At 39.4% G+C, this 142,595-nt stretch overlaps 3 protein-coding genes across 4 annotated transcripts; all 3 read left to right on the plus strand.

Moving 5' to 3' along the window:
• Nucleotides 1-7,075: 7,075 nt before the first annotated feature.
• LOC131231756 (LEAF RUST 10 DISEASE-RESISTANCE LOCUS RECEPTOR-LIKE PROTEIN KINASE-like 2.7) lies at nucleotides 7,076-19,348 on the plus strand. The gene is made up of 2 exons (XM_058228060.1): nucleotides 7,076-7,760; nucleotides 19,176-19,348. The coding sequence occupies exons 1-2, from the start codon at nucleotides 7,076-7,078 to the stop codon at nucleotides 19,346-19,348; spliced, it is 858 nt and encodes a 285-aa protein (XP_058084043.1).
• Nucleotides 19,349-29,920: 10,572 nt separating this feature from the next.
• LOC131231757 (PR5-like receptor kinase) lies at nucleotides 29,921-34,520 on the plus strand. The gene is made up of 3 exons (XM_058228062.1): nucleotides 29,921-30,248; nucleotides 30,600-30,710; nucleotides 33,445-34,520. The coding sequence occupies exons 1-3, from the start codon at nucleotides 29,921-29,923 to the stop codon at nucleotides 34,518-34,520; spliced, it is 1,515 nt and encodes a 504-aa protein (XP_058084045.1).
• On the plus strand, nucleotides 32,187-120,138 carry LOC131231574 (PR5-like receptor kinase). Of its 2 annotated transcripts, XM_058227819.1 has the most exons (5): nucleotides 32,187-32,241; nucleotides 115,794-115,862; nucleotides 117,065-117,842; nucleotides 118,095-118,190; nucleotides 118,956-120,138. In XM_058227819.1, exons 4-5 carry the CDS (start codon nucleotides 118,145-118,147, stop codon nucleotides 120,029-120,031), a joined length of 1,122 nt encoding a protein of 373 aa, XP_058083802.1. In that variant the 5' UTR covers nucleotides 32,187-32,241; nucleotides 115,794-115,862; nucleotides 117,065-117,842; nucleotides 118,095-118,144; the 3' UTR covers nucleotides 120,032-120,138. The 2 variants fall into 2 exon arrangements, with proteins under 2 accessions (XP_058083802.1, XP_058083801.1); XM_058227818.1 differs by lacking the exons at nucleotides 32,187-32,241; nucleotides 118,095-118,190 and having other exon boundaries at nucleotides 115,528-115,862; nucleotides 117,774-117,842.
• The last annotated feature ends 22,457 nt before the right edge of the window (nucleotides 120,139-142,595 follow it).

Genomic DNA, 142,595 nt, shown 5'->3' on the forward strand with positions numbered 1-142,595 from the left:
GCCAAATGGATAAGTGAATGTGGTTTTCTTTTGGTCTTCCAGGGTTATCTCTATTTGGTTATATCCCGAATATCCATCAAGAAAACTATAGAAGGAGTGACCTGCTACCCTCTTTAAAACTTGATCAATGAATGGTAGAGAAAAATGGTCCTTCTTTGTAACTTTGGTTCAATTTTCTATAGTTAATGCAAACACGCCAACCAGTGGTGACACGTGTTGGTATGAGTTCATTATTAGAATTCTTCACAATAGTTATTTCGGATTTCTTTGGGACTACTTGAGTTGGACTCACCCAAATACTATCGGATATTGGGTAGATGATTCCCACATTCAATAATTTGATCACCTCATTTTTTACAACTTCCATCATGTTTAGATTGAGACGCCTTTGAGGTTGTCTAATTGGTTAGGCGTCCTCATTGAGGTGGATCCGATGGGTATATATGGAAGGGCTTATACCCTTGATGTCAGAAATGGTCCAGACCAAGGCTCCTTTGTGATTCCTTAAAACATTCAACAATTTAATCTCTTAATCTTTCTCTAAAAATGAAGAGATCACCACAGGATAAGTTTTATTTTCACCTAAGTATACATATTTAAGCTTATTTCGTAGTGGTTTTAAATCAAGCTTTCGAATATTGGTTGGTGATGGCAGAGGTCGCGAGTCCTCGATAGATAGGATTTAAGTGCGCGGTCTCCTTTGGTACATACCAATGTCCTGGGTGGTAGTGCTCTCATTATCATCACAAATTTCAGTAAACACTTTTTCTAAATCAGAATTTTTCAAGTCTCTAAGACTAGGTTCCAATTCCTCTTCTTCTATCAAGCAGTCCATGAAATTCAGCTCATGGATCTCATTATTATCAATGGGCTGCTTATATAGATTGAAAATATTTAGCTCTAGAGTCATGTTATCAAAATATAAGTTCATCATTCCATTCCTGCAATTTATGATTGCATTTGAAGTTGCTAGGAATGGGTGGCCTAAAATGATGGGAACTTGAGCGCTAGAATTTACACATGGTTCAGTGTCTAGTACAATAAAATCCACAGGGAAGTAGAATTTCTCCACTTGGACTAGCACATCCTTTAAAATTCTTCTTGGTACCTTAATAGAGCGGTCAGCGAGTTGGAGTATAATCGTGGTTGGTTTAAGCTCGCCTAATCCCATTTGTTTGTAAACTAAATAAGATACTAAGTTGACACGTGCACCCAAATCTAGTAAAGCATGTTCAATTTGAAAATTCTCAATAATATAAGGAATAGTGGGACTTCCTGGGTCTTTGTATTTGGGTATAGCCATTTGTTGAATGATAGCGCTCACTTTCTCAGTAAGGAAGGCCTTTTGTGCACATTTAATTTTCTCTTTACAGTGCACAAATCCTTGAGATATTTAGCATATGATGGAATTTGTCTAATGACATCAAGCAAAGGAATATTAACAGTAAACTTTTGGAGCATGTCCAACACCTCTTGATATTTCATGGGGACAGTCGGATTCCAAAGTCTAGACGGGAACGGAACTGGAGCTCATATGACTTAGTCTCTTTATCCTTTTGCTGTTGCGACTCTTGAACCATAGCCATTTCATCATTTTCTTAAGACAGTGGCTCATCCTCCGGTATTTCTACCGGTTGCATTATCTTGTTATCGACCTCTTTTCCACTTCCCAAGGTAATGATGACCTTAGCTTGTTCATGATATAGCTCACTTGGATTTGAGTATCCAATGAAATGTGTGTTTCTAAGGTTTGACACAGGTTGAGAAGGAATGATGCATTTTTTCCTAGCATTTAGTTGAGTCTCAATCCTAGCCACAGTTGTCTTTAATTCCTGATTTGATTGGATTAGAGACTGATTCATTTAAGCTTGAGATTTTATGAATGCGATCAATGCATCCTCCACAAATGATCGCTTTGGTGGGGGCACATATGGTGCATTATTAGGTGCCCTAAAGAAGTTTTGTGGAAGCATTTGAGGTACATTGGGTGCATTAATTTATGGTCCATTCCTCCAATTAAGATTAGGATGGTTATGCCAATTTGGATTATATGTGTTTTCTATTGGTTGCATAACTGACCTTTGGTAGTTATTTATAGCATTTGCTTGATCATGCTCATGCGTGATATTTTGTACAACTGAGATTATTGGACAATCCTTTGTGTCATGTTCTGTAATGCTACAAAAATTACCTAAGGAAGTGTTTACTTTAACCATATCAATCTTCCTAATTTTCAAGGCTTCGACCTTTCTAGCCAATGCAGCGAATTTTGCATTAAGGTCGTCTTCCTCTCTTAGGACATACATCCCCGCTTTCTCTCTAGGAATGAGTCTAGTTTGGTTTGATTTAGCAGAGACATCCCATGTCTGCGTATTCTCTGCTAACATATTTAGAAAATCCCAAGCCTCATTATGATCTTTGTCAAGAAAGGTTCCACCACACATCATCTTTATGAATTGACGGGTATCCATGGTGAGCCCCTTTCGGAAAGCATCAATCACATGCCATGGTTCATAACCATGATCTGGACAAGTAATTAGAATATCTTTGAAGCGCTCTTAAGCTTGAAAAAATAATTCATTCCTCTTTTGGAAGAATGACATGATTTCTTGTTTTAGTGCATTTGTTTTGTGTTCGGGAAAGAACTTTTTCAAAACTCTCTACTTAAGGCTTGCTATGAAGTGATGGTATTAGGTCTTAGAGAGTTGAGTCATGCTTTGGCCCGATCCTTTAGAGAAAATGAGAATAACCTAAGCTTAAGTACAACCCTATTGCTATTATTTACTTGTAACGTTGCAATTACTTCCTTAAAGTCCTTTGGGTGCAAGTAGGGGCTTTTAGAATCTAAGCCATGAAATTTAGGAATCAATTGAATCACACTTTGGTTTAAAATCAATATTCCCTGTGTGAGCAGGGAATACTATGCAAGATGGTAAAGTTGATCTCTCAGTATTTAAATGTTAACGTAAAATCCGTGGTTGGTTTAATACATTCTTATGAACTTCATTTTTATCATTAAGAAGAGAATTAGGTTGATTTTCTCTTTTTTGATTTATAGTTGGATCTGACAGATTTGGATTTGGATTATCAACTGGGTCTGTCATGGAATCCAAGTGATATTGAGTGCCTCTTTTAAGTGAATGATCAAGGCCTGGAACTAGTCCGCCTTCGGAGGAGAGTCGATTGTTTTGATCCCTACTCCAACGGGACATAAACCATCCACACCACACAACAAATACCACTAATTCAAATAGCAAGTATGATACTTAAAATAAAAATAAAAACTTAACCAACAACCCAGGCGGCAGGGCCGACCATGAGGGTTCAGTCCACAAAGCAACATAAATCAACAACCCAGGCGGCAGGGCCGACCATGAGGATTCAGTCCACAAAGTAAAAATAAATCAACAACCCAGGCGGCAGGGCCGACCATAAGGGTTTAGTCCACAAAGAAAAAATAAATCAACAACCCAGGCGGCAGGGCCGACCATGAGGGTTCAGTCCACGAAAAAAATAAAATAAAAAAATAAATCAACAAAAGTAAAACTAATGTAGAAATTAAACTATGCTAATCTGGAAAATAGATTCAGCAGATGATCTTTGTGATCAAACAGTAACTGTAGGACAACCATAGCATTTTGGTGATAAAATCCCAAGCAGGGCAACCTTATGTCATAATTAGTGCTTGAAAGACCCAACTGAATTTACTTTCAAAGAAAAAATAAAAAATCTATAGAAAATTTTGAGGGTTTAGAAGAGAACTTACCTTAGCTATCTTGCACAAATCTGATCTATCTCAGTCTCTCCTTGGCAGCGGCACTGAAAACTTGATTGCTTACCTCTAAGTGCAGAGGTTCGTAAGTAATATTCTGTGAATACAGGGTTAATCCCACAGGGAGATGAATTGCAAGAAGGAAAAAATCAAATGCAAAACAAATTAAGAAAAAATCAAATGCAAAACTAACTAAGTAATAAAAACTAAACTGATGATTTAATTTTAGAATTTTTGAATGGATGTAATTCAACTAAATTAAAATAATACCCAAGCTTCAAAGTTCCACACATAGGTTAATGTTCCAAAATCATGATGACTTGGATAACACAACTAGGATCTGAGCACTATGGTCAGCCTAATCGAAAAATAAAATAGTTTAAATATTTTAATAAATGATATAAAATATTAGAAAATCATGGATTTGCACCATTGATATATATTCTCAAGCATCAGTGAATTTAAGAATTCAATATCAATAAGATAATGAAAATCAAATAAATATAACAGGTTGAGAACCTCTCCTATCTAGGAAATCTGATTGATCTAGGGTAAGCCTATCCATTAATATGGATCTCATATGATGAAAACATATGGATCTCACAAGAGGATCAAAAACAAAACCTAAATAATAGATAACATGCATATACCATTCTTCTCATCGTTAAAACAATCAATCATCATAATCTTAAAGAATTATTAAACCCATATGCTTCCCTTCTAGCTTGGGATAGAAGGAACTTAGAAAAACATAATTAAAATAAGAGAGAAAAAATAAAAAGAAATAAATAAATGCAAATAGAAAAGATCTAAAAAAAAAATAACTTATAGAACTTTAATAAAATTAAAAACTCTTTAAAAACCCTAAATTTTGCTTTAGGATGCCTTGAATGATGCTTTTGAATGCCCTAGGAAGCCCTATTTATAAGTAGGGAACTCCAATTTTCGTACAAAGTTGAAAAACCTTAGAAACCGCATCAAATATACACAGTTTTTCAAAATAGACTTATCGCTGCACAATTTGTTTAAAATAGATTTCCTGCTGCACAGTTTTCTAAAATAGACTTTAGAGCTTCAAAATACACTTTTCATGACGATTCAGGATTCTTCACTTCAAATCTTCGATTCTTTTCATTCCTCACTTGGTTTTCTTGGATCATTAGCATGTGAATTCTTCAATTTTGGTCTCCTAAGATCCATCCCTTGCCTTGGTAATTTTTGAGCAACAAATTCATGCTTTTTAGCACTCTTTTTCAATCAAAGCTCTTAAATTCACCTTGCAACATATACATGAGTAAAATAGAACATTAAGCTGATTCATGTTTATAAAACCAAGATGTAAATGGAAAAAATTATGCAATATTTGAGTCTCAACAAAAGTGCGTGCCTATGTCAGTGCCAGAGCGTGCACGTGCAATCTAAGCGTCTCAATTTCGAAAGCTTCGAGTAAGAATACTATACACACATCCACATATAAATTCCGAATCTTCTCCTATCATTTCCGATGTGGAACGAAAGCACATATCGCACTTTTCCATTTGAAATTCTCAAAATCGTTTTGACAGTAAAATTTCAAAATTTTGAAATATTTTTTTCAAAATACCACCAATCACAACATTAGATATAAATGATTTTTAGAATCATATGGTATTTTTTTTCTTTCAAAACAAAAGGACAGAGTGGATTTGTCACAAACATTTTCTTGGACCTACATAACCCCGGCCCAAAGATATCTCTACACCTGGGGCACATGACAGAAATCTTAAAATCAGGCTCATCTAAGAATCAGGTGGGCCACACCAAACGAAACAGTGGGAACAGAGCTGATCATGACGTTTTCTTTTCGTGTGCGGGGGGGGGGGAGGGGAGGGGAGGATTTGCTCGTTAATTAGTACACACTCCACTGTTAGTACACCCACTCGGGGATTCAATATCAAGAACTCAGGGAAACTAGCTAAATCTTAACTCAGTCCATCACTTTGAGGTATGGAAAGGTGTGACAAGATGTTTATATGCATCTAAACCGTTTATAGGGTTATTACCGTGTTTTCCGTTTCGCGTAGTATGGCCCACCTGAGTTTTGTATCTGCTTGTCATACTGTGGTTATTTAAAACAGACGGACGGAGTGGATTTTCCAGGGACATCTCCGTGGGCCCCACACAGCCCCGGCACAAGAAGCAGATTGCGTCCTGAGTAACTCAGTACCCTTGGTGTACTGAGTAAACTTTGTGGGGTCCACCGTTATTTATTTATTTTATCCACTCCGTTCATTCATGTTAACAGCTAATTTTAAGGATTGAGCCCAAAAATAAATCATATCCAAAGCTCATGTGGACCACACCAAAGGAAATGGTGTGATTGAACCTCTACCATTGAAAAATTCTTGGAGGCCACAAAAGTTTTGGATCAAGCTGATATTTGTGGTGTCTATTCATCTATGTCTTTGTGATCTTATGAACAGGTTGGATGACAAATAAACATTACTGTGGGCCCTAGGAAGGTTTCAACGGTGGAAATCTTTATTCACACCGTTTCCTCTAAAATTATCAGGAAAAAACGAATGGATGGTGTGGATAAATCACATACATTCACAGTGGGTCCAACTGAGTTTACTCACTACGATAAAAGCGTACTGAGTAACACAGTACGCAATCCGATTTCCGGGTACCGGTATAGGGAACGGATTGGCTACTCCCCCGACACCAGCCCCGTGGCTGGTGGTCGGTGCTCCGTGGGGTTCTATGTTTCATCCATTCCGTTCATCCATTTTTACAGATCATTTTATGCTTGATCCCAAAAATGAGACATCTATAAATCTCATGTGGACCACACCACATGAAAACAATAGTGATTGGATATCCACCATCAAAATCCTCCTAAGGCCCACTCTACTGTTTATTTGACATCCAATATGTTGATTAGGTCATTCAGGCCAGATGTAGGGAAAAAACAAAAATTAGCTTGATCCAAAACTTTTATGGCCCCAAAATGTTTTTTAATGGTCGATGCTCATTCAAAACTGTTTCCTGTAATGTGGTCCACTTAAGATTGTGATATATCTCCTTTTTGGTCTCGTACTGTAAAATGATCTGTAAAAATAGATGGACGGCATGGATGAATCACATACATCATGGTGGGGCCCACAGAGCACTGACCATCAGCCATTGGCTGGTGTCAGGGGGAGTAGCCAATCCGTTTCCACCGGTATATAGGCCATCTGCTCCCTATCCAACCACTCTCGAGCTGTGCAGCATCGGATCATTCACAAAAAAAAAATTCCCTCACTACCCTTTCATTCTCCAATGTCACCCTTTCTTCACCTCCTCCTCATCTTCATCCTCGATGGCATTCCCGTAATTTCATCGTGCTCTTCTTTCGTCTGCGGGAACCTCAACTTCACGTATCCATTTTACCAAATCAACGCAACCTCCTTGAGTTTGTGCGGCTACGAAGGTCTGGGAATCTCCTGCCTCGACCAAAACCCAACCTTCAATATTTCCGACGACGCATACACAGTAAAATTCATCAACTATCGCCAAAGTACCTTCACCCTTGTAGAAAGTAGCTTAGTGGGGGAGAGCTGTCCGAGGCCACGCCACAACATTTCATGGGAATATCTGTCTTTGTTTGAACTCACAGCACATGACAAGAACCTGAGCTTCTACTTCAACTGCTCTTCGTTTCCATCGTGGGGGCGGCCGATTTCGTGTCTGGGATACGGATCGATGAAGTCTTATGCAGCGATTGAAGAGAGCGGTGATTTTAATTGGGATGAGATGTGTGAAGAGAAGGTGATAGTTCCAGTGCTTGAGAGCGCGGGCTCGGGCTCATTGGTCGGAGCCGTACAACAAGGGTTCAAGCTACAGTGGAAAATTCGTAGAGATTGTGAGAATTGCGAATCTATTGGTGGGTTTTGTGGGAAAAGCAATACCGAGGAACGATTCCTTTGCTTTTGTAAGAACGGAACGAATTTCTCTTTTTGCAACTGTAAGTGGGTATATCTCTATACTTTCTCCACCTCGTTTGTAGATGGGCCTCGGTTAGCCCTAGCCAGCCTGAAAATGCCCTTTCAGGGGAACAAAGAATCGCTGGTTTCAAAGCTACGTGGGTCCCACCGTCATGCATGTATTTTATCCACGTTGTCCGTCCAATTTTTTCAGCTCATTTTAGGGCATGAGCCCAAAATTAAGGCAGATTCAAATCTCAAGAGGACCACACACATGAAATAGTAAGGATTGGATGCTTATTATTAAAAACTTCTTGGGAACCAGAGAATCTTTGGATCAAGCTGATATTTATATTTTCCTTTTCATTGCCCTGGAGGGATGGTAGAGTAACTAACTTCTCCAAATGCTCAGCTGCGCACCAGCTCACGTGGAACTAGTGAGAACTTTTTGGAGAACTCATCATACATTATGTGACTCCAAAATCTGAACGGTCCATGTGAAGCAGCACCTCATGAAACCTCCAAGGCTCAATTTTTACTTTGATCCAAAACTTTAGTGGGCCATGAAAAATGAAAAATGAAAAAAATTTCCTCCCTTGATTTGCGTTTTTCTTTGCTATGGCCCACCAAAATTTTAGAAGAGGGTAAAAATTTGTCCCTTGAGGTTTCATAGGATTCCGCATCACATGAACCGTTCGAATTAGACACACATGACACATGTGCAAAGGTGTGCATGTGTGTAGGTGAGCATGACTCTCTCTCTCTCTCTCTCTCTCTCTCTCTCTCTCTCTCTCTCTCTCTCTCTATATATATATATATATATATATATATATATATATATATATAGTGCCGGTCTCCTACGAACCGTAGGATGAGGAGAGCGGCTGGGATTCCACTTCCTTGAGAGAGAGTCTTCAAAGAAAAGACTCTCCCCTACACTCAAAGAGAGACTCACGTGAAAGTCTTTGCCATAAATAGGGGTGTACATCGGGCCGAACCGAGTCGAACTGGGCTCAACCCGGCCTGGTCACCGGGCTAACATGTCTAGCCCGAACCTGACCCGGTCAGCAATCAGGCGAGTTCAGGCCAGTTTCGGACCCACGATTTGGACGGCCTTGATTTTTTGACTCTGCTCCATCTACTCCATGGGAAGAGCTTTGGCAGGTAACTTGAACGGCCTTGATTTTTGGGAAGGGCTTTTGTCATAGATTTTTGGGACTTTGCTCCATCTACAAAGGGACCCACGATTTGGACGACCTGGATTGCTGTAAATGGTTAGGGTAATTGGGTAAGAATTTAAATATATATATATATATATATATATATATATATATATATATATAATATATATATATATATATATATAGGCCGAGTCGGGCCAGGTCAAGTCGGGTTTCGGGTTGAGTCGGGCCGAACTGGAATCTATCCGAACTCGGCCCGAACTCAGTTTTGGGCCGAAGAAAATGGGCCGCCCCGACCCAAACTCAATTCGGGGTCGTGCCGAGTCAAGCGAGCTAATCGGGCTAGCCCAGTTTGTGTACAACCCTAGCCATAAAGATCCTGTGCAAGTATTTTTTGTGGAGCTTACTATGATGTTTTTGATAAATCCTACTCATTCATCCATTTTCTGAGATCATTTTAAGACATGCTACAGAAAATCAGATGGATACAAAAGTCAAGTGTGCCGCACTAGAGGAAACAGTCTTGATTCAATCACCACCGTTGAAATATTTTTAAAGCCACATAAGTTTCTTATCATGCTAATTTTTTATTGTTTTCACTTCATCCCAGTGGGAATGGTCTTGTAAAATGTTTGGATGGCATAAATAGTTTGGATGGCATATAAAAATCAAGGTGGAGCCTAAGAAAGTTTCAACGGTAGAAAACTCTTCCCCCAATTTTCCCTCTTATATGGTCCACTTGATTTTTGAATCCATATCATTTTCAGTAGCATGTCATAAAATGAGCTCGAAAAACGGATGGACAGGATGGATTTATCAAAAACATCACGGTGGACCCCGCCTAGCATCCAGCGCAGGAACATCCTGTGAAGGCTTTAGGAGGAAATCCGTGTCCATCCGCGTTCCTCCGGGAAGTGGATTGCATACTCAGTAACTCAGTACGCTAAGCGTACTGAGTAAACTCTGTGGGGTCCACCGTGATTTGCATATTTTATGTACTCCGTCCATCCATTTTAAAAGATAATTTTATAGCTTGATCCTAAAAATGACATATATCCAAATCTCAAGTGGACCTCACCATGGGAAATAGTGTGAATTGAAATTCTACCGTTGAAAATTTCTTGGGGCCTATAGAAGTTTTGGATCAAGCTGATATTTGTATTTTACCTTCATCCATGTCTGTGTAATCTTATAAACAGGTTGGATGACAAATAAAAATCACTGTGGACCCTAGCAAGATTTCAATGGTGGAGGTCATTATTTTCATTGTTTCTTATAGTGTGGTCCACTTGAGCTTGGGGAATACTTTTATTTTATACTCAACTACTAAAATGATCTCAAAAAACGGATGGACGGCATGGATAACCCACATACATTCATAGTAGGCCTAACTGAGTTTACTCAGTAAGCATACTAAGTTACTCAGTACGCAATCCTATTTCGTTCCTCCACGTCCCTCTCGGGTGTGGATTAGGTACTTCCCCAGCCCGTTCCGAGCTCGGGACAGGTAGACGCTCTCAGGGTCACTGAGGGTCCACCGTGATGTTTTAATTTTATTTAAGCCATTCATCCATTTTTCTATATCATTTTAGAGCACTGAATAAAAATGGATAGACCATGTGATTGTGTAATTGCATCTATGATTGAGATGGACCACTAACTATTCAGTAAATGAGGAAAAAAGCGTGAAAGTCTGGGAGGCGGATTCCACACTGAGTAACTCAGTACGGTGGGGTCCACTATGATTTATATATTTTATCTAACCGTTCATACATTTTACCAGATGATTTTAGGGCCTTATCCCAAAACTGAAGCATATAGAAAGCTAAAATGGACCACATCACAGGAAACAATGTGAATTAAATGTCCAATAGTGAAAATTTCTTGGGGGCCACAAAAGTTTTAGATCAATCTTATATTTGTTTTTTTCCATTCATCCATGTTTGTGTGATCTTATGTCACGACCCAAAATTCGGGTAGAGAGTGTGCACCTTCAGACACGAGTTTCAGTTCATAACTCGTATACAAAGTGTACTAATTTAATTCCTTAATCAGTTTAATCAGAGATGATAATTATATTCAATATAAGGTCCACCATAATCTCAATCACACATACATAATACTTAGCACTAATCAACTAAACATATATAAATCTTGACGACCCTTAAAATAAAATGAACCTTAAAATCATTCACTTATTATACCATTATACTATAATGATATTTATTCCATGTTAACATTATTTCAAAGAAATAAATCTAAATAATTGCTTAAAGTCTCAAAATAAATACTAGTATGCATTATCAAACTATGCTAACAAAATAAAACATATAATAAAAAATTGTTTAATGCTGCCACTTCATCTTCAGATAAGTATGCCCATGTTTCAGGTGGGTCGTGTTCAGGTAGAGTAGATCCTTCCGGTTTTTGCGTCACATCATTTGCTAATAGCCCTCTGTACAATTTTTCCATTAATAAAAATGTAAGCTGGCCAGACTTAGTGATATAAGCTAGCATGGTTCATAATCATAACAATTAAAATAATACATAAATACATGTACAATGATATGAATGTAAAATGATGTATGAATGCATCAGATGGGATGATCGTCCATCTGCTTGGGTCGGAGGTCGTCAACCCGCATCTACCCGTTGGGTAGGCTTCCACCTTTCAGTAGGCTTGGGCATAGCCCGCATCAGGTAATGCTCTACCAGGATCGACATTTCTTCTAGGGAGGGCCCATCGGATCGACCATGCATTATGTAATGCAATGAATGAGGGATGATATGTAAATGCATATTTTTCATATTTAACATAGTTGTCTCGATTAAAATATTCACATATAAATTTATCGTATGATTATCATATCAAAATATTCAAACCAGTAAATCAATCAAACAATCACAATGATTTATTTTAATTTTAATGAATTATGAGATAAGTTGGGTTACTCACCTGAGTTTGGTAGTATTGATTCTGCAATGTAATTAGGTTGATTTGAATTCCGGGGTCCTATGAATTATATCAACGATATTATTATTCATTTATTTGTATTACATGATGGGGTCCAAATTTGATTAACATTTTAAGTGGTCAAATCTAAAATAATCAAATCATTAAAATTATATGTTTATGTAAATTTAATTATTAAGGTTTAGATTTTCTTTTTAAGATCCTGAAATTAAATGTCAAATAATTAATCGGAGTGGCCCACTAAATGATTGGATCATCCAGATTCTTGAGGTATTATCATGTTTTGCCTCTACACATTAGATAGTTGGTGTGGATCTAACCACACATACACCGATGGCCCATCTCGACCTTCTACGCCAAGTGATACCAACACTTGCGCAAAAATCTAAGATTCCTTTATTAAACACTTTTAGATTTGACTAATATGACATATCTGATTGTTAGATTGATCTAAAAATTATGGCCCTTATATATTTTGGCCTTAAGGATCATATGATCTGTACAGATCTATATTAGCACAATCAGATTCCATCCATTTAATTTATTCTTAAAATATTACTAATTAGACCGAAATTATAAAAACATCACTTTATTAAAATTGACTCTACACACCTATACAATGATGGTGTGAATGATCCACGCCATCCATTATATAGATCAAGACGAAATTAACAATATAATAAAAAGTTAAAAAGATCTAATGATTAGAACTTACCTGATCGAGCCTTCTTAGAATTTCCTCTTCCTTTTACTTTAGGGCTTCCTATCTCCTTTTTTTTTTAATGCAGAAACCTTCCGTATCCCTTTTTAAAGAAAATTCTCATAAGATAGGATGAGCACATCCTCCCTTATCCTGAATTTGAATTTTTTTATGATATTTAATAAAAAAATTATTATTACTACTTTAAGAATCAATCCCTAAACCTCTCTCTCAATTAAGAATTTCGCTACCAACTCAACTACTGACTTGTTTTTTTATTTTTTATTTAAAAAAAATCTTTAAATATTTAATTTAGTTTTTTTTATAATGTACCAAAATTTAGGGTTGTTACATTCTACCCCCCTTAAAATAAAATCTCGTCCTTGAGATTTAGAAACTAACATTTCAATTATTTTTAAATTTTTTATTTTTATTTATTTATTTATTTTTTTTATTGTTATTTTTTGCTTTTAATGGCATTAGTCACACTTATGTTATGGATGGTTTTATATACTGGATTGGTCTTTTAGTTTTTGTAATAGTGAATTTATAAATATATAAAATTTTGTCAAAAACTATGGTTAATAGAAGATTCAAAAATTTAGACAGTGGGGGTTGTCTAGAAATAAACCTTTTTTTTTCCAGTTAAAAATAAAATTTGGTTTTTAAAAAAAAATTATTTTTATTTTCTTATTTATTTTCTTCTGAACTCAATTTATTAATCTACGATATAGCCTTTGAATCACCTTAATTGGACTCGTACTTAATTAGTTATGAGTTTCTCAAATCAGGTGATTTTCATTATTTAACAAAATATAAGGAGCAAATTTTTTTTCTTTTAAATATTATGGGGTCTTAGGTTGGGTTTCTAAGTTTCAGATACCATAACAATCAATGATCTTATGTATTGCATCACTCAAAATAACCAATAGAATATTTTAAATTTGGACTCACACACACAATGTTATTTACAGAATTTTAACATTCGAATCAAAAGTCAAAATGACTTAAAATTTGAAAACTATGTTGTTAACTATACGATGAAAAAAGAAAAAAATTCAGATTAAAATTATTACTTTTACTAGGGTTTTTATCGCTGCTAAGGGTGAAAAATGCTGCTGTCCAACAGTCGTTTTTATCGTTTACAGCCAGTGCTTAAATGTTTATAATTTCTTTACAATTCAAATTATCATAAAATTTTATGGAGTTGTCTAGGGGTATGTATATGACTCAAGAAAATATTTAGGAATAATTTTGAACGATAATTTTATATGGTTTGATCAGGGATACTAAACTAGTCTATATTTTCACTCTATAATGTTGAAATTTGTTAGAAAATTAGAATTTTTTTTTATACCTTGAAATTTGAGGAGGACATTGTCCTATACCTGAAAAAAGGTTCTAGTGAGTTTGATATTTAATTTAATTTTTTATTTTTAAGTATTTTTTTTTTTCACTCAATATGGACTCATGATCCTATAAGAAGGAATTTTAAAATTTTAATAGAGATTATGATTTTTTTTAATACTTATATATTTTTTCTTTAAATAAAGTACTTTAAATAAAAATATTTATTTAACTAAAGGTAATTATCAAAATGAAAAATTCTGTTAATTTAAATCTATAGAAAGTCAGTATGCGCAGATTGATTTTTGGTTTGATGACCGTTGTTTCTATTACATTTTATTATACTTTAAAATATCAGATTAGGTTAAAAAAAATTTCTGGAGGTCTTATCATAAGTTTACTATGTCTCTGTAAAATCTTAGTTGAAAATTTCACAATTTTTTTTTAAAAATTCCTGCAGTCAGTCCTGTCTCTAATTTGATGATTTATGACCAGCCTTTATTAACGCACTAGATCAGAATAGAGACTATGAGATTAAAATTTTATTATTATTTTTATCTTAATTTAGACTTGTCTATCTTCGATCAGACTTTTAAATCACTTTAATCGGAGTAGTACTTTTAAAGTTATGAATTTTACAAGTTGGGTAATTCTTGCTGCCCATTGCTATCTAGCAGAATTTTGTGAATTAAAATATCTTTAAAATTCATTTTCATTATATTAATCCATCTTAATTTAAATTATATTCAAATAAGAGTGTTAGGAATCTAAATTTTTATTTCTATATTCCATAAAAATTAATAGGAACTGAGATTTGGGTCTCTAAGTTCATCAATCCATACATCAATCAAGAGGGATATCCTAATGAAATGTTTCTAATTTCAAGGGTCTACAATTTATGAAATTTAGTTGGGTACATAACCTACAGGTCACTCTAAGTTTTAGAAAAGACCTCTCTCTGATACCATTCTGTCACGCCCTAAAATTCGGGTACAGAGTGTGCACCCTCAGACCCGAGTTTCAGTTCGTAACTCGTACACAAAGTGTACTAATTTAATTCCTTAATCGGTTTAATCAGAGATGATAATTATATTCAATATAAGGTCCACCATAATCTCAATCACACATACATAATACTTAGCACCAATCAACTAAACATATATAAATCTTGACGACCCTTAAAATAAAATGAACCTTAAAATCATTCACTTATTATACCATTATACTATAATGATATTTATTCCATGCTAACATTATTTCAAAGAAATAAATCTAAATAATTGCTTAAAGTCTCAAAATAAATACTAGTATGCATTATCAAACTATGCTAACAAAATAAAACATATAATAAAAAATTATCTAATGCCGTCACTTCATCTTCAGATAAGTATGCCCATGTTTGAGGTGGGTCATGTTCAGGTAGAATAGATCCTTCCGGTTCTTGTGTCATATCATCTGCTAATAGCCCTCTGTACAATTTTTTATTCAATAAAAATGTAAGCTGGCGAGGCTTAGTGATATAACCCAGCATGGTTCATAATCATAACAATTAAAATAATACATAAATACATGTACAATGATATGAATATAAAATGATGTATGAATGCATCAGATGGGATGATCATCCATCTGCTTAGGTTGGAGGTCGTCAACCCGCATCTACCCGTTGGGTAGGCTTCCACCTTTCGGTAGGCTTGGGCATAGCCCGCATCTGGTAACGCTTTACCAGGATCGACATTTCTTCCAGGGAGGGCCCATGGGATCAACCATGCATTATGTAATGCAATGAATGAGGGATGATATGTAAATGCATATTTTTCATATTTAGCATAGTTGTCTCGATTAAAATATTCACATATAAATTTATCGTACAATTATCATATCAAAATATTCAAACTAGTAAATCAATCAAACAATCACAATGATTTATTTTAATTTTAACGAATTATGAGATAAGTTGGGTTACTCACCTGAGTTTGGTAGTATTGACTCTGCAATGTAATTAGGTTGATTTAAATTCCGGAGTCCTATGAATTATATCAACGATATTATTATTCATTTATTTGTATTACATGGTGGGGTCCACCTTTGATTAACATTTTAAGTGGCCAAATCTAAAATAATCAAATAATTAAAATTATATGTTTATGTAAATTTAATTATCAAGGTTTAGATTTTCTTTTTAAGATCTTGAAATTGAATGTCAAATAATTAATTAGGGTGACCCACCAAATGATTGGATCATCCAGATTCTTGAAGTATTATCATGTTTTGCCTCTACACATTAGATAGATGGTGTGGATCTAACCACACATACATTGATGACCCATCTCGACCTTCTACGCCAAGTGATACCAACACTTGCGCAAAAATCTAAGATTCCTTTATTAAACACTTTTAGATTTGATTAATGTGGCATATCTAATTGTTAGATTGATCTAAAAATTATGGCCCTTGTATATTTTGGCCTTAAGGATCATATGATCCGTATAGATCTATCTTAACACAATCAGATTCCATGCATCCATTTAATTTATTCTTAAAATATTACTAATTAGATCGAAATCATAAAAACATCACTTTATTAAAATTGACTCTACACACCTATACAATGATGGTGTGGATGATCCACGCCATCCATTGTATAGATCAAGAAGAAATTAACAACATAATAAAAAGTTAAAAAGATCTAAAGATTAGAACTTACCTGATCGAGTCTTCTTAAAATTTCCTCTTCCTTTTACTTTAGGGCTTCCTATCTCCTTCTTTTTTTTAATGCAGAACGATCCCTAAACCTCTCTCTCAATTAAGAATTTCATTACCAACTCAACTATTGACTTGTTTTTTTATTTTTTTATTTAAAAATAAAATCTTTAAATCTTTAATTTATTTTTTTTATAATGTACGAAAATTTAGGGTTGTTACATCTTATGAGAAGTTTAGATGACAAATAAACATCACCATGGGGCCTAGCAAGGTTTTAACGGTGGAAATCATTATTTCCACTATTTCTTATGTTATGGTCCACTTGATCTTTAGATAAACTTCAATTTTGGGATCAACCCCTAAAATGATTTGAAAAAACGGATGGACGGTGTGGATAAACCACATAAATTCACAGTGGGCCCAACAAGGTTTACTCAGTACGATAAGAGCATACTGAGTAACTCAGTACGCAATCCAATTTCGAAAGTCGGGACGCTGTAGTGGACCCACCACAGAAAATAGTGGGGAAGTGATTCCCATGGTTGTAACTATCTTAATGCCCACCATAATGTTTATTTGAAATCTAACCTATTCAAAAGTTAAAAAATATATGAAAGAAGGGAAAACACAAATATCTGCTTGATCTAAAACTTTTGTGGCCTTTAGAAGTTTTCAACGGTGAACGTCACTGTCCCCACTGTTTTCTGTGCTAGGTCCACCGGAGATTTGGATTTAACTTATTCTTTGGATATTACCTTAAAATGATCTCTCCAAATGGATGAAAGGTGTGGATACAAAACATACATCATGGTGGGCCCCATGGAAATTGGTGACCTCACTTAGTAGCAAGTCTCACTTCTCACCCTTTCAGTATCTAATCTGCGCCCGGAGAGTCTGCTTTCGCAAACGGAGGATCCATACTCCTACGTCCTAAGTAAACTCCGTGGGTCCACCATGATTTATATATTTTATCCTCTCCGTCCATTCATTTTACAAAATAATTTAGGGATTGAAATAAAAAATCAGGCATATTAAATGTTCAAATTGACCACACCACTGGAAACAGTTGAATTGAACATCCACCTTTCAAAAAATTCTTTAGAGTCACATGAGTTTTGAATCAAGCTTATATTTGTGTTTACCTTCATCCATGTTGTATAATCTTATGAACATGTTGGATGACAAATTAACATCACTATGGAGCCTATAAAGGGTATGATCCAATTAATCTGTGTATGTGCTACAATTATGGGCTTAACACCGTAAATTTCAACGGTGGTCACTAAATTCCCACTGTTTCCTCTCATGTGGCCCATTTAATTTTTGGAACCTCCTCATTCTTGGTCGCATGACCTAAAATGATTTCAAAAAACGGATGGACAGGTTGGATTTATCACAAACATCATAGTAGGCCACACACAAAACCCTTTCGCATGATCTTAGCAGGAAATCCTCTTACAATTCCAAATTTCTCTCCGTGAGTGTAGGAGAGAGTCTTCTCTTCGAAGACTCTCTCTCTCTCTCAAGGAAGTGGAATCCCAGCTGCTCTCCTCATCCTACGACGTACATGAAGGCTCGCATATAAATTCCGTGCGGTACGGTTCGTAGGAGACCGGCACTATATATATATATATATATATATATATATATATATATATATATATATATATATATTATGACATATACTACTCTCTTTGTTAGTAATAATATTTGACCATAAGAAATGATGCTTTTATCTTTTAACTTTATGAGATGAGAGAAGTTTTCATTTTGCACAAGGTGGAAACCACTTGTTTTGGAGCTCCACAACCATGTGACTCAGACCGTCAAATGGTATACCATCCATGACATTTGATGTAAACTTTTCAAACGGTACCAAAGCCATCCAAACACACTGAATAACTTTTTTCATATTTACATAAGGACAAAATCAGAATCACTCATCTTTACAAATTCAAGGGTAAAAGCCTCATTTTTATGATATGAGGGTCAATGGTCCCCTTTCCAATGCAATTTTGATAGAAGTTAAGCACATGTTAACATGTTTTATAACTGTATACGAAAATGAATGGTCATTAGGCAGCACAAAAGGGGGAGAGGGTAATTTCGTGTATGGTGAAAAGGAGACTAGTAAAGGTCGAAAAGTATTCTTTGTTCTCTGTTAAAGCAGGACCATACCCGGTGATTAAAATTGCTGATCTGATGGCTCCACTATGATGGGCCATGCCTAAACACTGGAAAATTAGAAGTTCCCGTGCATTCCTCGGCCTTGTTTTAGTTAAATATGGATCATTGATCTATTTCAATCTTAAACATCGTATTTCAGGGCCGCAAACTAAAGGGTTGGAATTGTCTATTAAAGGATATTTCAGGGCATGATCCATCTACAAGCCCCATCATATCAACAGTTTAGATCACTGAACCATGGACCCAAACTGTATAGAGAGAGGTTGAATGTTGTATATTGCCTCAGGCTATAGATCAGATAATTCCACTATAAATTCTGGTAGACATTGATTCTCATTTATTCTCAAATTGTTTTATTCAGTTACTCCACCGAATGGGCAACAGCCGGTTCCAACTAACGCAGATGTCCCAAGCACCTCCCCCAACGGTCAGTTCTGCATCTCTACTCTAAAGGGTTTTAATATAATGCAGGGGCCACACCAAACCCACCATGTGGGGCCAGGTTCCACCAAAGCCCTGGTCAGTCTTAATTGAGCTGAAAGGCCCTGTAACATTGTGAAACGGTTAAAATGGTGGGTCCCATATAGGTGTATGATCATATACATTTTTTTTTCTAAATGTTAATGGCTCCCATGGAGCAGATGCCCTGCTCAAAAACATCATGTTGATTCACAAATTAGGTGGGATACTGTACAAAACTACGGGGCGTGGCATATTGAGGGATAAAGGAGAGTGGTACGGAGAGAGAAAAATGTGTGGGATGCTAATGTAGGGAGTACTTGCTAATGCACCAAAAGCTCCAGAGCTGTTGGGGAAGCACCGAGATATCCCTTTATCTAGCCAATACCACTTAATGTAGGGAATACTAGCCAACACACCAAAATCTCTAAAGCTACTAGGGAAGCACCAGAATATCCCTTTATCTAAGCCTTTCCAGGCAAAGTAATGAAGACCTCTCCATTCACTACGTATCTTACAGGCCCCGCCCAATGACCATTCTGCATCTCACAGACCCCACCCAATCCTAATGAAGAGATGCACCTGTATCAAATACTCATAAAGAGAGGAGTGGTTCATGCTTCACATGTAAAGAGGGTGTAGGTTACTGGGAATTCAAAAAGCATAGCATCTAAATTATTTAATGAGACTAATTGCATTTGAAATTCCAACTGATGTCTTTTTCTAGCAATAAGCCAAAACCTTTAATACCTACTTATTTATTTTTGGGCTTTTATAGCCAACACAAGCACAAGAGCCAACAAACACAAAACCTCAATAATGTAATTGTTGTGTAAATGCCATACATTCTGCAAGGCACGGTCGACCATGAGGACGACCATGACTCTCTATGAGGATTCACAGCCAACCATCGGTGCAACCGTCGGGTTTAACAATTGTTGCATGAAATAAGGTACTTAATCCTGGTTTTGTCATTAAGGCTTAAGGTTAATAAAAACTAATACAAGCTTTTAAGGGAGAAGGTTTTCTACACTTATAAAGGGACTTAGGAATGATTTCTCAAGAGATCCAGAGGTTTTCTATAGGTGCACATCGAAAGGGGAGATCGGATACATATGTAATCGAAGAAGATGGGTCTGTACAACTCTAAGGTTTTGATTATAGTGGATCTTTATCGCTTTGTGCCATGGTTTTTTCCCACAAGGGTTTTTTCACGTAAAATATCGTCGTGTTTGTGATTATTTGCTTTTGGTTCAATTATCCTGAATTATTATATTATTCTATTTTCATTTATTGTGCTTCCATTAAGTACTGCATGGATTGGCAGTGGTGTTAGATATGAATTTCTAACACCTATTTTGATTCGGGTATGTTATTGGCTCGGGTTTACATCATTATGGTGTGATATAGAGCGGATTCACTCATAACAAAGTAGTATTAGATCGTGTAATACCCCGGGTTTTCAGGGGCCGTATAAGAACTCGGCTCCCGAATTCTCAGGTGTCATGGGTGTCCTAATGGGCTTCATATTTTAATTACATTTGGATGATCTCATAGACAATGAATAATCTAGCAAGGCATGGAGCATAAGTACATCATAAAGCAGTATCAATTGTTATTAAATATAAAAATATCCAAACCACAAATCCAAAATCATCTAAATAGGGAATTAGTCTCACTTATACATGACCTAAAGCGACTAGGGCCCTGGTTCATATCCCGTGGTAGCCTGAACTCAAACTAAAAGGATCCGTCGAAAGTTTGGAAGTAGGGAAGCTCTTCTTCCCTATCCTTGCTCACCTCGCTCAGCTCGTCGAGCTCCGCCTCACCTGCATCTAGTAAAGGGTCTGGTTGGTATTTTAAAATACCGTCCCAGAGTGGAAGTGAGTGATTAACTCAGTAGGTACTATTAGTTTTAAGTTACACAAACATCAATTATATTATGAATTTAATAAAAAACAATACATTCACAAAATCCTAATTAATCTTGTTAATGCATGTGCATGTATTATGATATGATGCATGCCCTCGCAACAACACTCTCTCGAGCGACTCCATCTAATGATCGCGTATGACCAACCACCCTCATTGCGACCTCAACTGCCAAGTCGCCAACCTAACTAGTGCGATCTGGTCATGATCGTGTTAGCCGAGTTTTTAATTAAGTCTATTCAAATAGCAGATTGGAGAAACTAGTACACCCCGTGATGTCAATACCCTAAACTAGTTGGAGGCTAAGGCCCCCCAACATGTGAGGCCAAGACCCCGTGATCCTTGATCCTATCTGGTTCCCCATCCATGACTTTAAGCACATGGGGAGTGCTGAGGAGAGATATTACTCACGGTCACTACGGGGAGGCTCGTCACCCCAGCGTAGGCTGACAGCTCGAACACAGTGTCCCATTCCACCATGCCCGGCTCTCAAGTCAGTGGATCGTTTTCAATTGGTTATCAATGTGCTTCAATGGTTGAAGGGTTTTTCATGTTCCATACAAGCGTGAGCAGAGAGGGTTAACAAACATGGTTAGTCAGTGAGTAGACTAGACCGCGTAAGTTCAGGCGAGTACGTGACAGACGACATCGGGTACAAGTGACCTATGTAGTCCAACTACTGTCGCCCATACGCATCCCCCCCGAATCCACGGGTTTAGCCTTAGGATAGTCCTATCAACAGGACCACCGTCTCTCACCTCAGTTCCTGACCAACCCAGGGGTTTGATGATATTCAATAACACTTCAACAATCAGGGTTATCTACTAACACAAGCGATATCATGCATTCATATTTTCAAACATAAAAATTCATATTTTTCTATAATGCAAATGCTAACAATATTATAAAATAACGGTACATATGTGTTGTGTGGGTTAGTGAGGAAGCCAAGCCTTTCATATATCTCATTGTACAAAAATATACACAAGCGTTAGTGCATCAAACATGTTATGAGGAAACGCCATACAAGAATCAAGCAAGGAATGTACGAGCAATCATCAAATGCATACCCAATCATGTTGAGAAACATCAAATATTTCATAATCATCCCATATTGATTTGGGGAGGACCTAAAGTATAAAGTCTTGTCTAGGTTTCTCTAAATTACCCAAATACATCACCCAACAAGCAAAATCATTATATTCATATTAAAATTGGTGTTAGGCTACCTAAGAATAATAGTCCGCACCTAATTACAATCAGAGAGTGGAGAGGTGTTCCTAACGGCACTGGGTCTATAGGCTTGAAGTGTCGGGGCCCTACATGGTGTAGAATGCACAATGATCAAAGATAAAGCTGAAATTCATGGAAATTAAAAGGAGAATCACCACATTACCTTAATTAGGGTGAGATCTCTCTTCCAACAAAAGAAATTTAGAGATTTTGAGGGAGAAGGGGAGAAAGAGGCCAGAATAGACGAGATCCGGCCGCTAGGGGTGCATGCAAGGCGGTGGCTCCCAATTTCTCTCTCATTCTCTCTCTCCTTTTCTTCTCTTTCTCTCTTTCTCCCTTTCTTTCTTCTAGGGTAAATTCGTATGGGGAGAGGAGATGCCCAAATGAGGCCCTTTTATAATGCTAGATTTCGGTGTAAATGGCCTCAAGGGCTAGGTTTTTACTATACTAGCCCTATGGGAGGGTCTTTCTAACCTTTAGGGCCCACTATGGAGTATACATATTGATATATACCATAGGATAGTTGGCCCTAATGATGATCTATGTATAGATATGATCGGCCCGCCATTTGGATGCACCGATTAACAGATATGATTAGAAGTTTGTTCAACGGTCATCGATGGTCGATCGGGGCCGCGGCTATACGGATATGAGCAGTGAAATATATTTACTCCACGTGTGAAGTTTAGTCGTAAACCGACGGTCCGAAATCCTCAACTTTACATAAGAGTGGACAACCCAATTCACTTAAGTTTCAGCCTCTTCCTTTAGGGTATTTGCACTTCTCATGCACTCGTCCTTTGGCTCAAGTTGAACGGTTCTAGACAGTACCCAAGTCCGACTCCCGTGATGGACATCAAGCCCAGTAAGACGGACATTATCCTATAGTTTTGAAACTAGTGGCCCACTAACGAGCGGTCTAGAACTTGTTCAAAAAATCGGGGCATTTTGGAATGAATTAGGTATTGAGGTTTCTCGTGGGCAATGATTAGGGTTAGGATTAACCATGTTCATAATATGGCCTATTTATAATTAGTAAAAGTAGAGATTTAGTCATGTTTACTTTAAACTGTCGGTTTTAGGCTAAAAGAGTAACGAGGTTGATTTGGTATATTAGTCAATATCCGGGCCTTATCTGACTCGGCTTCGATTAAAATTTAAATTTAGTTATGATTGCCTTGATTAGTTAGCGATGGGTCGGTTGGATTTGGGCCCTATGTGAGTAAATCATGGGGCTAAACTTGATGTTCAAGTGAATGGGCGGATTCGTTGGCTTCCTACGGTTGATTAATCGAACTTGTGCAGTTCTTTACTGGTTCCACCCATGTATAAACTAACATTGAGTGCTAATGGTCAGTAAGAGATAATATAAGTTAATTACATAAAAAAATTTAAGGATTTTTGAAAATCCAGGACGTTACAGATCGTCAGGTTGGATGTTTGGGTTTAAGTAAAGATGTCAGGATCAAAATTCGATATATAAAAATTTGATGGGAAGAACAATTTCAGTTTATTGCACAGGAAGGTCAATGGCATTTTAATTAGTTTTACGAGGGTTGAGCAAGGCATTGTTGGAAACAAAATCGAAGAAGATGTCAAATGATGGCTAAAGCGATTATGGGGAGAAAGCTATGAGCACCATTCATTTATGTCTATCGGATGAGGTTTTGTACAACGTCTTAAATGAAGAATCTCCCCCGATGATGTAGAAGAAGCTAAAAGACCTGTACATGTTGAAGTTCCTCACAAATAAGTTGTTTGTGAACAAACAACTTTTCAAGCTAAAATTGAAGGAATGATCGGATCTTTTGGAGCACATGAACTTATTTACAAAGCTATGTAGCGAGTTAAGAAGGCTCGAAGAGACGGTCAAGGAAGAAAACAAAACAGTACTACATCTAGCATCACTTCCCTCGTCATATGAACATCTCGTCACTACTCTACCATATGGGAAGAATATATTGAAGCTTGAAGAAATGACTACGACACTCATTTCTAACGAGATGCAAAAGAAGTCGAGTGATGATGACTCTCAAGCAGAAAGGCTAGTCGCAAAAGGGGGTCAATGATGTGTGTGATCCGTGTAACGATCTCGGTCAGACAAGAAGAAAGGTCCAGATCAAAGACAAAGGCAAAGGATGGATGCTTCTATTGCAGCATTAAGAAGCACTTTAAGAGAGATTGTCAGAAATGGAAGGATAACATAGAAAGCAAAAGAAAAAAAAAAGGAATAAGCAACTGTAGTAGAAAAAAACTCAGAATAAGACCTTCTCTCGATCTCTTCAGGTACGAGTCGTCTCTCAGACACTTGGATTCTGGAATCAAGATGTTTGTATCACATTTGCCCAGATAGGACTTGGTTCGATTCCTATAAGTCATATGATGGTGGAAGTGTTTTGATGGTAAATGATGTAGCATACAGGCTATCGGAATAGGGACCATCAAGATAAGGATGTTTGATGGAGTTATTTGGACTCTTGGTAATGTCAGACATGTCCCAGATCTGAAGAAAAATTTAATATCCTTGGGAGTTTTAAATATGAACGGCTGCACATTCATCACATCTGGCGGTGTATTAAAGGTCACAAGAGGTGCAATGGTGTTGATGAAGGGACATAAGGTTGAAAATCTTTACAAGTTGGTCGGCAGTATAGTTATGGGTGAGGCCGTTACCACCTTACATGCAGAATCCATCACAGATGATACAAATCTATGGCATATGCGGTTAGGGCATATGAGCGAGAGGGGCATCATGGAACTCCACAAACAAAAATTGTTGAAGTGAGTTGAGGCATGCAAGGTGGATTTGTGTGAGCATTGCATCTTAGGCAAGCTATAACGCCCTGAAAATCGGGGGTCGTGCATACACTCGACTCTCGAGTTCCCGAGTATCACTTATAACCGATTTTCATTAATATGCGTTTAATTAGGTTTAAATGTGCAGCCTGGAATTTCCTGGAACATGAAGCACAACCACACAAGTCTACTGAAATAAAGAGATCTAGCATATATACAGGTCTAAAAATATAAATGGGTCACACAAGGCGTTGCCTAACTAAAACTACAAAAAGAATGATATGTCCAAAAAGGATAGAACTGAGCCCACTGCTCAGTGATCCAAATCCTGCCTATCAAGCCGATGGAGAGCCACCCATCAGCTGAAAGTAAGACAACTCATCATCCTCGTCAAGACTCACGCCGTCAGGCTCCTCGTACTCTGCGCCACCTACATCTACGGGAGAGTCTGGTTGGTGTTTTAAAACACTGTCCCAGAGTGAGAGTGAGTGATCAACTCAGTGGGTACTATTAGTCTTAAGTTACAACAGGTATGAATTAAATTATGGATTTACTGAAAGGCAATACATTCATAAGCACCTAACAAATCTTATTAATGTGTATGCAAGATGGATGATATGATGTATGCCCTCGCCACAACACTCCCTCGAGTAACTACATCTAACGATCGCGTATGACCAACACTCCCTCAGAGCGACCTCGACTGCCGAGTCGCCAACCTAGCTAGTGCGATGCGATGATAATGTTAGCCAAGTTCTTAGTTAATTTCATTCATCCAGCAGGTTGAAAAAACTGATACACTCCACATATCAATGTCCTAAACTGGTTGCGAGGCCAAGGCCCCCCAACATGTGAGGCCAAGACCCCGCGATCCTTGATCCCGTCGGGTTCCCCATCCCCGACTTCAAGCACATGGGGAGTGCTGAGAAAAGGGATCGCTTGCGGTCACTACGGGGAGGCTCGTCGCCCCAGCGTAGGCCGACGGCTTGGCCACAATGTCTCATTCCACCATGTCCGGCTCACGAGTCTGTGGATCGGCTTCAATTGGTTATCAATGAGCTATAATGGTTGTAAGGTGTTTCAGGTTCCATACATATGTGAGCAGACAGGGTTAACAAACAAGGTTGGTCAGTAAGTAGACTAGACCGCACGAATTCAAGCGAGCACGTGACAGACGACATCGGGTACGAGCGACCCATGTAGTCGAACTACTGCCCCCCATGCGCCCTCGCCCAAATCCACGAGTTTAGTCTCAGGATGGTCCTACCAACGGGACCACCTTCACTCTCCTCATATTCCTGACCAACCCAAGGGTTTGATAGTAATCCATAGCATGTCAACTATCAGGGTTATCAACTAGCATAAACGATATCATGTGTTCATATTTTCCCAACATACAATTTGAATTTCCTAACAAGCAAGCTAACAATATCAGGAAACAAAAGTGCATGTGTTTGTGTGGGGTAGTGAGGAAGCTAAAAACTTCATATATTTCCTAATACAAAAAATTACATAAGGGTTAGCGCATCAAACATATTATGAGAAAACATCATGTAAGAATCAAGCAAGGAATATATAACCAATCATCAATTCACGCCCAATCATATTTAGAACATCAAACATTCCATAATCATTCCACATTGATTTGGGGAGGATCTAAGGTATAAGGTCTTGTCTAGGTTTCTCTAGATTACACAAATAAATCACCCAACAAGCAAAATCATTAGATTCAAAATAAAATTGGTGCTAGGCCACCTAAGAATAATAGTCCGTACCTATGAATTGTTGAAGTCTCGAAAAATGACCTAGAAACGCCAAACCCGGTGTCGATCGGCCGGAATCCTAAGACATTGCACTTGCACGTTAGAATCTCATGCAAAATCTCCCTCAACATGAGGGGTTTCCAAAGATATGAGAGATTTACCTACCCAATCGGCGGAGAGGGGTTCTCCCGGTTGTGGATGATGGATTTCCTTGAGGGAGAAGTAGGGTTTTGTAAGATGGGACTCCCTTGGGCCCCACTTTGATCTATGGCCCACCTTCACTCTCCTTCATTCTCCCTTCCTCTCTTCTTCCTTTCTTCTTTATCCATTTTCTCTCTTCTCTCTTTCCTTCCCTAGGGCAAATTCGTATGGGGAGAGGGGTGCCCCAAATGAGGCCCTTTTATAATGCCAGATTTGGTGCCAATGGCCACAAGTGTTGGATTTTTACTATATACTAACCTTATGGGAGGGTTTTTTCTAGCCTCTAGGGCTTACTATAGGGTGTATAAGTCAATATACACCATAGGATAGTTAGCCCTAATGATGATCTACGTATGAATATGATCGTCCCGCCATTTAGATGCGCCGATCGACAGATATGATGAGAAGTTTGTTCAACGGTCGCTGATGGTCGATCGGGACCGCGGCTATACGGATATGAGCAGGAAAATATCCTCACTCCACGTGTGAAGTTTGGTCGTAAACCAACGGTCCGAATCCTCAACTTTGCATAAGAGTGGATGACCCAATTTACTTAAGTTCCAGCTCCTTTCTTTGGGATATTTGCACTTCTCATGCACTCGTCCTTTAGCTCAACTTGAGCGGTTCTGGGCAGTATCTAGGTCCGACTCCTGCGATGGACGTCAAGCCCAGTAAGACGGACATTACTCTATAATTTTGGAATTAATGGCCCACTAACGAGCGGTCTAGAGCTTGTTTGGAAAATCAGGACATTTTTAGAATGAATTTGGTAGTGAGATTTCTCGTGAGCAATGATTAGGGTTTGGATTAACTATGTTCATGGTGTGGCCTATTTATCACTAGTGAAAGTGAAGATTCGGTCATGATTACTCTAAGCTGTTGGTTTTAGGCTAAAAGAGTAACAGGGTTCATTTGGTCTATTAGCCAAGATCTGGGCCTTGTCTGACTCGGTTTCGGTTAGATCTTTAATTTAGTTATGATTGTCTTGATTTATTAGCGATGAGTCGGTTAGATTTGGGCCCTATGTGAGTAAATCATGGGGCAAAACTTGTTGTTCAAATGATCAAGCGGATTCGTTGGCTTCCTACGGCTGATTAAACGGACTTGTGCAGTTCTTTACTGTTACCACCCCTGTATAAACTAACATTGAGTGCTAATGGTGATTAAGTGATATTATAAGTTAATTAATAAAAAAAATTCAAGGATTTTTTTGGAAATTCAAAACAGTGAAAATTCAGGATGTTATACAAGCAGTGTATGGTAAGGTTCAAAACTATTACACACACTAGCAACGGGGTACTCGACCATATTTATTCCGATGTCTACGGGCCAGTGACAGTACCGTCTAAGGGAGGGATACGATACTTCATGACCTTCATAGATGATTACTCGAGAAAAGTTTGAGTCTACTTCATGAAGCACAAGACTAAAGTGTTCACCAGGTTCAAGCAATGCAAGGCGAAAATAGATAAGCAAACGTGGAGATATGTTAAATGTCTCAGGTTAGACAATGGTACGCAATACAGAAAAGCAAAATCCATTGAATTTTGTACGAATCAAGGCATCACAAGGCACTTCTCAATTCCAGGGACCCCATATCATAATAAGGTGGCAGAGAGGATGAATGAAACTCTATTGGAGAGGGCAAGAAGTATACGCTTACATGCAGGGCTATTTAAAAGCTTCTGGGCAGAAGCGGTGAATATGACATGCTACATAGTAAATCGGTCATCATCCATAATACTAGACTCTAAGGTTGTAGAGGAAGTTTGGACAAGTAAGGATGTTGATTACTCAAGAATGAGGATCTTCAGATATCCACCATATGTCCACGTGCAAAGGGGTAGAGGACAAAATTGGATCCAAAGTTTAGGAAGTGCATCTTTATCGAGTATGAGAAATGTATGAGGGCTACAAAATTTAGGATCCAGTTGCTTAGAAGGTTGTTTTTAGCAGAGATATCGTCTTCGATGAGACATCAATGTTAAGAACCAATAAGGAAGTTGCAGCTGAGAAGTCGGATGAGACCGAGAAATTTTCAGTTCAGGTGGAACCAGTAGAACAGGCTACTAAAGGTCAAAATCACTAGGAGCAAGATATTGAGCACAATAATCAGCAGGCTACACAGGAAAGTTTAGCCAGGAATAGGGAGAAAATAATAATTAAAGCCTCAGTTCGATACGAGTTCAAGGACATAGTTTCTTTTACATTGTTCATAAGGAGTGGAGATCCCTCCACATTTCAAGAAGCAAAATCTGAAAAGGATTGCGACAAGTGGTTGGCCATGACAGAGGAAATAGAATCGCCCCACGGGAATCAGACATATGAGTTGCTGGAACTTCCTAAAGGTTAGCGGGCTATAAAGTGCAAATGGGTCTACAAGGAGAAAGAAGCATTAATAAAAAATGAGGGTGAAAAGTACAAAGGCAAGGCTCGTAGACAAGGGGTACTCGCAAAGAAAATGAGTGGATTACAATGAAGTTCTCTCCATTTGTGAAACATAGCTCAATCAGGGTGGTATTTGCGATGGTAGTGGAATTCAATTTAGAATTGAAGCAGCTTGATTTGAAGACGATATTCCTTCATATGAACTTAGAGGAAGTCATTTACATGAGGCAGCCTTAAGGTTTCGAGGATCTTGGTAAGAAAGGCCAGACTGAAGAAGTTGTTATATGTGTTTAAGTTGTATCCGAGACAATGATACAAGTAGTTTGATTCCTACATGGTTGAGATTGGGTATAACAGGTGTGAGTATGATTGTTGCATATACTACAGGGTATTTGAGGACAGGTCCTACATTCGACTGATGCTTTACATACATGATATGTTGATTGCTACGAAGGATAAGACAGAGATACACTTGCTTAAATCTTTGTTAAGTAAGAAGTTTGACATGAATGATCTGGGCACTGCAAAGAAGATCCTAGGCATGGAGATTAGTAGAGACATGGAGTCTAGGAAATTGTGGCTTTCTCAGAAGAGTTATGTGCAGAAGGTACTAGATATGTTTCACAAGAAAAGTGCTAAGCCAGTTAGTACACCTTTAGCAGGTCACTTTAAATTATCAGTCAAGTTGTGTGCAAGTATAGAAGAAAAGATTTCAGAAATATCATAGGTGTTATATGTTAGTGTAGTGGGGAGTCTGATGCATGCAATGGTTTGCACGAGGCTAAACATCTCATAGGCAATCAATGTGGTTAGCAGGTACATGACTAATCCAGGGAAGAAATATTAGAATCTTGTTAAGTGAATTTTCATATATCTAAGGGGCATAGTTGATACTGGAATCATTTTTAGTAGACACGAAGCTTCAGGTGGAGTTGTAAGCTACGTGGATTCAGATCATATAAGTGATTTAGACAACAAGAGGTCTACTATGAGATATGTTTTCACATCAACAGGAATGCCAGTATATTGGAGATCTATGCTACAGTTTACGATAGTATTGTCTACAACAGAAGCAGAATACATGGCTACGACAGAGGCGTCAAATGTGGCATTATGGTTGAAAGGTATGATACGTGAATTTGAATTGAAGCGGGAGGTGATTCGGTCGCATTAATGTGATAGTCAGAGTGCTATCCATCTGACGATAAATCAGGTGTATCATGCGCAAACCAAGCACATTGACTTGAGGTTCCACAAAATATGGAAGCTCATTGCTTTAAGGGAGATTTTGTTTCAGAAGATTCATACAGACGAGAATACTACGGATATGTTGATAAAGTCAGAGAACACTGAGAAGTTCAAGCACTACTTGGGCTTGATCACTTTCACTAGCCATTGATGAGATTGGGCATCCTTGCAAAAGGGTACATATGTAGCTGCATTTCAGGTGGAGGGATGCAGGGAATGGTCTACACTTAAAGTGGAGGTCTTTAGGGTGACTTGGCATAATGCAAGTCAATATGGAGATTGTTGTGCAGATGCCTTGCATTTTGCAGGGCACAATCGACCGTGAGGATCCACGGTTGATCATGGCTCACTGTGATGTTCATGATCGATTGTGGAATTCCATGGTCGACTGTGACTCTCTGTGATGATTCATGGTTGACGATCAATGCGCTCGTCGGATTTCGCAATTTTGTGCAAAATAGGGTATTTAAGCCTAGTTTTGTTAGTAGGGCTTAAGATTAATAAAAGCTAATACAAGTGATTTCTCAAGGGGCTAAGGTTGGCCAATGGAAAGGGTTTTCTACACTTATAAAGAGACTTGGGAAGGATTTCTCAAGAGATCTAGACGTTTTGTAGAGGTGCACATCAAAAGGAGAGATTGGGTACATTTGTAATTGAAGAAGGAGAGTCTGTACAACTCCAATGTTTTGATTATATATAATAGATCTCAGTCACTTTGTACCATAATTTTTTCTTATAAAGGTTTTTTCACGTAAAATATCGTCGTGTTTGTGATTATTTACTTTTGGTTTGATTATCTTGCATTATTATATTATTCTATCTTCATTTATCGTGCTTCCGCAAAGTGCACAAATTGATGGTGGCGTTTGATCCGAATTTCTAACACCTACGGTTTGATCCAGGTTTATTGTGAGCTCAGATTTACATCATCATGGTGTTATATAGAGTGGGTTCACTCACAACAATAACAAAGTGCCATTATACTCAATGATAGTATCTCCATTTGTGATGTTTAAGTAATGTCTTAAGATGAACGAACCCTCTTGCCAGCCTGAACTTCCCTCTCCCTCCAACAACTGCAAGTTCCCTATCTCCTTTACCGGATTCCTTGATAACAAGTTTAAAGCGCTGCCGTTGCACTTTGCTGAGGGGAATCTAAAAGCAACGGCTAGGACAAGCGATTAGAATGTTCTGACCCAATGACCTTTGTAGGCTCTGGCCTTCTGTTAAGAGGTCGTGGATGACGAAGACCCTGTTGCAAGGGGTGGGTCCCTTCTTGGTTGTGTTAGCATGCATGGGCCACATTGATTCTCACTAACTCTCTATTTTTTTACTCAGGTTCTCCATCGGATGGCCAACCGCCACTTCCATTTAGTGCAAACCACTCAAGTACTACCACTCTCAATGGTCAGTTCTATTCCCTACTCTAAAAGATTTTTAATATAATGCAGGGGGCCCACGTCAAAGCTACCACGTGGGGCCAGGTTCCTACCATTGGATCGCTCAGTATAAGTAATCTGGGCCATTCGTTAAGTAGTGCATCCCATGAAGACATGTGAAATTTGGACAGTCAGACCTTTTCCCATGTATCCATTTTTGCAGGAAGTGTGATCTACCTACTCAGCCAACCAATATCCTTAATTTGTGTGTGTGTGTGTTCAGGTCACTTTTGCAGAGGACACAATGCATGAAGAATAGACTGGATTGGATCCATGATATGCATGCCATCCAATGGTGGAACCACGAAGCACATGGTAGTTATGATGCTGGCCCCATCTTCTATCAACACCTCATTCTAAAATTAATTAATCATACTAACTAGCTAGGTTGCAACCGGGCTTGGACTTTGAAGTCATCAGTTCAGACCCATCAGACTGGGCCCTTTGCAAGTGCAGTCCACCTCCACCTTTGGCTAGGCCCATTTGCCACCCTAGTGTTAATCCAAGATTTTGATGACTTACTAGTTAGATCAAAACAGATGCAACAGAAAAAATGTAAACTTCATGGAAAATGGATAGATGAAGGGAATTTAAATTTGTTTTTGAGTTGAGGCATGTAATATGTCACTCTCTTTAAAATAATTAGCACACTTCAATATAATGAGGGGTGACAAAAGCTCCTAACCCGTTAACGTCTAAATACAATGCTCAACAAGTAGATTCTCACAGCGTGCTCTGGCTGTGTAAATACTAACACCAAACCATCTAAAGAAACAACACCTGTCTCCAATGATGCCCAAAACAAAAATGAAGAGAGAGAGAGAGAGAGAGAGAGAGAGAGAGAGATTTCATTTTGTGTTACACTGAAAAAGCCTGTTATAAAGATGTGCAACTTGCATTATGATGCAATGAGCCTAATCAAAAGGTCATCAATGGCTATTGACTGCAGCCGTTGGACGAAGGTCCATCTTTGTGCGCACATACTGGCTGGAGGATAATGTAAAACGTTGCACAAGAGTTGAAAGAGAATAAAGGTTTATAAACTCTTCGTATCTGATGTGGGATAAGACTTTGCGGAAAAGAAAAATAATAATAAATAATTCATTTCTATTCTTTCCTTATTTATTTTGTATATTTTTGAAATACCCAACATTACTTTTATTCCTTACAGGTAAATTGATAGCTATCATTTCGATTCCGACAATCATCATTGTTGCAATCTTATTCATTCTTTGCCGATGGAAATTTTCATCAAAAAATCTGTACTTTTGGAAGAAGAAGACAGAGATTACTCAAACTGATGCATTTTTGAAGAACTATGAATCATTGAAAAGATACAAATACTCCGAAATCAAGAAAATGACGGACTCTTTCAAGGATAAATTAGGCGAAGGAGGCTATGGCAGCGTGTTCAAAGGGAAGCTACCTGATCGCCGTATGGTGGCTGTTAAGGTCTTAAGCGAATCCAAGGGCAATGGAGAAGAATTCATCAACGAGGTTGCCACCATTGGTAAGACTTATCATGTTAACATTGTTAGCCTTTTGGGCTTCTGTTACCAGTTGCCCAAAAGAGCTCTTATCTATGAGTTCATGCCCAACGGATCTCTTGAGAAATATATACACACACAAGAACCAACAAATCATCTTGGATGGGAGAAACTACACAAAATAGCAGTTGGCATTGCTCGAGGCCTTGAGTACTTGCATGTCAGGTGCAGCAATCGTATCTTGCATTTGGACATAAAACCGCATAACATTCTTCTTGATGAGGATTTTTGTCCAAAGATCTCCGACTTCGGTCTAGCTAAGCTCTGCTCACCTAAAGATAGTGTTATATCTATGGCTGCACCAAGAGGAACCATGGGTTATGCTGCACCTGAAGTATATTGTAGGAACGTCCGGGGAGTGTCTTATAAATCCGACGTTTATAGCTATGGAATGTTGATGTTAGAAATGGTTGGAGGAAGGAAGAACCTCTACTTGGAAGCGGAGAATAGTAGCCAACTGTATTTTCCACATTGGATATATAAACATTTGTGTGAACGAGCAGATGATGTGGTAATGGAATTTGGGCCGGGTGGTGAGGTAGAGACGGTAAAGAAGATGATCTTAGTGAGCTTGTGGTGCATACAAATGGATCCGACACACCGTCCTTCAATGAGTAGAGTGGTGGAGATGTTGGAAGAAAGTATTGAAGGTTTGGAAATGCCGCCTAAGCCTTTTCCATCATCTCCTCCGAGATCATAAGAAGTTTCATTTGCATCCGAAGCAGATGTGGAAAATATTACCAGAGAACTAAGGATTTGCTATGTTTCTCTTTATAGATGTTGATACCATCTATAGTGTTTTTCTCCATTTTTAAGTTTTATAGCTTGTTTAGAAGCTCAATATTGTATTGTTTTACCTATGTTTAGAATACAAAATCAACTTGTGATCGATATAGATTGTTCTTTTCCCAATAGTAGTCAAATGCTTATGATGATTCAATCAAAGTGACTTTTCTGGTAGGAATGTGCAATCAAAGGTGGGCCCACATGATGGACATCCTACAATGATCATACCTTTTGTAATTTAATAAGAAAGATATTCCCTTTCCCATCCCTTGATTGGAATGTAAGCAACTTCACATCATAGATATTTTTGGGAGAGCAATGGGCAATCAAAGGTGGGTTTCACATTATTTTATAACGATGGAGCGTTTTCTAATATGAAAGAATGCATTATTCATTTCCTAGCATATTGAATGGCTGGATAATACAAGCAAAGTGACTTTTACACGAGATGAATTCAGTTTGATCCAAGTTTGGTTTGGCTTGTGTATACGAACCTCCCTGATCGAGCTTTACATGAGCCGAGCTTCAAGCCTCTCCTTATTGTTTGAGCTTGATTTAGTCTAGATTATACGAACTTGAGCTTTGTTTAGTTTGGTTCAAATATTCTATCCAACTTGAGTTGAACCAAGCCAAGTTCAAATAAGGTGGGCCCCGCTGCTCAATAAGCCCATTTGTTAAATAAGCAATATACTGTAAACTTTATATATATATATATATATATATATATATATATATATATATATATATATATAAACTGATGGCAGAGGATCTGTCACGAACATCTCTGTGGACCCCAGCAAGGTCCAGTGCACGTGACGTCATGCACAGGCTGGATGTAAAATAAACATCATGGAGGGCCTTAGGAAGGATTCAACAGTGGACATCATTCCCCCCGCTACTTTCTGTGGTGTGGTCCACCTAAGATCTCTATCTGTCTCATTATTTGTCCCAAAGCCTAAATTAATATGGAAAAATAGATGAACGGTTTGGATCAAACATATACATTATGTTGGTTCTCACGAGTGGGGGCCACCTCTCACGCGGGAAAGAAGCAGCGTCCCTGGCCGGTGTTTTGCTTCCCGCGTAAATGACGCGGATGCGGATTGCCTCCTGCCACCTTCTGGACACTAATCCGTACAGGGAGAGCTCCGCGAGCCCCATCTTGATGTATTGGTTTTATCCACGCCGTCCATCTATTGTGGAAAATCATTATAGACTATGAGACAAAAAATGAGGCAGATCCAAAGTTCACGTGGACCACACCGTTGGAAGAAGCAGTGACAATGATGCATACCGTTGAAACCTACTTAGGGCCCACCATATTGTTTATTTATCATCCAATCTGCTCGTAACTTCAGATATACCTGGATGAAGGGAAATCATAAATATCTTCTGCTGCTCCATCCGGGACGTGCCGGTGCCAAAACTCAAACGTATGGATAGTCTTACACGGATACACATCTTACATGGGTCCCACATGATGGATGGCTCACATTAATAGTAGGGCCCACAATCCGCAGTGCACATCAAGGGTTGCCCCACATGATGGATAGGGATGGGGGCAAACAAACTCAAGGGATAAATACTTATAATGTTGATTTTTTATTTTTTATTTTTTCACAAAGCATGCTTATTCATTGAATTAGTAGAAATCATGATAAACTACTTATAACTTACTATCCAAATGCCCTCTAATCCTACCAAAACATTTTTTTCTTTTTTATTTTTTCAACCAAACAACTTAATAGAATTAATTGGTTAGGATTCTAAGAAAAAAATGTGACAAGCTCGTGAGGGAAAGCCAATTGCCTGCAGCAGCAGCAACCAATGATATCCCTGATGGCACGATGTGGCCCAAGCTCTATAGGGCCCATCGTGATGTATGTGCTTTATCTATGTTATTTATCTATTTTGCCGGTCTGACCAAAAGTAAGCAATCCAAAGCTTAAATGGACCACAACACAAGACAACGATGAGTTGAAACCACAAAACCTTCGACAAAGGGAAAACACAAATATCAGTTTGATCTAAAACTTCCTGGGCATAGAAGTTTTCATAGGTATGTGATGCCATGCCATCCCCACCGTTAAGAATGGTGTAGATGTTGGGGATTTGTACTGCGGAATCACACAGATCTAGATTTAGGATAACAATTCAATAGTAACAAACAATCATAAAAGAATACAAAGTTTTAATGTGGAAAACCCTTGCGGGAAAAAACCACGGCACAAAGCGACAAGAATCTACTGTGAAAAGAAACTTACAAGAGAGAGGACTTAACCCGATTCGAACAACCTCGAATCTCACCCTTGTTACACCCTTTGAATTCCCTAGAACCCCTTTAAAAAGCCTAAAAATTATTTCTCATTCTCTTAGAAAAGCCCTAGGAACACCTATTTATAATTTAGGCAACTTCCCTTTCGCACCCTTGTGAAAGGTGACTCAAATTTCCGCAGTCCGCATCAAATTCGGAAATGAATCTGCGTAACTACGACTGGTCGTGGGACCCCCTCGACTGGTCGTGACATCCCCTCGACCGGTCGAGCATTCCGGACATTAAAAGACCCAAGTCACTGGACTTTGAGTCGAGCAGGCTACGACTGGTTATGTAACTCCACGACCGGTCGTAGCAATCTCACGACCGGTCGTGCATGGTAATTTTCAGATTTAAGACATCCGACAACAATCTCCACCATGTCTTCAATCTTCAACCGTGTAGCTCCGGACCTCTGCTCTTATCTCTTCATCGCATCATAGCTTCAATCAATGCTTCTCGTGCATACTCCAACCTTCTTTTACGCTATCGCCAAGCTCAGAGAAGTTGCACAGAACTTGAACTTCTCTGTAGGGATGACCTTGGTGAGCATGTCTGCTGGATTCACGCTAGTGTGAATCTTTTCGTGTGACGCCTCCTTCCTCAAGCACTGTCGGATAAAGTAGTGATGAATATTAATTTTTTCACGGGTGATAGGAAGAATTTTTAGCCAAATTGATAGCGCTCTCGCTATCACGATTAACCGGCACGGCCTCCTGTCCTAACTGATTTATCATGCCTTTGAGCCAAACACCTTCTTTAAACGCTCTCGTCATTGCCATATTTGATCGTGGAAAGAGTCACCACGGATTAAGCTTCGACATCCAACCGATTGCTCCACCCGATAGTACAAACGAGTATCGTGAAGTAGACTTCCTGAAATCTGTGCATAGTCTGAATCTACATACCCTACTAACTTTGTCTCTATTTTCTCAAAAGTTAAGACGTAGTCTTTGTACCTCGAATATATCGAAGTAACCATTTCACCGCTTCATAATGTTGCTTGGGAGTTTGACATGTATTTGCTCACAACACCGATTGCTTGTAAAATATCGGTCTAGTACAGACCATGGAATACATTAAATCGCCAACCGCATTCGAATAAGACACATAAGACATAACTGCTTTTCCTCATTGGATTTATGACATTATTGAGGAAAGCTTGAAGTGAGCCGCGTGGGAAATGCTTACACTTTGCCCGATCCATCCCATACTTGATCAATACCTTTTCAAGGTATTCTCCTGTGACAACCAAAGCCTGCTCTTCTTCTGTCTCTATGAATATCTATGTTGAGAACCCTCTTTGTAGCCCTCGAGATCTTTCATCTCAAATGTCACTAATAATCGAGTCTTCAATACGTTGATTTCAGACATATCATGACCAGCGATCAACATATCATCAACATACAATACTAGGATAATGAATTTTTCATCACTCGGTATCTTGAAATAGACACGGTGATCATATACACTCCGAGTAAATTTCGACTCACCATGAAAGAATCAAATTTTTATACCACTGCCCGATTGTTTTAGGCCGTACAACGACCTCATTAACTGCAAACCTTTTTCTCTGCCCTTTTAACTTTGTAGCCCTCGGTTACTTCATGTAGATCTGCTCTTCCAATTTTCCATGCGGGAAAGGAGTCTTCACATCCATTTGTTCTAGCTTGAGATCGTATTGGGCAACCAGGTGCCAATACAAATATGATAGATACCTGCTTAATCAGTGCGAATATCTCTATGAAGTCGATTCCTTCTCTCCGAGCATAACCCTTCGTTACCAATTTTGCTTTGTATCTATCTTGTTTAATTTTGAATAATCACTTGCATCCGATCACTTTTCAGCCTACAGAAGCTCCACCAGCTTCCATGTGTAATTTTTGTGTAACGAATCCATCTCATCATCCATCGTGCCTTCCACTTTTTCGCATTAGGCTCATCAAGAGCCTCTTGAATAGTAGACGGGTCCCCGATCCGTAATGAGGGCATATGCAATATTAGAGTCATCCGTATATTTTGGTAACCTGCGATCACGCGATGGGTTCCTTCTCACAGTTGGCTGCTCCACTTGATATTTACCTCTGTCTTCGCATCTGTCTCTACCGAGTATCATCTATGTCAATCGGATGTCTACGATCACCCTTCCTCTGTCTCTACCCGAGTATCATCTATGTCAATCTAGATGTCTACGATCACCCTTCCGGGTTCATTTTGCTCCTCTTGATCATTCGTGCAAAATAGGGAGCTTTCATCGAATCTGACATCACGGCGAGTGATGACCTGCGTGTGACCTTATTGAATAACCCGTAACCTTTCGTACCAATACCATAGATAACAAAGATGTACTTTTGGCGCTACAGTCTAGCTTATCTCTCTCAACTGACAGTATATAAGAGTAAGCCTCATAATCAAATATGTGCAAATTGGAGTAGTCCATCTTATGACCATTTCATACTTTCACTGAGATTTTACATTTAATTCTCATAAAAGGAGATCGGTTCACCAAATAGCAAGTCATGTTAACGACCTCGATCCATAGATCCTTGCCCAACACAACATTGCTTAGCATGCATCCGACCCTTTCTACGAGAGTCGATTCATTCATTCAACCACACCATTTTGCTCGGGCGTGTGGCGCACTGTGTTATGCCTGATGATCCCTTCATGCTTGCAATAATCATTAAACTTAGTGAAAGTAAATTCTCCACCATTATCAGTCCTTAAAACCTTTATTTTTCGCCCTGAATGTTTTTCTACCATTGCCTTCCATTTCTTGAATATGATAAAAACTTCGGATTTACGTTTCATGAAGTAAACTCAACTTTTCTAGAGTAGTCGTCAATGAATGAAACAAACCATGACGAACCCCCAATGGAAACTTCTGGCGATGGCCCCCATACGGAAGAGTGCACATAATCAAGCACTCCCTTACAAACATGTGTTTTCTAGATTTAAAAGACAGTCTAGATTGTTTCCTATATATATAATGCTCGCATATATCTAAATCAGAATTTTTAAAAATTGGAATCAAACACCGATCAGAAAGTACCTTCATGCCCCACTCACTCATATGGCCCAGACGAGCATGCCACATACGTAGAGACGTGAAGTCTGCAATAGCTACTGCCGCTCCACCTGTCGAAATGCTTCCAATCAACTTGTAAAGGTTTTCATGCCTCTACACTGTGATAACCACGAGTGCCCCTTTTAAAACTTTAAGGATACCATCAATACTAGTGAACTTGCACCCTATAGCCTTGAGTGCACTGAGAGAAATCAGATTTTTCTTCATATCAGGAACATACCTGATGTCAATCAAGGTACGCTCTATCCCATCAAACAACTTTATACTCACTGTGCCAATAGCCACAACATTACAGGCATTGTCATTGCCCAAAAAAACCTATCCACCATCGCATTCCTTGTAACTAGCGAACCAACTTCGATCAGGAGTCAGTGATAAGATGCTCTTGTGTCAAGTATCCACTCGTCTTTATGATTGTAGTGTAAGTGACCAATCATGGAAACAGACAGAGCATCACCACCACTTAATTCTTCATCAGATGTGACCACATTGGCCTTCTTGGAAGAAGCCGCTGAATTCTCTTTCTTCGTTTTAGGATTTCTACAATCCTTCTTCATGTGTCCAGATAACCCACAATTTCAACACTTTAATTTTCCTTTGCCCTTACCCTTGGATTTGGATCTAGGCCTTGAAGACCCTATACTTCGCTCGTAATCTTTGCCCCTCGTAATCGGTGCCTCGAAGATGCCCACATGTCACCGTTTAGCTTTCTCATAACCTTCCTGAAGGGCCGAGATAACGGTGTCAACACTTAGGGTTTTATTTGCCGTGCACATCGTGTCACTGAAAGACTCATAATGCAGGAAGAGAATTCAACAATATACATGCTTGTTCCTCATCTTTGACCACTTCCTTCATATCCAGCAATTTGCACATCAATTTATTAAAGTTGCTAATATGGGCTTCTAGATCTCCACCCTCTACCATCTTGAAGGTATAACACTGTAGCTTCAAGTGTAGGTGATTTTCAGAGGACTTCTTTACATAGATGTTCTCTAACGTCGCCCACAAACCAGCCGCAATTTTCTCCCTTAAAACATTATAGACAACCTCATCCATGAGACATAAACGAATAGAGGCTAAAGCATTGCTATCAAGATTTTCCCATTCATCATCTTTCATGGTAGATTTTCGCTCCTCAAGAGCCTTAATCTCGCCTTGCTTGGTTAACAGGCTAATCATCTTAACCTTCTATAACTCAAAATTGTTTTTGCCAGAGTACTTCTTAATATCAAACTTGCCGTTTCCTATTATTACTAATCCTGCAGATTCAGATCTGTGCCACAATGATTGCTCTGATACCACTTGTTGGGGATTTGTGATGCGGAATCACACTGATCTAAATCTAGGATAGCAATTCAATAGTAACAAGCAATCACAGAAGAACACAAAGTTTTAACGTGGAAAACCCTTGCGGAAAAAAACCACGGCACGATTCTGCAAAAACATGTGACAAGCTAGTGAGGGAAAGCCAATTGCCTGCAGCACCAGCAACCAATGATACCCCTGATGGCACGATGTGGCCCATGCTCTATGGGGCCCATCGTGATGTATGTGCTTTATCTATGTTATTTATCTATTTTGCCGGGCTGACCAAAAGTAAGCAATCTAAAGTTTAAATGGACCACAACACAGGACAACGATGAGTTAAAACCACTAAACCTTAGACGAAGGGAAAACACAAATATCAGCTTGATCTAAAACTTCCTGGGCATAGAAGTTTTCATAGGTATGTGATGCCATCCCCACTGCTTCCTATGGTGCAGTTCACGTGAGGTTTGAATCAGCCTTTTTTTTAGGTTCATGCCCTAAAATGAGTTAGCAAAATGAATAACTTGGATATATAAAAAAACACACACATCTTGGGCAACTTCATAGAGCTTAGGCTATGTTGGGGGAGGTTATCTTGATGGCCGGTGCATGCAAGCTTGTTAGAATTGGTTGTGTAGTTCAATTTCAACCCAACAATTTGACCCAAAGCGCTAAAATTGGCAGATACAACAATTGTGATTGTAAATGACAGAGATTTAAAAAGATTGGTTACCTATTCAACTACTCGCAAATTATTTTAGGAGATGATTAGGTGATTATCAAAGTGTGAGGTTCTTCCTCCAAAGATGAGTTGTACTTTACCTTCCATATATACGAAAGTACCTTTTAATACCTGACAATAAAATCAAACCAGAAAGAAATATTAATTGTCGATCGTTGAAAGCAACTACAACTATAAAAGGTTACCCCTAAAAGATTACTACTACTCCTAAAATAGATCTAATGCTGATAAGATAAAGTAAGATAAACTTAATATTGATTTCTTCTTGGGTCCTTACTCTTACTCCGGTGGTAAACTCTCAAGAGTTTCAACACTTGGTTGAGAGTTTGAGTACCCATAGGTGGTGAAATCCCACTACAGCGTGAGTGTGTGGTGGAGTGTGTGCGTGTGTAAAAAAAAAAAAAAAAAACAATTTAATATTGATTTCTTCTATCATGCATAGACTTTCTTGGAGGATAAGAATCATCTAGATAATCCATTTTGTTACTTGGTTGTTACCGTAACTCTTTTGCTTCTCTTTAATTGTTGGAAGGCTTATTCCTTAACCGACTTCGACTCTTGAGACCTTGCTCTGTCAACGTGTATTTCCAACTCAGTGCTAGTTGGTCTTCCATAAAAAGTGCTTCAAATATCTCTATATATGTTTTCACATGCTATTTCTATTTTGTGCAATAACACATGCCATTTTTTCATTGGCCATTCTATGAATAGCCAAAAATAGAGTACAACAAATGTATATATTTTATCCATGTCATTCATCCATTTGCTAGTTTATATTAATGCATGCATGAACCCAAAAATGAGTGAGATCCAAAGCATGAGTAAACCGCATCACAGGAAAAAAAAAATGGAGATTAACCACCTATCATTGAAAAATTCCTACAGGGAACAAAAGTTTTATATCAAGCTAATATTACTGTTTTCCCTTTATCAGAGCATGTATGACCTTATGAATAGGTTGGATGGAAAATAAGCATCTGACAAGCCTTAAAAAGGTTTCAACAATGGTTATCTTTATCCATCTTTATCCTGGGGTGTGGTTCACTTAAGCTTTGGATTTTTATTTCTTTTAATGTCGTGTCCAGAAATGATTTAGAAAATGGATAGATGGCCTGAATAAATTACATACATCATAATGAGCCCCACATAGTTGTGCCACTGGGGATATCCTAGTCATGGGTGGTGCAGGCTATCTGCTTTCCCATTCTCAATGTGAAATTATTTTACACATGGGATCAGCAGACTGTGAAATGCAAAGACAGGTTGGGTATTTCTAATGCCACAACCGTCCTAGTGGTGTCAAGGCGGCTAGAGCTTGATGCAGTTTGGGTAGTGACCCCAACACCAGCCAGCTAGCTGGTGTCAAAGCTCCATGGGCCCTATTATGATGTATGTGTTTGATCCATATTGGTGATGCAGGGATGAACGTGATGAGGTCAAGCATTGTCTTCCTCAAGGATAACCACTCAGAGATTTCTCAAATCCATGAGGAGAAAAGCAAGAAAAATAGAAATAAATTCTATAAATTTTGTAATTTGATTGATGATTGAAATAAATGAGTTTACAAACCTTTAGATAAGGATACCAAGCATTGGAAAAAGTTTAGGAAACAAACTACAACTAAAACTCCCTAAAATCTGTAATTTACTAAGTGGGTTACCATCATGGGTGAAACGACTCACCCAAGGACACAATATTGTCCACTTTGCCCAGAGGGCTCACGACTTTGTTCTCAGGGTTGCCCCCAAAACGTGTTGTATCTTTAAGGTACGGACCCTACATATAACCACCACAACTTCCTATGACTCTTTCAATGTGGAACAAGTTCAACCCCTACTGCGTACAGAGTAGCCTGCCAACCACTAGTAGATCTCCCAGGCCCTTTTTTTTAGGCCCCGCCCACATCAGCGTCCGCCCACATATGCCCGCCCACATGTGCAACAGTGATGGGGCGTCAAAATATCCCCCACCGAGGGCAGAGTCGTTCTCGGCTCTGATACTATATGTAACAGCTCGACCAGCACAATATGATATTGTCTGCTCTGGGCTCACGCCCTAAAGAGTCCTTTGTTTGAGTGGTTTCTATCTTAGGCTAACTTATTTTAAAGAGATTTTCTTATACATTTTAGTTATTTAGATCTATTAAATATTATTTCTAGTACTTTTCTTGTATAGTTCACTTTTGAAATATCAAACAACGTTGAAACAGCGTAAAATTGGACTGTTTGAAAGTCTATTGCTTTCCAACAATTTCCAGATCATGCAATTCCAATACCAAACAAGCAAGTTATTTTTTAATGTGGAAATGTAGGATTATATTAGAAATAAGGGATCTATTTTTTTTTTCATTTTTCATTATTTTATTAAAATAGATGGTTATGATTAATTAGAACTAAGAGGTGGAATGAAGGGTCTACATTGACTAGATTTAAAACCATGCATTAATCCTAATAGGTTGTTTTTACTTAAAATTTAAATAAATAAATAAAACTCTATGTAGTGATGAGTAACTGTTGATTTTTTAAGGTACTTGCATTCTTGTGGATGTATTTGTGCTCTTTAGATATATTGTCCTTGCTCAACGGTTTGCAGAGGTCCATTTTGAAGTTATTGGTTTCTCGTTACCAAGTCACTCGTAGGGTGGTAAATCTGGCTCGATCGATCAAAAGGATTTGTCATTGCGTCACTCACCAAATTGCAACATTGGAGAGGAATAATTGTTGATTTTGTAAGTTATCTTACTGTCTTGTATGTGTTTTTGTGAGATTGAGATTCTCTTCATTGAGTTGCTCATGAAGGTTATAATTTGAGGGTTTATATATATATATATATATATATATATATATATATATATATATATATATATATATATATATATATATATATATATATATATTCCATCATTGAGTAGCTCATAGGGTGCCAAAATTCGGCTTAGTTAACATAATTTGTCACTGAGTTGCATACTACTTAGCATAGGAATGGGTCTTATATATGTGACATACGACCGTCGGCTTTGGTCATTTTTTTGGTAGTGAAACCACAATATCAGGTATTCGTAACCAACTTTCATTTTGAAACTTCGCCATCATCCCAAATGCCCACACGTCCCACACCGATACAAATGGTTGTCATTACTATGCTAAGTAGTATGCAACTGATAACAGGTTGCATGTGATTAATTCTCTTATAAAGAGGAAAAGAGGAATAGGACTTAGTAATTCAACTACTTACTAGTAAATTCCAGGCCTTGGTTAGGTGTAGATCAAGTTCCATTTTATGCTAGCCCAAGTCCAACTCATAGTTATCTTAGGTTAGGCTGCTTTGATTTTTAAAGGTTATAATAAACCCATTTAGTAGTTGGGTCTGCTCTAATGGATCCAATTTTGGACCAAGACCCATTTATTAGGTCAGGTGGAGTGACCTATCTGGTTGATTAGCCATTTTGCACCCCTATAATTTGAAGACACCAAGTCAGGAATGACCTTTATGAGATTCAAACTCTACAGGAATTGAAAAACAAACACACACATAGCGAATCTCTTATATATATATATATATATATATATAGTAGCATTTGGCTAACTTTACCCATGTAATTAGTCATGGGAGGGTCTATACTTTTGATTTTAAAAGAAAAAAGGTATATATCTTGCATTTCAAGAAGATCGTTTGTCTGCTTCCACGGCTCTCTTTTTTGGCATAATATTAAAGAGCACATCTGCAATAGAGATTGTCCATGTCTCATGTGATGAACATGTGACATTTATTTATACATCTGTTATGCAAGCTCATGTTAGGACTTCAGCTCAAAACTGTGGCAAATTCAAACCCAATGGGCCAAAACAACAGAAAAGGTGAGATGGCTGCTACTGTTGAAATTGAAACCATTCTCAGTGCCTTTCTGTCTCCCTCTAGAGAGACTCTTTTATTTCATCTCTCTTCGTTCCCTTACTTTCTTCTCATCCGAGAAAGTAACTCTACCAAAGGTAAAGAGAAGGGAACCATACCTTTTTTAAAACAATATAAACAAATAATGAGTAATTCCACAATAACTTTAGTGCTGTTGAAGACAAGGCAATTTAAAATGACATCTTAAAATCATAAGAAAGAAAAAGGCTGAAATTCTTCCTTGATTTGTAATGTGTTCTGTTTTGAAACATCACATCCCTTCTACATGCATTTGGGTATCTGTGCTGAGGCCTGCCTCTCTACAGCTACTGTACTATAAGTTTATTCTATAATTTTGTGTGTGGGCCCCACCTTAGTGAAGGGCTCACATCCACTGCGTACACAAGGTGCGGCCTCAGGCCGATCCAAAACACAAGTGAGTCAAAGCTCAGGGAGTATGTACAGTTGTTAAAACCTTTCAGATTGTGTGGGCCCCACCATGTTTTGCATATGCCATCCGATCCGTTCATAAGATGCAACCACCAGGATGTGTATGGAGCCCAAAATCATACCATCCCAAACCTCAGATGGGCCACACCAATCAATTTTTAAGGTTTTAGGCATGATTTTGTAATGAGTTTTGGATCAGCTATTTTCTTGGATCCAAGGAGAAAATGAGGCAGTGGGCATGATAGACGGAGTGGATGTACAACACAAACACGTATTGTAGGAAAACTAACCTGCCTTTCTTAGGCATTGTATTCATCTTAAATAGGAATTACAAGTGTGAGTAACGGTTATGTACAGCTAACATCATGGCTGTCTATTGTGCTATACATAGAAATGTAATCACTGCCTATTATGCTATACATGGAAAATAATAACGTATACAAAACAAAGGAAAGAATTAATTATGAGAGGAAGTCATGGGAGAGAAAATCACGATTGATAGGTCGTATCTCTTCATCCCCCCTTAAGCTCAAGGCGGTATTGGACTGATGAAGAGCTTGCTTCTATTCGGTAGAAACTTGGCAGTACACAATGGTTTTGTAAATATATCGGCTATTTGATCTGGACCAGAAATATGTTGCAAAGAAAGAATACCACGAGCAACTTGTTCTCGAACAAAATGAACATCTATCTCAATATGTTTCGTGCAATGATGAAAAACGGGATTCTTGGCCATGTGTATAGCACTGATGTTGTCGCAATATAATGTGGGAGCAGGAATTGAAAAACCAATGCTTTTCAGAAGGTGCATAAACCACATAAGTTCAGCTGTGGTTGACGCCAACGCACGATATTCGGCTTCCGCTGTGGAGCGAGACACGGTAGCTTGCTTTTTAGCTCCCCATGATAACAAGTTATCACCCATATAGATAGCAAACCCAGTTGTAGAACGTCGATCATCCCTGGACCCTGCCCAATCCGCATCACAAAAACCACGAAGTGCAGCAAGAGGAGCTTGTACAAAGCTAAGGCCAATATTAAGAGTATCTTTGAGATACCGAAATATACGCTTAGCTGCAACAAGATGAGTGTCTCGAAGATTCTGCATGAACTGACAGATATTATTGACTGCATAGGAGATATCAGGGCGCGTCAAAGTCAGATATTGGAGGGAACTAACAAGGTGCCGATAATAGGTTGGATCAGATAATAGTGCTCCCTCATTAGCAGTCAACGACGTACCAGAGGCCATAGGAGTGGAGACTGGTTTCGCACCATCCAAACCAAATTTTTGAAGTAGAGAAAGTAGATAGCGGGTCTGAGTGACAGTGATGGTCGACTCATCTCGTGTAATTTGTAGTCCTAAAAAGAAATGTGCATCTCCAAGATCCTTCATGTGAAAAGCAGTAGAGAGATGAGAAATAAAGCTGCTGATTTTTGAAGGAGAGCTCCCTGTGATAAGTATGTCATCGACATAAATTAAGAGCACAATTATATCCGAACCTTGACGTCGAGAAAACAAGGATTGATCATAGGGACATCTATGAAAACCCATTTGCTGAATATAATTACTGAACTTCATGTACCAAGCTCTTGGAGCCTGTTTTAATCCGTAGAGAGCTTTATGCAGTTGGCAAACATGAAGAGGATGAGATGAGTCTTCAAAACCAAGTAGTTGAGATAAATATACACACTCTTGTAAATCACCATGAAGAAAAGCATTACTTACATCAAGTTGTTTAATGGACCAGCCTTGAGACAAACCAAGTGTGAGGATTAATCAGATGGTACCTTGTTTAACCACTGGACTAAATGTTTCGTCATAGTCCAGGCCAGGAAGTTGTGTGAAACCACGAGCCACTAGTCGAGCTTTATACCGTTCAATTAAGCCATCAGACCGTGTTTTAATTTTAAACACCCATTTGCTACTAACAAGGTTCATCTCTGGTCTTCGAGGCACCAAAGTCCACGTGTTGTTGCTATGAAGGGCCGTAATTTCAGCTTGCATTGCTTGTTGCCATTTTGGATCAGTGAGAGCTTGCTTATACGTTTGAGGTTCTTGTGGTTGATTGGCAAGATCAGCTAGAAAGCATGCAGGTACTGGATGTCTTGAAGAGAAGAAAACTTTAGGCTTTAATGTACCTGTTTGAGCCCGTGTGATCATATGGTGAGTTCGATGTGGAGCAGATTGGGAAATGGCCTCAATTACTGGAGAAGATAATGCTGAAGCATCCTGAAGGGTAGTGTTAGCAAGAGGTTCCTGGCATGGTGCGGACTGAGCCATTAATGCAGAGTTTTGAACCAGAGGAGACAAAGGAGGCACATGGTCAACATGAGTGGCAGTTGCAAGTAAAGAGTCCGATGGAATATATTGCAAAGCAGCAATTTTAAGAGGCCTGGGAAGAGCATGAACTTTGAAGGCATGGAAATCAGATTTTGTGGATTCCTGTGTAGACCTGAAGGGAAATGTTAATTCATCAAATGTTACATGCCGAGAGATATATATGCGACCGGTGTGCATGTCTAAACATTGGTACCCTTTGTGATGTGTAGAATATCCCAAGAACACACAACGGATGGATTTATAATCCAGTTTGGACCTTCCAAAAGGAGTAAGGGGTAACATGAACACCCGAAAACTACCAAAAAAACGGGTAAAGGCTACGGACTTAATCCGTAGCCATAGACTTAAGGCTACGGATTAAGTCCGTAGCTAGTCCGTAACACGACCGTCGTCGTAGGTGCCATAACAATAGGTCTGGAACCTATGGCTACGGATTAAATCCGTAGCCATAGACCTAAGGCTACGGATTAAATCCGTAGCCTTTTCCCCTGTAGCAAAAAAAAAAAACAGCTATAGATATATTTGTAGCTGAAAGTCCGTAGCAATAGGGCAAAATTTAAAAGGCTATACCTATCTGATTATTGGCTACGGATTTAATCCGTAGCTATATTGTAAATAGCTACAGATATAATCCATAGCAATTATATCTGTAGCAAAAACTTCAAACAGCTACGGATATTATTTGTAGCTGAAAGTCCGTAGCAATATGCCAAATTAAAAAGTCTCCACCTGTTTGACTAGTGGCTACGGTCAATATCCGTAGCTATTTTGTACATTGAAAAATTAAATCACCTGTTCATTCAATTACCACCTGTTCATTCAAATACCACCTGTACAATCAATTACCACCTGTACAATTATTCATTCATTCATTCAATTACAATCATTTATTCATTCAATTACAATTACAATCCTTCATTCATTCAATTACAATTATAATCCTTCATTCAATTAATTACAATTACAATCAAATACAGTTACAAATACAATAATGCTGAAAATACAAATCTTTAGCTTCATTAGAGAAATGTGCTCGACTTCACCGAATTTCAGCAGCTTCGTATATTCCATCATCCTACAAACAGTCATGTCATTCATAAATTAGAATGCCCATTAGAGAAAAGAAAGACAGTAAAAGAAGTGCATCACGTATAACCACTTTTTTTTCTTAATGAATTAAAAAAAAACTCAAAGAGGAATGAAATTGACACAAAAGAAATGGTCTCACCATATGATTATAGGTTTAGGTTTGGTTTAGGTTTAGGTTATAGGTTTAGGTTAAGGTTAGGCTATAGGTTATAATTAAGTTTAGGTTATAGGTTAAGGTTTAGGTTATAGATTTTGGTTTAGGTTTAGGTTAAGGTTTAGGTTATAGGTTATAGCTTTTGGGAACTTGATTACAGTTAAGGTTTAGGTTTAGGTTTAGGAAATCGGGTTCGGGTTCGGGATCGGGTTTAGGTTTGGGCTTTCAAGTTTAGGTTTAGGTTAGGGAGTTGAGATTAGGATTAGGTGTAGGTTTGGGTTTAAGAATTTGAGAATACATTTAGGTTTTAAGTTTAGGTTTAAGTTAAAGGTTTTAGGAAAGGTTATAAGTTTAGGTTAGGTTTATGTTTAGGTTTAGGTTTAGGTTATAGGTTATAGCTTTAGGGAATTGAGAATGGGTTATGGTTTAGGGAAAGGTTAGGTTTAGGTAATAGGTTTTGGGATTTGGGAATAGTTTTAGGTTATAAGTATAGGTTTAGGTTAGGTTATAGGTTAAGGTTTAGGGATTTGAGTTTAGGTTTAGGTTTAGGATTAGGTCTAGGTTGAGGTTTAGGGAATTGAGTTTAGGCTATAGGTTTAGGGAATTGAGTTTAGGTCTAGGTTAAGGTTTAGGGAATTGAGTTTATGCTATAGGTTTAGGTTTAGGTTTAGGTTGAGGTTTAGGGTATTGAGTTTAGGCTATAGGTTTAGGTTTAGGTCTAGGTCTAGGTTAAGGTTTAGGGATTTGAGTTTAGGTTTAGGTTTAGGATTAGGTCTAGGTTGAGGTTTAGGGAATTGAGTTTAGGTTATAGGTTTAGGTTTAGGTTTAGGTTGAGGTTTAGGGAATTGAGTTTAGGCTATAGGTTTAGGTTTAGGTCTAGGTCTAGGTTAAGGTTTAGCGAATTGAGTTTAGGCTATAGGTTTAAGTTTAGGTCTAGGTTGAGGTTAGGTTATAGGTTTAGGTTTAGGTGTCGGTTTGGGTTTTGGTTATAGGTTTAGGATTAGGTCTAGGTTGAGGTTTAGGGAATTGAGTTTAGGCTATAGGTTTAGGTTTAGGTCTAGGTCTAGGTTAAGGTTTAGGGATTTGAGTTTAGGCTATAGGTTTAGGTTTAGGTCTAGGTCTAGGTTAAGGTTTAGGGATTTGAGTTTAGGCTATAGGTTTAGGTTTAAGTCTAGGTCTAAGTTAAGGTTTAGGGATTTGAGTTTAGGCTATAGGTTTAGGTTTAGGTTTAGGTTGAGGTTTAGGGAATTGAGTTTAGGCTATAGGTTTAGGTTTAAGTCTAGGTCTAGGTTAAGGTTTAGGGATTTGAGTTTAGGCTATAGGTTTAAGCTTAGGTCTAGGTTGAGGTTAGGTTATAGGTTTAGGTTTAGGTTTAGGTTTAGGTTTAGGTGTCGGTTTGGGTTTTGGTTATAGGTTTAGGATTAGGTCTAGGTTGAGGTTTAGGGAATTGAGTTTAGGTTATAGGTTTAGGTTTAGGTTTAGGTTGAGGTTTAGGGAATTGAGTTTAGGCTATAGGTTTAGGTTTAGGTCTAGGTCTAGGTTAAGGTTTAGGGAATTGAGTTTGGGCTATAGGTTTAGGTTTAGGTTTAGGTCTAGGTCTAGGTTAAGGTTTATCCTTGGTTTTGCCAGGCGTGTTCAACATCAAGGCAACAAGAATTTCACATATATTTTTCTCAATATGCATGACATCAAGGTTGTGACGCACGGGAATATCTTTCCAATACTCCAGATCAAATAATATAGACCGTTTGAAGAACCACGGTGATTCAACAACATCCGCTAGCTCTTGTCGGCCTCCATCAATACCCCTTATATTACTCTTCCTAGTCTTCCCCCACTGCATATTCAAGTTCGCGGTTTGTCTTTCAACCTCAATCCCATCCAGACGGATCGGTTGACGTCGTATCTCCACCTTCTTGTTAAACGTGCCAGCACTTGTGTCCTTCCTAGCCTGTTCTGACATTGGCAACCATCGTCTGTGGCCCATATAAACATGTTTCTTTCCATATTGGAGTCGCAAAGAATCTGTGTTAGGACCACATACAGGACAACCATACTTACCCTTTGTCCTACAACCAGAAACGTTACCATATGCTGGAAAGTCATGAATTGTCCAAAGCAGAACAGCACGCATGTTGAATTTATTTTCATGGTATGCATCGAACGTCGTGACCCCTTCTCGCCATAACTTTTGCAGTTCATCAATCAATGGCTGTAAATAAACATCAATATCCTTTCCCGGTTGTCGCGGTCCCTCAATGAGCAAAGTCAACATAGTAAAATGAGGTTTCATGCAAAGCTTTGGTGGAAGGTTATACGTCACACATATAATGGGCCATGAACTATACAACGTATTGAAAGCACCGAATGGGTCAAACCCATCTGTAGCCAAACCCAATTGAACATTGTGAGGCTCAGCTGAAAAATATGTATACTTGTTATCAAGATTCTTTCATGCAATAGGATCAGCCGGATGCTCCATCTTTTCATGCTGAAATTTTCTGGTTGAGTGCCAAGACATTTCTTTCGCCAACCATGGCACACTGAACATTCTTTGTAGCCTTGGTGTTAATGGAAAATACCTTAACACCTTCCTAGGTATTGTAGATTCTTTTTTCTCAGAACCCATTTCAGTCTTGTACCTAGAAGTTTTACAATTTGGACAAATGGTTTTCATCTCGTTCTCTCTCCAGTATAAGATGCAGTCATTTGGACAAGCATGGATTTTCACATAATCAAGACCCAACTTTGTAATGATCTTCTTCGCTTGGTAGGTATTAGTTGGGGCCTTGTTACCGGAAGGTAACACCTTCTTTAGTAGTTGAAGGAGCTCTGTAAAGCTTTTTTCACTCCATCCATGATTCACCTTTAATTTGAAAAGCTGTACAATGAAAGTCAGCACGGTGAAATCTTGGGCCCTAGGGTATAGCTCAGTTATTGCGTCTCGTAGATTTGCTTCAAAGTCATGGGTTTCATTTTCTCCAAAGACGCCTTCAACTATAGGTGTCACATTTGGCTCATCTTGTACAACTTCATCTAGGTTATTACCACCAAGTTCTTGAATGATCACGTTGTGAACCTCATTTAAGTTCAGGACACTATGGTATTGTTGGGAACTTAATTCACGTACAGTACACTTAGGTGATACATGCTCCCCATGCATGTTCCAAACCCTATAGCTTGGGTCGAATCTATTTTTCATTAGATGTATTTTCATATCATCATAAGAAATCGAAAAACGTGCACATCTGCAAGTGGTGCATGGACAAGGAATGGATTATCTACCAGGAAGGTTTTCTTGTGCAAACTTTGAAAAACTTCTTAGTCCAGAAATAAAACGTGGGTCTGAGAAACTTAGTGTCATCCACTCCCTATTCATTACAGTCAAATCTCGATTAACCAAGGGGTCCATTTTTAACCTGCACCTTACCAAAAATTAAAGTTAGAAATTAGCCTAATGCACCATCCTCCTCAAAGTTGGAAATGAAGAAAGTGCTATTAGATGATTGGACCCAGACAGATATTATTTACCAAATACAATGTATTAAGGAGTTTGCCATCATTGTATTTTTACAAAAAATTAATAATGCAATTAATAAGTATAATATTAAACCACTTGCATAGATGAAAAGTCTCGCATGCAATTCTAATATATCAAGCTAAATGATGGATCATACCAGTCAAAGACTTCACCACACAAGGGCAATGGAATGCTTACAAAGACCTAGGATGAAGAAACCACACAAATATCAGCTCTATCCAAAATTTCTTCAACCCACGTTAAGTTTTAATGGTGAATTACCACTGTTTCCTGTGCATCCAATCCATTCATATAGTATTGGCTCATCATGATGAAAAAAACTACCCAAAAATTGTATTATTCCGAGACTGAAGTGGACCATATGATGTATATTTACAATTTTTAGGTATAACTTTATAAGTGGCCAGACTAGGAGTTAAAACAGCCTGAGTTTTTGAATAAAAGCCAAAAATGTTTACCCCCAAGCTTGATTCCTGATGAATGCAATGCAGTGGATTAACATGTTTTATGACACATGTGGTGGATGAGTCACCAACATTTAAAAAAATGGTGTAAATGCACATGCTAGTCCAACACTTCAATCATATTTCTCAATATATATATGAATGCCTATGCCAGTAACATAAAAGACATTGTAAATAAAAAAATTTAAAAAAAATAAAAAACATAGAAATTCAAATTGATGTCACAATCTGACAAACCCATAAAAAAATAATTCTGGAATTCCTTTCAGGATCTTAAGACAATCCACTGACATCACCATCATTACTTTTAAATCCCATCCAATCCACCCTAATCCCTTTAAAATTGCTTGGGACGTGTTTGGTTCAAGGGATTAAAAGGGATTGGAAAGTTTAATCCCGGGATTGGTTAGGCGTCCCAAACAGACCAGAAATAGCAATCCCAGGATATAGCAATCCCATAGATCTTGCACCAATCTATTGACGCAACTATCATTACCTTGAAATTTGTACAATCTACTCTAATACCATCCAAATCCATCCAATCTACCCGGCCAAACAGGCCCTAATGGTGGGCATTCAATCACCACAGTTTCCTATGGTGTGGTCCACCTGAGATTTGGCCCTAAAATGAAGTTGAAAAAATGAAATAACTCATGTTTGAAGTCATCATCCCAATTTTTTAAAAAATAGGGGCATGATAACTTTCTTTAACTTAGTTTCAAATGGGGCCACCATATTCTCTTCGTCAAATCCACTCCGTCCATCGGGATTATCCTGCAATGTTAGGTACCGGGACAAAAACTAACCCGATCTAAAATTTAGGTGGGCCACACCACAAGAAACTATAGGGGCAAGATGAACATGATCAGTTTATGTCTAGTACGTTCCATCTAAACTGTTCATCAGATACCCTTCGCCCCTCCAATAAATATTTCCATATTACAAAGGAAATATTAATTGTTAATTCCATACATCCTACTGCTGGATACATAGGCACCACATGGTACCAAAATAATTTCTCAAGAGAATTTTATTTTGCCAAATATATGATTTGGAAACAAACCTCGATTTTCTTAAGAAAATGTTTTTTTTTATTTATTTTTTATTTTTTTATTTTTTTTATTTTTATTTTTTACACGCGCGCACACCCCCACACAAACCTCAATTTTCTTAAGAAAATGTTAGTGATGATAAACAAACATGATAAACACTATTTCCTTTCCCACATTTTCTTGAAAACAAGGTTTCTTTGGAAATACAATTTCTTTTCTCACGCTTTTCACAAATCCAAATTAACGGGCCCTTAGTTCATTGTGGATTACTCTTTCTTTCTCGGCATCATGGTACCACTTTTACTGTTGTTTTAGTTTATGTGGACAACGTCCTTGTCATTGGCGGCAACGACAAAGTCATCTCTGTTTTAAAGACCTTACAACATCAATTTCATATTAAAGACCTCAGACCGTTTAAGTACTACTTGAAAATTGAAGTTTCTCACTCCCATCGACCATTTACCTAAGCCAACGAAAATACACTCTTGATATCTCATCCTATGTTGGTTTACTTGGTGTCCGTCCTACAAACTTGCCTATGGATCAAACTTCAAACTCATGGATGTAGAAGGGGATCTTCTCACCGTTTCGATTCCATATTGTCGATTGGTTGGATGTCTTATCTATCTTACTATTACTCGGCTAGATATTGTATATTCTGTAAAATCCTAGTCAATTCACCTGAGATGTATTGTGGTGCCGCACTTTGTGTTCTCAGATTTATGAAAGGATCTCCGAGCCAAGGTTTACTTATGTCATTTTCCAGTTCTCTTATGTCGAGAGGCTATTGTGATTTTGATTGGGCTAGTTGTCCTATTACCAGTTGCTCTCTAACTGGTTATTATACTTTTCTTGGCAATTCTCCTTTCTGGTGGACAATAAAGGAGTAAACCATTGTTTCTTGATCCTCGGCCGAAGTAAAATATGGCTCCATGGCTACTACCAGTTGTGAACTAACTTGGCATATCTATTTCCTTCACAATCTTCAAGTTTGCAATTTTCAGCTAACTTCTATTTTTTGTGACAATCAAGTCGGTCTTCACATTACTAACAATCAAGTCTTTCATGAATGTACAAACCACATTGAGCTTGATTGTCACATGTTTGTAAAAAGATCAAATCCAGCTTTTATTCATCAACTGTCTTATGTTCCATCAAGATTCCAAATCCCCGATTTATTTACCAAAATGATGGTGATGGAATATTTCCAACAGTTGAGCTCCAAGTTGAGTGTTCTTAATACTCACTCTCCAACTTGAGGGGGGTTTCACATTGTAAATATATAAAATTTATAAATTGATCTTAATTACATTATAGGATTTGTAACTAGCCTTGTACAACTAATCTTAAATTAAGAGATTGATGAATGTACGTTTTGTTTCTTTTATAAGAGGACATTTCCTCTTTCGATGCAAGAAATAAGGGAAATTTCCCAACTTAACAGTGGTGAGTCAAGGTGACCCCTGTATGGATGGTCCCAAATATGGAAACGTTCAATTCATTAAAAGAAACCAAACAAATATCAGATCTATCCAAAATTTCTTCAACCCACATTAAGTTTTAATGGTGAATTACCATTGTGTTTCCTGTGCATCCAATCCATTCATATAGTATTGGCTCATCATGATGAAAAAAACTACCCAAAAATTGTATTATTCCGAGACTGAAGTGGACCATATGATGTATATTTACAATTTTTAGGTATAATTTTATAAGTGGCCAGACTAGGAGTTAAAATAGCCTAATTTTTTGAATAAAAGCCAAAGATGTCATATCGAAAAAATTAGAAGGATATAAATATCAGGTGGTCCACACCCCATGAAAACAATACTGATTGGATATCCACCATTAAAATCCTCCTAGGGCCCACTGTACTGTTTATTTGACATCCAATCTGTTGATTTGGTCAGACAGACCTAGATGAAGGGAAAACACAAAAATCAGCTTGATCCAAAACTTTTATGGCCACCAAAAATTTTTTAATGGTCGACGCTCATTCAACACTGTCTCCTGTAATGTGGTCCACTTGAGATTTGGATATATCTCATTTTTTGTCTCAAATATTACAATTATCTGTAAAAATAGATGGACGGCATGGATGAAACACATACATCATGGTGGGGCCCACAGAGCACCGACAAGCAGCCTAAAGCTGGTGCTAGGGGGAGTAGCCAGTCCGTTCCCCCGTTTGGCTGGGTGGATTGAAAGGGATTGAAAGGTATTATGGTGGATGGCCTGGATTTCTAGGTATTGATGGTGTTGACAGTGGATTGTCTTCAGATACATGGGATTGCTATATCCCTGGATTGATACATCCAGTCTGTTTGGCACACCCGGCCAATACTGGGATTAAACCTTCCCATCCCTTCCAATCCCTCGAGTCAAACGCGTCTCAGGCATTGGGATCTGATCACTAACTCTATTTGGCACGCCCGACCAATCCCAGGATTTAACTTCCAATCCCTTCCAATAACATCCAATCCCTTCCAATCTGACCGGCCAAATGGCCCTTAGATTTCAGAAACAGAGAGAGGGGCAAATCCTTCCAATCCCTTCCAATCCGACCAGCCAAACGGCCCTTATATTTCAGAAACAGAGAGAAGGGAATGCGGATTGAACCTCTAAAAGATTTGAGAAAGAGATAAAGAGGGAAAAAGAAATAAACTAACTGTACGATGCTTCTTCTTCTTCTACTTCATGTAGCGAAATGGGTTTCGGGAGATGTGGAATGCGGCCTTGAGACAGGGAGAGAGGGTGAGGGAGATCGGGAGATGAAGAGAGGGCAAGGGAACGAGAGAGAGAGAGAGAGAGAGAGAGAGATGGAGACGGAGATGGAGAACGGGTTTCGGTTTTGAAGGGCGGGAGAAAATGGAGATGGGTTTCAGTTTTGGAGGGAGACGGGGTTTTGGACCGGCGCGTGACGGACGGCCGTGAGTTGTTTTAAAATTTTAGTTACGTGGGGCCCACTGTGATGTATTTCATATATCCACTCCATCCAATAAATTTAAATTATTATTTTAAGGATGATAAAAAATTCATTTAGATTAAATCTTTAAGGTGACCACACAACAAATTAACAGTATACATTTAATTTATATTATTTCTTATGGTGTGGTCCACCTAGATATTCAATCCACATAATTTTTCGGGTCATGCAACAACATTATATATCCGAATTTTTGGACGGCTTAGATCAAATACATATATTCCAGTGGACCTCATGGACCCCCCTAAGCACCATATAGGTTATAGGTTGAAAGGTACGTTTTAGCTACAGAGAACCTAGGCTATAGCTACGGATTAAATCCGTAGCTATTTTGCTACGGATTTAATCCGTTCCAAAAGGAGTAAGTAAGGGGTAACATGCACACCTGAAAACTCGTAGAAGAGTATAGGATGGTGGCGATCCAAAAACAAGTTCATAAGGAGACTTGTTACCAAGAATAGAAGTTGGTAGCTGATTAATTAGAAAGACTGCAGTTGTAAATGCAGCTATCCAGAATCGTGGTGGAATGGAGGCATGGGCCATTAATGTTAAACCAGTGTCCACAATATGCCGATGCCGACGTTCGGCCAATCCATTTTGCTCTGGTGTCCCGGGGCATGATAACCTATGAATAATGCCATGGGCTACAAAATAATCTTGTAAACTTTAGTTAACAAATTCGCCATCACCATTACTTTGAATTATTTTTACACAAGTATTGAACTGGTTAACCATTCGTTGAAGAAATGCAGGAAATATAGTTGCGACATTTGATTTACGAGCCATAGGAAAGTGTCATATGTATCGAGAATATTCATCGACAATTATTAAATAAAATCGAAACCCATCATAGGAAGGGACGGAGGCAGGTCCCCACACATCAGTATGAAGAGTATGTAAAAAGGTAGTAGTATATGTCTCTCGAGAGCTAAATGATAACTTTGTTGATTTACCCAAAACACAACTTTCACAAAATGTAACATTTTTATTCAGAAACGGTAAACATAAAAGTTGAAGAATTCGAGATTGAGGGTGTCCAAGCCGAGCATGCCACAAGTTACTAGGTACTTTAGTTGATAGCAGACCAACAGGAGAATTAGAATGTTGCCGTAACTGGATTGGATACAAGCCATCGACCATTGAGCCTTTAAGTAGCACCTGCTTCGTCCTCATGTCCTTAAGAAGAAAACCCCAAGGATAAAATATAAAATAACAGTTATGTTCCCTTGTAAGTTGAGAGACAGAGAGCAATTTCTTTTTAATATCAGGGACGATAAGAACATTATTGAGGTTGATATCAGTGGCAGGTAGAGGGACGTGTCCAATACCAGATATAGATAATCCATTTCCATTTCCAACCATAACAGAATCAGTTCCAAGATAAGAATGAATACCTTGTACTTCACTTGTATCAGATGTCATATGATGATTTGCACCAGTGTCGGGGTACCAAGTGTTCTCTGTAGTATCGGCAACCTGGAGTGCAGCGAAAGCTTTAAATTGTTCTGCTTCCTCATCTGAGGCAAAACAACCATCAGCTTTATGATTCAGACCTCCACATCGAAAACAGGTTATGCCTCCACGTCCGCGACCAGTGCTGCGTCCACCACGATTTGTGAATGTGGGAGTGCGATTGCCAGAATTACCTCTAGTTGATCGTGAAGAACGAGCATCTTTTTGTTGTGATTGAGAAGTGGTCTTGTTGTATGCAATATTACGACCACGAGAACCATGAGCTCCACGAGACTTTGTATTGGTTTTGCCACAATTTGTGTAAAAAGCAACATTGGGAGAAGTCACCCGTGCTGCTTAAAGACGGATTTCGAAATCACGTAGTTTGCCGATGACCCCTTCAAGAGGTGGAAAATATCCCAAGCATTTAAAGCTGCTACTATAGGATCAAACTCAGATCCTAAGCCACGAAGAATACATATGATGAACTCATCATCATCCATTGGCTTACCTGCACCATGAAGAGACAAAGCCAGAGATTTGGCCTTGTGCAGATAATCTTCTAAAGAGGAACTGCCTTTGTTGAGCGACTGCAACTCGGCCCTCATCTATTGAATACGATCCCGAGTATGACTACCATAAAGAGTCTCCAAAACATGCCAAGCATCATGAGAGGATTCACTATTGATGACTTGGGACAGGGGACCGTCGGACAGGGAGCTATTGATCCATCCAAGGATCAATTGATCAGTGCGCAGCCACGTAGCTGCCATGGGGTTGGTTCGAGACACACCATCTTCACCGATGATGGTTTGCAACGGGCAAGGAACCAGATTTTGCACATAACCGAGAAGGTCATGTCCACGCAGAATGGGAATGACTTGTGCCTTCCACAAGAGATAATTATTGGAGGCTAGCTTAATAGAGATATCAGGTAAATGAGGAGAAGGAGGTGAACATTCGAGAGAATGAGGAGTAGACACAGGTGGGATCGAAGAGGTAGAGGACTTCATCGTTGGTAATACCTCTGGGGCTCTGATACCATGTAGGAAAACTAACCTGCCTTTCTTAGGCATTGTATTCATCTTAAATAGGAATTACAAGTATGAGTAACGGTTATGTACAACTAACATCATGGTTGTCTATTGTGCTATACATAGAAATGTAATCACTGCCTACTATGCTATACATGGAAAATAATAACGTATACAAAACAAAGGAAAGAATTAATTATGAGAGGAAGTCATGGGAGAGAAAATCATGATTGATAGGTCATATCTCTTCATCCCCCCTCAAGCTTGTGGAATAAGATTCCAACAGGTGTGAAAAGATATTTTTGGTCAAAAAAGCAGTCTGCTGCCCTTTCAGTCTCCACACGCTCTGCAGTAGTTAATCTTCCGAATTCCAGAGGAAGGATCCTTTGCACGAGTTTGCCAGCCAAACACGCACCATCCACGAGGCCGCACGTGCCTAAGTGGCACGTTTCTAGGATATTCGATTACTGGGCCTGGTGTGACCCATGGTGTAGATGACTCGCTGCAGAAGTGGGGAAAGTCAGTAGCCACATGGTGAGATTGCATTGGCCCACTTTAAGATGGGATCCTCTACAATTTTGGCTCATCTAATAATAATGTTGCTTTGCATTCTTCTGACGGGTTCGATGCCACAGGCACTATTTGGTAAAACATTATTTTTGAATGAATTTTGTTGTAAAAGTTCCAATTTTTTTCTTTTTTATTAAATTTGTAAAATTGACACTTTGTTAAGGAGCTCATGTAACAAAGGCTATAAAATCTAATATGTTCATCTGTGATGCGGGGAAGGACCCGAAGTCGAGCACCGTCTTCCTCTAGAGAATAGCTGTTTCGAATCCATGTTCCTCTAGGGGATAATTGTTTCGAAGCTACAGAACTTCTCTGAACTCCTCATAAAGAAACCTTAAATTCATGAGGAAAAGAAAGTAAAAATAATTTTAAAATATTCAAAATAAGTTTATTTACGATAAAAAATGAAATTATAACTCTTTAAATAAGGCTACAAACTCTAGGGAGAAGTTTCAAATTCATACCATAACTAAAACTCCTAGACGATCATGATTTCCATTAGACCCTATGGTTTTTAGCCAAAAATAGTAGGTATCCTGTTTGTTTCTTTCTTTCTTTCTTTCTTGTTTTTCTTTCTCTTCTTACTGGTTGGACCAGACTCTCGTCTAAACGTCTCTTTCTTTCTTACTCTCTCTCTCTCTCTCTCTCTCTCTCTCTCTCTCTCTCTCTCTCTCTCTATATATATATATATATATATATATATATATATATATATATATATATATATATATATATATATATATATATATATATATATAGTAAAAATGAAATTAAAATAGGAATTCGACCATCAATATGATAGTATTTCGCAAATGAGCCACTATCCCAAAATCATATATGGTACATCCGCGACCCGCTTTGCATCAATTTGTCGGCTTGGCTTATTTTAGGACATAATTTTAAAATGTATTACTTTTATTAGGTGGGCCACATATGATTATTAGTTTTGATCTCACTATTGAATTATTTAGATGGAGCAATGTAGTGATCTCCAGTACAAGTATGATCAATATAAATAGTTTTGGAGTGAAATGATTGGACTGTAGTCCTCTATATAATTATTTAGACGGGGATAATAACCTATGATGTGGAGACTTTGAAGGAGAATATGATACTTAAGACTCAAATATTGCATAATTTTTCCCCATTTACATCTTGGTTTTATGAACATGAATCTGCTTAATATTCTATTTTACTCATGTATGTGTTGAAAGGTGAATTTAAGTGCTTGGATTGAAAAATGGTGCTAAAAGCATGAATTTGATGCTCAAGAATCACCAAGGCAAGGGATGGATCTTAGGAGACCAAGATTGAAGAATTCACATGCCAAAGATCCAAGAAAACCAAGTGAGGAATGAAAAGACTTGAAAATTTGAAGTGAAGAATCCTGAAATGCTCCTGAAAAGTGTATTCTGAAGCTCTGAAGTTTATTTTGGGAAACTGCGCAGCAGGAAGTCTATTTTAAATAAACTATGCAACGAGAAGTCTATTTTGAAAAAATACGTATATTTGAGGCAGTTTCTAGGGTTTTTCAACTTTGTACGAAAATTGGAGTTCCCTACTTATAAATAGGGCTTCCTAGGGCATTCTAAAAGATTATTCAACGCATCCCAAAGTAAAATTTAGGATTTTTAAAGAGTTTTTAATTTTATTAGAATTTTATAAGTTATTTTTTTAGATCTTTTCTATTTGCATTTATTTATTTCTTCTTATTTATTTCTTTCTTATTTTAATTATGTTTTTCTAAGTTCCTTCTAGCCCAAGCTAGAAGGGAAGCACATGGGTTTAATAATTCTTTAAGATTATGATGATTGATTGTTTTAATGATGAGAAGAATGGTGTATGCATGTTATCTATTATTTAGGTTTTGTTTTTTATCCTCTTGTGAGATCCATATGTTTCCATCATATGAGATCCACATTGATGGATAGGCTTACCCTAGATCAATCAGATTTCCTAGATAGGAGAGGCTCTCAACATGTTATATTTCTTTGATTTTCATTATCTTATTGATATTGAATTCTTAAAATTACTGACGCTTGAGGATATATATCAATGGTGCAAATCCGTGATTTTCTAATATTTTATATCACTTATTAAAATATTTAAATTGTTTTATTTTTTGATTAGGCTGACCATAGTGCTCAGATCCTAATTGTGTTAATCAAGTCATCATGATTTTAAAACATTAACCTATGTGTAGAACTTTGAAGCTTGGGTGTTATTTTATTTAGTTGAATTACATCTATTCAAAAATTCCAAAATCAAATTATCAGTTTAGTTTTTATTACTTAGTTTGTTTTGCATTTGATTTTTTTGGACTGTAGTCCTCTATATAATTATTTAGACGGGGATAATAACCTATGATGTGGAGACTTTGAAGGAGAATATGATACTTAAGCCTTTGAGTCCATTTTTTTTTTCTATAGATAAAGGTTTTTATCTCCTCATCTGTACAAAGAAAAGTTTAAAATTTTCTGTTGACAGTATCAAGAAGGTTTTCTTGTTAATGTAGTATTTAAAATTTTAATGTATAATGTATAGATGAATGGTTTATTCTACCATTCAATTTTAATAAGCAATAAATTCATAGCTCAAAAAATGAGTATTGGGGGTCAAATATTGCATATTAGACCTCAATTATTACCTAATTTTATAAACACGATAATGTTTAATGCCCTATTTTAATCATGTTTGTGCTGCAAGGTGAATTTAGGAGCCTGGACTGAAAAATGGTACTAAAAGTATGAATTTAATATTAAAAATCACCAAAGCAAGGGACAGACCCCAAGGGACCGAGATCAAAGAATTTACGCGTCAGATCTCAGAAAATCCAGCAATTTACGCTAAAGAGGCCTGAAAGTCGTCCTGAATACAAGATTACAGGGTTCCCACCATCCGTTTGGCTTGAAAATTTATATCTGGCCTGAGGACCCTAAATGAACAGTACACGTCGAATTTCAGCTAATGGATCCTTGTGAAAGTAGCCCAACGGACAGATCAGCTCACAATTAACTGATCTGGGGCCCACATGATATCTGGATATGCTTCAATTTTGGTCTCAGCCACTGAAATTATGTGGAGAACTGGATGGACGGAGTAGATTTCTCGCAGGCATCACAAGTGGACCCCACTTGCAGTGAACACGCACCACTCACGTGCATCAGCCATGCGCCGAATCAACAGAATCGGTCAAAAGACCTTTGACCGTAAACTCCTCTCAAATTCAAATCTTGCCCGCGTAACAGACGGACAAAGGACTTGCGGCCCTCCCTTGTGGGCCACCTTCTTGACTCAACGGTCTGATCCGAATCGTCAAGGTCCCTACGATTCAGGTCTAGGAGAGGGGTGTAAGAGAGAACAGCGAAAATGATCTCCAACAGTTCTGACGGACAATGGATGACAGTATGAAAGACTCTGTGGGCCACACCTAATCCAATTTAAAATCATTCAACTCCAACTGATTTTTCGACACGCTTTTAATGGACGGACTGGATTTCTCATAAAATCCCTATCATGGGCCTCACAAATCATCAGCGTAAGAGACGTGCGCGAGCCCTGTTTTGCGAACGGATCTGACAATCCAGGTGGACCACCATGGATGGCTCTGCATGAAGATCCAAACCGTTCATGAGGTCGGCCGTCCAAAACCGTCCAAAGGGACGTTTTTTTTTTGGGAAGGAAGAAAGTGGGATGAGCGCAAACGGGTTTCCAGTTGTCCATCACAAGGGACTTCTGTGAGGCTCGTATCCTAGCCCATATTGTTCCGTAAGCTTTCGCGGTCCTCTCGGTCAAATTTTGGTGACTCGCGATCCGTAATCGGCGTTTGTACGCGATCCTGAGTCATATCCCGTATTCTAAAGTCAGCTTGACCGAGACTTGTACCCTTGCGACCGCGCAGTCGCTGCGGTTCCGATGCCACGTATCGCGTGCCGAGGCGATACCCAAGCCAAGAGATGTGGGCCCGTGTTCGGTTCTAGGAAAACGCCGTGCTTTGCAAAACTTAAGAGAACCTTTCAAATCAATCACATCATATCCCATCAATCACCTCAAGCAAGTAAACCACCCCTCCCCTAAAGTCAACTCTCTCTCTATTAACCCCATGCATGTCAAGTACACCCATCACTCACTCACCCATCCCTCTTCTCTTTACCTCTCTCTCTCTCTCATTTCTTCATTTTCAAGTAAATATCATGAAAATCAAATGTCAAAGGGAGAGGAGAAAGCTAGGTGTGGCCCACCTCCCTACCACCCAATCCCACTATCCAAAGATCATCTCCACCGTTGAAATGCATCCCCTGAGCTCTGGGATGAGTTGATGGAAGAAGAAGTCAAAGAAGATCAAAGGTGGGTGATTTTTGTTTGGATTTGATGAATTGAGGGCCCACATATGTGAGACTCATCTTGATGCATGCATTGTATAGGGAGGGCCCATAGTGACGGGTCCGTCCCCATCTCTCTCTCTCTCTCTATTTTTTGGTAGCCCACCTATGATGAATCCATGCTTGGCCCACCTACGTGGGACCCACACGATTTATGTGTTACACCCCACACCGTCCATCGTAGGACGTCGGCCAAGATCCATGGACCCCACCATATATGTATTGTATGTACACCATCCAGCAGCAGGCGCTGGACGTAGGCATAACACAAATATCAGCTTTACCCAAGTTGGTCGGTCCCACACGTGTGGACCCACCTGGTGTAAGCATTTCATTCACGTCCAACATCCATGTGACCCATGTGATGTATGTAGTTCATATCTGGTTGTCCGTCCACTATTGGGACGTGAGGCCACCTTGTGATGTGTTGTGGGATTCCATGATGCGTGTGTTGCATCTCAATCGTCCATCTATTTGACATCTCAGGACGTGGATCCCACCTTGATTGCATGTATTTCATATCCAACCGTCCATCCATTTTGATGTGGCACCACACCATGATGTGTATATTTGCACCGTCCAGTTGCTGTTAATTTTGGGCATCTTTGCATGTGGCATGTGGGACCCACATGAGGTAGTGTTTTATCCCAGTCGTCCATCATCTGGACGGTGGGACAGACTATGATGTATGTCTTCCATCCACACCATCTAATGCTTTGGATGGTGCTGGACACCGTTTTGGATGTTGTGGTGCCCCACCGTGATGTATTAGTTTCATCTACGCCATTCATCCGTTGGACGGTGCTGGACTCGTTTGGACGATGCAAGGGTGCTCACCATGATGCACGTGTTCTGTCCACTCCATCCAATCGTCCACGGACAGTGGACCCCACCATGAGGTATGTTTTTATCCAAACCATCTGCCCATTGTTGGACGGTGGGACCCACCCGCACGTGTGGGACCTCCACCGTCCAGCACACGTGAGACCCTTGATGCATGTATTCTACATATACCGTCCATTTTACCGGATCACGGGGCCACCTTGACTCATCTGTTTCACCCACATGTGTAGACCCACCAGACGTATAAGTTTCATCCATCTGCAGCATACAGCTGCTGTGTAGACGTCACCAAGTTCCGTGGGGTCCACCTTGATGTATGATTTCATCCACGTCATCCAGGGACGTGGGCCCACCATGATGTATGTATTGTATATCTATGCCATCCATTTGTGTGGCCCGCCGTATGTATGTTCACGTCGTCCATTTGTGCGGCCCGCCATGATGTATGATTCAGTCGGCCCATCCATTTTTCCTGGGTTATGGGTGCCCCATTAGGATTAGGCCCACCTTATGATGCAATGGGCCTACTTGATGTATATGAGGCCCATTGATTGAGGCCCATGTGATACGGCCCAGTGTGATGTATGCGAGGCCCATATGATGAGGCCCATCTTGATATATTTGGGGCCTATGGGGTGTGGCCCATTTGATGTATTTGAGGCCCATTGGTGTGGTCCATTGATGCGGCCCTCTTGATGTATATGAGGCCCATTGGTGTGGCCCATATGATGCGGCCCACTTAATGTATATGAGGCCCATTGGTGCAGCCCATTGATGCGACCCACTTAATGTGTAGGAGGCTCATTGGTGTGGCCCATTGTGATATATGTTAGGCCCATGTCATGTTGCCCATTGTGATGTGTATCGGGCTCATGTCATGCGGCCCACTGTGATATGTATTAGGACCATGTATGCGGCCTATTGTATGTATATTAGGCCCATGAGAGAAGTCCATTGTTGTGTATTTGAGGCCCATGAGAGAGGCCCATTGTGATATATACTAGGCCCATATGAGCGGCTCATTGTGATATATCTTCGACCCATGCGTTAAGGACCATTGTGATGTATTTTTGACCCATATGATGTGGCCCATTCTGATATATTTCTGACCCATATGATAAGGCCCATTGTGATGTATATGCGGCCTGTGTTTGAGGGCCAATGTGATGTATTTGTGGCTCTTGTGTGAGGCCCAACATGATGTATACTCGGCCCATTTAGTGAGGCCCAATGTGATGCATATGCGGCCCTTTTGACGGCCCGACATGATGTATATGTGGCCCTTAAGTGAGGCCCATTGTGGTGTATTTAGGCCTCTATATGGGGCCATGGGCCCACAATACATTTGGCTCTATGTGGGCCACTCCTTAGGAAGCAATGATGGTTAAATGTCCACATTGTGACCTTTTCTTAGGCCCTTTGTTAAGCCGATTACCGATTTCGATTATCGAGGTGATTGTTGTTGATTGATTCCGATTATCAAGGCCGATTCTAATTGTCGAGGTGATTCCGATTATGAAGGTCAATTTCGATTGTCGAGGCCAATTTCGATTGTTGAGATCGATTCCGATTATCGGTCGATTATGAGTATGTTATAGCATAACATCATGATACATGCTCATATGCATCATCTACATGTTTGTTATGAGATGTGATTGACCATTGCATATGTCATTGCGCAGGTTGTTATGGACTCCCTGATAGGCGAGATTGTCTCACATGAGCGCATGGTATGCGCAGGATTGATGCATGACCAATTGTATGAATCATGTATCTTGCATTGTGTGTTGTGATTATCATACGCCCTAGCGACATCTGGTTCGTAGCCTCCACAGGCATATCATGGATAGCCGGATGGGACATCGAAATCTATTACTAGCATCGAGCCACCATAGATGCCCCTGGGTGAAAATCCATAAACCCTCTTGTACAAAGGAGACGCCCAACATCGAGACCGAGTGGATATATATAAGCGCATGAGGGCCGTATACCAAGAGCCGCGTCTCCCACCGTGTCGTGGTCGGTTGGAAGGGGTGTGGCCTTACCCGCCCGAGGGTAGGGAGCATATCTAGCCGAGTTTGACTAGCTCGTAAATAGGTCCGCTATCGACGTGTCGGTAGATATTGGTTGACTATTGGCTAGGCGGATAGTAAGGTCTCTTCCACTTGCATAGTTGCATGTCCAGGGGCGGCAATTGTATGTAGAGTGTACTAGACCACGATGATGATCCCGAGAGGAACTGTCGATATGTGGACCTATTGACCGGAGTTGCATACGCATTCATTCATTCGCTCACTATCCACTCGGGTTGGTGGTGTGTAATTATTTGTTACTTGTACCTTCGCAATGGCCGTGGTTTCGGTTGGGCGTGCGACCAACCTAAGATCGAAGTTTACCACATTATGTCTAACTATCCAAATTTAGGTATGGGACCGGTTTGGATAGAATTCCTGTGATGGACTCCATAGCCTCGTGACACTACGTACTATCATCCCGACTTCACTCGACTTGATCATTTCATTCGCACCACATATTACATTGCATCCGCACCATTTAGCATTTTGGGTTGCCATGTTTCGCATTTATATGGCCTAGATAGACTGACGATATTCGTGGACTCATCAGATTTGCAAATTGCATTGCATCATCAACATCTAATATTTGGTTCTCTATGATTCTCGCATTTGCATAGTCGATTCGCATTGCTTACTTTGATATCGTATGAGTCATGATTGTGCCAACATTTTCGATGTTGTATGATTTATGGCATTGCATTGTATACTTGGCACTTATCTTGTGCACACACTTTCACCACCCTCTAAGCTTTCTATAAGCTTATGCATGATAGATATGTGCAGGTGGTGTTAGTCACGTAGTGATGAGCTTGGAGCGTGCGGCGGACTTATGGAGCTTTCATTTTCGATATATGTATTTCCTTTTCATTGCATTCAAATGTTTATATTAGTAGATATGTGATGATGATGTTGCCTTTGTGAATTGGGTAAACTTGGTTATGCTTCTTACGAGATAAATGTACATTGGAAAATCCTTCTTCTAGTATCTCAGGATCGGAATCTGGCGGAGGAGTACTGGGAGCCGAGAATGGGGTACTACGGAAGCTGTCGGCACAGGATTCGGCGATCAGGATGCCTGTGAGTCCAATCTTCGGGTTTGGGGCGTGACACTCGGTGTGAAGAAGGGTTAGCACAAGAATGAAAACAACAAAAAGTAAACTATCCTAAACAGCGAAAAGCAAGCTATCCTAGTCCTAAATCTTGTGAAAGCAAAGAGCGAAGAGAGGGAGAATCATCATTCAACGTGTGGAGCAAAGGCAAGAGAGAGAGAGAGAGAGAGAGAGAGAGAGAGTGGAGACTTCCGACAACTCTTCTTCTCCTTCTTCTTTCTTTGGTTCTTCTTTCCTTTAATTCTTTCCTTCAAATTTTAGTTAACCATGGCTATGGCTAGCTAAACCTCTTAAAGGGCTAAGAGGTGAAGCTCGTAGTGAGATGGGAGACTTTTCTTATGTCTTTTGATTCATGTTTAACTTGAACTGAACTGATTTCGATTCTAGTTTGATTATAAGGAATGCCTTTAGTTTTTAATGGTTTATTGTGACTTAAATTATAATGGATCCGCGATAGCTTTGAGTATTTTTTATGCATTATAGAGGTTATGGTCGTAGGAACCCTGTTGTTCACCATCGTCTCATGGACATGGTTGGATGACGGAACCCTTCCTAACGTGCATAACGCTTTTAGATTAGTTGTGAATTGGCTAGATTCTGTTGTTTGCTTTGTCTCATGGGCATGGTTTTGTGATGGAATCAATTCTAATTCTCATCCTTCTCATCTCTTGACAACTGGATTGAAGGAAGTTCATAGTTGATTTTTAATATTATATCTTCCAACTGGATGAAGATAGGACTCTGGTCCCACTTGTATTCTTGAATCAAGCATAGATCTCCTTGATCTCTATAAGTGGATCCTTGGCACCCTAGTTTCCCACATTTGAATTCCACAAGTTTTAGATTAAGATTTCATCATTATTCCCTTAAAATTTTTTGATTTAGATTACATCTTCGCCTAGTTCTAGTTCGAGTTACTTTCAGATTGCGTACAAGGTTCAGTCCCTGTGGATTCGACCTCGGTCTTACCAAGATTATTACTACATCATAACCCTATACTTGGGGTGTGAACAAGTATTAAATCATTCATTGCTCTAAAAGCTTGATTTGTTAGACGATGTATCAATATATCCACACATGTAAAGTTTTACTATGCACGGAATACATTAGGCAAGGGTAAAGGGACAATCATAACTCATATAATAAATGGCCCCTCAAGAGAGAATATGTTAGGGAGATATTTATTGTTCTTTAGATTTGAATAAAAAACATTCTACCCTATATTAAATCAACGGAATTACATGCCAGGATCCGCGAAAATTGAGAAATTGAAGCTCAAGGGCCCGATAGTCAGAATGCAAGATCACCGGGTTTCCATCATCTGTTTGGCTTGAAACTTTATACATGGCTCGAGGACCAAAAACTAACCGTACACGTCAAATTTCAGCCATTGGATCGTCGTGAAAGTGGCTGAACTAACAGATCAGTCTATAAAATCCTGATTTGGGGCCCACCCGCTGTCCAGATACGCTTTAACTTCGGCCCCCACGGCTCAAATGAAATGGGAAACAAGATGGATGGTGTGGATTTCTCATAATCATCATACAGTGTACATAGTACACTTTTTGCACTAAACGTGCATGGCAACATAGGAATCAAACTTCGGTTTTTCTGCCGCTGTGAACGCAAACAGAGAGTTACGGCTGACATCTAGTGGGCCACTACCTTTGATCAGACGGTCAATCCAGACCGTCCAGTCATTCCAGAAGATTGAACCGACCGTACAAAAGGAGTTTCTCCAAACCCATGCACGTATATATGCGTAGGTCTCGGTTTAAATGCAGGATGGACGGCTGAGTTAAAATTTAATGGGCCACACCTAACTTGATCCAAAATCATCCATCTCTGACTGATTTTTTCTTATGATTCTAATGGATGACGTGGATTCATCGAACAAGCAGTGAAGTGGGCCCCGCCATCAGTACAGCGTTCGGCCTACGCAAGCTCTGTTACGCGCAACCGGGACTTCTGGGCGGTTCCTTGATTAAGACGCTCGTGGGGGCGATCGGACGGCCGATCTGAGCCATTCATCATGTAGGTCTGCCACAAATCTCCCAGAGGACGTTGTCCTTTTGGAAGGGAAGCAAGTAGAAAATTGGGAGTCTACTGATTTCTCACGCAAGACAGCCGCAACACCTGGGAGGCACTTTCGCAAATCGTCCAATCAAACAGGACCGTCCAATCAACAGTTTAAGAATAATTTGTCTAGTGGGCCACCAGACATCCGATGGCCCACAATCTGAAAGGTCTTGATGGTGGAAAATCCCATGATATCTGACTAAAATCGGATCAATCGCAACCCAAGGTTTCGCAGAACTGCTGTTGCGGAAGTCTCTTTGCGTAAACAAATTTTACGCAGGGGAGTGCGTAATCTCGAACCAACACTCAGCCGACTGAGGCTGGCTATAAGAGACAATGGAAGGGGAGCAGGAGGGCGGAAGGTGGAACACACAGGCAGGGAACGTGAGCGAGTAGCGGCTGGAATGTGAAGACTCGTTTTCTCTCTTTCCTTCTTGTTCTTTTCTTTCTTTTTTTTATTTTTATTTTGTTGTTTTATTTAGCCTATTCATGTGTGGCTAAACCTCTTAGCTAGGGCTAAGAGGTGAAGCTTGTATTGAGATGGGAGACTTTATTTGTTGATTTAATTATTTAATTGTGAATTAAACTTGATTGTGGTTTAATTATTAAAGGAATATTTTCTCAGTCTTTAATGGTCTGTTGTGACTGAAATTACAATGGGTTTGCAATGGCTTTGAATATTTCTTTTTCTCTTTTGATGTTTATGACGTCAGGAGGCCCTGTTGTTCACCATCGTCTCCTGGGTATGGTTGGATGATAGTACCCTTCCTAACTTTCATGTACTGTTGATTGGTTGGTAATTAGTTTAATCATGTTGTTTGCTTTGTCGCCTAGGCATGGTTAGATGATGGAATCCATTCTAATTCATATACCTTTCATCTCTTGAAAACCAGATCAAGTAAGTTCAACTTAATCCCATAATCCTTGATGCAGGCATAAGATCTCCCTAATCTCTACAAGTGGATCCTCTGAATCCCTAGTTTCCTTTCCTTGAATTGTTTAAAGTTTTTAGATAATTATTCCACAATTATTTCTGAAATTCTATTTGATTTAGATTGCATCCTAGGCTAGTTTTATTTCTATCTAGTTTCAGAAAACGTACAAGTTTCAGTCCCTATGGATTCGACCTCGGTCTTACCGAGTTTATTACTACATCACAACCCTATACTTGGGGAGTGAACAATCCACGACATTTAGCATTTTAAGTTGTCATGTTTCTACAGTGATATGGTAAAGGGACAATCATAACTCATATAATAAATGGCCCCTCAAGAGAGAATATGTTAGGGAGATATTTATTGTTCTTTAGATTTGAATAAAAAACATTCTACCCTATATTAAATCCCTGTTGCTCTAAAAGCTCAAGTCATTAGAATATAGTTTATTAATGAATCTAAATCCCCTGCTTGTTGTAATATAATTGGACCACATCATCACACGCTGCATTTAATGTAGTAATACTGACAATATTAGTGATGATATGGACCAATCACAATGCATGAAAGCAATATTTTCTTGTAAGCTCGAATGGGGGTTTTCGCAAGGGGAATGATTTCGCCACTGATAGCCATCAGAACAAATGTGGAGGGTTTTTACAGGCGGCGGCCATTAATGGTGGCGTAGAGCTCTTCTGCACCAAGCCTTGCCATTATCCATATGTCCACCTACGGCCTTTAAGATGGATGGGGCAGCGACTATATATGATGCTGGTGATGGTCTGATTGTCCATGGCTACCACCACCGACGACATAGGTGAGGGTGCAAAAGAACACTATACTGTATATCTATATGGGTATAAAAACCGCAATATTGATTTGGGAATTGAATTTCCTAATTCCCTGACTTGGGGATTAAAATCCCTAATATCGTGATTTGGGATTCAAATCTGAAATCCCCAATTGCTTTTGATTTGGGAATTCGAAAAATCCTAACTATCGGATTTGGGGATTGGAATATGAAATCCCCAATTGAGGGATTAGGATTTTGAAATTCTTAATTAATGTCTGGAATAGGGGATTATCACATGAAATTCCCAATTTGAGATTTGGGATTTGAAATCTTTAACTAATCTTGATTTGTGGATTGAATATGAAATCCCAATAGCTGTATTCAATCATCCATATACCTGATGCACAGAGGCTCTGATACCAACTGTAAGATCAAGATGCAGAATAGCTGTAGGATTTACTATGCATTGGATATACGAAAATCAAAAGGATTAGATGGCTTACCTGGTTAAGATGTCATTATTATAGATACGGATGTTGAGGTCTTCCTTTCCTAACAACCTTTAAAGAAGATACAATGGGGTTCAAGCTTCTGTCAGTGGTGTTGGATTAGGATCCAGCCCTATTAATATAGGTTAGAAGGGTGAGGAGTTTGAAATCTATCAAAACTCCTCTCCCCAAGGCTCCACATGAATTGGTAATCTTAGTTCCACCGTGAGCGTATCACGATTGTAGTAGTCCACCCCTTACAGGAATTTCTGAATGCATCACAAGTCAGTGGAGTCTACTATGCACTCGATCACTTTATCCAATCCTCAGGATAATTCAGACTCTTGATCAATAATGCCCACCTCATAGAGTTCTTACATTTCTAACTTATGTCAAGCATATTCTTTATCAATGTATAACAATGACAAAAAGTAGATGAGACAAACATCTAAGACAATCTACTTTCATGGATCCCCCCTCCCCTCCGTCTCTCTCTTTACAATAATGGCAAAGGAACTGCCTCGGGATTCTAATTTTTGACAATTGAGGATTAGGTCGAGACATGCATGATTGGAACATGCGTCGAGACATGGCATGTGGTGTGGTGTTATGGCAATATATGGACAGTTCTCGTTTCATGGAGTTTTGAAAGCTACGATAGGTGTGTTTGCAGGCAACCCGATTTTGAAACGCGCTTGTCCTTTCCTTCTTCGAATTGATTGTTGTTTAGCTTTTGATACCATAGACTGTAGACTATTTCTTTTTCTTCTGCATTTCACACCATTAGTTATGAGGGGTTCTTTGATACTCTAGCAGAGCATGACGTTCGATGCTCAGGCACTCAGAAATTGTACACATGGCATATATTAACTCAATTGGAAGCTACTAAATCGTGGAATCCATAGTTTTTAAGTCACACCCACGCACTTAGATTGATTGAACTATATGATATAGGATCATGTTATCTATTCCCATTTTTAGCCGTCCAATCAGTGCCCACTAACTCGATGGACAAATGATTGAATAAGCCTGAATTTTGGTTCACGACATATCTAAACTGGGGCCCATAGTTTGGACCGTTCAATTTGAATTACTTATATGCCATGTATGCAGCTTCTAAGTGACTGCCTATCATCTATCATATCATGCCAGAGTACTAGACCTTTCGGTCTAATCTTGAGTTTGCTTGAGCGAGTGCCTTTTTCTCTTTGCAACGTGGTAAACAAGGACGTGTAAATGATCCAAGCCGCTCATAACATGGGCCCAACCTAGATGTGTCATCTAAAAGAGCGAGCAGATTAGTCTCATCCAACGGTGCGACCCTGATCATGCGGTCCATTTTGATGTATATTTGTACAACCATGCCATTAATGTGTTTTGCCAGCACATTTTAGGGCATGAACGATGTGGATATATAATACATACATCAAGGTGAGTCCCAAGGCCAGGGCCGCACCGTGTTGGGTGTGGTTCACTTTGAGCGTTTGGTATGCCTCATTTATGGGCTCATGCCTTAAAATGATCAGATGACATGAATAAACATGGACACGGATTAGCTACTGACTAGGGGTGCACACAAGTTAGTTCGGTCCGGCTTCGAGGTGAAACTAGAACCTAACTGTTACTAACGGTTCTAGGATAATCGAAATCGTAACTGGACCATTAGCATTGTAGAACTGAATTGGAATCAGACTGTTAAAACCGGTTCGGTTCTAGATCGGTTCCACGGTTCAGAGAGAGAGAGAGAGAGAGAGAGAGAGAGAGAACCGGCAAGAGAGAGAGAGAGAGAGAGAGAGAGAGAGAGAGAACCAGGGAGTGATAGAGAATGGAGGGGGTTAGGGGTAGCCGCAACAAGGTTGACATGAATAGGTGAAGGGTATTATGTTTTTTTTTTTTTTTTTTTTTAAATTTTAATTTAATAATATAGGTTCGGAACCACGGTTCGGTTCTACGGATCAATTAACGGTTTAGTTCGGTTCTACATACCCTTAAACCGAACTAAATGGTTATTTGATTTTTGGAACCAACTAGTGCACTCTAGAACCGGACAAAACCATACGGGTTGGTTGGTTCCAATGCGGTTCCACGGTTCTACCAATTCGATGTGCACCCCTACTACTTACAAGTTGAGCAGCGAGTCTGGCTACCATATGTGTTGTATCCACACTGTCCACACATTTGGAGATATCATCTCTGGACATAAGCCAAATAATGAGGAAGATCCAAAGCTGTCTACAGAAAACGGTGGGGAGAGTGATGCCCACTTTTAAAACTTTCGTAAGGTCCACTATGATGTTTATTTGAAATCCAACCTATTCAAAAGTTAACACAAACATGAAAGAAGTGAAAATGCAAATATTAGCTTGGTCCAGAACTTTTCTTGCCTTTAGAAGTTTTTACGGCAGAGGTCACTCTCCTGACTCTCCTGACTGTTTTCTGTATTGCTGGAGCTTTGGATTTGACTCATTCTTTGGCTCTTGCATTACAATGATCTCTCAAAATAAATAGACGGCATGGATACAAAACATACACGTCGTGGAGCCTACAGAACTCAGTGACATCACTTCAGTAGCCAATCTCGCTACTTTATCTATCAGCAGCTAATCCGCGTCCAATAAGCATATTCATGCCCCGGATAGATCTGCGTGTTAGGGCATTGCGTACTGAGTAACTAAGTACGCTAAGCGTAGTGAATAAACTCTGTGAGGTTCACCATGATATATATATATATATATATATATATATATATATATATATATATATATATATATATATATATATATATATATATATTCACACCCCATCCATTTGTAGAGATCTTTTAGGACAAAGAACGATGAAGATCCAAGGTGGAGTAGACCCCACCACAGAAAACAGTGGGGAGAGTGATGTCCACCGTTGAAAACTTCCTAAGGTCCACCATGATGTTTATTTGAGATCCAACCTATTCATAAGTTAAAAAAATACATTAAAGAATGGAAAGCATAAATATTAACTTGATCGAAAACTTTTGTGGCTCTCGGAATTTTTTAATGGTGGGCGTCACTCTCCCCACTTTTTTCTGTGGTGGGGTCTACTGGAGCTTTGTATCTGACTCCTACTCTACCTCATCCCCTGGAATGATATCTGCAAATGGTTGGACAGTGTGGATATGAAACATACACCATGGTGGGGGCCACAGAACCCGTTGACGTCACTTCGGCAACAACTATCGCTACTCAACCTGTCAGTAGTTAATCCGCAGTGAAATTGAGGAGCATTTGCGTAGAAGACAGAAAATGTAGAGAGCAAGATTCCAATTTATGGGTGTTTAAAGCAGCCTATGTTGGGTCCTTACTCATGCCACGGTGGTAGACTCACAAGAGTTTCAACACGAGGTCATGGGTTCGAGTACCCATTGTGGTGGGGTTTTACTTTAGACTTAGGCCTATTTTTTGGCCCATCACACCTGAAGTCGAGCTCAAGCCTATGTTTTACTTTGTGGGCTGGACTTGTATAAACCTCGCTCCAATCCAAGCTTATGGGGCTGACAGCCTAAAACCTATTTGTACAGGAGTTTACACCAAAAAGTGCCTCTGCTTGGTGCAAATAAGAATTTTTTTTTTTTTAAAAAAAAATTTTACAGCATTATAATTGGTCTACATCATCATTAATTTGTTAGCACTTTGTATTAAATGCAGTCTATTATGTGATGATGTGGCCCAATCATAAGCAACAAATATGAGCCCTATGTTTGTGGCAAGCTGAGGATCAGGACTTTATAATTTTACTACATACAAATGCTTTTAAGAAACATGTAAATGACTTTATAATTACTGCACTTTTCTACTGCCTTAGGATGGAAAACTCAAGTCTAAACAAGTAAATTGTGCATTAATTTGAAGATTTGATATTAAAATAATGAAAAAATATCACCACTATTATTTTAATACTCATACAAGAATCACGATAGGTCCACTATAGAACAGTTTTAACACAGATTTCTTCTAGCAGACTTAGACGATAGAGATGATAACAGTATATTCTAAAATGGAGCTATGGACTATATCTGATTTGATTTTGATGGGAAAGATGGTGTGTTGAGATGATGAAATCGAGGAATGGTCCAATTTATATAGGCCTCAGGTTTAGACCCGTTGTTGTGTGGTATTCAATGGTCTAGAACGTTTGAAAACATTTCTCGCCGTTGTCCATTAATCTCAGACGTTTCTAGTTATTAGATCTGATGATCCGACCGTTGGATCATCCTGGCGTCAGTTTTGGACCATTGTGGCTTTTAAGGTAGCTATCCATTTATAGAAACGAGCTGGATGTTTCGGATTTAAGATCCAACCGTTCTCGGTCACCTATAAAACCTGGGCTCATTTCCAACATTTCAGATCCACACCGCCATAAGGCTCGACTAGACATCGTAGCACGTGCAAAGTGCGCCATCCAAAGGCCACTACAGCCCACACTACCTCACCGCCTCGCCCACGCCCGTGCCCGTGCCCGAGCCCGAACGCGTGCGCGCGTGCGTGTGTTCCAAAGGCGAATATGTTTCATTTCCTTCAAAAGCTCCAAGTAGGAATACCCTTCTCAACATCTCATATAAACTACAAAACTATTCTTTGCATTTCCAATGTGGAACAAAGCACACACACCGCACTTTTTAATTCAAAAATTCAAAAAGTATTTTGGCAGAAAAATCCCGAAAATTTGAAAATTTTGAATTTTCATTTTGAGACTTTATAATTTTACTACATACAAATGCTTTTAAGAAACATGTAAATGACTTTATAATTACTGCACTTTTCTACTGCCTTAGGATGGAAAACTCAAGTCTAAACAAGTAAATTGTGCATTAATTTGAAGATTTGATATTAAAATAATGAAAAAATATCACCACTATTATTTTAATACTCATAAATTAAATATTACAATCATTCATCAAATACAAATAGTTAAAAAAGTTAGATAAAAGAATATGCAATCATTATATTTTTTATCTTCAATCCAACCAGCTTGGATGAGATGTCCGATCTAAATTGCAAGTACTGCAATTTCATGAAAACGGATTTAGCTCTTTCTTCAAATCTCATCAATTGGCCACCTAAATCATCTAGTAGTCGGAAACCCAACAAACTGCAAAACTAAAGTTTTGGATCGTAATGAAGGTTTTAAATCTGAACCAGTCGTCCAGATGGGGATCGTGTAGTGAGGAGCATACATCCATCAAACGTGTGCATGTATGATGAGCTTTGCACCCACACGCGTGACATGCCACACATGTAACCTTATGTGCACATGTGTGAGATCTAATCCATCCATCAAAGGAGTACCAGTCAGGGAAGTGGATTGCGTGGAGCCGCATGGTGTGTTGACGTCACCTAGTTCTGTGGGCCCGACCATGGTGTATGTGTTATATCCACCCTGTCCATCTATTTTGCGAGATTGTTTTATCACATGGGGAAAAAAATGACATAGATCCAAAACTCAAGTGGGTCACACCACGGAAAACAGTGGGGATTAAACACCTACCATTGAAAACTTCTCAAGGGTAGAAAAGTTTTAGATCAAGCGTATATTTGTAATTTCCTTTCATCCTGGTTTGTGTGACCTGCATCTAGATTGGTCCATATCATAAATGACACTGGCAGCACTGCTGCATTAAATGCAGTGTATGATGAGAAATAATTTTCTGCTTACCACAAGCAGACGTTATATATTCCATGAGACCTTATCTAAGTGGACAGCCTTTTCTTTTGCACAAGGACATCTAGACAGCGAGGCCCACCTGATGGATGGTTTGAATTTTTTTTCACAAAAGAAGTATGTGAGAGAAAAACAAAACCCATCATGTGTGGATAGCATTTTCATATGTTAGTAGGGAAACGGTTGGTCATGTTTGTCCGATGCCAAACACTCAATTTCTTTTCCATTTTTGGAAATTGTTCTCTTTCCTGAATACCCTTATAACAGGGTCATTTAGGGAAACCTATTTTGTCAAATTCCTTTCTCATGGGGAGGCAAATACTCGCCTATCCTTTCCATTTTAGGCAATATAAATGGGTGTTTCTACCAACAGAGTGGGTGTGGATATCGATTTCATTCTGCAGGTATACGGAATCACGGATGTACTCCTGTGATAGTTCATTGCCATTTCAAAAAATGGTGGTGGCTTTGAGCGTACATATGGCACAATTATAGAGCGATCCATACCGTTCAAATCGTTCACCCAATTGTGGATGGATGATAGTGCTGATCCAGATCCTATGTAACATGTTTTATATGTAAAGCTAATGCAAGGATGAACGTGATGAGATCGATCACCATCTTCCTCAAGGATAACTACACCCTGATTCATAGCTCATGTGGTAGACTGAGTGAAAGATACCTTGTTCGGTAGACTGAGTGAAAGATACCCCGTTTCAAACTAAGGTCTTGGTATCGATCCTAGTGGGGTTGGCTAACAGTGAAGTGTGAACTTGCAGTAGGGAGTACTAGCAAGCTTGGAAAAAAAAAAAAAAACTATCCCACATTCACCGGGCTTCTCTGGACTCTTTACATAGACTTCTCGAATCCACGATGAAAATAGCAAGAAAAATATAAATAGTTAAATTCTATAAAATTTGTAATTTGATTGATAGAGAATTAAAAACGAATTTACAACCCTTTAAATAGAGATACAAAGTTTTGAAAAAAATTTTAAAATTAAACTACAACTAAAACTCCTAGAATTCGCAGCTTACTATAAATAGTAAATTTTCTATATATAGTAAGTGTCTTGTATGGCTTAACCACATTATTTTTCTAATTTTTCTAAACACTTTTTATGTTGGACACAACTCCTAAAGCCCAATGATGAAGAGTTATAATCAAACTAAATATGGAATTCGACCATCGATATGATGGAATCTCGCAAATTCGACATGGGTAACCCAGTTATGCTGGGTTGATTGGCTAAAGTAGTTCGTCCTACCCCAAAATTATATATGGTACATCGAGTAACTCATTCCAATTTGCGAGATATGCCTGTTTAAGGTTCTGACGGTCTTGATGGCTTCCACCTCTGATCAAGTCTTCTTTGGTTCATCTTGGATATGAAACGGTGTTGATGTTCGACAAACATCACAGTGGGGCCCACATAGCTCGACCTCATTGGAAGCTTCCGTGAGGCCGACCTTATAGTACTATATATATATATATATATAGAGAGAGAGAGAGAGAGAGAGAGAGAGAGAGAGAGAGAGAGAGAGAGAGAGAGAGAGAAATGCTCATACACAACTAGTTGAACCGTTCAACTAGTTGCCTAAATTAATGCTAATTAATGTTAATGAAAGATGTCGATGGAAAAATTACTTTAAAGAGAAAAATAAGTTAGATGTCAAAACACAATAGTTTCCTCCCTTGATTTGCCTCTCTTTTACCATAACTCACCAAAGCTTTGAATCAAGGTAAAAGTTGAGCTCGAGGGTTTCTTGGAGTGCTACATCATATGATAAGTTTAAATTTTGGGCTCATGTATCAAGGGAGATGACTTCTCAAAAAGTTCTCATGAATTCCATGAGAAAGGTGCGTAGGTGAATATGTGTGTGCACACTGACTAGTAATGCTTCCACTAGTCGGACATTGCATTTTCGTCCAAGTAGCTATGCATTTAACAAGAAAATTCTCTTTTATACAATACATAGACCTACATTGAGGAATTTTAGAATGCGTGTTATAGGTACGTAAAGTGGCAAATGTATCAAAGATCTAAGCCATTCAGCAATTAAGACCCACTAAGGAGAAGCTATGTGCCAAAAACTTAAGAAACTACGTATGCATGTTAAATATGAATAGTTGGATTATTTTATTAACAACTCACTTTTTGCATGAGTATTTGGCATGATTGATTATAATATCATCAATTTCTTTTTTGTCCCTTACATGTTGACGATGTAACCTATTTATTACACGGATATGATTTTGAGTTGGATGGTCCAAATCTATAATAAATGTGTAGCGCATCCTACATTTATTCTCCCTTCACATGTCTCCACTTCCCAAATAACTGTGATAACGTTAGGGCAATAGGGCATTGCTTTCCTAGACTTAGATGGAAAGAGTTCATGTGGAGTAGATCCACCCCGTCAATCATGTGGGCCACCTCATTTTTCGATTGGGGCTCAAAACTAAGGCTAATTCAACACTCACTTGGGCTACACTATGGTAAATAATTAAGATAAAAAGTTCCACCATTAAAATCATCCAAATAGTATGTGGCCTGCTGACTTATATATATGGTTATTGTGATGTTTTACAAAAAGTAATGCTTGTGATGGGCCAATCTATTACACGGGTTGGATGTCATATTTACAGAGGGTTGGATGACTTTTTTTATTGAAAAAAAGAATTTCAGCGGACCCTCTATCTTGATTTCTCATGGGGCTCACCTTAATGTGTATGTGCGATCCACTCCAACCATTAGATGTGTATTCACATAACTTAAAAATCAAGCTCACCTATGATTCAGGTGGGCACACCAAGGAAAATAGTTGGAAAAGAGACGTCACCCATGATTTTTATAGGAGCCATCATGGAGATTATGCTAAATCCACAATAAAACTTAGGCTTAGGGCCCAAAATTCGGGTCCATCCATCTTTCAAGTAGGCCACACCATCGTAAACAGTTTGAAGGGAGAGCTTTTCTTTATTGACTATTTTCAGCCTGTGGTCCACCTAAAACATGGATGGGCCTGCTTCTTGGGCCTAGGTGTAACGTGAGGTGACCCACCAAATATTTGAGGCAGATTTAAATTAACACCATAGTTGGCTAACCCAAACGGGCCCATCTTTTCCAAAGTTGCGTTTAAATCACTCCTCTACTGGCATTACGAGGATTACTTACCACCTTAAATTACACAAGTAGTCGTGTTTTGCGAATGGGTACCACATGGACTCCCACCTTTGATTTTTTACGACCCCACTCTTACATGTATGCAAGATCCACTCCGACCATTAGATGTGTAATTCAATGATAGGCTATATCCAAGAAATTAGGCTAACTTATGATTCAGATAGGCCATACCAATGAGAACAATTATGAGAGAGACATCCACCCTTGATTTTTACAGGGCCCGTCATGATGAAACTATGAAATCCATTCCAGCCATTAGATATCACATCAAAAGTAAGCCTAGGTCCCAAAAATCAGATCCGTACATGATTTATTTGAGCCACACCAAGGGAGGTAGTTTAGAGAATGAACCTTTATGTGTACACTGTTTCCAATCATGTGGTCCACTTGAACTAAGGATGGGGATGAAATTTGAGATCTTGATCTATCGTGGGGTGACATACCTGATGGTCGGAGTTGATTTTACATTAAAATAACGATGGGGCCCACCCAAGCCATGGCCCATTTTCCATGCCAAAATGAAATTAGTATGTGGTGGAAGCATTTACTTACATTAATTGAGAGGGAATTTTTTCATTAAATGTTGGATGGTTATGGGATATCCCAAAAATCAACCGTGTACAGGTGGGCCATAGCATCTAAAACCATGAAAAGACATGACTAAAATATATAAAAAGTACTTGGTGGGGCCCACATGAGTTTTGGATATGGGTAAAAGTTGGTCTGACCCCTCATCCAAGTGGGACACAGACAATGGATGGTCTGGATTTGTGAACCAAATCTTGGTGGGCCCAATAAATGATTATGAATGTTTTAATGGGAGGGTAACCTCTCTCAATTGTTGTATGTGGTGTGGCCCACCCAAGTCATGTTTTACTTGAGTTTTAAACCCATGACCCATCATGGAATGGTTCGTGTGACCGATGGGTAGATATTTGACAGATATTACGGTGAGGCCCACATAGCTCGACGATAATGTTAGCATGATCCCAAAAAGAGGTGGATCAAAGGCCTCATTGGACCATACCATAGCAAACAGCGGGAATAAAGCCCAAAACCTCTTGGGGGCCAATAAAGTTTTAGATCAGGCTAATAGTTATGTTTTTCCTTCATCATTAGGTCTATGTGACTTTACGAGCAGGTTGAATGGCAAATAAACATTGCGCTGGGCCCTAGGAAGGTTTCAACAGTGGGTCATTGTCAATAATGCTTCGATCTACATCCTTTTGGAGCTCATGACCTAAAATGATGGATGGCTTGCATAAAACACATATATCACGGTGGCCCCATGGAGCCCTTGACAGGACTGTCTCTAGCCAAGTCCTGATGAAGGTAGTACCCAATCCATGCCCGTAAAATCCACTCTGTTGGTCAGCCAATCAAGTTCTATCCTCTACTCTAGAACATTGGAAATAAAAGTAGTTAAATCCAAAACTAAAGGTGAGACGCACTACCATTGAAAATTAAGATTTCAAAGCTCATTGTACAAATTGAACATTGATTACATCTTAGCTCTAATTTGAAGAGGAGCGTTAAATATTATTAGTCGTATTTAGGACTCTACTCTCTTATAAATAATTATATTATATGTAACTTTTCTTCTTGTTTGTAAGTAGTTGTGTCATACACAACCACTCTTCTCAATGTGAACATACCGTGTACCAAAAAGTTAGGAAAGTACACCTAGGGGTGCACACGGTTCGTTCAGTCCAATTTTGAGGTGAAATCAAAATCGAACTGTTCCCAACAGTTTCAGGAAAACTAGAACCAGAACCAGACCGTTTGCACCCTAAAACTGAATTGGAACTCGACGGTAAAAAAATAGTTTTGCTCCAGCTCAGTTATATGATTATGGGCTTTTTATAATCCAGCCCAATTGCATGGTTTTTTTTTTTAGAATCAACCCAAGCTCTTCTACTGAAAATTTTCGCAGATAGTAATCTTGTCATGGTTTGTTTTTATGACCCTTTCTTGTTCCCAAACTGATTTTGTTGCTGATGTGTCTATTCATGCCGTGATCCATTTAATGAATGGTCTACTTTTTTATTTTTTTATTTTTTTATTTTATTTTAAATGTTTTTTAAAAATAAAATTTAAATACTTATTGACGAAGGCGTCTGGCTACAGGTTCCGTTGTACGGTCCAGGTCACAGTCTGGTTCAGTTTGACAGGACCCTAAATGGAGAATCGAACAAATTAACGAGTTCTTTGATTTTCCGAACTGGAACTAGAACCAAAACTAGTACACTTAACCAAACCATGCGGTCTGGTCAGTTCCGGTTCAGTTTACCAGTTCTACCAGTTCCGTGTGCACTCCTACGGGCACCCATCAAGTGTGTCACACATGCATTTAATTTGGAATTTCTTCTCCTAAGCATCTACTTTTCACGCAACAATGAGATCTGAGTGGTCAGCCTAACAGATATTATTTTTTGGTCCAATGCACGTTCACAGTGTCCACTACTTGATGAATCTCCTGGATCTCTGACATGGCGTCCCATCCAACGATGGAACCAAGCCCCAAATGGTATCTGTGATGCTGGCCCCACATGGTTGGAAACAGTCTTGCTAGGGTTGGTTTGGGCATTTGGACTTTGAAGTAATCAAGCAAGGCCCGTTGGGCTGGGCCTTTTGCAAGTTGGGTCTACCTCAATCTCAGGCAAGGCCCATTTTCTACCCTACTGTCAATCCAAGATTTTGATGGCCACATTTCTGTGATTGCAGGTGGATCGATTGCCATCATTTCAATTCTATCAATCCTCTTGAATGTAATCGCATTCTAACTCCACTAAAGAAATTTTGATTGTTGGATGACCATGGAAGCATATAGATATGAATCAAGCAAAGTATTCCAATAGCGCAATCAAGCACAATGCAAAGACCTTTGATGGCATTGAATAGCCTTTGATGACATCGAATAGGACACCAAAAGTGTCCAGCCACTAAGCATGTGAATTCTGGATTTTCTCAATGGCATCGAAGTCTGCTCGATGGCATCGAACTATCATCGACAGACATGTTGATTTACATATTTAAGACATCTATCAACACCGAAAAAAAAAAAAGAAAAAAAAAAAAGCTGTTATTTTGGAAGAAGAAGACAACATGCTTGAACCATTGCATTTTTAAAGAACTATGATCGCTGGCGTTGAAATAATATCAGTACCCCGATATCAAGAAAGTAACCAACTCTTTTAAGGATAAATTAGGTCAAGGAGGCTGAGGGAAGCTCCCCGACCGCCATCTGATGGTCGTTAAGGTCTTAAGCTCCCAAAAAGACTGTAGGTTATACTATTTTGGGCGAGTGTTGATGTTTATCTCTGCAGCATGTTGGTGTTAGAATTTATGGTTTGAGGAAGGAAGAACCTCAATGTGGAAGCAGAGAGTAGTAGTGAAATATGTTACCTGCATTGGATATATAAACATTTGTATGAACGAGGAGACGTTCTGATAATGGAATTTGGGTCAGGCAGAGAGGAAGAGACGGTAAAGAAGATGATCTTATTGGACCTGTGGTGCATACAGATGGATCCAAGGCACCGCCCTTCAATGCATCGAGTGGAGGGGGACAAGGAGGGACTAGGGGCGCTGGTTAAGATTGGGACCTTCTGATGCCTAAGTCAGGGAATGTACTCACAGTAGGTATAATAGAATCAAGATAATTGTACATGCCTCTCTCTTGAATGAGATGACGTATTTATGAATGACCTAGGCAGCTCGCATATATGAGAGATCCCATGAAATACGTTGGAGGGACCCATATTGGAATTAAAATCTACTCTCGGATATTTCTTCGATTATGTCTCGATCGGTGTGATCCTCGACTAAGACCTCGATAGGAGCCCCACCCACACATGATGCAACATTCTCTTGGGTGCTTCTCCTTCATGCTCAAGGTCAGCATCTGAGGTTAGGATCGAGGATTTGTTCTCGAGGTCAAGGGGCGGATCTTGAGGTCAGGGTCGAGCATTTGTTCTCGAGGTCGATCAGAAGGCGGATCCCGAGGTCGGGGTAAGCCCCATGAGTCTGAGGTCAGTCTTCGAGGTCGAGGTAGAGATCGAAACCGGAGGCAAGAGCTGCCTTTAACTTGTGAGCTGAGGTCGGGACATTTGCTAGTGGGTCCTGCCTTTAACTTGTTCCAGTTTTCTCACGAGCTCTTACCCGATCTCTCGTCTGAGTTGTTTGTCTTGTTGTTGTCTTTGGATTCTTGCTATTTGGTCAGTCTAGTTTTACCCACAACAGTAGCTCCTTACTTCTGAGTGCTCTCCAGAAGCTCAGGAAGTAAAAGGACTTGAACTGACACTCGAGCATGAGGACGACTCACGCAGGGGATCCGTCTCATTTTTTGGGCTTATACCCTAAACCCTAAAGTGATTTGGAAAAAAAAAAAGAATGGATAGCATGGGTAAAATCCATACATCACATTAGCCCCCATAGAGCCTTTGCCTGGATGCAATTTGCTTCCTCATAAAAGGTCACTGAATGGTTTAGATATCACTAACAAAAGTAATTAAATAATTTTAACATTGCAGTTGTAATATTAAGAAGATACAAAACCTTTGATTTTCCTAGAGGATGTGTTGTCCTTTTATTTTTTTTCTTTCTTGTGAGTAGCTTGTACTCGTCTTTCATTCTCTTTGTAAAGCCTGCACAAATCTTATTATTAGGAAGCCCATATGATATGAGATTTATTTAAAAAATAAAAATATAAAAACTAACATTTTCTTGTTTGATTCTAGTGGACAACACATTATAAAGGGCAATACTCACCTTTCAAACTGTAAGACCCGTAACCTCTCAAGACCTTCCTTACACTTCGACTTTGACAATGGCATGTTTCTGGCAGACAAGATTGACTAGTTTTGATCGCGACCCTATTTTAGTCCCATAACCCCGAGACTTGTACCCTAGTGACCACGTGGGCGCTACGATTCCAACGTCGCGTGGCACGCCCCATTGTGATATTCCTTAGTTTAGAAGTTGTAGTTTTGGGGATAATCCGAGGTAGGCTGCGCAATGCATACAGGCCCCACTTGCACAAATCCCACATGATTAAATCAATCAATCCATCAATTAACTCATCCATCACTCATGTCACTCTCTCCCCATTAGTCGAACAAGCCCATGCCTTTTTCGTTCAACCCATACCCCTACCTATGCTAGTCATTATTCTTTCCTTATTTTTCTCCCCATTTTACCCCTCTCTCTTTTCATAATTATTTATCTATCCACAAATCTCTAATGCAAAAACTCCGTCTCATTTCTATAATTTTCTAGCAAGAGTAGAGAAAGATTAAGAGAGAAAGAGAGACAAGAAAGAAAAATTATGGAGACATTAAGAGAGAAAGATATAAAAGAAATAAAGATTAGGGAGAGATTAAGAGAAAAGAGTGAACTTGATAGAGGATTAGGAAGGATCAAGAGAGAAAAAGAAAAGAGAAAAGAGTGATTAGAGAAGGTTAGGGGTGGAGAGGAGCTTGATGGACCGTCCGATTGTCGATCCGAGCCAATCCAACCGTCCATCCTTTTAAGTGAGTGCATGAGACGGTCAAAATTGTCCAGTTCTTTGTGATTTTTCCATTTTGGTGGGCTCACATGGGGTGGGACCCACCTTGTTCATGTATAAATTGTATGGTGGACCCCATAGTAGTGGGGGTCCACCCTGATGGCCGGATCCTTCCCTTGTCTTTTTTTTTTCTCATTTATTTCTCTTTTTCCTTACTTCTCCTAAGATTATGATGTTGTAGGGCCCATAAGTGGGTCATGCTGTTGGAGAGCTTGCCATTGTAACGTCCTGGATTTTCGCTATTTTGGATTTCTAAAAATCCTTGATTTTTATTTAATTTTATATAATTAACTTATATTATCACTTAAATCCAAAGCCCCATGGCCCACCATGAGTTTGTTAACTCGATGGATGGTTTGGATCTCTCACATGTGCCCCACATATAAATAAATCGGATAAAAATAAAAAGGGGTTCAGCGGCTGTCACTGGTGTGCAAACAACATCCCTAGACTTTGCTGTTACCAACGCCTAGCTAACCCTGAGAGCAAATGGGGTGGCTCAACCTGTGGGCCCCTCCATAATGTATATGTTTCATCCATGCCTTTCATCCATTTTAACATGTTTTGGACGTAGATCCCCAAAATGAGGCTAATCCAATATTCACCTGTACCACACCACACCAGAAGGGATGGTGGGTTGGAGCACTCCATGTCAAAACCATTCAAATGTGGAGGGGGTGCCACACACTTGTGGGCCCCATTTTGATGTATATATTAGATCCACTCCGTCCACATTTTTCTATTGATCATCTTAGATTATGGGCCGAAAAATGAGACAGATCCGAGTTCGGAGTGTACCGCACAGAGGGAAACAAAATCCCACTGTTGAAACTTTCTAAGGCCCACTGTGATGTGTGTCCCGGAACCTGTCCGATATTGATCTCCTTGGGTCCACGGAAAGCTAAAAAGTTCGATGAACGGAATGGATCACCTCAATATGGGCCCCATCCGTCAAAACAAAAATAAAAATAAAAAGAAGGGGAAAAAGGTTTGTGTGTTAGCAGCATGGTGGCGAAAGCCCAACCCGGGCATGAGGAGGTGGCCCACTCATGGGACCCACACTGATATATTTGTTTAATCTATGCCGTCCACCAGATTCTATGGATGATTTTAGATAGTAGGCCAAAACATAAGCTAGATTTGAGACTCGAGTGGGTCATACTAAGGGAAACAGTGTTCATCTGTTGAAACCTTCTTGGGCCTGTCATGGAGTCCCTGATCATTCAAATCAGCCCAAATTAGAGTCTATTGGACCCCACTCGAGCTGGCAAAGATGGTGGACGGAGTAGATAATAATAATAATAATAATAATAATGACAAGAGGGCAATGCACGTGGGTGGTAACCCATTCCTGGCCAAATTTGAGTCTCACAAGTGGGACCCATCTTGATGTATATATTTGATCTGAGCTGTCCATCAACTTCTCCATATCATTTTAGGCTATGGGATAAAATATGAGGTGAATTCGAGATTCGAGAGGATTGCACTGATGGGAATGATTTTTGTATGTTAAAACCTTCCTAGGCCCACCATGGGGTCCTTGTTCATCTAAACCAGTCCTAGTTAGAGCCTATTGGCTCCTTCTCGAACTAGTCTATGCGGTGAACAAAGTAGATTATTTAAGTGGGGCTCCCTTTGATAGTGTGACCAAAACACACAAATAGAGCAACATTACACAGCATGCGACCAGCACCAAATGGGCGGGCGGATGCCCACATTGGGGCATGGAAGTTGGGTGCGCATGTAGGACCCTACATGATGTATGTATCATATCCACTCTGTTCATCCGTCTTGTTAGATCACTCAGGTTGATGCAGATCTCATATGGGCCATGAGCATAGGATCACATCCTAGTGACTAACTGTCGATCTATAACTGTCGATTTACGTCAAAAATGTTGAAATGGTAAAAATCATCATAATAAAATAATTATAGAGATGTTGTTGATAATCCGATTGTTTTGGGATATCATTAGTGGGCCATGTACCCAAATAGATTGATAGCCTAGTGGGACATATGTTGCACATGTGGGTGTCCATCCTGATCAATCCTAGTGGACCTTGCCTTGGTGTATGTATTTTACCCATGCCTTATAAGCTACATGAGGAGCTGATTCTAGTCTTAAGTGTGCCATGCTACATGGACCTTTACATTTCTAATGAGGCTTGTCATTTGGTTCCAACTCTTTGCATATGATGTGCCAATTAAGGCTGATTATCTCATGAATGTTTGATAAAATGTTCATGTATTTAGCCTGGTAGGATACACTGATAACATGCTTAGTATAATGGATATCATGCCCAATTATATACCCACACGTATAATCTATATGTTTGTTATGGATTCCGATTGATCACAGCATACGCATTTCATCTTGATATACTTAGGGGACCCGTACGAGACAGGGTCACCTGAATGATCATCATATGACTTGATGCATAACTTGAATAGTGTGATTCATGCCTGATGCATTATGTATGGTGTGTTGCATCTACTCCCTAGCAACACCAGAGATGTAGTCCTGTAGCCAGCATGTGGATGGCATATATGAGTATGGACACCGTAAACTATTGAGGTTACAGGGTATCACATGCATCTTTGGGTGAAAGTCCTTAAAGCCTGTTGTACTAGTAAGATGCTGTAATGTCTAGATCGAGTGGATTCATGAGCGTACGATGGCTAGATACCGATAGGCCATGTCTCCACTATGTCGAGGTCAATTGGAATGGGGTTTGACCTTGCCCACTCGAGAGAAGAGGGTTATATACTAGGTTGAGTTTGACCAGCTCGTGAAATGGATTTTCTATCAACGAGCTGGGTGAGTTTTAATATACCACTGATGAGGTGGATAGTGAGATCTCTTGCACCTGCTTAGTCTCACACGTGATGGACGGTAACTAGTGTCAGAAGTGATTAGACCCTAGTGATGATCCAATTTTGAACTGTTTCAAAATATGGATTGGACATCGTGATCGGCATGTGACATATGGTAATCATACATTTATGTAGCACTTGCAATTGTATATGTGTAAACACAATTCAGTGTCATACAATCGTGGGTCACGTCCATAATAATTATGGGACTATTTGGGATTAAGAGTCTATCATACTAGAATTATATTACATGTTAGGTGTGTGACTAACATGTGTTGTAACCATAAGTGCGAAGAGCATATGCTTGATCTTTTGGAATTTTGTTATATCATGTATTTCCCTTTCGTCATTGTACTCAAAGATTATATTAGTGGATATGTGGTAATAATGTTTTAGTGATTTGGGTACACTGGTGGTTATGATCCTTTAAAAAAAAATCACCGTGAAAATCCTCCTTATAGGATTTCAGAATCAGAAATTTGGCGTATGGAAGTTGGGAGCTGAGAATGGAGTATTACAGAGGTTGTGAGCACTAGATTCAGTAGCTAGAAATTTTGTAAGTTTGGTTCCTGAGTTTGGAGCGTGACACAAACTGTCTCTTATGGTGGCCTACCTAAATCACCTATGGCCTGATATTTAGGCCTTTTGCTTGAATTTTGGTATGGCATCTAATGATTAGATTGTGAATTTTATATAATCATCATAGTGGGACAAGTAAAATTAAGGAGGAAGGTCTCCGGTCTCTCACACCTATTTCCTTTGGTGTGGCCCACATAAATCACATGTTAGCGTGATTTTTTTTCATTCCTAGCCAAAATTTGGCCCGTGAAAAATCAAGTGGCATTCCCTTGGAACTAGTGAAAGAATAAAAAAAGAGAGCAAGATTTTCACATTTTATGAGCCGCCATTTGATTTTTAATGAGGCCATGTGATGTATATGTTAGATCTACTCCAACATTTAGATATATAATCGAAGGTTAAAGTTCTAAGGCCAAATAAATTAGGCTCACGTGTCATTCATGTCCACCGTACCGAAGAAAACAGTTTCAAGAGAGACGTCCGATCTGCCCCTTTTAGATTGGCCACCATGATGATTATACGAAATCTACTAAAATCATTTAATGCCACACTAAAATTTAGGCATGGGGCCCAAACCTTAATAGATGATTCAGGTGGGCCACAACAAGATAAACATTCTAGAGGGCGAATGTTGCTCTATATATTATTTTCAACCTATGGTACGTCTGAATAACCAATAGGGTTGATATTTAGGCTCAGAGACTGAAATATGGTGACATACCTTGTGATTTTTCATAATGGGCCTACTTGGCATGTCTTCATTGCTTATTCATCTCTCTCTCATTCATCTCCCAACCCATCTCTTCTTGTCTTTTAAAACCTGAATCCTTTGGTGCTGGGAAACATGGATTTTCCATTTCATGAGTTTTCATGGGGCCATGTCATCACTAATGACATCATTACAACAAATACGGATCCTTTGCTGTTGCAAAAAAGGGATTTCACATTTCCCCCGTTTTCATTAGGCTGTCATAGGTGATTACATCGCGAATTCTTTATTTCAGTAACAGAGGATCCAGACTCTTTATACAACAGTGTTAGTGTCATCAGTGATAACACGGCCCAGTAAAAATACTGGAACGTGAATTTCTTGTTTCCCAGGTGAGGATTGGGGCGGTCTTTTATAACCTCTTTCGTATGGGACGGACTTGCATTTGGTCCAGTGCACAGATTGCATGCGATGGAATTCATTTCATCCCATGCAGGATTTTCAGTGGATTTGAAAATCTACAAGGACCACTACACATGTGGGCCCACATTGATGCATGTGTTTTGTCCACGCTGTTTATTTATATATGCCATTTATAGGTGGCATTCTAGTTATATAAATTTACTAGTAACCAACATCAATTGTAAATATGACCCATTGATTACAATTCTAGTTTATCAGATGGGATTTCCACTTAATCCGGTGTTTTTCCCATGGGAAGAATTTGATCTCAAACGTGGAATTGGATGGCTACAATTTTTGGAAGCGGATTGTGTATTGAGTAAACTCTGTGAGGTTCACCATGATGTATGTATTTAATCCACTCCGTCCATCCATTTTACCTGATACTTTTAGTGCTTGAGACAAAAGATGAATAATATCCAAGTTTGAATTGACCACACTACAAGAAACAGTGCGAGTTGAACATCTACCGTTGAAAAACTCTTATAGGCCATAGAAGTTTTTTATTATTATTATCAATTTTACATGTCTGTTTTCCTTTCATCCACTGTAAGATCTTACGAACAGGTTGGATGGCAAGTAAACCTCACTGTGGGCCCGAAAGGTTTCAACTGTGAAAATCATTATTACCACGGTTTCCTCTATATATTGTGATATAATTGAGGTTTGGATATTTTTAAATTTTAGGTTCAACCACTTAAATGAGCTTAAAAAATGGATGGACGGCATGGATAAAACACATACATTCAAGGTGGGCCCAAATAAGTTTACTCAGTACGATGAGAGGTACTGAGTAACTCAGTAGGCAATCCGAATTATACAGTACGATAGTATTTCCAAACATGCAATCCTGATGCAATAATGCATAAACAGTGTTAATTCCGGATCCAATGCAATCCCATACCATTTAATACCATGACCAAGCAGGGCACGGATTAGTTACTACCCCACGCCTCTTCGCAGCTCCGGACAGGGGGAGGCTCCTAGGGCTATTGAGGGTCCATTGTGATGTATGAAATTTATCCACACCGTCCATCCATTTTCAAGTATTATTTTGGTTTTTCGCTTCATCCAGGTGTATATGACCATATAAAGGGGCTGGATGGAAACTAATCGACACAGTGGGCCCTAAGAAGGTTTCAACGGTGGTCATCCTTAGCACCGCTTCTTCCTATGGTGTGGTCCACTTGAGCCTTGGATCTATCTTATTTTTCTCAAATATCCATAAAATGATATGAAAAAAGAGATGGACGGTGTGGATAAAATTAATACATCACACTGTCCCCTCAGTGGGCCTCGGAGCCTCCGCCTGTCCGGAGCTCCGAATAGGCGGGGGTAGTTACAAATCCGCGCCCATAGATGCTGTATTGTCGTCAGCAACTTCTGTGGGTCCCATCATGAGGTATGTGCTATATCCAAACCGTCCATCCATTTGGAGATCTCATATTAAGGCTTGAGATGATGAACCGACTAGCATCAACCTCTTCTATAAATACCCATCCATCGTAAGTTCGTAACATATCATAAGGTTGTGGGTGTGTAGTGGCAAGAACATTATTATTAGGTGTGTTTATTGTATAAACAACGAGCGCAGAAAAGTTGTTTTTCTTATTATGATATGCTTTAAAATTATCTCTCTAAATAGATAGGCTATGTGAATAGAATACATACATCATCGTGGGCCCATAAAACTTGACGACGTCACTTCACTGGCCAGTCTTGCTACTCAACCTGTAAGTAGCTAAAACGCGTCCCTTGATTCCCGGAGGCTGATTGCTTCCTACCCCCGCCCATCTTTAAGCCCCGGACGGGCAGTTCTGTGGGCGGGCCCACCGTGATGTATGTGTACATCCAAGCCGATCATCCTTTTCTCAGATCATTTTAATGCATAAACACAAAAATGAAGCAGATCCATAGCTCAAGTGGACCGCACCAAATAATAAGATTAGTTGCATTAAATACAGAGCATTAAATGCCAATTGCATTAAATGCAAGAGTAATCTGTGGTGTGGTCCATTTTAGCGTTGGATGTGCCTCATTTTTGTATTCATGCCTTAAAATAAAATGCGAAAAGGGATGAACGGCTTGGATGTACAGATACATCACGGCGGGCCCACCCACAGAACTGCAGGTTCGGGGTTAGAGACGGGCAGGGGTAGGACGCAATCCGCGTCCTTAATCCCCAACCCATCCCCGTCTCACGTACCGCTGGGTGGAGACCAGCTGTATCCTGAGTCGTGAGTCGCGGCGGAAGTAACTAAAACATGCTCTTCCAACTTTCCCAGTCTCCACGGCATCGTTTCGTCTCTGTCGCGACTGAGAAAACAGCTTATGTCGCCAGCCACTGGAGCCCACATGGAAAGATGGTCCTACGATTTAAACCGTCCAAATTCTATTAGTACAATGAGTGAATCTATTCCCCATAATCATACTTCAGAGATGATCCTGGCCTTTCAAGAATACTAAATTTTCTTTTTTTTCAAATTTCTAAATTAATCTACAGATAGCGATGCTGACAACCGACCTTTATTAGTAATATTATTACTATGGATACACAACATGGAGGGTTTCGATCATTGGAAAAGTCAGCATGGGGGCCACGGTGGGCGGCGACAGACGCTGGAAATTTTCCGCGACAGAGGCAAATCGATGATGAGTAAATAGCCATCGGGGAAGATGCTAAAGCGAAGACTCCCGACGAGAGAGGCCGTGTGGGGTCCTAGGAATTTTTCGTGACAAATTGACGTAGACCGGGTAGTGGCAAAGTTGGACAGGAGAAAGCCCGATCGAAAGTGGAAATGATCCGAACCGTTAGAACCTTAAATCAGTTTATCTCACAAAATTTCATAATTTCTTTGACATATCATGTATGATATTGAGGTGGTAAATATTGCTTAAGCCAACCAACCCACTGCACCGGGTTGCACGGATTGATTTGTAAGATTTCACGGACTCCATCTACTTTAATTTTTACTATAAATAGTAAGTTTTAATTTAAGTATAACTCTCCATATTTTGAGTTGTAGAAGTTGTGCCCAAAGTAGACTTTGACATTAGAAATGAAAATGAAGAAACATATCGGAAGAGAAATGAAGAGATGAACCGCAAATCAGGCATAAACATTTCAATAAGTTATATTAAAGCATACCATCTAGAGGTGTACATGAGTCGATCCGAGTTGAGCTTGACACAGCTTGATTTGGCTTGGCCACTTGCTGACCCCAGCTTAGACTCGGCTCGACTCGGTCCCTTAGCTTGACTGGCTAGCTCAATTTGGTTCGGTCAATAGCTCGGGCCAATTCGAGCTGAGTTCGAGCCAAGTTTGCCTGTGCAGCATTTTCATAAGCACATGAACTGCACTTTCGAAATTTTGTTATATGTAAAACAACAGCAATGGATTTACATGTATTTCATCAAACACCTTATAAATAACATAAAATCAAGAGAAAAAAAAAAGGGTATTTGGTTCCGGATACGTACCTTCCTTGCTACGAGTCGAGTTAGCTCATTACCTCACATTGTAAAAAGGGACCAGCGTTATAATTTCATCTCCAACTCACCTTGAAGTCATGTGCAATCTCACGGACCAAACTCTGGAATGACAGCTTCCTAATTAGCAGTTCAGTGCTCTTCTGATATTTTCGGATTTCACTAAAAAGACCAATATCCTATCAAACTCAAGAGAAACATTTTTTAAAAAAAATGCAACAGGAACATTATCTATAAAAGATGACAACTAGAGGAAAAGTTAGAAAATAACAGACCGGAGTGCAAGTTGCCACCAACCACACTTCGTTGAGTCATTTCATCAAACACTTGGTGAGCAACAGCAATATCAAAGTAATCAAGTCACTAAATTGGTTCGATCCGAGTTCGATTCGAGTTCGATTCGAGTTGGGTTTGATTTGAGTCGAGTCGAGCTTGGGCACGCTCGAACTCGGCTCGAAATTTTTTCGAGCTCAAAAAATCAGCTCAACTCGGCTCGAACACAGTTTCAATCCGAGTTGAGTCGAGCTTTTCCGAGTCGATCTGAGCGAGCTAACGAGCTAACTCGACTCGTGTACAACTCTACTCAAGAGTTTCAACGCCGGGTTAAGGGTTCGAGTACCCATAGGTGGTGAAATCCCACTATGGCATGAGTGTGTAAGGGTGTGTTTGTGTGAAAAAAAATATATTTTATTATAGTAAATCACATTTTTTTAATATTTGAGTTGGAGTCTAAGTCTAAAACTCCCTCCTTAAGTTAAGCTCATTATTTACCCGAAAAGCTCTATGAAGAGTTCAAAGAGCTAATGAAGATGGTGATTGACCTCATCACGTCCTTCCCTGCGTCACAAATTTATTATGTCCATTTGTTTTGAAAGACCACAATAGGATATGATTTTAAAATCAGGTAAATCCAAAACTTAGGTGGGTCGTACGAACAAAATAGTAGGAATAATAATATTTATCGTTGAAACCTTCTAGGAACTGACCATGATGTTTATATTTCTTCCAAATTGTTCATGGAATTGTTACCACTCAAGTACATTGTAAGAACAAATTTCACCATGATACAAAACTTCTATTACCGCCGGGTGTTCAATCTCCACTATTTCATGTGTATAACTCACAGACGTTTTAGATGTTGGAAAAATGTGTTGGAAATACTGAAAAATGAAAAATAAAATGAAATAAATTTTGATTATTTTGTTTCACTAGGCTGAATCATGTAAAAATATACGCTGTCCTTAAAGCATGATTCACCCCTTTATCAATTGCTGATGGGTTACAGGTGAATTGCTTTCAAGATAAGACGAGTCTGCCTAGATCCGGCGTGCAACAATCATGATGGGTCCACTTAGGAACAATTCAACGTAGCGAATCTTCTGGCATAATCAAATAGTGGATGCATTTACAATATTCTACGAAAGAGATGTTATACAAAGAATCTGATGGGAGAGATTTCTGTTTGAGTTGATGAAATTTGGACCGAAATGGTTTAGTTTATATAAGCACAAGGGAATGGACAGTTGCTTGGTGGCCATCAATGGTTCAGAACATTTGAAAAACGTTTCTGACCGTTGATCATTAATTTCAGTCATTTCTAGTTGTTGGATTATTATGGCCTGTTCGTTTATGGACCGTTGTGGCTTTTAAGGTAGCTAGCTGTTTTCAGAAATGGTTGACCGTTTCCGATTAAAAATCTAACAGTTCTCAGTCGCTTATAAAGCCCTGACCTATTTCAGATCCATCGCACCTAGGCTCCTACTAAACCACTCGCACCGCGATCGCACCGTTTCGCAACGAAGCGACCACTCTGCGCATGTACAAAGTGTAATGTGCATGCTTGTGCTAGAGCCAGAACGTGCACGTACAACCTAAGCGTCTCAATTGCCAAAGCTTCGAGTAAGAATACTACTCACACATCCACATATAAGCTCCAAATCTTGTCCTATAATTTCTAATGTGGGACAAAAGCACACATTGCACTTTTCCATTTGAAATTTTCAAAAATCATTTTGACGGTAAAATTACAAAATTTTGAAATTTTTCTTTTTGCAAAAAACCACAAATCTAGCTAATTTTTAGATTCTTATGATATTTTTTTTTTCTTTCAAAACAAAAGGAGAGAGTGGATTTGTCACAAACATTTTTATGGACCCACATGACCCCAGACCAAAGGTATCTCTATACCTGGGGCACATGGACAGAAATCGTAAAATCATGCTGATCTAAAACTCAGGTGGGCCACACCAAACGAAACAGTGGGAACAGAGCTGATCATGACGTTTTCTTTTTGTGCAAGGGATTTAGCTCGTTAGTACACACTCCACTGTTAGCCACGCCCACTTGGCGAATAATATCAAGAAGTCAGTGAAACTAAGTAATCTTAACTTAGTCTATCACTTTGAGCTATGGAAAGGTGTGGCAAGATGCTTATATGCATCTAAACCGTTTAGAGGGTTATTACCGTTTTCCGTTTCATGTTGTATGGCCCACCTGAGTTTTGGATCTGCCTGTCATACTGTGGTTATTTAAAACAGACGGACGGAGTGGATTTGCCAGGGACATTTCCGTGGGCCCCACACAGCCCCGGGCACAGTAAGCGGATTGCGTACTGAGTAACTCAGTACCCTTAGCTTACTGAGTAAACTTAAAGAAGTTGGATCGTTACTCTTACTCGGGTGGTAGGCTCTCGGGAGTTTCAACTCCCGGCAAGGGTTCGAGTATCCGGTGAAATTCCACTAGCGTGAGTGTGTAGGGGTGTGCGTGCGTGTGAAAAAAACAGAAGCTTAGTTGGGTTTACCGTTATTTGTTTATTTTATCCACTCGATTCATCCATGTTATTAGATAATTTTAAGGGTTAAGTTTAAAATGAAAACATATCCAAAGCTCACTGGATCACACCAAAGGAAACAGTGTGATTGAACCACTACCATTGAAAAATTCTTGGAGGCCGCACAAGTTTTGGATCAATCTGATGTTTGTGTTAACTATCTTTGTGATCTTAAGAACAGTTTGGATGACAAATAAACATTATTGTGGGCCATAGGAAGCTTTTAATGGTGGAAATCATTATTCCATATTGTTTCCTGTGGCATAGTCTACTTGTGCTTTGGATTTACTTCAATTTTGGAATCAAACCCTAAAATTATCAGGAAAAATGAATTGACGGTGTAGATAAACCACATACATTCACAGTGGGCCCAACTGAGTTACTCAGTACGATAAAAGCGTACAGAGTAACTCAGTACGCAATCCGATTTCCGGGCACAGGTATGTAGGCATCGGATCATTCACAGAAAAAAAAAATTCCCTCACTACCCTTCCATTCTCCAATGTCGCCCTTTCTTCATCTCCTCCTCATCTTCATCCTCGATGCCATTCCCGTAATTTCATCGACTTCCATGTGCTCTTCTTTCGTCTGCGGGCAAGACCTCAACGTCACCTTCACCTTCACGTATCCATTTTACCAAATGAACGCAAACTCCTCGAGTTTGTGCGGCTACGAAGATCTGGGAATCTCCTGCGTCGACCAAAACCCAACCTTCTATATTTCCGACGACGCATACACAGTAAAATTCATCAACTATCGCCAAAATACCCTCACCCTTGTAGAAAGAAGCTTAGTGGGGGAGAGCTGTCTGAGGCCACGCCACAACATTTCATGGGAATATCTGTCTATGTTTGAACTCACAGCACAAGACAAGAACCTGAGCTTCTACTTCAACTGCTCTTCGTTTCCATCATGGGGGCAGCCGATTTCGTGTCTGGGATACGGATCGATGAAGTCTTATGCAGTGATTGAAGAGAGCGGTGATTTTAATTGGGATGGGATGTGTGAAGAGAAGGTGATAGTTCCAGTGCTTGAGAGTGCGGTCAAGGTTCTGGGCTCGGGCTCATTGGTTGGAGCCGTACAACAAGGGTTCAAGCTACAGTGGAAAATTCGTAAAGATTGTGAGAATTGCGAATTTACTGGTGGGTTATGTGGGAAAAGCAATATCGAGGAACGATTCCTTTGCATTTGTAAGAACGGAACGAATTTCTCTGGTTGCGACTGTAAGTGGGTTTTTCTCTATACTTTCCCCATCTCGTTTGTAGATGGGCCTCGGTTAGCCCTAGCCAGGCTGAAAATGCCCTTTTAGGGGAGCGTAGATTCGCTGGTGTCAAAGGCTACGTGGGTCCCACCATTATGCCTGTGTTTTATCCACGTTGTCCGTCCATTTTCCCAGCTCATTTTAGGGCATGAGCCCAAAATTAAGGCAGATTCAAATCTCAAGTAGACCACACACATGAAATAGAAATGATGGGATGCTTATTATTAAAAACTTCTTGGGGATTGCAGAAGCTTTGGATCAAGCTGATATTTATATTTTCATTTCCATTGCCCTGAAAGGATGGTAGAGGAACTAACTTCTCCAAATGCTCAGCTGCGCACCAGCTCACGTGGAACTAGTGAGATGAACTTTTTTAAGAACCCATCATACGTGAAGCAGCACCTCGTGAAACCCCTGGGCCCAAGTGTTACTTTGATCCAAAACTTTGGTGTGCCATGAAAAAGAAAACAGTTTCCTCCCTTGATTTGCATTTTTCTTTGCTATGGCCCACCAGAATTTTAGATCAGGGTGAAAATTTGTCCCTTTGTGTTTCATAGGATTCCGCATTATATGAACCGTTTAGATTAAACACCCAGGACATGCGTACAAAGGTGCGCACATGCAGGACACAGGTGAGCATGACTCTATGACTCTATATATATATATATATATATATAGAGAGAGAGAGAGAGAGAGAGAGAGAGAGAGAGAGAGAGAGAGAGAGAGAGAGAGAGAGAGAGAGAGAGAGAGAGAGAGAGAAATTATGGTAAGGTTTATTTAGTGTTTTTGACATATACCACTCTCTTTGTTGGTTATACGCCAAAAAGCCCTTCCTTTTTAGTATTGTTAATTAAACCTGTTTATTTCATTGACCATCACATTTGACCATTGACTATATAAAATAACACTTATCCTTAACTTTGAGGGATGAGAGAAGTTTTCATTTGCCACAAGTTCCAAACCACTTGTTTTGGAGCTCCACAACTATGTGATTCAGACCGTCAAATGGTATATCATCCATGGCATTTGATGTAAGCTTTTCAAACGTCGGATCAAAGCCATCCAAACACACTGAATAACTTTTTTCATATATACATTAGGAGGGAATGAGACTTACGAGGTTGTTGTCGAATTGGGTTTTCTAAATAAACACACATGGCTTGAGTGATGCAACCTACAATGATGGATATTGTTTTGTTCTGTTTTATAAATATATATATATATATATATATTCATTAGGCAGCACAAAAGGGGGAGAGGGTAATTTCGTGTATGGTGAAAAGGAGACTGGTGAAGGTCGAAAAGTATTCTTTGTTCTCTGTTAAAGCAGGACCATACCCTGTGATTAAAATTGCTGATCTGATGGCTCCACTATGATGGGCCATGCCTAAACACTCGGAAATTAGAAGTTCCTATGCATTCCTTGGCCTTGTTTTAGTTAAATATGGATCATTGATCTATTTCAATCTTAAACATCTTATTTCAGGGCCACAAACTAAAGGGTTGGAATTGTCTATTAAAGGATATTTCAGGGCATGTTCCATCTACAAGCCCCATCATATCAACGGTTTAGATCACTGAACCATGGACCCTAACTGTATAAAGCGAGGTTGAATGTTGTATATTGCCTCAGGCTATAGATCAGTTAACTCCTCTATCAAGTCTGGTAGACATTGATTCTCTTTTAGTCTCAAATTGTTTTATTCAGTTACTCCACCGAAGGCGCAACAGCTGGTTCCAACTAATGCAGATGTCCCAAGCACCTCCCCCAACGGTCAGTTCTGCATCTCTACTCAGAAAGGGTTTTAATATAATGCAGAGGCCACACCAAAGCCACCATGTGGGGCCAGGTTCCACCAAAGCCCTGGTCAGTCCTAATTGAGTTGAAAGGCCCTGTAACATGATGAAAGGGTAAAAATGGTGGGTCCCATATAAGTGTATAATCCTATACATTTATTTATTTATTTTTTATTTATTTTTATTTTTTTAATGTTAATTGCTCCCATGGAGTAGATGCCCTGCTCAAAAAATCATGCTGATTCACATATTCAGCGGGATACCATCCAAAACTAAGGGGCGTGGCACATTGAGGGATAAAGTAGAGTGGCACATAGAGAGAAAAATGTGTGGTATACCATATGCATGGAGTACTTGTCAATGCACCAAAAGCTTTAGAGCTGCTGGGGAAGTACCAGGATATCCCTTTATCTAGCCAATACCACATGATGCAGGCAATACTAGCCAATGCACCAAAAGCTCTAGAGCTATTAGAGAAGCACCGGAATATCCGTTTATCCATGCCTTTCCAAGCAAACTGACGAAGACCTCCCCATTCACACTACACATCTCATAGTCCCCACCCAGGGGCCATTTTGCATTTCATAGACCCCACTTTGTGGGCCACCCAATCCTAGTGTGAAGATGCACCTACATCAAATACTCATAGAGAGAGGAGGGGTTCATGCTTCACATGTAAAGAGGGTGTAGGTCACTGGGAATTCAAAAAGTATAGCATCTAAATTACCTAATGAGAGTAATTGGGTTTGAAATTCCAACTGATGTCTTTTTTTAGCAATAAGCCAAAACTTTTAATACCTACTTATTTATTTTTGGGCTTTTATAACCAACACAAGCACAAGAGCCAACGAACACAAAACCATAAAACCAATTCAAACCCAATCCTCTCATTCATCCATGGCCAATCATAGTCACAAAACCTCAATAATGTAACCGTTGCGTAAATGCCTTGCATTCTGCAAGGCAAGGTCAATCGTGAGGATTCACGGTTGACCATGACTAACTATGATATTCATGGTCGACCATGTCTCTCTATGAGGATTCACGGTCAACCATTGGTGTGACCGTCGAGTTTCACAATTTTGCATGAAATAAGGTATTTAAGCCCGGTTTTGTCATTAGGGCTTAAGGTAATAAAAACTAATACAAGCATTTTCTCAAGGGGCTAGGGTTGGCTATGGTAGAGGGTAGAGGGTTTTCTACACTTGTAAAGGGACTTAGGAATGATTTCTCAAGGTATCTAGAGGTTTTCTAGAGGTGCATATCAAAATGGGAGATCGGGTGCATATAATCAAAGAAGATGAGTTTGTACAACTTTAAGGTTTTGATTATGGTGGATCTTTGTCGCTTTGTGCCATGGTTTTCCTGCAAGGATTTTTTCACGTAAAATATCATCGTGTTTGTGATTGTTTGCTTTTGGTTTGATTATTTTCTATTATTATATTGTTCTATTTTTGTTTATCATGCTTCCGTAAAGTGCACGGATTGGTAGTTATGTTAGATCTGAATATCTAACACCCAGGGTTTAATCTGGGTTTGTTGTTAGCTCGGCTTTACATCATTATGATCGGATATAGAGTTAGTTCACTCACAAAAAAGTGGTATCAAATCGTCAAGTTAGACATTTGAGTTTGAGCGAAGATTTCATAATCAAAATTCAACATACATAAATTTGATAGGAAGAACAATTTCATTTTATTACACAGGAAGGTCAATGACATTTTAGTTTCACAAGGGTTAAGCAGGCATTGTTGGAAACAAAATCGGAGAAGATGTCGGATGATGACTAAAGCGATCTGGGGGAGAAAGTTATGAGCACCATCTGTTTATGTATGTCGGATAAGGTTATGTACAACGTCTTGGATGAAGAATCTCTCTTGGAGATGTGGAAGAAGCTAAAAGACGTATACATGTCAAAGTCCATAACAAATAAGTTGTTTGTGAAGAAATAACTTTTTGAGTCGAAATTGAAGGAAAGATCGGATCTCCTATAGTACATGAACACATTTACAAAGGTCTATAGCGAGTTAGTAAGGCTTGGAGAGACGGTCAAGGAAAAAGATAGAGCAGTACTACTTCTAGCATCGTTTCCCCCATCATATGACAATCTTGTCATTACTTTGTTGTATAGGAAGAATACAGTGAAGCTTGAAGAAATCACTACAGTGCTCGTTTCCAACGAGATGAGAAAGAGATCGAGTGATGAGGACTCTCAGGCAGAAGGGCTAGTTGCAAAAGGCGGTCCGGGACGTGGGCGATCCGTGGAGTGATCACAATATGACAAGAAGAAAAAGTCTAGATCAAAATCGAAGGCAAATGATGGATGCTTCTATTGCAGCATAAATGAGTACTTTAAAAGAGACTGTTAAAAACAGAAGAATGACCTAGAAAACAAAGGAAAATAGAACACAAGTGAATTAACGAGTGTAGTAGAAGAAAACTCATAAGAATACCTCTCATTCTCTTCAGGTATGAGTCGTCCCTCAGACGCTTGAATACTAGATTCAGGATATTTGTATCACATGTGCATAAATAGGATTTGGCTCAATTCTTACAAGTTGTATGATGGTGGAAGTGTTCTAATGGGAATAATGCAGCATGATCAAAATAGGGACAATCAAGGTAAGGATATTTGACGTAGTCATTCAGACACTTAGTGATATCAAGCATGTCTCATATTTGACATAAAGCGATACCGGTGGAGGCCAGCACTCAATCTAGTTGGATCCAAATGTGTTTGTTGCCCTCCCCCGTTTCCGCCAAAGGTGGAATCCATCGACCACGTCTTCTCTTCGGGAAGCTCAGCTAATAAGATTTGGGAGCACTTTCATCCCTTGTTCAACATCCTCATTACAACACATAACTCAACTACTGGCAGAGCAGCTAGGTAGTGGGCGGTTGCTGCCTAAACGGACCGGTTAAACATTTTGAAGGGTATTACCCCCATGTTCATCTTCTGGGAAATCTGGCTGGCTAGGAATAGTGCCCGCTTCGACAACAACATGTTCCATACAGACAAGGTGATTACTAAGGTCCACCACTGGATCTCAAAGATTACCCCTTCCCTTCCTCTCTCTAAGGTCGTTAAATGTTCCTTGGCTATCTTACTCACATACTTAGGTTTAGACGGGGCAAGCTCGATTCGAAAGAAGACCCAAGTAGTGAAATGGATTAGACCGAGAAGAGACTAGATAAAAATTAATGTCGATGGTTCTTCCATTGGAAATCTGGCCCTTCTAGGGGAGGCGGCGTGGGTAGATGTAATGAGGGAAATTTTCTGTTCGCCTTCTCTTTAGCCTATGGTTTAGGCTCTAATACCCGTGCCGAATTTAGGGCGATCTAGGAGGGCCTATCTCGGTGTGCCAATTTGGGTTTCTCTAAGGTTGAGGTGGCGAGTGACTCAAAATCCATAGTTATGATTCTTTCCAAGGACTTGGTAACAACATGGTCCATTTGCTACTGGAAGGCGAGGGTTAAGGCGTTATTGGGAGTTTTAGTGGTCACTTTCACTCATACCTAGAGGTGTACACAAACCGAGCTAGCTCGGTTAGCTCGCTCGACTCAACTCGAAAAGGCTCGATTCGACTCGGTTCGAAGCTGAGTTTGAGTCAAGTCAAGTTGGTTTTTTGAGCTCAAAAATGAGTTCGAGCTGGCCACAGCTCGACTGGACTCAGATCAAACCCAACTCGAATCGAACTTGAATCGAACCAGTTCGGTGACTCGGTTACTTTAATACTAATATTGCTCACCAAGTGTTTGATGAAATTACTCAAAAAAGTGTGGCTGGTGGCAAGGAAGGTATGTATACGAAATCAACACCCCTTTTTTTCTTGATTTTTATGTTGCTTAGAAGGTGTTTGATAAAATACCTGTAAAACCATTGCTTGTCTCAAATACAGTGAGATTTTGAAGGTCCAGTCTAGGTGTTTGTGAAAAGGTGGAGGTGGCGAGTGACTCGAAGTCCATAATTATGATTCTCTCCAAGGATTTGGTAGCGGTGTGGTCCATTTGCTACTAGAAGGCAAGAGTTAAGGCACTATTAGAAGTTTTAGAGGTTACCTTCGCGCATACCCCTAGGGAGGTAAATGTGGTGGCAAACGACCGAGTACGAAGGGGTAGTGCGACTCAGACCAGTATTTTCTTCCAGACTCAGGCCTCGCTACCTAGATCCACTAGGGGTCTAATTTTGCTGGATAGAGCGAGTCTGGGTTACATGAGGGGGTGTGATCATCTTTTTTGTTCTGTTTCTTTGTTGTTTTTCTTTCTTATGATAGGTGGCCCTTTTTAATTTTGTCGATTGGACTGCCCAAATCTATCTATAGAAATGAGATTCTTTTTGGAAAAAAATAAGGTATTTTGTGACGAAAAAAAATAAGGTGCAATGATGTTGATGAAGGGACATAATGTTGGAAATCTATATAGGTTGGTCGGGAGCATAGTTATGAGTAAGGCCGTTACCACCTCACACGCAGAATTTAGCACAGATGGTACAAATCTATGGCATATGCGGTTAGAGCATATGAGCGAGAGGGGCATGATGGAGATCCACAAATGAAAACTATTGAAGGAAATTAAGGCATGCAATATAGATTTGTGTGAGCATTGCAGGGTAAGGTTCAAGATTGTTACACATACTAGCAACGGGGTGTATGACCATATTCATTTTAATGTTTAGGGGCCAGTGACAGTACCGTCTAAGGGAGGGACAATACTTCGTGACCTTTATAGATGATTACTCGAGAAAGATTTGGGTCTACTTCATGAAGCACAAGACTAAAGTGTTCGTCAGGTTCAAACAATGAAAGGCGAAAGTAGAGAAACAAATTGGGAGATATACTAAATGTTTTAGGTTAGACAATGGTATACAATACAAAGAAGCAAAATTCATGGAATTTTGCATGGATGAAGGCATCTTAACTCTAGGGACCCCATAATAGAATGGGGTGGCAGAGAGGAGGAATAAAACTTTGTTGGAGATGGTAAGAAGTGTGCGGTTATATTTGGAGCTATTTAAAAGCTTCTGGGCTGACGTGGTGAATATGGCACGCTATATAGTAAATCGGTCACCATCTACAACGCTAGAATCTAAGGTTGCAAAAGAAGTCTGGATAAGCAAGGACTACTCAAGACTGAGAATCTTTGGATGTTCAACATATGTCCACGTGCAGAGTAGGCAGAGGATGAAATTGGATCCAAAGTCTAGTAAGTGCATCTTTGTCGAGTATGATAAATGTGTGAAGGGCTACAAACTTTAGGATTCAGTTACTTAGAAGGTGGTTTTTAGCAGAGATGTCATCTTCGATAAGGTGTCAATATTAAGAATCAACAAGGAAGTTATAGCTGAGAAGTCAGATGAGACCGAGAAATTGTCGGTACAGGTGGAGCCAGTGCTTTGCAGTTTGCCCTGAGCTCTGTCAGTGGTTTTTTTGGCAGCTTTTGTCCCTTGCTCCCCTCAAGCCTCTTTCGTTTAAGCCCAGCTTCCAGTCTGGTTGATCTTTCCTTTTTCGTCATCGTTGGGGTTCAATTATGCCCTGTTCTCTGCAGGATGGCTGCAGTTTTTCTCTCTGCTCTTTTTTGCTTCATATTTAGGCTATATGATAGGTAGGGCCCGACCTTTTTGTGGTGCCCACCTGAAATACTAATCTGTTCTTCTCTGTTCATACCTTCAATGGAAAAAAGTATCAATTTTCCAAAAAAAAAAAAAAAGCCTAAATGTCTTAAAACATGAAGGTTGAAGGTGAAAATCAGTAGGAGCAAGATACTGAGCAAAATAATCAGCAGGATATATAGGAAAGTTTAGCCGAGAATAGGGAGAAAAGAACCATTAGATCCTCGGTTCGATAGAGACAGCTCACATACCTTGTATATCCATACCTTATATATCTTGTTTCTATAGATAGAAAATTTTGCGTTTATTCTTTCCTTGTATAGATGATTGTAATATCTATATATTCAACCCCATTGGGTTGTCTCAAATACACAGAAAAGCTTCTGCATCTCTTTGCTTTCATGGTATCAGAGCCTCCCTGATCCGAAACCGTCCCTACGTCGTCCGATCACCACCCCTGCTGCGTCTGGCAACTGCCCCTGCTCATCCGACCGCCCCTGCACCATCCGGCCGCCCCTCCTGCATCATCCGGCCGCCCCTGCTGCGTCGTCCGGCCATCCCTGCTGCGTCCGGTCACTGTTCCTGTGCATCCGACCGCCCCTGCATCATCCGGCTGCCCCTGCTGCGTCGTCCGGCGATCCCTCTGCTTCAGATCTGCTCGTCCTGTCCTAGATCTGCTCATCCGAACCCTGCTACTGTTCGAACCCGTTACTGCTCCAAATCTACTGTCCGAATATTGTTGTTGTTCGAACCTATTACTGCTGTTGTTGTTCCATCCTGTTCCAGATCTGCTTGTCTGAATCCTATCTCTGTTCAAATCCGTTGCCGTTGTTGTGTTATTCGGCCAGATCCAGAAACTACAATTGCTTGGGTATCTCCTGCTGTACGGTACATCTTACACCTTCTTCTGCTGCAACTCTTTGAGTACTTTAAATTACTTCAGAACAATGGACAAGAACTCATCACGTACAGAGGCCCCACGTTGTAGTTTTGATGGTACCAACTATTCTCTATGGGCCATCCATTTCCAGAACTTCCTCAAGGGTCGTGGGTTGTGGGGACTCATTGATGGATCTATTTCTATCCCCACTTCCACAGATACCGACAAATTAGCTGATTGGGAAATGAACAATGGGCGGATTATTACCTGAATTCTCGATTCAGTCGATCGGTTCATTACTGTTGGCCTCACACTTCATCGCACTGCTAAGGCAATGTAGGAGCATCTCCAGACAATTTATCAACAGAGTAGTGCGGCCCGGTTATATCGCCTGGAACAGGATCTCATTAACCTTACTCAAGGTGATGACAGTATTCAATCATTCTACTCCAAAATTGTCACTATTTGGACAGAGATGGCTATGATGGATCCAACATTTCCTCATGACTTTAAGATATTCCAATCTATGCGCGAGAGTGCGCAAGTACGACAATTTCTTATGAAGTTCCGTCCGGAATTTAAGCATTGTCGGGCTGCTCTCTTGAACCGTAGCCCTCCTCCTTCATTGAATTCGGTTATTAATGATTTATTGGCTGAGGAACAATGACTGAAGGTTCTCTCTCTTCCTTCCTCAACTCCGGGGTCATCTGATATGGTGCTTGTTGTGTCTAATACGACACCAACACGTGGTTCCACTCATTTGACTTGTCGCGGCTGCAACAAGGTGTGTCATGTTGTCGCTCAATACAAAGAATGGTGCGCTTATTATCGATGGATTGGTCATGGTATTCAGGACTGCCGTACACGTGCCTATGCATCTTCTTTAGGCCGTGGCCATGGTGGTCGTGGTCGTAGCTGTGGTCGTGCTCTTTGTGCTACTACTACCACTATCTCTTCCGAGCCGTCTGTTAGTGGTTCTCCACCTACTGTTTCTACTGAAGGTATTTCATCTCCGTTGACTCCTACGATGTTCCGACAAATCGTTCAGGCCCTTTTTGCGGCCGATATGTCAGGTATATCCCTATCTCCTATATGGTTCTTTGATTTGGGTGCTTCAAATCATATGACCGGTGCTATATCCCATCTTCATGACATTCGTCCCTACACGGGCAATCAGGCTATTTCTACTGTGGATGGCACTAGACTACCTATTTAGTCCGTCGGTTCATTGACTTTCTCTCCTTCCGCTCATCGTCAATTCACTCTTCATGATGTGTTTCATGTCTTTAACCTCTCCTCCAATGTAATTTCAGTTGGTCAACTCACATCCAATAACTGCTTAGTCATATTTCTTCCCAACAGTTGTTTTGTGCAGGATCTGGTAACGGGGAAGGTTCTTGGGATAGGTAGGCGGCATGGTCGTCTGTACATACTACACTTTAATCCATCTGTCACTCTGTCTCGTTCTTTCTTTTCTCCATCTTCATTAAATGTTTGTTCGACAAATAAATTATGGAAACTGTGGCACTTTCGACTGGGTTATCCACATTCCGATCGGTTAATTTAGTTATTTTCTTCTGGCAGATTAGGAAATATTTCTCTTAATAAAAATGATTTGGATTATTTTTGTTCTTCTTATTGTCTTTCAAAAAGCAAGTGTCTTCCATATCCTCTAAGTACTACAAAATCATCTTCTATATTTGAACTTGTGTATGCGGATGCCTGGGGTCCTTCACCAATTATGTCTCTCTCTAGGTCACGATACTATGTTATATTCATTAATGATTTCACACGTTACACCTGAATTTATTTTCTGCAATCGAAGTCACAGGTTTTGAAAAATTGAAGTTATTTCACTCTATGGTGGCGACTCAATTTCAGATTTTAGTTCAAACTCTCCGCTCTGACTCAAGGGGGAATATTTCTCAACTAATTTTTATACATTTTTCAAGGTCTTGGGATTATTCATCAGACCACCTATTCTGATACTCCAACAGAACGGGGTGGCCGAACGAAAAAATCATCATATTGTTGAAACTGCGAACACCCTGATGATAGCTATGAGTGTTCCTTGTTCTTTTTGGGCGAAAGCAATGTTAGATTTAGTCTACTTGATTAACCAGATGCCAACCAAAGTTCTAAACAGTAAATCTCCCTACTTTGTTCTCATCGGCTTACCTTCTACATATTCTACATTTCGTGTTTTTGGTTGTGTCTATTATGTTCACCTGGCTTCATGTGAACGTAACAAACTATCTCCAAAATTGGTCAAATGTATGTACTTGGGATTTGGAGAAACTCAAAAGGATTTTCAATGTTATGATCCTGTTTCTTATCGTGTTCGGGTTTCACGACGTGTTGTTTTTCTTGAACATATTGCCTTCCATTTATCTCTTCCTCCTCCGCACACTCCAAACTCTCCTGGTCTAACCGCCTTTCCTGACATTACTTTTGCCTCGAGTACTTTCCCTCGTCCGTTGCAGGTTTACTCACGTCGACCACATACAAATCCACTACCTATTACTCAACCCGAACCTCCTGCCTATTGCGGATCCCGAACCTACCTCGATATGTCATTCCGCTCGTGAACATCAAGCGCTGATCGCTTGATATGCTCTATGTCTGTCATGAATGCTACTCTGAACTGTTTCTATTCCTACTTCATATTCTCATGACCACTCATAATTGTTGGAAGAAGGCTATGACAAAAGAACTTACGGCATTGAATGATAACCATACATGGGACATTGTCACTCGACCTGCTAACGTTAATTGGTAGCAAATGGATTTATTCTCTCAAGCCAAGTCCGATGGATCATTGGATCGATACTAGGCTCGACTTGTCGCTCAAGGGTACACTCAAATATAAGGAATTGATTACGATGAGACATTTTTCTCCTGTGGCCAAGATGAAAACTGTTCTACTCTTTTGGCTATATCTTCTGTTCGCTCATGGCCACTCTCTCGGATGGATGTGAAAAATGCCTTTCTTCATGCAGACCTCTAAGAAACCGTATATTTGAAACCTCATCCTGGCTCTTTAATTCGACAATAAGGTATGTCGCCTAAAGAAAGCCTGTACGGCCTCAAACAAGCACCACGGGCATGGTTCTAACGCTTTCACGATGTATTATTACGGGTGTTGGCTTTACTCAAAGTGGTCATGACCCATCCTTATTTTTGTGCACCAGTGCTCTGTTATTATTTTGGTTTATGTTGATGACCTCCTACTAACTGGTAGTGATGCTACCGGCATTTCGTCTTTAAAGGAAGTTCTGCAATCATCCTTCAAAATGAAAGACCTCGGCCATCTAACATACTTTCTTGGACTTGAATTTTCGCGTTCCAACCGTGGGATTCAGTTAGCGTAAATATACCAAGGATCTTCTCGCCTTGGTATCATTGACGGATCGAAGACAGTTCAGACTCCTTTAGAACTTAACGTTCACTATGGTCGTAACGATGGTGATCTACTTGCACAACCCGATTTATACCGCCGTCTGGTTGGGAGCCTGGTTTACTTAACTATGACTCGCCCGGATATTGCTACGCTGTCTAAGTCGTCGGTTAGTTTGTTTCTGCTCCTTGGACTCTTCATATGACCTGCGGTGTTGCGCATCCTATGGTACCTTCGTGGAAACTCTAGATCAATCTCTGTTCTTCTCCTCCACGGTAATTTTGACCTTTGTGCTTATTTGGATGTTGACTGGGCCGATTGCTCTCTCACACGAAGATCTATCACTGCTATTGTGTTTTTCTTGGTACTTCTCTCATCTCTTGGAAGTGTAAGAAGCAGCCACTATTTCCAAATCAAGTAAAGCTGAGTATCGGGCGATGTTAGCTGCGTGTAGTGAGCTCATCGGTTACGTGGACTTCTTTCAAACTTGGGCATTCCTGTGCGTAATCCTACTCCACTCCATGTCGATAATCTCGGTGCAATTGATTGTCTCTAACCCGATTTTTCATGAATGGACGAAGCATATTGAAGTTGATGTCATTTTATCCGTGAGAAATTTCAATCTGGGCTCATTTCTCTTCCACATGTGGCATCCCATGATCGATTGCTAACATTCTCACCAAGTCCCTCACGTCGCACGTCACTCTTTTCTTGTTGGCAAACTATTACTTATCGATGACCAACATTAGTTTGAGGGGGATGTTAGACGGCTCACATACCTTGTATATCCATACCTTGTATATCTTGTTTTTATAGGTAGAGAATTTTGAGTTTATTATTTTCCTTGTATAGATGATTGTAATATCTATATATTCAACCCCATTGGGTTGTCTCGAATACACAGAAAAGCTTCTACATCTCTTTGCTTTCAGTAAAGTTCAAAGACATAATATCTTTTGCATTGTTCATAGGGAGTGGAGATCCCTCCACATTTTAAGAAGCAAAATCTGGAAAGGATCACAACAAGTGGTTGTCGGCCATGATAGAGGAGATGGAATCACTCCACAAGAATCAGACATGGGAGTTGGAGGGACTTCCTAAAGGTTAGTGGGCTATAGGGTGCAAATGGGTCTACGAGAAAAAAGAAGCATTAATAAAAAAGGATGATGCAAAGTATAAGGCAAGGCTCATAGCAAAGGGTACTCGCAAAGGAAATGAGTGAATTACAAAGAAATTTTCTCTGCAGTTGTGAAACATACCTCAATTAGGGTGCTACTGGCTATGGTAGTGGAATCCAATTTGGAATTAGAGCAGCTTGATGTGAAGACGGTATTCCTTCATGTGAATTTAGAGGAAGTCATTTATATGAGGTAGCCTGAAGGTTTCGAAGAGCTTGATAAGAAAGGCTACGTGTGTAGATTGAATAAGTCGTTGTATGGGCTTAAGTAATATTTGAGGCAGTGGTACAAGCGGTTTAATTCCTACATGGTTGAGATTGGGTATAACAGGTGCGAGTATGATTGTTGCGTATACTACATAGTACTTGAGAACGGGTCCTACATTCTACTGATGTTTTACGTACATGATATGTGGATTGCAAATGACAAGATGGAGATATACTTGCTTAAATGTCTGTTAAGTAAGGAGTTTGATATGAAATGGTCTGGGCACTACAAAGAAAATCCTAGGCATGGAGATTAGCAGAGATAGGGAGTCTAGAAAATTGTGGCTTTCTTACAAGAGTTATGTGCAGAAGGTGCTAGAGAGGTTTCACATGAAAAGTGTTAAGCCAGTTAGCACACCTCTAGCAGGTCGCTTTAAATTGTTAGCTAGGTTGTGTCCAAATATAGAAGAAGATATTTCAGAAATGTCACAGGTGCTATATGTTAGTGCAGTGAAGAGTCTGATGTATGTAATAGTTTGCACAAGGCCGGACATCTCACAGGCAGTCAATGTGGTCAGCAGGTCGACCATGGAATTCCAGTGAATGAGTATTGGAATATTGTTAAGTGGATTCTCAAGTATCTAAGGGGCATAGTCGATACTGGAATCATGTTTGGTGGACATGAAGCTTCAGGTGGAGTTGTAAGCTACGTATTCGAATTATACATGTGATTTAGACAACAGGAGGTCCATTACGGGATATGTTTTCACATCGACAGGTGGACCGGTATATTGGAGATCTACGCTACAATCTATGATAGTGTTGTCTACAATCGAGAATATATGGTTACGATAGAGGCGTCAAATGAAGCAATGGTTGAAAGATCGATAGTGAACTTGGGTTGAAGCAGGAGGCGATTCGATTGCATTGTGATAGTTAGAGTGATATCTATCTAGCAATGAATCCAATTCAGCATGCACGAACCAAGCACATTAACTAGAGGTTCCACAAAATCTGGGAAACCTATTAATCTTGTCACTATGTAGATGACATACTGCTGGTTGAAAATATTACGGATATGTTGTTGATCAAACCAAGGTTTTACTCTCAACCAATTTGAGAATGTTGTGGCTGTTGTATGATGACAAGTTGTATATGTAGCTGCATTTCAGGTGGAGGGATGCAGGGAATGGTCTACACTTAAAGTGGAGGTCTTTAGGGTGACTTGGCATAATGCAAGTCAATATGGAGATTGTTGTGCAGATGCCTTGCATTTTGCAGGGCACAATCGACCGTGAGGATCCATGGTTGATCATGGCTCACTGTGATGTTCATGATCGATTGTGGAATTCCATGGTCGACTGTGACTCTCTGTGATGATTCATGGTTGACGATCAGTGAAGAGTCTGATGTATGTAATAGTTTGCACAAGGCCGGACATCTCACAGGCAGTCAATGTGGTCAGCAGGTCGACCATGGAATTCCACGATCTAGAGGTTTTCTACTATATAATACTTAGAAAGAGACTTGGGAAAGATTTCTCAGGAGATCTAGAGGTTTTCTAGAGGTACACATCAAAAGGGAAGATCGGGTACATTTATAATCGAAGAAGGTGAGTCTGTACAATTCTAAAGTTTCTATTATAGTAGATATTTATCACTTTGTATCATAATTTTTTCTTAAAAATGTTTTTTCTTGTAAAATATTGTTGTATTTGTGATTGTTAGCTTTTGGTTTGATTATCCTGCATTATTATATTATTCTTTCTTCATTTATCGTGCTTTAGCAAAGTGCACGAATCTGCGGTGGCATTAGATCCGAATTTCTAACATCTAGGGTTTGATACGGGTTTATTGTTGGCTTGAATTTACATCATTATGGTCTTATATAGAGTGGGTTCACTCACAACATTAACAAAGTGCCATTCTACTCAATGATAGTATCTCCACTTGGGATGTTTAATTAAGTAATGTCTTAAGATGAGCGAACCCTCTTGCGAGCCTAAACTTCCCTCTCCCTCTAACAACTGCAAGTTCCCTATCTCCTTTACCGGATTCCTTGATAACAAGTTGAAAGTGTTGTCGTTGCACTTTGCTGAGGGGAATCCAAAAGCAACGGCTAAGACAAGCGATTAGAATGTTCTGACCCAATGACCTTTGTAGGCTCTGGCCTTCTGTTAAGAGGTCGTGGATGACAAAGACCCTGTTCCAAGGGGTGGGTCTCTTCATGGTTGTGTTAGCATGGGCCACATTGATTCTCACTAACTCTCTATTTTTTTACTCAGGTACTCTACCGGATGGCCAACCGCCACTTCCATTTAGTACAAACCACTCGAACACTACCACTCTCAATGGTCAGTTCTATTCCCTACTCTAAAAGATTTTTAATATAATGCAGGGGGCCACGTCAGAGCTACCATGTGGGGCCAGGTTCCTACTATTGGATCGCTCAGTATAAGCAATCTGGGCCATTCGTTAAGTTAGTGCGTCCCATGAAGACCTGTGAAATTCGGACAGCCAGATCTTTTCCTAAATATCCATTTTTACAGGAAGTGTGGTCTACCTGATTAATCAGCCAACCAATATCCTTTGTGTGTATGTGTGTTCAGGTCACTTTTGCAGAGGATACAATGCCTGAAGAATAGACTGGATTGGATCCATGACATGTATGCCATCCAATGGTGGAACCACAAAGCACATGGTAGCTATGATGCTGGCCTCATCTTCTATCAACACCCTATTCTAAGACTAATTAATCATACTAACTAGTTAGGTTGCAACCGGGCTTGGACTTTGAAGACTGGGCCTTTTGCAAGTACGGTCCACCTTGACCTTTGGCTAGGCCCATCTGCCACCCTAGTGTTAATCCAAGATTTGGATGACTTACTAGTTAGATCAAAAAAAAATAAATAAATAAATAAATAAATAAAAATGTAAACTTCATGGAAAATGGATAGATGAGGGGAATTCAAATTTGTTATTGAGTTGAGGCATGTAATATGTCGCTCCCTTTAAAATAATTAGCACACTTCAATATAATGAGGGGTGCCAAAAGCTCCTAACCCGTTAACATCTAAATACAATGCTCAACAAGTAGATTCTCACAGCGTGCTCTGGCTGTGTAAATACTAACACCAAACCGTCTAAAGAAACAACACCTGTCTCTTTGACACCCAAAACAAAAAATGAAGAGAGAGAGAGAGAGAGAGAGAGAGAGAGAGAGAGAGATTTCATTTTGTGTTACACTGAAAAAGCCTGTTAATGTGCAACATGCATTATGATGCAATGAGCCTTATCAAAAGGTTATCCATGGCTATTGACTGCAGCCGTTGGACGAAGGTCCAGCCTCGTGCGCACATACTGGCTGGAGGATATTGTAACATGTTTCACAAGAGTTGAAAGAGAATAAAGGTTTATAAACACTTTATAAATTTTTTTCGTATCTGATGGGGGACAGGACTTAGCGGAAAAAAAAAAAAAAAACATCATTTCTATTCTGTTCTTATTTCTTTTGTATATTTTTGAAATACCTCAACATAACTTTTATTCCTTATAGGTAAATCGATAGCTATCATTTCGATTCCGACAATCATTGTTGTTGCAATCTTATTCATTCTTTACCGATGGAAATTCTCATAAAAAAATCTGTACTTTTGGAAGAAGAAGACACAGATTACTCGAACTGATGCATTTTCGAAGAACTAAGAATCATTGAAAAGATACAAATACTCTGAAATCAAGAAAATGACCAACTCTTTCAAGGATAAATTAGGCCAAGGAGGCTACAGTGGCGTTAGATCCGAATTTCTAACACCTAGGGTTTGATCCGGGTTTATTGTGAGCACGGATTTACATCATCACAATGTTATATAGAGCGGGTTCACTCACAACAATAACAAAGTGCCATTATACTCAATGATAGTATCTCCATTTGTGATGTTGAAGTAATGTCTTAAGATGAGCGAACCCTCTTGCCAGCCTGAACTTTCCTCTCCCTCCAACAACTGCAAGTCCCCTATCTCCTTTATCGGATTCCTTGATAACAAGTTGAAAGTGCTGCCGTTGCACTTTGCTGAGGGGAATCCAAAAGCAACGGCTAAGACAAGCCATTAGAATGTTCTGACCCAATGATCTTTGTAGGCTCTGGCCTTCTGTTAAGAGGTTGTGGATGACAAAGACCCTGTTGCAAGCGGTGGGTCCCTTCTTGGTTGTGTTAGCATGCAGGGCCACATTGATTCTAACTAACTCAATTTTTTTTTAATCAGGTACTCCGTCGGATGGCCAACCGCCACTTCCATTTAGTGCTAAACACTCAAGTACTACCACTCTCAATGGTCAGTTCTATTCCCCACTCTAAAAGATTTTTAATATAATACAGGGGCCCATGTCAAAGCTACCATGTGGGGCCAGGTTCCTACCATTGGATCGCTCAGTATAAGTAATCTGGGCCATTCGTTAAGTAGTGCGTCCCTTGAAGACGTGTGAAATTTGGACAGTCAGACCTTTTCCTAAGTATCCATTTTTACATGAAGTGTGACCTACCTAATCAGCCTATCAATATCCTTTGTCTGTTTGTGTGTGTTCAGGTCACTTTGGCAGAGGATACAATGCCTGAAGAATAGACTGGATTGGATCCATGACATGCATGCCTGCCATCCAATGGTGGAACCATGAAGCACATGGTAGTTATGATGCTGGCCCCATCTTCTATCAACACCCCATTCTAAAACTAATTAATCATACTAACTAGTTCAACCGGGCTTGGACTTTGAAGACTGGGCCTTTTGCAAGTACGGTCCACCTTGACCTTTGGCTAGGCCCATCTGCCACCCTAGTGTTAATCCTAGATTTGGATGACTTACTAGTTAGATCAAAACAGATGCAACAGAAAAAAAATGTAAACTTCATGGAAAATGGATAGATGAGGGGAATTGAATTTTGTTATTGAGTTGAGGCATGTAATATGTCGCTCTCTTTAAAATAATTAGCACACTTCAATATAATGAGGGGTGCCAAAAGCTCCTAACCCGTTAACATCTAAATACAATGCTCAACAAGTAGATTCTCACAGCGTGCTCTGGCTGTGTAAATACTAACACCAAACCGTCTAAAGAAACAACACCTGTCTCTTTGACACCCAAAACAAAAAATGAAGAGAGAGAGAGAGAGAGAGAGAGAGAGAGAGATTTCATTTTGTGTTACACTGAAAAAGCCTGTTAATGTGCAACATGCATTATGATGCAATGAGCCTTATCAAAAGGTCATCCATGGCTATTGACTGCAGCCGTTGGACGAAGGTCCAGCCTCGTGCGCACATACTGGCTGGAGGATAATGTAACATGTTTCACAAGACTTTGGAGAATAAAAAAACATCATTTCTATTCTTTCCTTATTTTTTTTGTATTTTTTTGAAATACCTAACATTACTTTTATTCCTTAATTAACAGGTAAATTGATAGCTATCATTTCGATTCCGACAATCATTGTTGTTGCAATCTTATTCATTCTTTGCCGATGGAAATTTTCATTAAAAAATCTGTTCTTTTGGAAGAAGAAGACACAGATTACTCGAACTGATGCATTTTTGAAGAACTATGAATCATTGAAAAGATACAAATACTCTGAAATCAAGAAAATGACCAACTCTTTCAAGGATAAATTAGGCCAAGGAGGCTATGGCAGCGTATTCAAAGGGAAGCTACCTGATGGCCGTCTGGTGGCTGTTAAGCTATTAATCGAATCAAAGGGCAATGGAGAAGAATTCGTCAACGAGGTTACCACCATTGGTAAGACTTATCATGTTAACATTGTTAGCCTTTTGGGCTTCTGTTACCAGTTGCCCAAAAGAGCTCTTATCTATGAGTTCATGCCCAACGGATCTCTTGAGAAATATATACACACACAAGAACCAACAAATCATCTTGGATGGGAGAAACTACACGAAATAGCAGTTGGCATTGCTCGAGGCCTTGAGTACTTGCATGTCAGGTGCAGCAATCGTATCTTGCATTTGGACATAAAACCGCATAACATTCTTCTTGATGAGGATTTTGTTCCAAAGATCTCCGACTTCGGTCTAGCTAAGCTCTGCTCACCTAAAGATAGTGTTATATCTATGGCTGCACCAAGAGGAACCATGGGTTATACTGCACCTGAAGTATATTGTAGGAACGTCGGGGGAGTGTCTTATAAATCCGATGTTTATAGCTATGGAATGTTGTTGATAGAAATGGTTGGAGGAAGGAAGAACCTCAACTTGGAAGCAGAGAATAGTAGCCAAATGTATTTTCCACATTGGATATATAAACATTTGTGTGAACGAGGAGACGATGTGATAATGGAATTTGGGCCGGGTGGCGAGGAAGAGACGGTAAAGAAGATGATCTTAGTGAGCTTGTGGTGCATACAAATGGATCCGACACACCGTCCTTCAATGAGTAGAGTGGTGGAGATGTTGGAAGAAAGTATTGAAGGTTTGGAAATGCCGCCTAAGCCTTTTCTATCATCTCCTCCAAGATCATAAAAAGTTACATTTTCATCCAAAGCAAATGTGGAAAATATTACCAGAGAACTAAGAATTTGCTATGTTTCTCTTTATAGATGTTGATACAATCTATAGTGTTTTTCTCCATTTTTTAAGTTTTATAGCTGGTTTAGAAGCTTAATATTGTATTGTTTTATGTATGTTTAGAATACAAACTCAACTTGTGATATAGATTGTTCTTTTCCCAATAGTAGTCAAATGTTTATGATGATTCAATCAGAGTGACTTTTCTGGTAGGAATGTGCAATCAAAGGTGGGCCCACATGATGGACATACTACAATAATCATACCTTTTGTAATTTAATAAGAAAGATAATCCCTTTCCCATCCCTTGATTGGAATGTAAGCAACTTCACATCATAGCTATTTTTGGGAGAGCAATGGGCAATCAAAGGTGGGTTTCACATTATTTTATAATGATGGGGCCTTTTCTCATACGAAAGAATGCATTATTCATTTCCTAGCATATTGAATGGTTGGATAATACAAGCAAAGTGACTTTTTAGAGGGATGGCAATCAAAAGTAGAGCTGTAAACGAGCCAAGATGAATTGAGTTTGATCCAAGTTTGGTTTGGTCTGTGTATATGATACTCCTACCTGATCGAGCTTTACATGAGCCGAGCTTCAAGCCTATCCTTATTGTTTGAGCTTGATTTAGTCTAGATTATACAAACTTGAGCTTTGTTTAGTTTGGTTCAAATATTCTAGCCAACTTGAGTTGGACCAAGCCAAGTTCAAATAAGGTCGGCTCATTTTTTATTTTATATTTTTTGTTAAATAAATAATATACTATAATACTTTTTTATTTTTGTATATAAAAATAACACTGTGAAGAAATAAAATGATGAATAGTTGGATAAAACGCATGTCATAGTGGGCATATAGAGCTTTGAGGCCAGCTACGTGGTGGGTGTTGAGGTCACCAGCTAATTCAAACATGAGTTTAGCATGCTAAGTAAACTTTGTAGGCATGCCATCATATATATATATATATATATGGAAAAGGTTCTATGCGGTCGAGCTCATGGAAACTTCCCATGAGGTTGAGCTGTGTGGGTTCCACCATGATGTGTGTTGAACATGATCTACCCCATCAGTCAGATTCACCAGACCATGGTGGGCATAGGGCTTAAAAAGCAAGTCAATCTGTTACTTGTGTGGACCACACCACATACAAAAGTTGAGGAGGGGTTACCCTCCATTAAAACATTCAAAATCATATGTTGGGCCCACCGATATGTGGTTCACCAATCCAGCCCATCCGTTATGTGTGTCCCACTTGGATGAGGGGTCAGACCAAGTTTCAGATGCATCCAAATTTCAGGTGAGCTCCACCAAATGCTTTTATATATTTTAGGCATGTCTTCACAAGATTTTAGATATTATGGCCCACCTGGGTTCTATATATGGCTGAATAATTTTGGGATATCCCATAATTTAAAGGGGACCCATCAAATGCACGGTGTTGATGTTCAACACACATCATGGTGGGGCCCACACAGCAATGGGTTGTGTTAAAGAATGACCGCATAGAAACTTTTCCATATATATATATATATATATATATATATATATATATATATATATATATATATAGTAATGGTAATGGTATCCTGCGAACCATACCGCAAGGAATTTATGTGCGAGCCTTCATGTAAGCGGTAAGATGAGGAGAATGCTGGATTCAGCTGCATTGAGAGATGGAGAGTCTTGAAAAAGACTCTCTCCTACACTCATGGAAATACTCTTTGAATTGCAAGCTATTCCACGTAAAAGCCTTTCGTTAGAAGATCCTGTGCAAGGATTTCGTGTGAGCCCACTATGATGTTTGTGATAAATCCAACCCATCCATCTGTTTTTGAAATCATTTTAGGACATACGACTAAAAATGAGAGGGATCCAAAAATTAAATGGGCTACATGAGAGGAAACAATGGGGATTTAGTGATTTCATTTCATCTCGGTGAAAATGACCTTATAAATGGTTTAGATGGAGTATAAACACCAAGGTGGAGCCTATGAAGGTTTCAATGGTAAGCATTCCTTTCCCCACTATTTCATCTTGTATGGCCCACTTGAATTTTGGATCCTCCTCATTTGTGGTATAATGTCCTAAAATGATTTTTAAAACGAATGGACAGGTTGGATTTCACACAAAGATCACAATGGGCCCCACACAAAACATTTTCACAGGATCTTCATGGGAAAGACTTTAGCAGGAAACCGCTAGCCCAGTGGCGGGTAGTCGGTGCTATGTGGGCCCCACCATGATGTATGTGTTTCATCTATGCCGTCTATCTGTTTTCTAGATCATTTTATGGCACGAGACCAAAAATGGGGTATATCCCAATCTCAAGTGGACCACATTATAGAAAGCAGTGGTGTTGAATGGACGTCGACCATTAAAAAATTTTGGGGGCCATAAAAGTTTTGTCATATAGCATTGTGTTAACGCAAACATGAAAGAAGAGAAAACACTAATATCAGCTTGATCGAAAAACTTTAGTGGCCTTTAGGAGTTTTTAACTGTGGGCATCACTCTCCCCACTTTTTTATGTGGTGGGGTCCACTAGAGCTTTTGATCTACTTCATTCTTTGGATAATGCCATAATATGATCTCTCAAAATGGATAGACGGTGTGGATATAATACATACATCATGGTGGGACCCACAGAACTTGGTGACATCACTTCAGCTACTCAACCTCTCGTTAGGTAATCCGTGTCCCACTCCGAGATGGAAGCGGATTGGCTAGTATACCACACATCAGCTACATAGTTGGTGTATTAACGTCAACAAGTTCTGTGGGTCCCATCATGAGGTATGTGTTATATCCAAAACGTCCATTCATTTGGCAAGCTCGTCTTAAGGCTTAAGTTGAAAGATAAGATGGATATAAAGATCAAGTGGACCACACTGCAAAAAGCAATTGGGGATTGAACGTCTACCATTGAAACCCTTTTGGGGGTCGCAGAAGTTTCTGATCAATATAAAATTTGTTTTTCCTCTTCATCTATGTATTTGTGATCTTATTAACAGATTGGATGGAAAATGAATGTTATGGTAGGCCCTATGAATTTTTTAACGGTGAAAATCAATGTCCTTGCTGCTATTTTTGGTGTGGTCCATTTGAGCTTTGGATATTATTCGTTTTTTCTTTAATGGTCTAAATTGATCTCAAAAAGTGGATGAACGGTGTGGATATAATAAATAAATCATTGTGGGGCATGTAACTTTGATCTCCTTTGAACTGTTAGTACAACTTGGAGCTCGAGGAGCGTCGCTTGTCTAAGCACGACACGTATCTACACCACTATATAGGTGGTGTGTGGTACACCTGACGAAGTTCTGCGGGTCCCAAATGAGGTAATGGACCCCCATAACAGCGTGTGAGGTCCACCATGATTTATGTATATTATCCACTCCGTCCATCCATTTTCCTAAATAATTTAACGTCTATAACTCAAAAAAGAAGAATATACAATCTTCAAATGGACCACACCACAGAAAACAGTTGAATTGAACCTGCTATTGAAAATTTCTTAGGAGCCACATAAGTTTTGGATCGCTTATATTTTCTTTTCCATTCATCCATGTCTGTATGATCTTATGTACGGGTTGGATGACAAATAAACATCCCTATGGGGCCTAACAAGGTTTTAACGATGGAAATCATTATCCTCACGATTTCCCCTGACATGATCCACTTGATCTTTGGATATGCTTCAATTTTGAGCTCAACCCCTTAAATTATATGGAAAAACAAATGGACGGTGTGGATAGACTAAATACGTTCAAGGTGGGCCCAACTGAGTTTACTCGGTATGATAAGAGTGTCTGAGTTACAAAACACCACGAACATAAACCAATACAAAACTTTTGTAGTCATATGAATGTTTCAACAGTGGTCATTCATTTTTAGATATCATTTTAGGGCATTATACCAAAAATGAAGAGGATCCAAAATTCAAGTGGGCCATACGAGATGAAACAATGGGGAAAGGAATGCTTACCGTTGAAACCTTCCCAGGCTCCACCTTGATGTTTATATTCCATCCAAATCATTTATAAGGTCATTTTCACTAAGATGAAATGAAAACACTAGGAACTTAAATCAATACAAAACTTTTATAGCCATATGAGTGTTTCAACAGTGGTCACTAAATCCCCACTGTTTCCTCTCATGTGGCCCATTTAAGTTTTGGATCTTCCTCATTTTTGGTGATATGTTCTTAAATGACTTTGACAAACAAATGGATGGGTTGGATTTATCACAAACATCACAGTGGGTCCCATAGAGAATCCTTGCACAGGATCTTCCAAGGAAAGGCTTTCACGTGAAATCCAATTGCAATTCTAAGAGTCTCTCCGTGAGTGTAGGAGAGAGTCGTTTATTTGAAGACTCTCCCTCTCTCAACGCAGTTAAATCCCAGCGCTCTCCTAATCTTACGGCTTACATGAAGGCTCGCACATAAATTCCTTGTGGTAGCTCGACCTCACGGGAGCTTATCGTGAGGTCGAGCGCATAGTACCTTTTCCCTATATAAGGTGGGCCCCGCTACTCAATAAGCCCATCCAAAAATGTGCTAGAAAACTGATGGCAGAGGATCTGTCACGAACATCTCTGTGGACCCCAGCAAGGTCCAGTGCACGTGACCTCATGCACAGGCTGGATGTAAAATAAACATCATGGAGGGCCTTAGGAAGGATTCAACAGTGGACATCATTGCCCCCGCCACTTTCTGTGGTGTGGTCCACCTAATATCTGTATCTGTCTCATTATTTGTCCCAAAGCCTAAATTAATATGGAAAAATAGATGAACGGTTTGGATCAAACATATACATTATGTTGGTTCTCACGAGTGGGGGCCACCTCTCACGCGGGAAAGAAGCAGCGTCCCTGGCCGGTGTTTTGCTTCCCGCGTAAATGACGCGGATGCGGATTGCCTCCTGCCACCTCCTGGACACTAATCTGTACAGGGAGAGCTCCGCGGGCCCCATATTGATGTTTTGGTTTTATCCACGCCGTTCATCTATTGTGGAAAATCATTTTAGACTATGAGGCAAAAAATGAGGCAGATCCAAAGCTCAAGTGGACCACACCGTAGGAAGAAGTAGTGACAATGATACATACCGTTGAAACCTACTTAGGGTCCACCATGTTGTTTATTTATCATCCAATCTGCTCTTAACTTCAGATACTCTGTCTGTCTCTCATCTCTCTCTCATTAGCTGTTATTGGAATTTAATACTGCACTTAACCAAATCCTAACAGCCTGAGGTTAGGTGGTCCATATACTATAACCCACTAGTTGGTGGGTCCCACGTCAAAGGAAAAAAAATCAGAAATGCTAGGGCGGTTTCAGGGCGGATATGTTAAAGAGGGAAACGGATTGGCTACTCCCCCTGCCACTGGGCTGGTAGTCGGTGCTCTGTGGGCCCCACCATGATGTATGTGTTTCATCCATGCCGTCCATTTATTTTTTAGATCATTTTATGCTACGATGCCAAACATGATGAGTATACAAATCTCAAGTGGACCACATTACAAGAAACAGTGTTGAATGAATGTCGACCATTAAAAACTTTTTGGGGGCCATAAAATTTTTGGATCAAGCTGATATTTGTTTTTTCCCTTCATCTGGGTCTGTATGACCTAATCAACAGATTGGATGTCAAATGTCCTTATGACCTAATCAACAGATTGGATATCAAATAAACAGTACAGTGGGCCTGAGGAGAATTTTAATGGTGGATATCCAATCACTATTGTTTTCCTGTTGTAGTGTGATCGAACTGATATTTATATCGCTCTAATTTTTGGGATCAAGGCCTAAAATGATCTTTAAAAATGGATGAACGGAATGGATGAAACACATACATCATGATAGGGCTCACGGAGCACCGATCACCAGCCACAGGGCTGGTGGAAGGGGGAGTAGCCAATCCGTTTCCAGTGTCAGGACGCAATCCGCTTCCGTGAGCGACCAGCGTCCTTGACGCGCTATACTTTTTATTTATTTATATTTCTTTTGTTTTATTTGCAGGTGGGTCCACGTGTATGATCCACTCCGTTGGTGGGCCTAAGAATTTTGGACCAAGCTGATTTTCTGTAATTTCCTTCCTTTAGATCCACATGATCTAATCAACGTCTTTGATTGAAAATGAATATCATGATAGACTACATATGGTGGTTCTTACGTTACAACTTGCTGAACCCACTTTAATTCGCAAATACTAAAATAAATAAAAAAATAAGACCCTTTCCTCTTATATATATATATATATATACACAAAGGAGCGGGTAGAAAAGAAGAAAAAGGTGGACAGAGAAGGTATAGTAAAACAAGATAGTAGTAGAAATGAAAAGGAAAAAATGGGAGAAATAATGGGCTTTGATAGGGTACACATGTGACCGATGGATGCGATGGATTGATGAGGATGTGATTGTTTTCAATCCACGCCAACTATCACAACTTCCAAATCAGGTATGGGGTTGCTACGGAACTAAAATAGGGTCACAATCGGTGCTCACTGATCTGGTCCATCCGGGACGTGCCAGCGCAAAAAATCAAACGTATGGATAGTCTTACACGGATACACATCTTACATGGGTCCCACATGATGGACGGCTCACATTAACAGTAGGGCCCACAATCCATGGTCCACATCAAAGGTTGCCCCACATGATGGATGGGGATGGGAGCTAACAAACTTAGGGATAAAAACTCATGATGTTGGAAGTTAAATATGTTTTTTCTACTTTTAGGATGGCAAGTAATTTTTTATTTTTTATTTTTTACCAAGCGTGCTTATTCATTGAATTAGTAGAAATCATGATAAACTACTTATAACTTACCATCCAAATGCCCTCTAATCTTAACAAAATTAACATTTTTTTTTCTTTTTTATTTTTTCAACCAAACAACTAAACAGAACTAATTGGTTAGGATTCTGCGAAAAAATGTGACAAGCTAGTGAAGGAACAATTGCCTGCAGCACCGGCGACAAATGATACACCTGATGGCACGATGTGGCCCAAGCTCTGTAAGGCCATAGTAATGTATGTGCTTTATCTATGTTATTTATCTATTTTGTCGCTCAGACCAAAAGTAAGCAATCCAAAGCTTAAGTGGACCCAACACATGATAAAGATGAGTTGAAACCACAAAACCTTGGACGAAGGGAAAACACAAATATCAGCTTGATCTAAAACCTCTTGGGCATAGAAGTTTTCTCAGGTATGTGATGCCATCCCCACTGCTTCCTATGGTGCGTTCATGTGAGGTTTGAATCAGCCTCATTTTTAGGTTCATTCCCTAAAATGAGTTAGCAAAATGAGTAACTTGGATGTATAAAACACACATCTTGGGCAACTCCGTGGAGGCTAGGCTATGTTGGGGAAGGTTATCCTGATGGCCGGTGCTGGAGGCATTCTGCTCCCATCAAACTTGAGTCCTAAGAAGGGGATTGCTTGTAGCACAGCCACTAAGCACATCCTAGATGGGGTGACTCTGTGGAGCTCAACATGATGTTGTTGACAGGCACTTTGGTTTTGGGTCTTGGTCACGTGTAGTGCATGCAAGCTTGTTAGAATTGGTGAAGTAGTTCAATTTCAACTAAACGACTTGACCCAAAGCGCTAAAATTGGTGGATACGACGACTGTGATCGTATATGAACGAGATTTAAAAGGATCGGTCACCTATTCAACTACTCCAAAGATGGGTTGTACTTTACCTTCCATATAAAAGTACTTTTTAATACCTGACAATAATCAAACCAAAAAGAAATACTAATTGTCGATCATTGGAAGCAACTACAACTATCAAAAGGTTACCGCTAAAAGATTACTACTATTCCTAAGATATATCTAATGTTGATAAGATAAAGAAAAATAAACTTGATGTGATTAGTTAGATTGGTATGAGATGACTTGCTCGGTTGATTTCTTCTATCATCCATAGACTTTCTTGGAGGATAAGAATCATTTTGATAATCCATTAATTTGTTACTTGGTTGTTAATGTGACTCTTTTGCTTCTCTTCAATTGTTGGAAGGTTTATTCGACTTCAACTCTTGAGACCCTGCCATGTCAAGGTGTATTTCCAACTCGGTGCTAGTTGGTCTTTCATAAAAAGTGCTCCAAATATCTCTATATACCTTTTTAGAAACTATTTCTTTTTTTTTCATTGGCCATTCTATGAACAGCAAAAAATAAGGTACAACAAATGTATGCATTTTATCCATGTCATTCATCCATTTGCTAGTTTATCTTAATGCATGCATGAACTCAAAAATGAGGGAAAAAAGAAAGGAGATTGAACACCTATCATTGAAAAATTCCTAGAGGGAACAAAAGTTTTATATTTTGTTGATATTAGTGTTTTCCCTTTATCAAAGCATGTATGACCTTATGAATAGGTTGGATGGAAAATAAGCATCTAACAGGCCTTAAAAAGGTTTCAACAGTGGTCATCTTTATCCATCTTTATCCTGTGGCGTGGTTCACTCAAGCTTTGGATTTTTATTTTTTTTAATGTCATGTCCAGAAATGATTTAGAAAATGGATAGATGGCCTAAATAAATTACATACATCATAATGAGCCCCACATAGTTGTGCCACTGGGGATATCCTAGTCATGGGTGGTGCAGGCTATCTGCTTTCCCATTCTCAATGTGAAATTATTTTACACATGGGATAGACGTGAAATGAAAACACAAATAGGGTATTTCTAATGCCACAACCGTCCTAGTGGTGTCAAGGCGGCTAGAGCTTGATGCGGTTTGGCTAGTGACCCCAACACCGGCCAACTAGTGGTGTCAAAGCTCCATGGGCCGTACTATGATGTATGAGTTTGATCCATATTGGTGATGTAGCGATGAACGTGATGAGGTTGAGCCTGTCTTCCTCAAGGATAACTACTTTGGATACATGGTCAAATCCATGAGGAGAAAAGCAAGAAAAATATAAATAAATTCTATAAAATTTGTAATTTGATTGATGATTGAAATAAATGAGTCTACAACCTTTAAATAGGGATAACAAGCATTGGAACAAGTTTTGAATTAAACTACAACTAAAACTCCTAAAATTTGTAACTTACTATTTATAGTAAGTGTCCTACATGGCTTAACCACGTTCTTCTCCTAATTTTTCTAAACACTTTTCTGTTGGATACAACTCCTAAAGCCTAACGAATGAAGAGTTACAATCATACCAAAACTTACTAAAAATAGTAAAAACAGAAATAAACATGGAATTTAATTGTCGATCCGATGGAATCTCGCAAATTCGGTATGGGCAACCCTGATTGGTGGCTAAAGTCGCTTGTCCTACCCCAAAATCGCATATGGTATGTCAAGTAACTCATTTCGATTTGCGAGATATGCATGTTTTAATTAAGGTTTTGATGGTCTTGATGACTTCTACCTCTAATCAGGCTTCTTTGGTCTATCTTGAACATGAAAGTGCATGACACTGCTCTACATTAGTTGGCCATTCAATTTACATTGCCCCAGGAAATCTTCAATAGTAAGTGTGCAATCCCCATTGTTTCATGTGGTTACGTGGTCCACCTAAGATTTGGATTTACTTTATTTTTAAGGCCATTACCCACCATGGAATGGTACATTGATGGATGGCTTGGATAAAACAAATACATAACGTGGTTCCCACATAGTATCCACGCCATGTGGCTGGTGTTGGGGTCATTGGCCAAACCATATCCCCAAGGCCGTGATCCCAACACTAACCCCTAGATGACAACTAACTTATGACTAACTTACATCCGGTGTAGAAAACTTTAGAAGGGACACGGCTTGGCTAGTGCACCCAACGCTAGCTAGATAGCTGATGTCAAAGCATTGTGAGAACCATGTCAATGTCCATGTGTTAGACATTCCTGAGCTCGGCGGCCCCCCTCGGGATGTATGTGTTTTATCTAAGTCATTCATTTATTTTGATCTACGCTTGATGATATGACCATTAAACAGCATCATTCTTTTTTCTTTTCTTTTTTCCATTTGATCCCTCCATCTTCCCCTTATTCCCTTCCTATTATAAAATCTCTATCACAAAAACTCCCTATATTTTCTTTCATTTTTATATTTTCAGCTACAGTAAAAAAACATTAAGAGAGTGAAAAATATTAGAAAGATTAGAGAGGTATTAAAAAAGAAAGAGAGAAAAGAAAGAATGAAAAGAGAGAGATTACTTACCAAAAAAGTAGTTGTAAATTTTAGGTGATCACACTACATGAAATGGTAAGAATTATTATAGGTTACATGCTTGCCATTTAAAACTTTTTGGGAAGCTGATATTTGTGTTTTATTTTCGTACCTTTCTCAACACATCGTGATGTCAAATAAACATAACATTGGCTTCAAGAAATTTTCAATAGTATACATTCAATTAATGCCGTTTTCATGTAGTGTGGCTTATTTGAGATTTAAATTTGAATCACTTATGGCATTAAGTACTAAAATGTTCCCTTAAAATGGATCAACCGCCTGGATAAAATACATATATCATGGCAGGCGTACGGAACACCGATATACTCGCAACGACTCTAGTCAAATCACGTCCGAGTAAAGAATCCAGGTAAAACACATCCATTCTGGTAGGTGGAGACAGTCCGCGTCTCAAACGGACGCGGATTTGCTGCCAAAGGCTTAGGTTCTCACGAATTCGGATTGCGTACTGAGTTACTCAGCACTTATCGTACTGAGTAAATTATGTTAGGCTCACCGTGAATGCATGTGATTTATCCATGCCATCCATTTGTTTTTCCAAATTATTTTAGGAGTTGAATCCAAAATTAATGCATATTCAAAGCTCAAGTGGGCTATACCACGGGAAAAAAGTAGAATTATTAATTTCCACCTTTGAAAACTTTCTAAGGCTCAGGTGATGTTTATTTGTCATCTAACTCATTCATAAGACCAGAAAGACATGGATAAAGGGAAAAAGCAAATATCACCTTTCTAAAACTTCTTTGAGCCCCAATGATTTTTCAATGGTAGATGTTCAATTCACACTGTTTCCAGTGTTGTGGTCCACCCTCTCATTTTTCGGATAAAGCTCTAAAATTATCCTTTAAAAGAGATGGACGGAGTTAGGATATAATACATGAATGACAAAGGGGCCCACGAGTTTACTCAGTACGCAATCCGCCTCCCTTTCGCACTAAGTTTCTGCGCAACGCTATCGCTATGGAGAATTTTTATTTTTTATTTTAAAGAGAAATCCACTCCGTCCATCTGTAATTTTAGGACATAAGACTAAAACTCTGGTGAATCCAAAACTAATCGCGGCCATACAAGATGGAAAACTTTGGAAAAAGTTTCTAACGTTGAAACTTTTTTGGGCTCCACTTTAATATTTATCTGCCATCCAAACCGTTTATAAGGTTATTCCCACTGGAATTAAGTGAAAAAAACCAAAAACTTGCCTAACACGAAACTTTTGTGGCTATACAAAGGTGTCAACGGTGTTCGCTTAATCCCCACTGTTTACTCTCGCTTTAGTTTTGGATCTACTCCATTGTTTGTCTGTTATCCAAAAATGATACGAAAAAATGGATGGACGGAGTGAATTTCTAACAACATAAAAGTGGGCCCCATCTTACAGTACTTTCTCCCCATGACATTTCATTTTTTGTCTATCATCCAAAAATGATCCCGAAAAACGGATGGACGGAGTAGATTTCTAACAACCATAACGGTGGTCCCACCTAGCATCCCTCCGAAGTGCGAAAGCCTTTACCAAGTAAATTCGCGCACTTTTCCGTGGAAAGCAATCGTCTCTGCATAAACCGTCTTTATTCGTGGCCGGTGTCTGGACGACGGTTGCGTCCAACTCTGTCGGCCTGGACGGACAAGTCTGTGGGTAGGCCCGTGATGTATCTGTTTATCCATGCCGTCCATCCCCTCTCTTGTATCATTTTAAGATATGTACACAAAAATGAAGCAGATCCGGCGCCCAAGTGGACCACACTAATGCCTAGGTCATTTAATGCAACCCTAGCTTATTATTTAGTGTGATCCAGTTGAGCTGACACGAGAGAAAAGATAAATCAAGTGGATGGTGTGGATAAACAGATAAATCATAGTGGGCCCGCCCGCAAAGCTGCCCATTTGTGACTAAAGACGGGTGGGGCCGTGGGGGTAGAACGCAATGCGCATCAAGTGGATGGGCAGGACTTATCAATCGATCATGCACTTCTTTGAACTTTTTTATTATTATTTTTTTTAATGAAGATACTTAAAAGCTAAAAATAAGTATATGATTGCACAACCCTACCTTCACACTTTATACTCAGCTCCACGTTCTGACATATGAGGGCCATGTTTCAGTAATCCAGAGCAATGATCCGTTCCATTCTAAAGTAGATAGACCATGCCTCGAAAATGACCTTGATCCAATGAATATAGCCACTAATTGCTGGACCCATTTTAGCCGAATGTGAACCATTGCTGTAGGCAACCTATATCAAGAATATTTTGATACATGGTGCATCCATGGCGTGGGTTTTCCACTAAAGCCTTTCCCACGAAGTTCCTGCATTGGGAACCTAGGTAGGGCCACTCGTAAAATGAGCTGTATGCAAGACTCAGGTTGGCCATGTGAGAGGGAAAGTTAGAAATGCCTACCATTAAAACATTCCTGTGGCATCGTCTTGATGTTTATACGACATCCAAACCTTTTATAAGGTCACTATATACCACTAGATGAACTGAAAAAATAAAAACAATTAGCCTCAAATGGAACATTTTTAGTTGCATGTCCTAAAATTCGATGGTGAAATGGATAGACATGATGAATTTCTCGTAAACATAACAACTTTCTGGGAAAGGCTTTCGCAGCGATCATCGTCCAAATAGGCATATGTAATCTCCACCGACGCTTCCCCTTGCAAGGTGACCAACGAGAAAGAACAGAAAAGAAGCAGTATTTGATACTCCAGCAACGAATGATTCTTATGGGCTGCACGTGATTTTTATTTTATTTTTTAAAAAAAATATTTCCGAATGGTGTAAATGTTTTTTTATTGTTTGTTGCCCACTAATGATTGCATCACCTTAATTTTTTATTTATAAAATCATCATAATGAGATACACCTTTTGGAAGGGATGTTTATAGGACATCCAAAACTTTTATAAGGTCACTACCACCGGATGAACTGAAAAAATAAAAACAGTTCGCATGATACAAAACTTTTGATGTCATTTGAGTTTCAACTACGGTTGTTCAACCCTCACGCCGTTTCCATGTTGTTCATCCATTTTTACAGCTCGTTTTAACGTTGAGACCAAAATTGAAGCATTATACAGAGCTCAAATGTACGTACCAAATCAATGGAAGTACTGATTTTCCACATTTGAAACCATTCTAGGGCTCACCATGATGTTTATTTGTCATTCAACTTGCTCATAAGATCACAGACATGGATGAATGAAGGAGAAAAATATATCAACTTGATCTAATACTTTTGTGATCCAAAATAAAATTCATCCTAAAAAAAAAAATCATCGGTGGACATTTAAGGTGAGGGCCTCCCTATCTAATCTATGTCGGATAAAAATTCAATGAGCCTGGATCAGTGGAGTGAATGTCCAAGGGTCCCAAGGTGGGTCCCAGTGCAATAAGGAGCCTCTATAACAACTAACGCTCTGAGAGCACTGGTGCATTTGTCGTGAAGAAAATTAATTCTGGTAAGAGCCATTTAGGTGCGGCCTGGCCCCACCCAATATGGTGCAGCCCTTATTGTGGGGCCCACCTTAATGTATGTGTTAAGTATCTCACCCAAGGTCGTTCATCCCTTTTCCATATCATTCTAACACATTATCCCAAGATTGAAATAGATTCAATTATCAGGTGGACCATACCATTAGAAATAGTGGTGATTGATCATTAATGAACCACAAAAGTCTTGGATCAAACTGATATTTGTTGTTTCCCTTCATCCATGCTTATAATAAATTATCAACAGATTAGATGGCAGGAAACAAAATGGAATCATTAATGTGTGACTTAAGAAGTGTTTTTACGGTAAGGCATTCAATCACCACTGTTTCCTATATTATGGTCCGCTTGATAATTAGATCTGCCTCATTTTTAGAATAATGCCCTCAAACATCTGGAAAAAACGGATGGATGGTGTGGATATAGAATACATACATCAAGGTGGGCCCTATAGTAAGAGGCGTACCATCATGGGTGAGGTCGGGGTCTCACCTAATTCGTTCCCTTAAAAAAGTAGGCCTCTCACGTGGCACTGAAAGACCTGCGGTCAACAGCCAACGAGAAAGAAGACCCGGGACTTTTCCAAGTCTCACGCATTCGGTTCATTTGCAGACTCTTGATCTGATTAGTATCTGGTCATTACAATCATATATACTTTCAAAAGATTGGCAATACGTTGTGGGCCCCACCAGGTATTTAGTTAGGATCAATATGTGTATACGGAGAAGGTCCCAAGTCTAATAAATTGGACCACTGTTTCCAATCCTCTCAGTGCATGACTCCCAACCTGTTAAGTAAACGTGACATCCAATCCTCATCATAGGTTAGCCCCACCGTCAGGATCATCTACTTCAATATTCAGAACTGTCCACTCATCAGGTAAGCCACACTATACTAAACACTATATTGTCATTGATAATAGAAAAATACAAGTGTGGTTCATTTGATAAATAAATAAGAGTGATTTTTGTTTGAAGTGTTCCTCATGATGGGGCTAATTTATTGAACCGGGTGGATGTTCCATTCACTTAATAATTTAGAAGTTACCAGCTAGATGAACCCTAACCTATGGTCCAATTAGCTCTGTGCGGTGCATAATGTTATGGATGGCCAAGTGGGGACTGCGGGTTTTTTTTTATTTTTCTGTTAGCTTGTTGGTACACCTACTGTCAGTTTACACTTTACGGTTAGCCACCCCCAATGGGGAATCGATACTAAGACCTAAGTGTTGAAATGAGGTATCTTTGGTGGTCGGTGATCTGTGGGCCCCACCATGATAAATGCGTTTCATCCATTCCGTTCATCCGTTTTTAAAGATTACTTTAGTCTTGTTCCCAAAAATGAGAGGGTTATAAATCTCAGGTGGATCACACCACAGGAAAACAATAATGATTGGATATCTACCATTAAAATCCTCCTAAGGCCCCAATGTACTGTTTATTTGACATCCAATCTGTTGATTAGGTCATACAGGCCCAGATGAAGGAAAAAAAAATAAAGATCAGCTTAATCCAAAACTTTGATGGCCCCTAAAAAGTTTTTAATGGTCAACGTTCATTCAACACTGTTTCCTGTAATGTGGTCCTCGTTGGCCCTGCTTAATTTCATGTTTGCCCCGCTCAATTTCATGTTTGTCCCGCTCAATTTCTAGTTTGCCCCCGCTCAATTTTCAATTTGCCCTGCTCAATTTCTATTCAGTTTGCCTCACTCAATTTTCAGTTTGCCCCGCTCAATTTCTTGTTTGCCCCGCTCAATTTTCAGTTTGCCCCGCTCAATTTCTAGTTCGCCCTGCTCAAAAGGGATCAACGTTACATGGACCCCACGGTTATGTATTTATTATATCCACAACATTCAGCCATATTTGGAGGTCATTTTGGAGCATTATCAAAATAAAAATAAAAATTCATATCCAGAGATCAACTGGACCACACCACGAAGTGTAGCAGGAAAATTGATTTTCACGGTAACAAATTTTGTAGGGCCCACCATGACATTTATTATTCATCCAATCTATTCATAAGGTCACAAAGACCTGGATGAAGAGGAAAATCAAATTTCATAGACGTTCAATTCGCCACTGCCTTTTACAGTGTGGTCCACTTAATAGCTAGATCTGTCTTATTTTTCATCTCAAGCCTTAATACGAGTTTGCCAAATATATGGACGGTTTGGATATAATACATACCTTATAATAGGACCCACAAAAAGCGGTGGGAATTACAATAGCAAAAAATTAAAAAATTAAATAATAATAATAATAATAATAATAATAATAAAACCAGGAACTTATGGCTGAGTTTTCCATGGCTAGGAATTATAACTGTAGCAATAGCCGTAGCCCCTGGAATTTCCATATGTCTTTCCATATGTATCAAATGTCTTTTAATTAATCGAAAAATGTCCAGAATTGTCCACCGAGTTTGCCTAAAAAAATCTTGCAATTTTCGATACATATTGAAGAGTATTCAATATATATTAAAGGAATTTCCCAATAGCTATGGATTATAACCCACGTGTGGGGGTGTGTGTGCGTGTGTAACCCATAGGTGGTGAAATTCTACCAGCGTGAGCGTGTGGGGGCTGTACCTCGTGTGTACATGTTTATATATATATATATATATATATATATATATATATATATATATATATATATATATATATATATATATATATATATAAGCATATAAAAAAAAATTTCTCTCTTTTTTTCATTTCTTTCATATAAAAAAAAATTTCTCTCTTTTTTTCATTTCTTTATTCATTTAACAAGAATATCTTCTAAACCAAAATTAGTTACTTGATGTACCCTATATAATTTTGGGGTAGGAGTAGTTATTTTCCAAGATTCAATCAGGTCGATGGTTAAAAAACCATTTCAATCACTTCACGGTCAATTTCAATCAGTTCGCAATCAATTTCATTCACTTCATTCACTTCATTGTCAATTTCATTCACTTCGCGATCAATTTCATTCACTTCGCGGTCAATTTCATTCACTTCGCGATCAATTTCAATTAGTTCGTGGTGAATATCATAAACTTCGCAGTCAATTTCATTCACTTCGAGGTGAATTTCATTCACTTCACGATCGATTCCCTTCATTTCACGATCGATTCCATGCATTTCACGGTCGATCCTCGTGATTCCCCTTCACTTCACAAATAATTCCATGCATTTCACGGTCAATTCCGGTAATTTTCCTTCACTTCATGGTCAATTCAATTCATTTCACGGTCAATTCCCTTCACTTCACAGTCAATTCAATTCATTTCACGGTCAATTCCCTTCACTTCACAGTCAATTCCATGCATTTCACGGTCAATTCCGGTGATTCCCCTTCACTTCACGGTCAATTCAATTCATTTCACGGTCAATTCCCTTCACTTCATGGTCAATTCAATTCATTTCACGGTCAATTCCCTTCACTTCACGGTCAATTCCATGCATTTCACGGTCAATCCCGACGATTCCCCTTCACTTCACGGTCAATTCAATTCATTTCACGGCCAATTCCCTTCACTTCATAGTCAATTCCGCGTATTGCACGGTCAATTCGCTTCACTTCATGGTCAATTCAATTCATTTCATGATCAATTCTCTTCACTTCATGGTCAATTCCGTGCATTTCACGGTCAATTCCCTTCACTTCACGGTTAATTCTATGCATTTCACTCTATTCATCCCCTTACAATCAAATACACGTCTGAACTTATCTTTGTCATTCCTATGGAGATTTAATGAAGAAAATGGGTGAAAAGAAGGAATAAGGATGGCAGAGATGAATTCGGACGTATATTTGAGTGTAAGGGAGTGAATGAAGTGAAATTGATAAAGCAGGGGCATTTTTGACTGTGAAACCGCGAAGTGAAGGGAAATGATTGTGAAATGCATAGAATTAACCGTGAAGTGAAGGGGAATTGTCAGGATTGACCGTGAAATGCATGTAATTGACCGTGAAATCGACCAGGTCCAGATGGAGTCGACCCCGTTCCCCCTCAAAGCTCTTTGGGCCATACCTGAGTTATTGATTTATCCTGTGATTTTGGTTTCCACCCAAACTTGTTGAGGAAACTATAGATTCTTAATATACGGCGATTCCAAGAATTTAACATCAGACCCTCTGAAATGATCTCACATACATCCTCTACATTGACCTTCACGTCAATTGCTTTCAATGGGTCCGATATAAAAGAAGAAGTGGAACCCAAACAGCTTCCAACCGTACGGGGTCGACCCTTCCATGCATTTCACGGTCAAATGCATGGAATTGACCGTGAAGTGAAGCGAATTGACCGTGAAATGCATTGAAATGACCGTCAAGTAAAGGGAATTGGCCGTGAAATGCATGGAATTATTTGTGAAGTGAAGGAGAATCGCGAATTGACCGTAAAATGCATGGAAATGACCATGAAGTGAAGGGAATTGACCGTGAAATGCATTACATTGACCGTGATGTAAAGGGAATTGACCGTGAAATGCATGGAATCGACCGTGAAGTGAAGGGGAATCGTCGGAATTGACCGGGGACTCGCATGGAATTAACCGTGAAATCAAGGGAATTGATTGTGAAATGCATGGAATTGACCGTGAAGTGAAGGGAATTGGCCGTGAAATGCATGTTAAATTCACATATGAATGTCTTCTCCAAGTCAGTAGCAACCTTCCTATTATATTAATGTAATAAAGTTCTATCATGTAACACCCCAAAAATCGACACTCGAGTACAAAGACCCCGATCCCGAGTTCCCAGGTGTTAACTTAACGAGAATGCACATGTGACCTCATTCAAATTCACATTCATTTCACACACAGATAATCAGAGTAACGCAATTCACTTAGTGGATCCAAAGCGAGGTAAAGATAATAAAAGATTAAGAAATATAGGGCTAAGAGTCAAAAATACAATTCCAATAGTGATGATCATACAAATGGGATTATAGAAGCCACAATCCACAATATACATACCCAAGACGATTAAAGTATAAAGCTTTCTAATTCTCCAAAACATAACGGCATTAGCACAACCTGAAATAAACCTACCTATCTGAGGTCTCACTAATACCTGCATCAATGATACGCCTGGTTGGTATTTAAAAACACCGTCCCAAGTAGGAGTAGCTAACTCAGTAGTTCCATTAGTTCTAAGTTATACATGTTATCAACACAATCAACGCAATTAATGATAAATAAGAAATCAAACAATTCCTAAATACTCTTGTTAAATGTGCATATGAAGATATGACATGATGCATGCCCTTTCCAAACAACACCCCCTCATAGGTGACTTCAACACCTATTTTGCAAATGCCAACATTCCCTCATCATGCAACACCAACGCCAGGTCATCACATCCTATCTAATGCAATGTGGTTGATGTATATGTTAGCCGAGTAATTATTAAGTTCTATTCATCCAGCATATTGGCGAAGCTAGGTTACCAACGTTATACCACAAGTCCTTATCTGAATCACGTGGCTCGTTACTGCACATAGCAACTCCTTACCAGTGTAACTTAATCCAAATTTAGGTGTCACCAATTTATCTCACAAATCAACAATTCCAAAGGTACGGTATGATACCTAAATATATGAGGATCAACCGGTATGAGTCGTCACCCAAACCGAGTATGATCACTCAGTTTCGAGGTTGTAACAGCCAACAGCATACTGCCCCGATCGACTGGATTGATATTTTTGAAGGGGGTCCGGATCAAACGGCTCACCCCAAACCATGCTCGGACCACATCCCGGATGAACAGTGGCTGGGGCGTTATAAAGGTGTGGGCTTATCACATAAAATCAAATCACCACAAGGAAATGACTCGTCACCCAATTCCATTCACGCCCAAGTCGTTCAAACGGCACTCTAACTGGTCACTACGGGAGGCTCGTCACCTCGGCGTACGGCTCGGACACGGTGTCCCATACTACCATGCCCGGCTCGTGAGTCTTAGTAGGATCGATCGCACTAACGGTTATGAGTGGATCTATCCATTGGGAATGGGGTATCCTACATTCCATTTAGTCGTGTCATACATTGTGAACATACATGATCGGTCGGCTAGTGGGCTAATTTGATTGACATGGGAGAACCACGACGCAAACCGGCATTGGGTGCAAACATCTCGTGTAGTCCAACTACCGGTCGTCCGTATCCAACCCAGTCGATCAAACAAGCCTAGGGTGGCCGGCCTAACTTGTGCCTCCCTTTTAGTTTAGGCGGTCAACTGACCCAACATCATAACAATCCTAAGTATCGCTATGAACTAACATTATATTACATAATTATAGTGTAAATTTCACTACGCAACCACTTAGGCATTTCATCGAACACATGAGCATTCATAGGGTATTACATTTACTAAAGCATTAAATCAAACATGTGGGCATGTATAAAGTAATACAAATACTTAGGCAATAAATCAAGCATGTGAACATTGACAAATCAACACATTCTACTACGTAGACATTTCATCGAACATATGAGCATCCATATCCAACCAATAATATATAATACAATCAAACATAAAATATGAACATACTAGCTATTACAATTCATTCAACACAAAACATCATTAACTGAGACCCTCAAGGGTCGATAAATGGAAACCTAGAAATAATAGTCCGCATCTTTGTAATTATTTGTCCAACTCAAAGCGCTTTTAGGATTAGGGTTATACAGAAAATCTACTAAAGCCTAAACAATCACATAAACCATTGTAAAGACTAAAAAACCTAACCCAAAAGACTATATTAGAGAGTAGATTCTATTTCTTACCTCCAATCACCATCTAGAGAACTCTATAAAGGATATGAGAGTGACAATGTGGCTATAGAGAGGGATGAGAGACTGAATGTGCACAAACCCTCACTCTTCCAAGCTTCCTCTCTTCTCTCTCTCTTTGTCTCTCCTGTTTATCTTCTCCCTTACCCAAGCTAGGGCATGAAATTCGTATGGGAAGAGAGGGTGCCCAAATAAGGCCTTTATATAGTGCCAAATTTGGTGTAAATGGCCCTGAGGGTTGCGTTTTTACTATACTAGCCCTATGGGAGAGTTTTTCTAGCCTCTAGGGCCCACTATGAGGTATATATATTGATATATACCATAGGATAGTTAGCCCTAATGATGATCTATGTATGGATATGATCGGCTGCCGTTTGGATGCGCCAATCGACAGATATGATTGGAAGTCTATTCAACGGTCACCAATAGTCTACGGGGCCGCGGTTATATGGATATGAGCAGAAAAATATCCTCAACCCATACCTCGAGTTTGATCGCGATCTAACAGCCAAAAATCCATAACTTCGCGAAAGAGCAATAGTCTATTTTTACTTAAGTTTCAGATTTTCATATAAGGTATTTGCATAACCCAAGCACTCAGCTTGTGAGTCCAAGTTGAATGATTCGAGACGCGATCTCTGCTCGATGTCCCACGATGGATGTCAAGATCACTAGGACGAATGTATTTCTATAGCATCGAGTTTAGTGACCTACTAACGAGCGGTCTAGAGCTCGTTCAGATAATCAGGGCATTTTTAGAATGAATTGGGTAGCGAGATTTCTTGTGCGTAATGATTAGGGTTTGGATTAGCTAAGTTCATAATGTGGCCTATTCACAACTGGCAAAAATGACGATTAGGTTATAATCACCATAAGTCATTGGTTCTTAGGTTAATGAGTAGCTGAGTTGATTTGCTTTGCTAATTAAGATCCAACCCCTAGCTTTTTCGACTTTAGGTTGGGTCTTTATTTAATTATAGTTGTCTCGATTAGTCAGTGATAGGTTGGCTAGAATTAGGCCCTAAATGAACAAATCATGAGGCTAGATTTAAGGTTTACGTGATTGGGCGGATTTGTTGGCTTCCTACGGATGATTAATTGGGTTTGTGTGGTTCTTTACTGGTACCACTCGCATATAAAATAATATTGAGTGTTAATGATCAGTAACTGAAAACATAAGTTAATTATATATATATATATATATATATATATATAAATAAAAAATAATGAAAATCCATGACGTTACAAAGTAAAGGGAATTGACCATGAAATGCATGGAATTATTTGTGAAGTGAAGGGGAATTGACCGTGAAATGCATGGAAATGATCGTGAAGTGAAGGGAATTGATGTGAAATGCATTGAATTGACCGTGAAATGCATGGAATTGACCGTGAAGTGAAGGAGAATCCATGAAATGGACCGTGAAATGAAGGGAATTCGACCGTGAAATGCATTGAATTGACCATGAAGTAAAGGGAATTAACCGTGAAGTGACGGGGAATCGCCGGAATTGTCCGTGAAATGTATGGAATTGACCATGAAATGAAGGAAATTGGCCGTGAAATGCATGGAATTATTTGTGAAGTGAAGGGGAATTACCGAAATAGTGAAATACATGGAATTGACCATGAAATGAAGGGAATTGATTGTGAAATGCACGGAATTGACCCTGAAATGCATGGAATTTACCGTGACGTGATGGGGAATCGCCGGTATTGACCGTGAAATGCATGGAATTGATTGCGAAGTAAATGGAATGAATGAAATTCACCATAGATTGATTGAAATTGACCGCGAAGTGAATGGAATGGATTTTCGACCATCAACCTAATGGAATCTTGGAAAATAACCACATTGGTTGGCTAAAGTAGCTTATCCTGCCCCAAAATCATATATGGTAGGTCAAGTAACTAATTTTGGTTTAGAATATATTCTTGTTAAATGAATAAAGAAAGAAATGAAAAAAAAAATATATATGCTTATATATACATATTTATATAAATATGTACTAGAG

Source organism: Magnolia sinica, chromosome 17 (genome assembly GCF_029962835.1).
Source record: "Magnolia sinica isolate HGM2019 chromosome 17, MsV1, whole genome shotgun sequence".
Classification (NCBI taxonomy): Eukaryota; Viridiplantae; Streptophyta; class Magnoliopsida; order Magnoliales; family Magnoliaceae; genus Magnolia; species Magnolia sinica.

Bases quoted from the DNA above. Each gene is read 5' to 3' on its own strand.
- LOC131231757 (XM_058228062.1), top strand. From the start codon at position 29,921: ATGGTTGAGATTGGGTATAACAGGTGTGAGTATGATTGTTGCATATAC. The intron at 30,249-30,599 runs GTCACTTTAAAT...TCACATCAACAG, and splicing joins AGTTAGTACACCTTTAGCAG to GAATGCCAGTATATTGGAGA. The intron at 30,711-33,444 runs GTATGATACGTG...TATTCCTTACAG, and splicing joins TGTGGCATTATGGTTGAAAG to GTAAATTGATAGCTATCATT.
- LOC131231574 (XM_058227818.1), top strand. From the start codon at position 115,700: ATGACAAAGACCCTGTTCCAAGGGGTGGGTCTCTTCATGGTTGTGTTA. The intron at 115,863-117,773 runs GTCAGTTCTATT...TTTTTTAATCAG, and splicing joins GAACACTACCACTCTCAATG to GTACTCCGTCGGATGGCCAA. The intron at 117,843-118,955 runs GTCAGTTCTATT...CTTAATTAACAG, and splicing joins AAGTACTACCACTCTCAATG to GTAAATTGATAGCTATCATT.
- LOC131231756 (XM_058228060.1), top strand. From the start codon at position 7,076: ATGTCACCCTTTCTTCACCTCCTCCTCATCTTCATCCTCGATGGCATT. The intron at 7,761-19,175 runs GTAAGTGGGTAT...TGTTTTATTCAG, and splicing joins GAATTTCTCTTTTTGCAACT to TTACTCCACCGAATGGGCAA.